Source organism: Pan troglodytes, chromosome 17, assembly GCF_028858775.2.
Source record: "Pan troglodytes isolate AG18354 chromosome 17, NHGRI_mPanTro3-v2.0_pri, whole genome shotgun sequence".
Taxonomy (NCBI): domain Eukaryota; kingdom Metazoa; phylum Chordata; class Mammalia; order Primates; family Hominidae; genus Pan; species Pan troglodytes.
Genome location: NC_072415.2, coordinates 13,275,397 through 13,419,575, shown reverse-complemented (window position 1 = coordinate 13,419,575; position 144,179 = coordinate 13,275,397). Strand labels below are relative to the sequence as shown.

At 40.8% G+C, this 144,179-nt stretch overlaps 2 protein-coding genes and 1 long non-coding RNA gene across 4 annotated transcripts; all 3 read left to right on the top strand.

Moving 5' to 3' along the window:
- Positions 1–1,515: 1,515 nt before the first annotated feature.
- On the top strand, positions 1,516–2,013 carry LOC129137870 (cyclin-dependent kinase 2-associated protein 2-like). Its single transcript, XM_063796157.1, has one exon. The coding sequence runs from the start codon at positions 1,598–1,600 to the stop codon at positions 1,925–1,927; it is 330 nt and encodes a 109-aa protein (XP_063652227.1). The 5' UTR covers positions 1,516–1,597; the 3' UTR covers positions 1,928–2,013.
- Positions 2,014–6,290: 4,277 nt separating this feature from the next.
- LOC129137935 (unconventional myosin-Vb-like) lies at positions 6,291–12,093 on the top strand. The gene has a single exon (XM_063796155.1). It carries the CDS (start codon positions 7,796–7,798, stop codon positions 8,561–8,563), a length of 768 nt encoding a protein of 255 aa, XP_063652225.1. The 5' UTR covers positions 6,291–7,795; the 3' UTR covers positions 8,564–12,093.
- A 62,319-nt stretch (positions 12,094–74,412) lies between these two features.
- Positions 74,413–130,942, top strand: LOC129137820 (uncharacterized). Of its 2 annotated transcripts, none has more exons than XR_010152144.1 (4): positions 74,413–74,778; positions 107,860–107,907; positions 127,239–127,381; positions 130,645–130,942. It is a non-coding gene; the product is annotated as an uncharacterized LOC129137820 (long non-coding RNA). The 2 variants fall into 2 exon arrangements; XR_008540613.2 differs by lacking the exon at positions 74,413–74,778 and adding an exon at positions 84,496–84,740.
- The last annotated feature ends 13,237 nt before the right edge of the window (positions 130,943–144,179 follow it).

The following is a 144,179-nucleotide window of genomic DNA, read 5'->3' as shown; positions in this document are numbered from 1 at the left end:
GGATGTCTAGGCCATGGAAGGTTTCCTTGATTATTCCCCCAAATATGTTTTCCTAGCTTTTAGAATTCACTTCTTCCTCAGGTACACCAATTAGTCTTAGGTTTCATTGTCTTAGGCCCCATCACTGGGGCCACTACACATGACATGGGATGTGGGCCATCGGGCAAAGGGCGCGGAGATGGGGCGCTGCCAGGGGAGCCAAGGAGGAAAGAGAGCGCTTTCCAAATTGTCTTCCAGGGTTTCAATGTGCATTTTATTAACTCAGAATCTGTCGGGAATAATACTAGGGAGCTACCTTTCCCTGGAGATGGGTCTTGTCAGTGGAGTGAGATAGGTTGGGGGGAGGAAGAGGAATGGGAGGCTCAGTTTATAAATATTAAGATCAGCAAGGGTGTGCTGCTGGCAGGAGCAGAGAGAGCCTGGAGATTTGGGTGGCTGCCGTTGGTAAGTGGTTGCAATCCAGAGAGTGGGATTGAGTTCCTCCCTTGTCATGTTAACATCCCGTTTCCTGGGCGTGGGTCTAATGCCCTGCAGATGGTCATTTCACTCATGGTGGCTTTGTCTCTCTTCTGCCATCTCCAGACTCAGCTTCGCACTCCAGAGCTGCGTACCACCAGCCACTGTCATGTTAACCCCTTCCCAGGCCAATGTGTCCTTGGCCTGGAGCCCGATCTGCTGGACAGCCTGGGACCGTCCATTTTCAGGGTGGTGGGCAACCTGGTGGCCATCGTGGTGCTGTGCAAGTCGCGCAAGGAGCAGAAGGAGACCACCTTCTACACAGTTATGTGGCTGGCTGCCACCGACCTGTTGTTCACTTTGCTGGTGAGCCAGGTGACCATCGCCATGTACATGAAGGGTGGGTAACCTGGGGGCCAGCTGCTGTGCGAGTACAGCATCTTCAGCCTGTTCTTCTTCAGTCAGTCCAGCCTCAGCATCGTCTGTGCCGTGATATCTATACAGGTAATTTGTGTTAGACATTCTTAGAAGAGTTTCAAAAGTTTTATGTTTGTATCTCGGTTATAAACAGAGTCCTCAAATGCATACAAAGGAAATCATGCCATGATTGAATTTTAGCAGGAATAAGTTTATTTTACCTATTCAAAATTAAAATACTTTTGTTGTGTTTGAACATGTGTTTTAAAGATATGTTTTTGAAAAAAGTTTAAGTACATATTTAATCATGTCCGCTTTTCTATCCCAAGAAATAATTTCATATATAGTTTATTTAAATTTTTTAACAAAAATGTAGCATGATTTTTTTAATTGTATATTTTATTTAACCCAATATATATCCAAAATATTGGGTCAATATGTAATCAATATAAAAATTGTTAGACATAGTTTGCATTCTTTTTTCATATGAAATCTTTGAAATCCATTGTGTATTTTACATTTTAGGATGTCTCAACTCAAATGTGAAATTTTCATGGAGAATATTTGAACTGTATTTAGAGTAATGCAAATTGCAGTTAAAAAGTTTAATATAGATTTACCAGGGGGCGTGCAGCCTGCTTGCCAATCAGATCGCTGCTGAGCGGTCCCACAGCCAACCCCTGAAGAGCAGCCTGCTGGCTTCCCCAGCGCCCAGGAGTTGGGGATGTCCTACAAACCTACCACCCCTGCCCCCAGCAGCACCCCCGGCTCCAGCACCCCTGGGCCAGGCACTCCGGTCCCTACAGGAAGCGTCCTGTCGCCGTCGGGCTCAGGGCCGGGAGCCACTGCCCCTTTCAGAACGCTGTTTAAAGACTTTGGACCGCCTACCATCGGTTGTGTGCAGGCCATGAAACCACCTGGTGCCCAGGGCTCCCAGAGCACCTACACGGAACTGCTGTTGGTCACAGGGGAGATGGGCAAAGGGATCTGGCCCACCTATGCTGGCAGCAAGAGCGCCGTGAAGCGCCCGAAGAGAGGTATCATCCATCCCTAGTCAGAGTGCCTGGTAGAGACAGAGTGGAACGCCCACACTTAACAGGAAGCTCCTAGGCCTCTGTGTCTGGACTCCAGAGCACCTGCTTCTCCCTGGCCTTCATCCCTAGTTGCACTAACCATCCTGGGCTTCCTGTCCTGTGTCCCTTGATGGGTGCCCTCCAGGAACCAAGGGGCGGTTCTCACTCCAGGTGGCAGCACTAAGGACCCCCCTCCCCACCCCACCCCACCAACTCAACAAGAGTTAGCAGCGAGGTCCCCGTGAGTCCCACCCATGACCTGCCGACAGTGTTGCCCACTGGAACTTTCTGTAGCCCCCACCACTCAGCCCTTCCCAGCACTTGTCCGGATCCTCCTTGTCCCTCAGCACAGCTCAGGCCTCAGGCCTGACACTTCCCTGCCTTGTGTCTTTTGCTAAATATGACCTTTCTGTATTAATAAAAGATGCTTTGGAGTTGTGCTCTCTAAAAAAAGTTTAATATAAAGGAGAAATAAAAGGAAATTTAGCAAAGAAATATGTAGATGAATATTTAAATACTCAGAGGTGACATTACTACCAGACATAATGAGATTATCAGATGTTTCATTTACTTATGATTAATATGTTTGTATTTCTTTTTTATTCATTTTATTTTATTTATGTATTTATTTATTTTTATTATACTTTAAGTTCTAGGGTACATGTGCACAACGTGCAGGTTTGTTACATATGTATACATGTGCTGTGTTGGTTTGCTTCACCCATTAACCTGTCATTTACATTAGGTATTTCTCCTAATGCTCTCCCTCCCCCAGCCCCCCACCCCATGACAGGCCCCAGTGTGTGATGTTCCCTTGCCTGTGTCCAAGTATTCTCATTGTTTAATTCCCACCTATGAGTGAGAATATGCAGTGTTTGGTTTTCTGACCTTGCAATAGTTTAAACAAACTAGGAAGTTCAGAAGTCACTTTACAAGAGAAATAAAGAAAAATAAAGTATTAATGACATTGGTAACAGAATAAAAATTAGAGTTAGACAAAGTATTAACAAGCAAGCTTATATATTTATAAGAGATGGGAAAATATTAGAAAGGAATAAATCATGTCTTGTCAACATGAAGAAAAAGTGTATTTTTTTTGTTAACTTATTATTGTGTTTCCTTGTATAATTTTCACTTGGTTTTGTTGGTTTTACTACTTGCTTCATTCTTTCAAAAACTACATCTTCATAGACCATTTCAGCTTTTGCTATGTGGGCAGAATTATAAAACCCAATTTCAAAATTTCAGCTGAACGTTGTCAGCATTTTTCTTTGGGCTTTTTATTGAAAAAAAAAACCTAAGTAATTGTGTGTGTGTGTATTTTAGTATTACCATGAATGTAATAACAATAAAATCAAACAAAAACAAATGGATATGCAATATGTTGGACTAGCATCTCAAATATGAAAAAGGCATTGCCAACAGTGATATGATTTTTTTCAAAATGGTAAGCTTTTTAAAGTATAATCTTATTTTAACCTAAAATCTTACTATCAGAAAATGCAGTGTACATTAAAATGTTCTGAAATGCTTTATTCACATTTATTAAATGGTTGTACTCACTCAGATATCTACAAATTGGTTTTTCACTTATGTAATTATCTTATAGAATGTTCAAAAGTCATGCAGAATGTGAGATAATTTTCTATTGAATATGATTGTTTTATCATTGCAAGACATCAAACATCCCTGTTTCCTGCCAAATGAATGTACAATAGCAATAAATGTAAAGATGTGTTTTTTGGAAAAGACACATTTTTGAGTTATAAAACAAGGATTTTAAAACTTGAATTGTTACAGTGAGTATGTCTTAATATAGACTACAGTCACTTTAGATAAAAAATTACCTCACATCTATTTTCAATATTACTTAAAGATGTTCATTTAGTGGCCAATATTTTATTTTGCCTAGTGGCAGATATTTTGCCACATGGCTATTTATGAAACTGTATTTAAATGCATGTACACATATAAAAGCTGCCACTGTGGCTGTAAACTATTACAAGTTATCAAGATTAAAAAATAAACAAAAAAAATTTCAGTTTTTCTATGAAATGTCTTTACTCGAGTCCAAATTTAGAGGTTTAAAATGCTTCAAATTAATAAAACCAAGTGTTTCACATATTTCAGTTGGAATGGCGTTTGTCCTAGTTTTATTAGTGAAGCAGCAAACTGCATTTTTTCACTCTCATACACCTTCAAAAGGTGGACAGAAAAATTGATAAAACTTCTAGGGCATTATCTGATGAAACACATTAAACACTAAAGGAGATATACAACTTCATTGCTTGTAAAAGACATATAAGAAGGAAACCTACATACATATATCTATCAGTTTTGGATTTTCAAGAAATATTTGCCTTAAAGTGAGCTTCATAACAGTATGTGTTTTCCAACAAAGCCAAGGAAAGTAAGTTTGACACAAGGATCTGGAAGTCTACCTGTGTGGCATAATTACATTGAATACATTCCACAAGTAAGGCAGAAATGTATAGTAGAGTGTCCATTATAGAGGAACACTCAATAAATATTTAATAAAGTGCTTAAAATTTCTCATTATTGACCTGAACAATGAGTATACTTATTACGTTTGCCAGTGACAGATATTAAAAGTGGAGATTGAAGGAAAAATGATGTATAGAAGAGAGATTTTACCTTCAAAGTGACATAAATAATTTGAAGAAATTGAGGGAAGTGACTTGCTTAAATATCCATACAGTAAATATTTATTGTGTGCTTACTGTGTGCACTGGGAACTAAGCAGTGAAAAAAATACAAAGGAAAACATCAACAACGCCTCTTCTATCATGGAGCTTACATTCTACCAGTAAGAGAAAGACCATCAACAAATACATATGTAGTATAACATGACTATGAATGGTATGGAGAAAAATAAGAACAGTAATGGGGATGTGGGGGCCTGGGGATTTATTTTATATAAGGATAGACAACAAAGGCCTCGTTACTAAGTAATTTTACTCAATCATTTTTTCAATTTATTTATTTGTTGATTCCATAATACTTATTTATGTATTTTTAATTTATTTTTTATTTTTAGAATCAGGGTCTCACTCTGTCACCCAGGCTGAAGTGCAGGGGTGTGATCATAGTTCACTGTAACCTTACTCCTGGGCTCAATTGATCCTCCCATCTCAGCCTCCCAAGTAGCTTGGTCTACAGGCACCTGCCACCATGCTTGGCTAATTAAAAAAAAAATTTAGAGATGGGGTTGTGCTATGTTGCCCAGGCAGGTGTCAAAATCTTGGCCTCAAGCAATGCTCCTGCTTTGGCCTGTCGAAGCATTGGGATTATAGGCATGGGCCACCGTGCCTGGCCCTGTAATATGTATTTAGCATATACACTGTGATAGGCACAAGAAAATCTCTGATAGTTCAGTAAAAAACTGCAATGATGTTTGCAACAGGTAATTAAGTTTGGCCATGATTCTTTTGAGTGTCATAACACTGTCCTAAGAAAAAGTCTATATTTCCACTTTACTGGGTCTGTGAAACTCAAACTCAAGGTTAAAAAGCTCTGATTTTGGGGGTTGAAATCATAATCCAACTAAAAGCCAGAAACGTGGAGCCATTTTTTTATTTTAAGTGAATCATAAGCAGTCTTGTATTTAAGACAGATAAAATTATTGTACAGTATTATGTTTTCTGTACTCAAAATGAGAGAAAACCACGAGGGTTGTTAATGTTTGAAAAAAGAAGGCATCTATGAGGAAGCTTTATATTGGTAGAAAGTGTGAAAGGAAAATAAAATCTCAGGACCCCAAACTCACTATGACAAAGGAAAATTAAGCTTGGAACCTGAGTCATGCAAAAACTGCCATCCTTTTGTTCCCAAACAGCTGTAATTTCATATGCTTACTTTAACTTATAAATGGAAAGAAAACATGATACAGAGACAAAATACATGAAATTTGTATTGTGGTACACATGTGCTTTGTGATCATATTTCTGTGTCATAAACAAAAAAAAAAGTATAAAGCTTAACCAAGAGAAATTTAGGGCACATAGAAGCATTTACGTGTTTTCATACTATGAGCTGGGGCTAAGGTGTCCTTTACCATGACAGTTGGTGAAGCATAAGAACAAATCAATTCACAAATGGTCTGGTAAATTCCAATTTCCGCATCTTAAATCATAGACCTAAGTCAGTCAAAGTCAGTCATATATATAGATATATGTGTGTGTGTGTGTGTATATATATATATATATATATATATATATATATATACAGGCACCTACTTAAGTGGTATGATTTAAGCATGACAATAATGAGATAGGAATCATAATATTATTCCATTTTTACAGGTGAAGAAATCAAGGTCTACAAAAGAAATCAAATAATATGTCCAAATTCATATGGGCTTTGATTTTTGAACTTTCAAATTTTTGTCTTTGCTTAATACCTTTTGTTTTAAAATAATTTGACTCATAAGAAGTTAAAAAAAGAAGTAAAATGAATGACTATGCTATTTTCAGGCAACTTTCCCCAATGATTATATATAACTTAACCTAGTACATTGCCAAAATCAGGAAATTGACATTGTTTCCATACCATTAACTTAGGTTCAGACCCTATTCATATTTCTAAGGATTTTACATGTACAGATGTGTTTGAATGTATGTGTGATGTGTGTGTATAGATCTATGAAGTGTGGATTTATGTAACCATTACCATTATCTGGATGCAGAACTGCTCTATCACCACAAACAAAGTACATGTTTTCACGTTATCCCTCACTAATCATATCTTCCAGCCAACCCTAACCCTTGGCAGCTACTGTTCTGTTCTCCAGCACTGGGATTATGCTATGTAATTCAGGTATTTTTTTTGAAACCAAGCTTATGATGTTGCTAAATAAATAATAATGTTTATAAACTATTATTTTCCATCTTTATAAATGGCATACTGTAGCACATATTCCAATGTGCTATACATGTATAGGTGAGCCAAAGTTTGAACATCGATCTAAGTGCACAAACATAAAAAATATTGTATGCTTTTATCATAATATCTCTATTTGTAATCTTTTTCCCCAAATACTAGTAGTAGTGATGTTTGCTTTCTCTTATTTAAACTATCAGAATCTTTAAACTTTCTCTTATTTAAACTATAGTCATTACTAATTGAAAGTATGTTTGAATACTGCCTGATTCCACTTACACAAGATAGATATATATATCAGTCATATCTATGTGTGTGTATATATTTATATATATGTCAGTCATATATATGTGTGTGTATATATTTATATATATGTCAGTCATATATATGTGTGTATATATTTATATATATCACATACACACATATATAGATGGAGTTAGGTCTATGATCTCTGTATATATTTATATACACACATATGTATTTTTAAACTATTACAGGAAGCAAATAGTACAGTTGATTTCATATAACAAGAGTTATTGGATATATATGGGCAAAAGTTAATGCATATGGGCAAATAAATTGATGAACTTACAGACTCATTTATTTGACATATATTTATTGTGTGGTCTCTATTGAATGCTGGTTATCTTCCAGGAGCCTAAAATTCAGCAGTGAATGTAACAGGCTCAAATCCTTGTCCTCAAGTGGCTAATATTCTAATCGAGGGAGAAGACAATAAACAAAGTTAATAAGCAAAATATTCAACATACTAGTTGATAGGAAGTTCTTTGGTGAAAAATAAAGTAAGAGGAAAAGAATGAGAGGAAGCTCTAAAAGCAACTGAAGATTTACATGAAGAAGCTGCCCAGGCGTTGGCCCAGAGTGAGAGGAAGCACCATGAGTTCAACAGGCAGGTCACAGTTCAGTGGAAAGAAAATGATTTCCAGGGCATGTTGGAGTGCCACAAAGAGGGCGAGGCCCTCCTCATCCTCAACCTGGTGACAGACTTGAAGCCCCAGATGCTGTTGGACACAGTGCCCTGTCTCTCCGCCTACCTCCTCTACATGTGCATCCGGCTCGCGGACCAAACCAACGATGATCTCAAGGTGCACTCCCTGATGACCTCCACCACCAACGGCACTAAGAAAGTCCTGAAGAAGCACAGTGATGACTTTGAGATGACGTCATTCCTGTTATCCAACACCTGCCACCTTCTTCACTGTCTGAAGCGGTACAGCGGGGATGAGGGCTTCATGACTCAGAATACGGCAAAGCACAACGAACACTGCCTTAAGAAATTTGACCTCACCGAATACCGTCAGGTACTGAGCGACTTTTCCATTCAGATCTACCAGCAGCTCTTTAAAATTGCCGAGGGTGTGTTACAGCTGATGATAGTTTCTGCCATGTTGGAAAATGAGAGCATTCAGGGTCTATCTGGTGTGAAGCCCACTGGCTCCCAGAAGCACTCCTCCAGCATGGCAGATGGGGATAACTCATACCGCCTGGAAGCTATCATCCGCCAGATGAATGCCTTTCATACAGTCATGTGTGACCAGGGCTTGGACCCTGAGATCATCCTGCAGGTATTCAAACAGCTCTTCTTCATGATCAACCCAGTGACTCTTAATGACCTGCTCCTGCGGAAGGACGTCTGCTCTTGGAGCACAGGCATGCAACTCAGGTACAATATAAGTCAGCTTGAGGAGTGGCTTTGAGGAAGAAACCTTCACCAGAGTGGAGTAGTTCAGACCATGGAACCTCTGATCCAAGCAGCCCAGCTCCTGCAATTAAAGAAGAAAACCCAGGAGGATGCAGAGGCCATCTGCTCCCTGTGTGCCTCTCTCAGCACCGAGCAGATTGTCAAAATTTTAAACGTTTAGCCTCCCCTGAATGAATTTGAAGAACAGGTAACAGTGGCCTTTATACAAACGATCCAGGCACAACTACAAGAGCAGAATGACCCTCAGCAACTGCTATTAGATGCCAAGCAAATGTTTCCTGTTTTGTTTCCATTTCATCCATCTTCCCTAACCATGGAGTCAATCCCAGCATGTCTCAATCTGGAGTTCCTCAATGAAGTAGATGCATGTTTAGTCTGATTTCCAATGTGAGCAAAAAGGAAGTATAGACAGTAAAGTAAATTCAAGGATCTGTTAAATCTGGTAAAAGTAGATCAAACCAGAGATTGACAGCCTGTGGAGGGTGCTGAACTATACAGAATTAGACACAACTATGGCGTTATTTTTTGTATGTACTGCTCAGAATAAAAACACTTGAAATGTGGAAGATTTTAAGTTTGATTTCAGTCCAACAAATATACATAATAATTTATAGACACCAAGCAGTCCCCATAGCCATCTAAAAGATGCCAATTCTATAAAATGAAGCTGCCAAGTTTTAATCTTTGCATATAACTGGACAATGTCCAAATTAAAATACTAACTATATATAAGTCACATAAATTGCCTTCAAAGGGCTTTTAACAAATAATAGTACTAATAACCATGATAATGACATATACTGACATTTCCCAAAGTTTGCAAACCATAGGTGTGGTAGAGTTTGTGGTGAGATGTGTTAAGAACAAAAATATGGGGATGAGACTTCTGAGAAATGTCCCCAAAATATTTTTTAATGGCTGATTATACAAAGACAGCAGTGTAACTGACCTCCAAACCAGACATTTTGAGTACTGGTTTCTGAAGCAAAATTAGAAGTGCCAGTCCTCAGTGTCCTCAAACGCTTTTGTGTAATCTTGGTTTAATGGAAGAGATGATTAAAATGCTGCTACCTGAAACTCCAAGTGAGAAAGATGGAAAAATAATTTGTGTCTGATGCTAGTCCATACACTTTCCAAGTCCCACAAAACTCTCACAAAAATGTATGTAAGCTAAATATTACAAAATGATAACAACTTGTTTTATTTATAGATGTAAAATCCAAACAATGTGAAAGCTTTTAATCTCTTAATACCATTAAGCCTCCAGTAAGAGCCTCATATAATGCTCTACTATTCCAAACAACTGAATAGTAAAACAAACTAACCTCGCACATCAGATTATCTGAAAAACCTTCAAAAATACTCAGTTCAGGGATTACTATTATACAAAAGTTTGGGGTTTTTTCAGGAGAATAAAATGGCTTAGGTCAACTTTCCCCTTTCAGGTTATTTTCAACGTTTTTCAAACGTTGTAATTCAAAATTGTAAATATCTCTCCTATGAAATAAGGATTTTAAAAAAGAGTAATTCAGTAATATAACAGACGTAGATGTTTGCTGCTCTTAGAATTTTTTGTTTGTTTGTTTTTGGGCTCTTCAAAAGCAAGCATTCAGTTAGAAACCCATATTATTCTTTCCACACTTTTTTTATTATACTTAAAGTTCTAGGGTACATGTGCACAATGTGCAGGTTTGTTGCATATGTATACATGTGCCATGTTGGTTTGCTGCACCCACTAACTCGTCATTTCCATTAGGTATATCTCCTAATGCTATCCCTCCTCCCTCCCCCCACCACACAGCAGGCCCTGGTGTGTGATGTTCCCCTTCCTGTGTCCAAGTGTTCTCATTGTGCAATTCCCACCTATGAGTGAGAACATGCGGCATTTGGTTTTTTGTCCTTGCGATAGTTTGCTGAGAATGATGGTTTCCAGCTTCATCCATGTCCCTACAAAGGACATGAACTCATCATTTTTTATGGCTGCATGGTATTCCATATTCTTTCCACACATTTTTTTTACTGTCTTTTCCCTATTTCTTGATAGCAGTATGCTGTTTCCATGATAAGAACAAATAGTGTTTGCCAATCATAGAAGAACAGCCTCTGTATTACATTGAGAAAATGAGATTTATCCATGGATTGGAAGTAGAACAGCCTGCCTCCACCCTCCTTTACTCACCCACCCAACTTAAAAGGCTCTAGGAAACACAGCACACTCCAAGCTACCTTCTGTACTGTGCCCTTAGACCACAGCTTCCTCAGTCATTCTCTGCATCTCCTGGGGCTTAACCCAGTCTTAGCCTGCGTTGAGGCTGCTGACAGTTGTGTTCCAATCAGTTGCCATGGACATTATCCCTTCTACATCCACATTAAACATGCCAGCTTCTCTTGGGTGTCTGCAGAGCTGTGCCTTTTTCTTTCAGTTACAGTTACATAATCACTGACGTCCATGACACTCACACATGGATCCATGTGCTGACTTCATTTAGAAGGCCAATCTAAAACAGCTGGGTTTGTGGCTACCTCTTTAAAGTTGTTTGTGAAGTATAATTTGCTTTTTGATGTACTTTAGTTTGAAACTGAGTCCCTTATGTAAGGACTGTCCTTAATCTTAAAAGACCAAAAATGCCTTGTTAGAGAGTTAAGGAGTTTTGACATGCAGTGGTTCCACAAATACAGTGGCTTACTGTCCTTATATACTGTCTTACACCATCGTTCTCTCCATCTTTCTTGGTCACTACTGTCTGCTGTCACTGGTTAATTACTAGATGCCAAGAGCTTACTGAACAAAAGCTTGGCAATCAGAATAAATGGGGAAGGAAGGACCTTATGAATTGTCTACTTAGCCTAAGAAACGGCAGGTTTAGTTCTTCTCTTCCAAAAGATACAGGTATATCACTGGAATTGTACTTAAAATTTATAGATGACTAGCAAATATATACTTTATATGTACTTAACATTTAGATCAATCTTATTTAATACTTGGAGGTTAGAAGAAGCATCTTTAGGGGAACTATATAATATTCTGTTAGCATTTTCTCTGCATTTTTAAAAATCATTTCATCTCAAACACTTATCAGCGTCATGAAATCAGTAATGACTCTTAAACAATTCAACATAAAGGTTTGAACTCTGCGCTAGATGTCTGTTTAATTTTTTAATATTTAAAATTTAGTTCAGGCTTTTCTCACCAGGTGCCTTTAGTGGTGACTAAGATAACTGACTTCTCAATTGTTTCTCTGAAATAAGTGTTGCTGTGGGAATAATTTTAATGTTCAATTTGATATCATGGTGGAGTTTTGTCTTTTAAAACATTAGAAGCATTTTAAATACTAAGAATCAAATATTTATAGATCAAACACTTGTGTTTTAAGTATGATACGGGACCTGTTTACATATAGTAAATGTGTATGTATACATGAGTTGTTGCTGAAGCCGACAAGCATATTACATACATGCATTTTCCCTGTGCCATCCTAGTTGCAGTTAGAGTTCTAGTACCTGTAGGCTCACCTGGGAGGCAGATTAGACCAAAAGGTAGACATTTTTCCCTTTCCCTGAAGCATGATGGTGGGAGTTGATTCTTTGATTTCCTTAGTACCAAACTTTAAGGCTTTTGTAAAAAACAAATCCAAAAAACTAGGAGCTTGGAACATTTAAAAATTAACACTGCTACCATCAATTCATCAAATATTTACTTAGAACCTTCATACATTAAGATTCTGGTAACCAATAAATTAGAATTTATTTCTTCTGCATAAAGCAAATTTTCATACACTCGACCTACTGAGACAGCAAAGGTGTCCTAATTTGAGGCATTTGTGTAATGCCTACATAACTAAATGGTAACTAAAATGGGACAGCATGGGGCAAGACCTTGTAGTTCTTCACAGACTATTTGTCATAGTTTCTCCAATTAATTTGCTGCATGAGCCAAATAACCATAATTCACCTTTTGTACCCACTGGAGCCATAATTAGAGAATTAGAGGGTGTAGACAGAGGTTAATGCCAATGACAAACACAGGGCAGGATTTATTATTATTATAAAGGTCATTACATACAAAAGATTAAAAAAAATTCCTAATTCTAACAAAGGGGATCAACCAGAAATGAAACTAAGCTACTTTCTGAAGTGACACTGTGTCAGAATAATCTAGATTTGAATATAACATTTTGCCACCCACTGACATTTCGATGAAGGACTGCCTCTCCGGAAGAGTTCAGAACATATTCAGGGGTGAACCTAACACCAGGGAAGAAAGACTACTGATGAAAATATTTTTCCACTTTGAAAAAATCTGTAAACTACACCTTTCTTTATAGAAAAATGCTTGGAATAGTCACTGTAATATTCAGCTGTGGATAAAAATTTGTGAAAATAAATACTTTTGAATTAGAAAAAGCGAGGAAGAAGAATGGGGTTGATAGGATGTATATTTAAAATAGATTAACCAGGAACAACTGCACTGTGTTTTATATATGTGTGATAACATATGTATAATTATATATCACTATATATAATAACTATATCTTTATATCTGGTGCAGGTGAGTAAATAACCCATGCAAATATCTGGGGAAGGAATAGTCCAGGCACTACAGGAATATCAAAAAGGCCAATATGACACAAGCAGAGTAATGACAGAGTGATATGGAGTGAGGAGCAGATGAAATAATAAGAAAAGTAGGCAGGTCGTTTTGAGGGGTATGCTTCTCAAATTCTAATTTGCATATAAATCACCAAGGTTTCACATTAAAATAAAGATTCTGATTCAGGTGGTCTGGAGAGTTTATATTTCTTACAAGTTTCAGGGGATGCTGGTGCTACTGGTCTGTGTATCACACTTTGAATACCAAAGGACTGGAGATGCGTGCATGGTAAGGAGCTTTGGGATGTGAGTAATGTGGGTTGAATTGTGTCTTCCCCAAAAAGATGTTCAAATCCCAATTCTCAGTACTTGTAAATATGACATTACTTGGAAATAAAATCTTGCCTAGTCAATCAAGTTAAGTGGATTCAGATGGGCCCTTATCAAATGACTAGTGTGCTTGTAAGAACGTGGATATTTAGAAAAACACACAGTGGATAAAGTATGTGAAGATGAAGGAAGAGATTGGAGTCATGTAACTACAAGCCAGAGAATGCCAAGGATTGATGGCAACTGTGAGAAGCTAGGAAAAGACAAGGAAGGATCCACCCCTGGAGCCTTCAGAGACCATGACCCTGATGACACCTTACTTTCAACTCCTAGCCTCCAGAACTGTGAGAGAATAAATTTCTGTACTTTTAACCTACTCGGTTGGTGGTAATTTGTTACAGTAGCCTGAGGAAACTAATACCTTGAGTGGGATGGAGAGTGAAGTCATTGGAGGGTTTTAAGAGAAGAATGGCTCGGTCTGACTTATTCTTAAAGAATCACCCTAATTGCAGAAACAAGAATAGACTGAAGGCAAGGGGCTACAGGGAAGTAGGAAGACCAGTTAGGCGGCTATAGCAGTAAACCTAACTGGAGAGTGGAGAGATGGTGGTTTGAATCGGGGGGTAGTGACGGTGGTGAGACAGGAACAGAATCTGAAGATGTTTTGAATTACTATTGATAAAATTTGTTAACATAGTATGAGCTATAAAAAAATGAGGGTGGCTGGGAATGGTGGCTTACTCCTGTAATCACAGCACTTAGGGAGGCTGAGATGGGTGGATTACCTGAGGTCAGGAGTTTGAGACCAGCCTGGCCAACATGGTGAAACCCTGTCTCTACTAAAAATACAAACATTAGCCGGGCATGTTGGTGGGTGCCTGTAATCCCAGCTCCTCAGGAAGCTGAGGCAAGGGAATCACTTGAACCCAGGAGGTGGTGGTTGCAGTGAGCCAAGATCATGCCATTGCACTCCAACCTGGATGACAAGAGTGAAACTCCATGTCAAAAAAAACGTAGAATGATTTATAATACCTTGGGTAGAAACCTAGTAATGGGATTGCTGGGTCAAATGGTATTTCTGGTTCTAGAACCTTGAGAAATCACCACACTGCCTTTCACAATAGTTGAACTAACTTACACTCCCATCAACAGTGTAAAAGCATTCCTATTTCTCCATATCCTCTCCAGTGTCTATTATTTCCTGACTTTTTAGTGGTCGCCATTCTAACTGGCGTGGGATGGTATCTCACTGTGGTTTTGATTTGCATTTCTCTAATGACCAGTGATGTGGGAGATCGGTCAGGGTGGTGGGAGAAGCTATAAGGAAAGACGCAAGCCTTCTTGAAAGGTTGGAAGGTCTTGCAAAATCTTAATGAGAGAATAAAGGTGAAGGAAGAAAATTCTCTTTCTCTGAGGCTAAGGGTGAGAAGTAGGTGCAAGGAAAAGTGAAGAAGTTTATCTAAATATGCTTGTTTACTTATGTCATCAGGAAACTGACTTTTGAACTTCTGAGCATGAGACTGCTCCCTGTAAGAGGGAGCAAAAATGTTAATTACCCAGCAATTGTGTTGACTCCAGACCTTGGACGTTATACCAGTACTGAATAAATACAAGCAGCTCTGGCTTATCGAGACTGCTAACTCTCCTCTGCCCCTAGTGCTCGCAGCCTCCTAGCCTGCTCTTACCCTGTATATTTGTGTCTGAGTACTCCTTTCTTCTGTTGCTCAGCCAGGGTCTGCGGGATGGACCCGGCACAGTGATGATGAGCTTTTTTTCATATGTTTGTTGGCCGCATAAATTTCTTCTTTTGAGAAGTGTCTGTTCACATCCTTTGCCCACTTTTTGATGGGGTTGGCACAAGCACATGTATGTTTACTGCAGCACTATTCACAGTAGCAAAGACTTGGAACCAACCCAAATGCCCATCAATGATAGCAGCCTGGATAAAGAAAATGTGGCACATATATACCATGGAATATTATGCAGCCATAAAAAAGAATGTGTTCATGTCCTTTGCAGGGACATAGATGAAGCTGAGAAACCACAGTCTCAGCAAACTAACACAGGAACAGAAAACCAAACACTGCATATTCTCACTCATAAGTGGGAGTTGAACAATAAGAACACATGGATACAGGGAGGGGAACATTACACACAAGGGCCTATCAGGGGATGGGGGGTAAGGGAGGGATAGCATTAGCAGAAATACCTAATGTAGATGACAGGTTGATAGGTGCAGCAAACCACCATGGCACATGTATACCTAAGTAACAAACCTGCATGTCTGCACCTGTATCACAGAACTTAAAGTATAATTTAAAAAAAAAATAGGGCTGCCAAGGGTATAAACAGGGTGTTTCGTGGCTTAATAACTGTATAACTATAAGGATGGAGTCTATTACCTCCTGATATGAGGAACATGATGAGAGAAGGTGAGAATGGGGAAGATGCTGGGTAAGTGGGGAGAATAGTAGAAGGAGATTAAGAGCTCTTTTTGAGGTATGTTCACTTTGAGATGCCTATTTTGCCTGCAAGTGGAGATAGTAATTAGGCTACTTGGCGTAAGTCTGGAGTCCAGAGCATAGGTCTCCACTGGAGATTTATCTGATATGAGTTATTAAGAGAAATTATGATGTTTGGCAAGCATGTCCTTAAGTTGTGAGATTAACATCAAGAAGGACAATCATGTACTTCTAAAACATGGTGTTCAGTGTCACTTATTTGAAAACGTACTGGGCCATTATTTGACCTGTGACAGTTCTGACATTCATTCTAAGACTACCAGATATGAAAGTCAGGAGACTGATTATTTTCTTTTTTGGTGCTTTTCTCACTCTAAACTTCAACTTTCCGTATCATTAAAGCCACTAAGGTAAACAATTAGCCTAAGAGGTATATTCATTATTTTTTTTGCTGCCTTTAAATTTGATGCCTCATTGTAAAAAATATGACCTCACTTGTATTTGTGTGGATGATATTTTAAAAGATCATACTGGGCAGAGAATATGGACAATTTCATTATTTAATACTTTAGACTAATGCCAATCATTCAAACATGAATTCTTCATTCATCTGTCTTGTCAAAGAAACAGAGCTCATATTGCATATGTGAAATATCACCTAGTGTCTATTTCAATCATATATATTTTCTGTTTGTATCTTAGAAAAATTATTTCACCTCAACAAGCATATTGCTTGTTGGAATTATCTGGATATAGTGATAAAATAATTATTTTCATCAACATCTGAAGAAAATGCCTATGTATCTGTTGGAATGGGAGGTGGGATGGAGAGGTGTGCAGTTGTCTAGCACCACTTGTGGCTGGGAAGGTATGTGTGTCTACAGTAACAGAAAAAATTTATTGTTACCACAAAGATTCCCCATAGCTCCTTTAAAAATAAACCTGCCATCTTGATCTCCATCTGCCTGAATCTTTGCATATCTCTCCCTTGGTTCAAAATTCTGACAGAGAATAGAAGCATATTTATCAATCCTTCAAGCCCCAGTAGAAACATCAGGGGGAGAAAACTTACCTATTTTGAAATGGTTGACCAATTCTCAGTGACAAAGCTACAGTTACAGTCTGATTTTCTTGTCCATTGCCAAGAAAAAATGATTCAGTCTGACTCCAATTTATAAGGGCATGTTGAAAGCAAGAATCCTACTTGTAGACATTCTTCTTCTAGGCATGAGGAATGGTTATTCCAGGTAATGGATTCCTAATTTGCCGTTCTGTGGAACTAGATTTGCATGACAGATGACAGAATATTTGTCACCTTAAGATTCTTGAAAAATTAATTTAAAGCCATGCTATTTCTAATTGTTTTGGCTTATGCTCTGAAGTTTTTTTTTTTGTTTTTTGTTTTTTTGAGACAGAGTCTCGCTCTGTCGCCCAGGCTGGATTGCAGTGGCGCAATCTCGGCTCACTGCAAGCTCTGCCTCCCAGGTTCACGCCATTCTCCTGCCTCGGCCTCCCGAGTAGCTGGGACTACAGGCGCCCGCCACTACACCTGGCTAATTTTCTGTATTTTTAGTAGAGAGGGGGTTTCACCGTGTTTGCCAGGATGGTCTCGATCTCCTGACCTCGTGACCCGCTCGCCTCGGCCTCCCAAAGTACTGGGATTACAGGCGTGAGCCACCGCGCCCGGCCCTGAAGTTTTTCTAAGGCTGCCAAAATTGTGGTCACCAACATAATAGGTACCATTTTTCCATTATCCAGTGTAAAATATATACAATATGTTATATAATATTAAACAATATATCTGCTGGTGCATATAGCTTTATTATCATATAAGCTATATGAAAGCAGAAATATGCATTTAAATTCAACATTTGCAGAATGTTTCCTTTTTTTTTTTTTTTTTTTCTTGAGACAGAGTGTCGTTCTGTCGCCCAGGCTGGAGTACAGTGGTGTGATCTCGGCTCACTGCAACCTCTGCCTCCCGGGTTCACGCCACTCTCCTGCCTCAGCCTCCTGAGTAGCTGGGACTACAGGCGCCCACCACCACACCCAAATAATTTTTTTGTATTTTTAGTAGAGACGGGGTTCACCATGTTAGCCAGGATGGTCTTGATCTCCTGACCTCGTGATCCCCCCACCTCAGCCTCCCAAAGTGTTGGGATTATAAGCATGAGCCACCGTGCCCGGCCTGCTTTTAGCTCTTACGATCGAGGGTAAATCTACTTATAAGGGTGGATTGCAATATGCATGTATTTGAAGAAACCTGATACACATTGCTTCATTTTTTCATACAGCCTTAAGCAGATTATTAAATTTACCTTTTTATTTGAGTACTAACACTTTTCCTACATAGTTAGAGAGAGCTGTTTGCTCAGTTAATGCAGCAAAGGGATGAGGGTAAGAATGTGTGACAGTTAGCTCATTCTAATTTGCTTATTGATTGTTGGACATATTCCCTCAATTACTTGACCTCAGCTCCTATATTGGGGCTTACATTAGGTGAACACCCAGGGTCTCAGGGCTCCATGTGGGTGTTTGAAATCACTTGTCTAGATATATAAAAGAGAACAGGATATACTCACCACTTGCTTGGACACATTTTACTGCCTAAACGGTTCATTTACACTGGCCAGTGATGCATTACTTCTTGCCCCTAAGCGTTTCTCAATCTGTGTTTTGTGTCTAAAATACGCATTTTTCTCCATAATCTTTTAAATTGTCTTTTTTTGCTAGCATTGCTTATAAAATCTCATTTTCTCCAAGAAATCTCTCTTGAAGCTTAGAAAAACAAAACTGGGGTAATATTTTCTAGGTAAATAGGCACAATTCTATAATTCTATATTCCATGATTTGTATTAAATATAAATATCGATACATATTCTTTGTCTTTCAGAATAGGTATGTTATGTTCATATGTGTCAGGTTGGATCAGTATTTAAATTTTACTACTGAGATAAACAAAGAATTATTAGCAATTTTTAAAAGTTGCTGTACAATTTGTCATATTTCATTGTGTTTCTTAATGACAAATATGTCCAAGATTATATTGGGAGATGCCATTTTCTGTACTTTATCCCCAGATTTGGGAGTGATACTTATTACAGCTTTTAGAATTTCAAGAAATAGTAGCACTACTTTTAACTAGACTAAAGTCTTTTGTTTTTCTTTTGTATCACTTTCTGGACATTTGTAAATTCACAGGATGTCTTCCTCAAATCACAAAATGCCTATCTTCTAATTCAATTGGGAGGTCAGATACCGGTTTAATTCTGGAGCCATATGAATATTGCCTGAGTTAGTGTTATAGCTGAATATCATGCAAATGTGGAAGAAGTCTATTGAATCAATGTCATTTTATACATGGAAATAAGCAAACAGTTGTAAATAATACGGAATATTAAAAATCTTTCTAGTAAACCAATGTTTATGCTTTTCAATTGTCTTGCTAAAGAAACATAGCTTCTTTTACCATGATGGAAAATATTGTGCGGGAAATAAAGAAAATAACAAATTTTGGGTCTCAGCTTAGGTTATCAGTTACCTAGTCTTAAACAAATGATATATCACCAGTGAAATTTAGCTTTTAGACATCAGTAAAGTAAGAAAATAAGCCTTGTTTACCATGAAATTTTTATGCAAAAATTAGGTAATATTTAACTGGACTTATAAAGGACTTCTTTTTTCAAGAAACAATAAGAAAATGACCTGAAATAGTATAAGTTTTTATTCATAAGTAAAATTATTGCTAATTCACTTTACAATAGTCTACTTTTATTAATGGTGATCCTTGCATATTAAGACTTACAATCCTATTAATAATTGCTCACCTACAAATGACATTTGTCAAGGGATCAAAGTCTTCATGTACCACATAAAATATTATTATAACAAAGTAAACCAGCTGTATGCCTTTGATCACTACATCAATATCTAGATCTTTTAGCTTCTATTTCTGTTCCATTCTGCCAGCCAAGGGTCTTTATAAAAATACAAAGGAAAACGAACAGCTAGTAACACATTTGATGTACCACTCTGATGGACTTCAGAATGCTTAATATCATCTTGTTTAATTTCATGTTTCAAAAAGCTTCTCAATGGCAGGATCAATTACTTTCAATCTCCACATCAATCAGTCCAGATGGTTCTCATGATCTGCTAAGGATAGCTGCAAACTGAACTTTGTGAACCCACGATGCATATTGTGTTAATCCTTGATATGGAAGGATCCTTCTGCAGAATAAGCAGAGCTGAAAAAGGTGTGCTTACTTTCACAAACTGAATGTTATTTAAGGAATAAAAGGTATTCTTTAAAGTGTTAAATCCAGATGAACACTGGAAAATACAGTCTTCAGAAAAATCAAGTGATTTCACTTCTGTATTCATTGCTGAAATGAGAACATCATTTCATTTCTAATTCTAATTTGAATTTTGATTTAAGGTTAAAAACACTTTAGGATTGTTTCGTATTGCAGAATAATCTGTAACTTGTTCTGTAAACACTAGTTGCTAGGCTAAAACAGTGAGTTATATTTCTTTGTGTATGATACTATTCCTTTATTGTCAATTTTTCCTGAACTCACCAGTAGAATATATTTTAATTTGAATAATTTAAGAAGCAATGTCACCAATATGGAGAGAACAATAATTTCACTTTTGTTACTAATTTAATTAAGAAGGTGATTTTTAGCAATATCCATTTACATTTGGTTGTGTTTTTATCTATTTCAATTATTTTCTATATTGGAAGTAATTATGAATTTTAATTTTCATACAGCCCTCTTATCTTTTACTTAAAAAAATTAATGTTTAATGAATTTGGAGGGAGGGCCAACCTTCATTCTTACATTTATTTATACATTCAATGGGAAAGCAGTACTATTCTCCTGAATGTTCAAACAAGGAATGGAAATTTGCAAGAGAGAAATAATTTAAAATTTTCATCACATTGTATTGAAATTTCTTCTTTGTTTCCGTTTTTTCACCAGATCTTGAGCTCTTGAAGATGCATTGCCCATAGATGGTCTTCATTAATTTAAGCAATGTTTTCAGGGCAGTTATTCTGTGAATATGCCTGTAGGATTTAACTGGTCTTTGAATTATGGATATTATTTGGAGAGCTGGAGAGGAGAGTGAAGGACACTATGTAGGTAGGCAAACATCTTGAAATTTTGAAACATTTTGTAATTATTTTACACATAACTGCCTGGACATGACCAACAGGTATAGGAATAGAATCTGTTGGTTGCTAAAACTATACATTTTTAGTTAATGTCCAACATGTACCAATAGATGCCACTGAAGATCTTCTATGAAGTTCCTCCTAAGAGTCATAACTGGTGAACACAGTTCATCCATGGGGAATACAGACTATAACTTACTAATGGATTTAGGAAGGAATCTACCTAGCATTTTTGGGAAAATGTGAATAAATCAACCTGATCAATGTGGTGGGTTCCTCTAGAAAATAGAAAAATAGGGTTAGGCTAAGTAATGTGGAGATTTGAGAAGATAGATCTGGGGTGATAGGATATTAGGTATAACAAAGGCAGTCTCTTCAACTTTACCAAGTTTTTCTTGTCATTTGTGCTGGTGTCTATCAAATTGTATGTGACTGCTTGCTTTCAATATGGCAAATGCATCTTCAGAAACATTATAACTAAGATAACTTTTCCAATAGAGCGCAAAATGTGCATCTCTAGAAAGGTTTACTCAGAGAACTCTGGCAATACAATGCCACATACATGCAGCTTTATGATCTCTAGTTTGATTTCTCCTTCCCTTGACCCTGAATAGGACTCTACAGTCAAGGAAGTTGAATGGAGAGGGAATATGAGAAGTCAGGCTGTGTTTGTTAAAAGGGTTTTATGATGTCTTTTCTTTGAGTAAATATACTGGTTATTGTATCTTCCTTCCTTCCTTCCTTCCTTTATTGTATCTTCCTTCCTTTATTGTATCTTCCTTCCTTTATTGTATCTTCCTACCCTCCTTCTTTCCCTGTTTCCTCCCTCCCTCCCTTCCAGCCTTCCTTCTTTCCTTCCTTCTTTCCTTCCTCCCTCCCTTCTTTCCTTCCTTCCTTCCTTCTCTCTCTCCTTCCTTAACTCCCTTCTTTCCTTCCATCCAGAACTATTTTTGAGAAACGCTGTGATGTGTCAGTTGGTAGCACATTCTCTGGAGCTGGTTGCTTGGATTAAAATCATAACCCTTCCTCCTATTAGCTATGTGACCTTGAACAAGCTACTAGGCTATAAATTAGGACTAATAATGGCATCAATATGATCCTGCTGTAGATTGAGTTGTATGAGTTAATGTATGTGAAGCATTTTTATATGGTAAGAATTGGATAAAATACAGTTACTATTTTATTTATTGAACACTTAGCATTTTTTAGCTTTTTATTTTGAAAAGATCATAGATCCATAGGGAGTTTCAAATACAGAGAGGTCTCGTGTACTATTCTACACAGTTTATTTCAAGAGTTACATCTTGTATAATTTAGTACAATATCAAGACCAGGCATTGACATTTATACAATGTGAATTCATAGGTCTATGCCAATTTTATCACGTGTTGATTAATGTGACCATTATTACAATTAAGTTACAGAACTCTTCCATCACTAAAAGTGTCTTCCTCACATTTTATAGCCATATTCATCTCACATTCCCATACCATCACTAACCTCTGGAAATCACTAATCTGTTTTCTATATGTATGTTATTTTATTAAAGTTATATACATGAAATAATATGCCATGTGTCCTTTTGATATTTGCTTTTGTTCACTAAGCATAATGCCCTTCAGATCTATGCAAGTTATTGCATGTGTCAAAAGTATATTCTTTTTTATTTCTGGGTAGTATTTAATCATATGGATATACCACAGTTTATTCAGCCATTCACCTGTCCAACATCTTGGATGTTTCCAGTTTTTCTCTGTTAGAATTAAAGGTGCTATGAAAGATATTAAAGATCGCATGTAGGTTTTCATTTCTCTTAGATAAATTTCCAGGGGTGCAATTGCTGGATCTTATTATAAATATATGTTTAGTTTTTAAAGAAACTGATAAATTATTTCCAGAGTATTATAACATTTTACAATTCAAATAATGTATGAATGATACAGTTTCTTCATCATTGCCAGCTTTTGTTGTCACTATTTTTATGTTTAGTTGTTTTAATAAGTGTGTAGTTACCTAGTATTTTGATAAGAGCTGAGGATACAAATTTGAGTTGACCAATAAATCAAACAAATAGAAAACAGTCATTAAAGATTACAATAAAAATAAACAAAGTGAGGAGACTGCTAGTAACCAGGGAAGGAACTTTAATTAAGGTATTTCAGAAAACTTCTTAGCCGAGATGTCAAAGAACAATGATCTAATTTTACAAAAAGCCACAGAAAGCTTATTTTAGAAAGAAAGAGAAACAAGCACAAAATTCTAGATGCAGAAAAAGGGTTGGCATATACAAAGACTGTGGAAATAATTAAGAATGTTTTTGGTGTGATAAGAAAAGAAGGGAAGTGTATGACATGTGGTTGGAGAGGTAGGTAGAAAACATCAAGCCAGGATCTATGATCATTAAAAAGAAGTTGGAAATTTTTCTTTATATTAGCAGAGGAAAGCCAAACAAGGAGTTAAAGCAGAAAGTAGGGAATGAAGAGTCAAGATCTTGTGTGCTTAAAAAAAAAAAAGCCACTCTGACTACTGTGAAAATAGAGCATTTAGGGAGGAGATGACAAGTGGGGAGGCAGATTTGCAATGCATTGTGGTATTCTGACAGAGAGATGGGTGTGGCTTTGAGACGTGTTCATGGAAGAAATGGAAATCTTGGAAATGGAGAGTCATGGGGAAAAAAAGAACCTAGGTCGACCTCTAGGTTTTGGGCATGAGTCATACGGGCACAGTGTAGTACCATTTATTGAGATGAGAAAAGCTGTTGAAGGAATTTTGTTTTGCTTTGTTTCACTGTGAACATGTGCAGCAGTCAGCTTGATTTCAGACATACTAAATTTGAGTTTTCTGTTAGATACGCAGGAGATTTCAAATAGGAGATTGGATATATTAGCTAAAATATTGCATCTGCAAGTCTCTTTTTTCAACTGATCTTAGATGGATGGATAAATAAGATAAACCAGTTGAAGTCCAGTGGAAAAATATTCCATTAAAATAAGACCTATTTGGGCTTCTATTATGATATTTTGCCCTTTCTTATCTCTGTGACTAGAGTGAATAATAATAATCAGAGATGCAGTTTTCTCACCTGTGCAATAGTAATATCTATTAGATATGCATAGTGTGGAAAATTAGCTAAACTCATTCATACAAAGTAACTCTGACATTGAAGATTCTAAAATTAACAACATTTAGAATTTTAATCTTCCATCTAGTTTTACCATTTGTAGTATATAAGGAAACCTAGAAAGAAACCTTATATCCACTTGTCTATCCTATAATGTTTGCACATTATAGGGTATAATCTCAGGGCATAAATACAACTTTTTATAATTCCTATAGAGTGATACTCTTAGGCCAATATTACTGATCTTGAAAAGTGGGGTATTGAGGTATTTTACTTGGTTGTAAGCCATCAATTTGTTTTACAAATGTGATATTATGTTTTGATATTAGTAAAAAAAAGAAGCTTCAAAATGTCCTCTCTTTCTTTGAATGCAATCACAATCATTTCCTTTTTGAATTTTAAATATAAGCAACCTAAAACTTAATAACTTGCTCACAAATCTAGAAGCAGACAAAATATCACCCACAAACCTGATTTATAATACTACGTTAAACTGACTTAAGGTTTTAGACATTCATAAACATCTTTTAATCTATTCCCCTTTTGCATGGATATGTAAATATATACTCCAGGAGGTATAATTTTTGTAGTTATTGTAGTGCTTTTGTAATGAAGAACTAAGTCTATTTTCACAGTGATAGAGAATTGAGTTGAGTTCTTTTGACCCTGGATGGATTTGTCTAGTTTTTAAGGTGCTACTTAAAAATGTATAGGAGAAAATAAAAATAAATTATCTCTTTCATAAGTTAAAAATATTTTACATTTCAGCATTCTGAAAGCACAGAGGATTCAACAAAAATGATGGTTTAGAATCAAATTCAATAAAGAAACATCAGCTTGAGATCAGACTCTCTGAGGAATGTTTTTTTTTTTCCTGATGAATCTGAGCCATTCAAGGTCCTTATGAATACGTGAGAGCACCTTTAATTTTTGACTTTTTATAGTTAGCAATTTCAGTTTGCTAATACAAAAGACCTCATGCCTCTTCATCCAGAAAACAGAGAACACTTTCTATTATGTAAGAGTATTATGTTTGAAGGAATATGTTTGCTTCAGCTATGTGTGCTATGGTACAGAAAGCAAAACCACCTCCCTGTAGGTCTAAATCCAAGGGGTTTTCAATGTATTTGGGTTAAGTCGTGTTGTAAGGTTATAGCTCTCTAAGATTTTTACAAGATGCATTATTAAACATGAATCTTCTGTAACATGTACAGCATATCTTGTATAAAACAATGCAATATTTTCTTCTAAGTATGGGATGGTTTTGGTCACCCATGCTTAAAAAAAATTTGAAGAGACAATTCATCTTTTTCCTATGAAGCAATTTTTGTTAATTGACATAATTCTTCAGCAGTCAAGCTATTACTGTCATTAGGTAGTCCTTTCCTTTATTCAGAAGCCCAAGAAGTTAGTAGAGGTTTGTATACTATGCACCTTTCACCAGAAAATAAAAAGGGAGAACTTTAAGTATTTGACATCGTCAAAAATTAGGTGTTATGGTGCTATGCTTAAGTTTTGATATTACATATTAATTACATTTCCCTTAGTACTACCTCCTCTGAATTCTTGAGCTTGTCAGTAGTTGAAAACATTTGAACCTAAACCATTTTTGCACATTCACAACTAAATGTCTCGGTAACTTGGGAATTAATACTCTACAACCTGTGATGGAGCAGGGAGCAGGGTCAGCTGTCCATTAGCATCTCTTGTAAGGTCTCTCCATTTTCATAAAGAGGCTTGAGAAAATCTCCAGATTTGCCTGAGGGTAGACACAAAGCAATGCTCAGTTATACTCAATGTAATCAACCTACTGGACTTGGTATAAAAGACTTTTTGAGCACTGTATTGCTTATTAAAAAACAGTAAAGTGTAAAAGATAGTTCTTTAGACAAATTGGGCCATGGAAATGCCAAATCATTAGTTTTGGTGTCTGTAATGCCTCACAAAGTTAACTTTTATGAATAATTTGCTAAGAAATTAGCTCTAATGACAGGTAGTTTATTTATATACCTTGATAACATCTACAGGTATCTTATGCACATGACATTATAGAAATATTTGGGTTTTTCTCAACCAGTCATTTTCTACACCATAATTCCAGCTCAGCCCACTCCACTTGCAATTGCTTGCTCTCATCTTCTAACTCCTGTTTATTCTTCTCAATTTCTGCTGCAATGGCTTCAATTAACCTGCTCCTCTGTATCTTGTATGCTTTTTAGTTCACTGCTTATTTCCTTCTTCCTGCTGGAAAACTTGGCTAAATAACTCGTATTAATATTTTAGCCTCATTTGGCTTTAAGATTATCTCATAAGGATATCCTATATAAATGGTAGTTAATATTTCTGAGCACCAACTTCCCTTACTCCAGCTCTCAGACTTCTTCCCATTGTTATGACAATTGAAGGCTTTTTAAATTCCTGTCTTAGGAGAAGTGGCCCAAAATTTGCCATAGATCTATGATGTTTTAATTAATACTGACCTCTGAATGATCTAGAAAATAATGGTAAACCATGTATACATATTTGTGTGTGCACATGTGTGCATGTATCCATAGCATCTGTGTGTGTGTACATTTTATGGATTTTGTCTTTATGTGAAGAAATATACTGAATATCCAAATAAGCATAATTTCTATACAAGTGAGGTGTATGGGTTAAAATCTAGTGAACAAAATATACATTCATGATTTGGAAACCTTTTAACATGATTCTTGAGGAATTACTCAATTGTTAATTGTTTCTACCTTCTCTACCAAAATGACTAATATTTGGACTGAAAAGAAAAAAAGAAAACCTCGGTAAGGAAAAGTGGAATTTCTGTAGGTGGTAACTCTGGAATATCCCACCAAGAGAATGAATCAGATTAAAATAATGACTGTAGAAATTTCTTTGTTAGTGAATATTCAGCCTGGCCTTAAGGAAAATGTAGCTCTCTCTTACTGCTTTGTATCTTATTTCTTTTACTATGTCAATTTTCACTTTAGTAGAACTACTACTAGTTCTAGTACCATGGCTATCATAGATGCAACCATTATATTCCATTTAGTTTCTTCCTCAGGTTCCCTAACAATTGTTTGAAACTGAATATATATGTTTATGTATGTGTGTGTGTTCACTTTCATGTATATGGTGTATATGGGATGTGTGCAGTTTTCAGTTTTATATATATTCATATATATATACATGCATATATATGTATAATATACATATATACATGCATACACATGTATAATATACATATATACACATATATGCACACATATAATCACTGAGTTCCAAAGTGAGTCTTTATTTGGGGCAATTGTATTCTCTCCCCTCTGTCTGCTCACTGGCCTTTGCAAGACATAGCAATTGCTTGATTTTCCTTTGGATAACAGTCTTATCTTTGGCACTCTTGACTCTAGCCTTAAATTTGGATTTCTATTCCAGAATATCTCTCATATCAATCTTAAAACCTAAGATGGGTAAAGAGGTCATAAGATTTTTAGTATGAAAGAGTTTGCTTAGTTAAATTATATCCCAGGAAACTCATTCATCTACAAGTTAAATTGTAAAATATTGTTTGTTGTATCTGAAAAAATCTTTAGAACAAGAAATGTAACTGGGTAGCCTGTTATATCAAAGAACCCTTGATTTATTAAGTCTCCTCATAGCCATATCCTTATATAGCCCTCTCTGACACTGACTTAATAGACACTTGATAAATGATAGTAAATTTAGGCTTGCCAAATTAAAATGGCACCAATGCCAAATGAGAACCTGATCTACTCTACCAGAGAGACTAAGTGGAGGAGAACCCAGCTGACAGCACCAGTGAACTGCCAGATATTTGAGTGATGTCACTTTGGACTATGTAGGCCTTGTCAGTCATATAAGGAAACCTAGGCAAGACTCCGAATATTATCCTCCTGAGCTTAACCAAAGTTAACAAATTGTGAGTTTGTGTTTTAAGCAACTAAGTTTGATGACTGCTAATTACACAGCAATGGATAATTGAAATAACAACTAAAAATTAAAGATGAGATAATGTATTGTGTTTAAAAATTTAGCAAGTGAATACTTCATGAATATATTTACCTTGATGGCATTACAAGCTAAGTTTTACTGGGCTTTATTAGAACAAATTATTTGAGCATTGATGAGAAAGTGAACTTTCAAACTATCTTATTTACATTTATGTTTCAGTTATCCCACAAAAGCAGGAAATTACTTTCAACAATGCACCCGAGGTATTTTATAGTAACTCTCTGGTTATTTCCATGTATCAGGTGGAGAAATATGGATCAGACACAAAGACAATAAGGTTCATTGCTCTCTAGAGGAATACTTTTTCTTAAATGGGTTTATTAGTAAATTGATGAGAACTTGATTTGATGTTTACTCTGACGTGTGATGTAAAGTTCTTCCTAAAGCCCCCTTTCTTTTCCTTTTTAAAATTATTAACATAGATGAATACAGAGAATGTGAACATATTAGATATATAGATATCACAACAGGAGAACAGTAAATGTTATGTTTTAGATTATTTCAACCCTAAAATATGGACACAGGTTGGAATGAGGATCCAATTCAGCATAATAACCTCTAATGGAGTGGGGAACATACAAAATCCTGTGTTGCTTTATGAAATGTTGCTTATTTGCTGCATGGTTTTAAAAAGTATCAGTTTTATTTAATAGTGGGATCTTTATGTCAGTGATTACTGATGTTTCCAGCAAGCTAATTCATACCAGGGAGACAATGTAAACATTTAGAAAGGGGATTATATTTCTCTATTATCTCCATATGTCAGATGACAACGAGAGTTTCAAAGTACAATCTTATGAAGGATTTTATTGCAGATTTGGCCTAGAAGCCCAAAATCATTAAATTTTTATCAAAATTATACCTGAAAATTCTTCATGTTGTTTATTAGCAGTCATTATCTTTACAAAGATATAGGAAATAAAGTGATTTCCATCTGTTGCAATCACTTGCCTTTTACAATAGACAAAATTGTTATTTTCATTAGGTTTTACAAAAGGAATGATATATAAATTTTTAAAAGGCATGTTTAGGTTCTTTCACCAGAGAAATTTAGATTATTCTTGCATAAAATCAATAAACATAATCCAGCACATAAACAGATCCAAAGACAAAAACCACATGATTATCTCAATAGATGCAGAAAAGGCTTTTGACAAAATTCAACAACGCTTCACGCTAAAAACTCTCAATAAATTAGGTGTCGATGGGACATATCTCAAAATAATAAGAGCTATCTATGACAAACCCACAGCCAATATCATACTGAATGGACAAAAACTGGAAGCATTCCCTTTGAAAACTGGCACAAGATAGGGATGCCCTCTCTCACCACTCATATTCAACATAGTGTTGGAAGTCCTGGCCAGGGCAATCAGGCAGGAGAAGGAAATAAAGGGCATTCAATTAGGAAAAGAGGAAGCCAAATTTTCCCTGTTTGCAGATGACATGATTATATATCTAGAAAAACCCATTGTCTCAGCCTAAAATCTCCTTAAGCTGATAAGCAACTTCAACAAAGTCTCAGGATAAAAAATCAATGTACAAAAATCACAACTATTCTTATACATCAATAACAGACAAACAGAGAGCCAAATCATGAGGGAACTCCCATTCACAATTGCTTTAAAGAGAATAAAATACCTAGGAATCCAACTTACAAGGGATGTGAAGGACCTCTTCAAGGAGAACTACAAACCACTGCTCAAGGAAATAAAAGAGGATACAAACAAATGGAAGAACATTCCATGCTCATGGGTAGGAAGAATCAATATCATGAAAACGGCTATACTGCCCAAGGTAATTTATAGATTCAATGCCATCCCCATCAAGCTATCAATGACTTTCTTCACAGAATTGGAAAAAAACTACTTTAAAGTTCATATGGAACCAAAAAAGAGCCCACATTTCCAAGTCAATCCTAAGCCAAAAGAACAAAGCTGAAGGCATCACACTACCTGACTTCAAACCATACTGCAAGGCTACAGTAACCAAAACAGCATGGTACTGGTACCAAAACAGAGATATAGACCAATGGAACAGAACAGAGCCCTCAGAAATAATGCCGCATATCTACAACTATCTCATCTTTGAAAAACCTGACAAAAATAAGAAATGGGGAAAGGATTCCCTATTTAATAAATGGTGCTGGGAAAACTGGCTAGCCATATGTAGAAAGCTGAAACTGGATCCCTTCCTTACACCTTATACAAAAATTAATTCAAAATGGATTCAAGACTTACATGTTAGACCTAAAACCATAAAAACCCTAGAAGAAAACCTAGGCAAGACCATTCAGGACATAAGCATGGGCAAGGACTTCATGTCTAAAACACCAAAAGCAATGGCAACAAAAGCCAAAATTGACAAATGGGATCTAATTAAACTAAAGAGTTTCTGAACAGCAAAAGAAACTACCATCAGAATGAACAGGCAACCTATAGAATGGGAGAAAATTTTCACAACCTACTCATCTGACAAAGGGCTAATATCCAGAATCTACAATGAACTCAAACAAATTTACAAGAAAAAAACAAACAACCCCATCAAAAAGTGGGCAAAGGATGTGAACAGACACTTCTCAAAAGAAGACATTTATGCAGCCAAAAAACACATGAAAAAGTGCTCATCATCACTGGCCATCAGAGAAATGCAAATCAAAACCACAATGAGATACCATCTCACACCAGTTAGAATGGCAATCATTAAAAAGTCAGGAAACAACAGGTGCTGGAGAGGATGTGGAGAAATAGGAACACTTTTACATTGTTGGTGGGACTGTAAACTAGTTCAACCATTGTGGAAGTCAGTGTGGCAATTCCTCAGGGATCTAGAGCTAGAAATACCATTTGACCCAGCCATCCCATTACTGGATATATACCCAAAGGATTATAAATCATGCTGCTATAAAGACACATGCACATGTATGTTTATTGTGGCACTATTCACAATAGCAAAGACTTGGAACCAATCCAAATGTCCAACAATGATAGACTGGATTAAGAAAATGTGGCACATATACACCATGGAATACTATGCAGCCATATAAAGTGATGAGTTCATGTCCTTTGTAAGGACATGGATGAAGCTGGAAACCATCATTCTTAGCAAACTATCACAAGGACAAAAAACCAAACCCTGCATGTTCTCACTCATAGGTGGGAATTGAACAATAACACATGGACACAGGAAGGGGAACATCACACTCTGGGGACTGTTGTGGGGTGGGGGGAGTGGGGAGGGATAGCATTAGGAGATATACCTAATGCTAAATGACGAGTTAATGGGTGCAGCACACCAACATGGCACATGTATACATATGTAACAAACCTGCACGTTGTGCACGTGTACCCTAAAACTTAAAGTATAATAGTAATAAAATAAAATAAAACAAAAGAACTAGTTTGTTGAGTTCATTTAGGAACCAAGTTGTAAGAAATATTGCACCAGACAATTTATTTTCTGAGATGAAGCTCAAGTAACTATGAGCACAGTATCAGGAATGACATTCATTTGTTCCCAGCTGTCTCTAGGCATTTTGCACTCTTGAAAAATACTAAGTTCCCTGGACCTGAAGAGATTCATGAATCAGTAAGAATGTGAGCCCCTTGAGTGTTCAATATACCTCAAACCTTAGAAACTGTAAGTCAATGATGGTGATTATCATATCACAAGAGTATAGTTAGCTTCTTCTAAAAGACAAAAAAGATCCCTCTGAGTTAGCCCTAGACACATATTACTCCAACTGCCTGAAGAAATGTTTATCGATCCATACAGAATTACTCTCAATTAGATTTAGAGAAAACATTCTCTCTTTGAAGAACACTAGAATTGAGGAAAATATGGTAGAGCATATAGGTTATTTTGCCTTTGTTACTTTGTAGACCTTAAATCATGGAGTGTGTTAGAACACAGTATATTTGTGACAACCATGACAGTTCAGAGAAATGCAGTGAGGTCATTTACTCTGAAACTGAAAGACACTAATCTCTGCTCTGAGACCCACAAAATCAGATTATCTTTTTTACCTGCATGATTTCTATTCCTCTCATTTTGTTGTTCTTTTTATAAAACATCTTTGCTAAATAATAAAGTTATTACTCTAAGGTAGTGTCCAGGTCTCTTTGATAATAATGAGATGTCCATGGCCAATTACCATTGCTTTGTTTTGACAGTGTGCTCCAAGAAAATTACTTTGATATACCCTCTCATATTAGAATAAATACATTATACATACCTATTGCCTACATCAAGTTTTGAATTGTACCACTTTCAGGTTTAACCTGGCCATACAGCAGATTTTCTTAATGGTTGGTGAACACAGAATAATAGTTTAATCATTCAGGTAAACTATTTTGCAGAAACATTTAAAATCAGAAATTGCAGAACTACTATCTGAACTTAACCATATTTTGTTTTATTTAGTACTCACGCTGACAAGTTGATTTACCACCTCGTTTTCCCAACAAGTGTCAAGATTTCAATATGTAGTTAATGGTTTCTAAAAACAGTGACTATTTAATTACATCCTTATAGTTTCCCCAAATTGCTTATAGTTTGCCCTCATTTCATTAGGTCTATAATATTTCTCAATTAGTGTAAAAATTTCTACTCCTTTTTAATTATTGATGCATATAATGATGTATAAAAATTATTATGTAGATAGCCCCTCCATGAAAACTTAAAATCAAGAGCTTTTAGCATCAAAGTATCAGAATACAAACTAAAGAAAACACACCAATTCAGAAAGATTTTCTTTAAATATATTAAAATGAATTAAATGTTCACAGAGAATCACTCACATCTAAGGATATAGACTTTTTCCTAAAGTGAAACTATTTTTGGTTCACTCAGACTCTGGGTAGTGTTTCACTGATTGTGAATTTCACTGGTCAGAACCAGTGTTGGTAGTAAGAATTATCGTCCCAGAAGACAATGGAAATGCTTGCCAACTCTACTTTCAACCCTTGTTGGAATCCCTATGTTGTGGGTAGAGATATGACTAAATTAAGCAGTTTTAAGTCTAAGCCAGAAAGATTTAATTATTGATTTATTGGTTTTACAATTGTTAAATATTGCCTTTAACCAAGCATATGTTTTATCATGTAATAATCACTTTGGCAGCCTCAAATGTCATGGGTTCACAGGGTAAATGTTAAGGTAATAGCTAAACAATTGAGCGTATAGGAGATCTATAGTAAGTGAAAAAAATTCAAGATGTAATACAGAGTCCAGTATGACAGACTTGAGAAACTTTCAAAAACTAGGAAAAGAAAACCAAAAGTCATTCTTGCAGTGTCTCTGATTGCACTGACTTGATGCAGAATTGGTGCATTAACATATGTATACATTACATATGTATACATGTGCCATGCTGGTGTGCTGAACCCATTAACTCGACATTTAGCCTTAGGCATATCTCCTAATGCTATCCCTCCCCGCTCTCCCCACCCCACAACAGCCCCCAGAGTGTGATGTTCCCCTTCCTGTGTCCATGTGTTCTCATTGTTCAATTCCCACCTATGAGTGAGAACATGCGGTGTTTGGTTTTTTGTCCTTGCGATAGTTGACTGAGAACGACGAATTAAAATAAAAATGCATGCACTTTCAAATGTACTTAGTGCAACATATTGAACTTACATTGCAGTTTTCCTGGAATTACTTGTGTCTTGAGCTAAAGGCTGTATTTGGTATAACAGGGAAGGAAAGAAATTATTTTTCCTATAAAATTAGTTTAAAAACACATATAATTAAACAAAATAAAAATATTATCCCATCTTTGAAAGAACATTTACTAAGTCACAGATATTACCCGAAGTTTCACCTAAGAACAATTGTTTAAAAATTATTTAGGGAAAATGAAGCAAATTGTTTTTACAATCTGAGATTTTAACAGCCAGTGCACTCCTGTTCTTCAGCTGAATGTCCCCTTCATTCTGAATGTCTGCAGTAGAATTGAATTGGGGAGCAGTTAGGTTCCAGGAACATATTCACTCCTGTTTTGTTCTCTCCCCAATCTCAGCCTTTCGGTGACTGTTTGGGCAAAGCCTCCCTTGTGGTAGAAGATGCCTCACTTCTGGGGAGGAGACTCCTCATCTTGCAGACAAGAAGCAGCACCCACTGGTTCCTGCTCCAAAAGCCATTAACATTATAAACTGGCCAGGTGCGGTGGCTCAAACCTGTAATCCCAGCACCACTTGGGAGGTTGAGGCAGAAGGATTGCTTGAGCCCAGCAGTTTGAGAACAGCCTTGGCAACAAAGTGAGACCCAATCTCTACAAAAACTAGAGAAAAAATAGCTGGGTGTGGTGACACTCATCTGTACTAAGGAGGCTGGGCTGGGAGGATCTCTTGAGCCCAGGTGGTTGAGGCTTCAGTGAGCCAAGATCACACCTCTGCACTTGAGCTTGGGTGACAGAGTAAGACCCTATCTCAAAAAATAAATTATAAACTGATTCACAATAACTTTGGTTTTGTCACTAATATGCTGAATATTTTTGTTACAACTAATATGCAAAATGCAAACTGGCTATCACTACCATTCTGATCATGGAATTAGCTGTCCTACATACCTGATGACCTAATGCTTAACATAATCTTCCTCTTTCCCACTTTGATTTGGAAACTTGTTACAATAGAGTTCTTTACCTCAAAGTCTTAAGGAATTCAAGACAGGACTAGAGTATGTTAAGATACTACACACACAAAAAAAAATATATATATATAGCAAGAGCTTTCTTGAGTAAGCAAATTTTATACATATAAAAATAATTTACATGCAAATGACCAAGAGGAAAGGTTAAGTGACTCTGGTGTAAATAATTAGTTTACTGATTCTGCCAGAGCATATTAAGAAAAATTCACTTTGGCAAAATTATATGGATTTAAAGAAGTAACAAGTGGGTTTCTCTAAAGCACAGTTTGGATTTTTACTAGAATATCAAGTCACCTTTTTGGGTGAGGAGAGTACAATGGGAGTGGGCAGCTGGTGCAAATAAACATTTAAAATTACTTAAAACTTCAACAAATGGGATCTGTATTTAAATCTGTTTTGGTCTGTCTTCCCTTTGTTTTATCTAATCCATTCCAACAATGCAAACATCAGCCACTGTCAAGGGCAATCTCAGACTGGAGGTTGCTGCCTAGGGTGAGGTTCTAGCAAGACTGACAAGCAGAGCTCAGGGAAAAGTCTGCATGGGAAAACAGAGCCAGACTTAGAAGGCATTGCTGATGAATTCCATTTTCTTACTACAGAAGAGCTAGCAAAAACTGCAATATGATGTGTAAAGTCAGTGTAATCTTATGGACATTATACCAAGTCACAACATGAGGCATGAGATACCTCAGACGTTGTTCCCTCTAAATCTCATGTTGAATTGTGATATCCCCAATGTTGGTGGTAGGTCTGGAGGGAGGTGATTGGATCATGGGGGTGGATTTCTCAGAAATGGTCTAGCATCGTGTCCCTGGTGCTGTCCTTGTGATAGTGAGTGAATTCTTGCAAGATCTATTTGTTTAAAAGTGTGTGGTGCTTCCCCTGCCTTGCCAGGTGATGTGCCTGCCTGCTCCTTCATCTTCTGCCATGAATAAAGCCTCCTGAGGCCTCACCAGAAGCTAGGCAGATGCCAGAATCATGTTTGTACAGCCTGCAGCTATACAAACCTCTTTTCAAACCTCTTTTCTTTACAAATTACCCAGTCTCAGGTATTTCTTTATAGCAATGTAAGAATGGCCTAATACAGAAAATTGGTACTGAGACATGGGGCATTTCTATAAAGATACTTGAAAATGTGGAAGTGACTTTGGAACTAGGTAATGGGCAGGAGTTGGAAGACTTTGGAGGGCTCCTAATACAGGAAGATGAAGGAAAGTTCTGAATTTCTTAGAGACTAGTTAAATGGGTGTGACCAAAATGCTGATAGTGATATGGACAGTGAAGGATAGGCTGATGTGGTCTCAGATGAAAATGAGGAACTTACTGGGACTTGGAATAAAGGTCATGCCTGTTATGCCTTTGCAAAGAACTTGGCTGCAGTCTGTTCATGTACTAGGGATCTGAGGAAGTTTGAACACTCAGACGCAGGAGCAAAAAAATGACTTAAAGTTGGAATTTACAATTAAATGGGAAGCAGACCATACAAGTATAGAAAATTTGCAGCCTGCCCATTTGGCAAAGGAAGATAAAGCATTTTCAGGAGAAGAATCTAAACAGGCTGTGGAGCAACCACTTATTAGAGACATTTGCATAACTGAAAAAGAGCTAGGTGCTGATAGCCAAGACAATTAAAAAAAGGCCTTGAAGGCATTTCAGAAATCTTTGCAGCAGCTCATCCCAGCACAGACCTAGAGGTCTAGGATGAAAGAATGGTTTCTTGTGTAGTGGGATTTTAAAAATTAATTTATTTATTTATTTATTTATTTATTTTGAGATGGAGTCTCACTCTGTCACCCAGGCTGGAGTGCAGTGGCACAATCTCAGCTCACTGCAAGCTCTGCCTTCTGGGACATGCCATTCTCCTGTCTCAGCCTCCCAAGTAGTTGGGACTACAGGTGACTGCCACCATGCCTGGCTAATTTTTTGTTTTTTTAGTAGAGACGGGTTTTCACTGTCTTAGCCATGATAGTCTCAATCTCCTGACCTCGTGATCTGCCCGCCTCAGCCTCCCAAAGTGCTGGGATTACAGGCGTGAGCCACCGTGCCCAGGCTGTAGCGGGATTTTTTAAGGAATCAGAGAGACTGATAGGGTTGAGGAGGATATTTATTATTTAGGTGCACCGGCCCAGTCAGATTAACATCCAAAGGACTGAGTCCTGAACAAAGACTTAAGTTAACTTTTAAGCATTTTGTGGGGTGGTGGGGAGTGCGGAGATCTGTGCAGGGGGAAGCATATTACAGAAGCGAGAAACAAAGATAGTTATTCAATTAATTGAGACATGCATTATATCATTTCTTACTTTTCAAGGAAAAACATGTTTTATGACTTGAGTTTAACTGTCTAGTGACCTTGCAGCTGCACAGCTAGGGAAACAGGGTCTTCACAATGCCTGGGAAAGGAGGAGAGATGAAGCTCACTAGCCACAGAAAAACAGGCAGTTAATTTTTAAAGGGCTCCAGCTCTTTCTCTTTCTCAGGGGGAATTGGGTTTTCTCACATACAACTGAGTTTCTGCTTACACATTCTTTAATTTCTTTTAATTCCTGTTCCACTTGGACCAGGGCCAGGGCATCACTGTCCTGTACCACCCCCAGGAGGGTGTTCCTTGCATCCTGGCCCTTCTAGCTCCAGTCTTGGTTCAAAAGGCTGCAGATAGAGCTCAGGTCATGGCTTTAGAGGGTGCAAACTGTAAGCCTTGGTGGCTTCCATGTGGTGTTAAGCCTGCAGGTGAGCAAAGTGCAAGAGTGAAGGAGGCTTGGCATTCTCTGCCTAAATTTCAGAGGATGTATGAGAAAGGCTGGATGCCCAGGGAGAAGACTATGCACGGCTGGAGCTCTCAAAGAGGACCTCTTCTAAGACAGTGCCAAGTGGAAATGTGGGGTTGGAGGCCCCACTCGGGGTCCTGACTGGGGGGGCTGCCTAGCGGAGCTGTGGGAGGGGGGCTGCTGCCCTCCAGATCCCAGAATGATAGAGCCTCCAGCAGCTCATGCCTTCAGTGTAGAAGAGCTGTGGGAGCAGAGCAGCCCAAGGCCTTGGGAGCCCACCCTATGCATCGTGGGAATGCTCTATGTTCCCAGGATGTGGGACATGGTTTCAAAGGAGATTATTTTGGAACATCGAGTTTTAATGACTGCCCTGCTGGGATTTGAACTTGTGTGGGGCCTGCAGCCCCTTTCTTTTGGCCAATTTCTCTCTTTTGTAATGGGAATGTTTACCCAATGCCTGTACCCCAATTTTATCTTAGAAGTAAATAACTTGTTTTGATTTTACAGGCGCATCAGTGGAAGGGACTTGCCTTGTCTCAGAAGAAACTGCACTTTCGAGTGATGCCGAAACAGGTTGAGACTTTTGGGGGACTATTGAGAAGGGATGATTGTATTTTGCAATGTGAGAAGAACATGAGATTTGAAGGGCCAGGGATGGAATGAAATAGTTTGGATGTTGTACCCTTTAAGTCTCATGTCGAATTGTAATTCCCAGTGTTGGAGTCGGGGTCTGGTGGGAGGTGATGGGGTCATTAGGGCTGATTTCTCATGTTTAACACCATCCTCTTGGCACTGTCCTTGCAAGAGTGAGTGAGTTCTCATTACATCTGGCTGTTTAAAAGTGTGTGGCACCTCTCCCTGCTTGCTCCTGCTCTGGCCATGTGACATACCTTCTTTTGCTTCACCTTCTGCCATGTGTAAAAGCTCCCTGAGGACCCTTCTTGAAGCCAAGCATCTGCCAATGCAAAGCTTCCTGTACAGCCTGCAGAACTGTGAGGCAAGTCAATCTTTTTTTTCAGTATAAATTATGTAGTGCTTAGGTATTCCTTTATAGTAATGCAAGAATGCCATAATACAAGGCACAATGGTTTGCATTTTAAAAATGAAAATTAAATTTTTGTAATTTATCATGAAAAGATGAAATGAGTTAATAATGAGCAATATCTACCTGTTGTCTTAGAGGTTCTGACAATCTGTCAAGGAATTACATGCATTGATCAAGCAGTTTACCTTCAAGTTGAATAACAAGGTATTCCTATGTAACATAACAAAATTTTGACATTATTTGGGAGACTGGAAATAATGCTAAATAATATCAGATTGTCAAAGTCAAATAAATATAGAGACAAACATCTGAAATTAAAATGTTTTATTTGAGATACAAGTATTACAATTTCACACATACATGCAGAATGGGTGTCTTTAGTATGTCCAAAACATAAAGAGAAAGTTAGAGGTTTTATAAAAAAGGGAGACAGGGAGAAAAATGGTATGTATTTCTCTTTGAGAAAGCTCACTGGCACCAGTAAGGTTTTTGAGAGCTGGCAGGCTCTGATAGGTGAGGGACAGTGGTGGGTAAAGCTAGTCTTAGTGTTCAAGAGGTTGTTTCAGTAACCATTCGATAAAACTGGTTTCAGCTTAAAGCAGGTAATTTCAGCAGCCAGGCATGCAGAGAATTACGTTCTTGGAGTGGCGTTTTTGCCCTGAATGCCTCCTCCCCCTGGCTTGTTGATGGTTTTATTTGGTGTGATAAGAATGACCCAATTCATATGATCAATTTTTACATTTAACCCTTTCCATCAAGATCTTTCTCTTAAAGCATCAACCATGTTTATAGTTGTACAACGACTACAAGTTAGGTTTAATCATCCCTTAGTGCTACGATGGACCTGTCCCAGTTGCTCCGTCCCACATCTGGGAAAGGTATGGAGGTCTACATCAGGTCTATGTCAAGATTTATGGCTTAAAATGTCTATCCAAGGAAAAAATAAAACTGACCAGTAATCCCAGGAGAGAAACATACTTTGGCAAATTCGAAGATATTTCTAATTTTATTTAACAATTTTAAAATTAATTAATGTATCAAAGATTCACCTAACTCATGTCAAATAAAATATGTTTGCACTAATTAATATATATTTTATATGAACATTCCTTTATTTAAACCATCCTTTTTTCCTAGAATGATGGATTAGGGGCTTTCAGTGTGCCTCAGCCACTTGGAAGTAGAAAAATAAGCATAAAGATAAACTTTGTGAGCTTCAATTCAAGAAGAAAAATAGGAATTCACAGGAATAGAGAAGAACACTCCAGACCCTGTGGAGGGGGAGATGGGAAAGCAGACTCTGTGATAGCATTTGGTTCATAAAAGGGAGTGAAACTCCAGTACGAGAGAAGAGCAGCCAGTCTCCCTCTGCAACTCACCTTTTCACTGGGGATCTGTGCAATCCAGATTAAGGGAGAGCACTCTGTTTCTCCCAAGCCTTGGAGCTAGCACAAAAGTGGCTGAGAGATGGGGAAAGAGGAAAGACACTCAGAAAAGCTGCAGGCATTTCCCCAGACCTGGGACTGAGATAAGGATGCCCTTTTTAATCTGGGCTCATACAAAGTCAATCATTTTTTGGTGCCTGGCAATGGTGGCCACTGCAGACACTTTAATCTTGGGCTAGGAATTGTAGTGCTTGCTCTGGAGCAGGGGAGCAGCCTCAACAGCCAGAATTGAGTGTTGAGTGTGGAAAGTGCCCCAGCAGTAAGTGTTGGAATTAGGCTCTCTCCTCTTGCAGGACTGTAGTGGGAAGAGAGTTGCTAAAGCAGAGGTTGCTCAAGGATGGTGAGACTTGCAGCCAAGAACATCTTTGCAACCTGGAACTGGTCTGTGTGTGTCATTGCTGGGTGTCTCAGCCTGCTCCCTTGGTCAGTTGAGAGAATACTCCATCAGCTCCAAGAAACAAGAGGGAGGTGAACCCCATTCCCCAGGAGACCTAAACTTTGGTGAGGACCAGCCCTAAGGGAAGGAGGAATACAGCTTGCCAAACCCACCCCTTGGGTCAAAGGAAACACGATCATGATATCAGCTGCTGAAAGGGGCACACAAAAGCCTGGGAACAGATTTAGAGAGGTGGTCATCTCTTGCCCTCTGTCCCCTTCCTAGTGCACTGCTGCAGATCCAGCAGTGGTCATCCTGTTGGGGCCCAAGGAACGTGGGCTGAAAGAGGCTGCTTCTTAGGTTTCTCCAGCAGCTCTGCCCCTGCTGAAGACTAGTACACACTGGGACAGGGCGCTTTTGGCACTTTGTCACTTCTGCACCTGTCGAGGACAAGTACACAGAGGAGAAGACCCTGCAGCCAGCTGTTACTCTTAAGCACTGTCTACTGGACTGAAGCCTGAATTACACCACCAAACAAAAATACATCACCACACCAAGCCACCACAGGAGCCTATCTGCAACCAAGGAACTTGTACAGAGCCTTGGTCCTCTGAAAGTACCCAGAAATGAAGCAAATTGATCCTATACAACATACACCACAGTCATACCCTTAAGAGAAAGAAAGAATGAAAAATTAAAAAAAAAACAACTCCTTCCAAATGATAGCAAATTCAACAAAAGAAGCATCAAGTCTCTCAGATGAGAAGAAACCAGCAGAAGAACTCTGGCAATACAAAAAGCCAGAATGTTCCATCACCTCCAAAGGATTACACCAGCAATCTAGCAATGAGTCCTAACCAGAATGGAACGTCTGAAATGACAGGTATAGTATTCAAGATATAAGTGGCAAAAAAAATCACCAAAATCCAACAGAAAGTTGAAATCCAACAACAACCCCATAACAACGATCCTGGATTTGAATGACAACATAGCCATATTGAGAAAGAACCAAGAAGAGCTTCTTGCATTGAAAAATTTACTATAGGAATTTCAAAAAACAGTTTGCAGCCTTAGCAACAGACTAGACCAAATAGAAGAAATAACTTAAGAGCTCAAAGACCAGACCTTTGAATCAACCCAGTCAGACAAAAATAAAAAAAGAATTTAAAAATAATGAACCAAACTTTTGAGAAATGTAGGATTATGTAAAGGAACAAAATCTATGACTTATTGGCATTTTTTTTTTTGAGACAGAATCTCTCTCTGTTACCCAGTCTGTAGTGCAGTGGCATGATCTTGGCTCACTGAAACCTCCACCTCCTGGGTTCAAGCAATTCTCGTGCCTCAGCCTCCCAAGTATCTGAGATTACAGGTGTGTGCCAGCATGCCTCGCTAATTTTTGTATTTTTAGTAGAGGTGGGGTTTCGCCATGCTGGCCAGTTAGGTCTCAAACTTCTGGCCTCGGGTAATCCTCCCACCTTGGCCTCCCAAAGTGCTGGGATTACTAGCATGAGACACTGTGCCCAGCTGACTTATTGGCATTTCTAACAGAGAAGAAGAGAAAGTGAGCAACTTGGAAAACGTTTTTGAGCATATAATTCAGAAAACTGTCCTCAATCTTGCTAAAGAGGTCCACATGCTGATACAAGAAATCCAGAGAACTCCCGTGAGACTGAAGGTAGGCAGTGAAGCAAATGCTTGCATTCTTGTGTGGCTCTGATTAGCATCAGGATATCTACATTTTACATAGGAAAGGAGGGAGCAGAGGAAACAGTTATGCCTTCATCTCGCATTCAGTAAATCTCCATTTTACATAAGATAAAGTAAGCATGTGAATAGAGGGAGTGGAGTAGAGGAAAACTCAATGATTCATTCATCTCAGGATAGGCAGAGGGATGATTTCTGGTCCTGACCTTGTCCCAGAACTGTGAAAATAAGCTGGTAATTGAGATTGTCAGGGTGAAATTGAGCCGACTCACTTTTAGGGATGGTTTACAGGTGGGATGTGCATTCTGAAAGATTTAGGGGCTCACAGCAAATTGTCAGGGAGGACATCTGAGGAGACATGCGGCCTTCTGTCACTGTGGGAACCTGGCTTATGGATGAGGCTATGACACAGGGTTGGGAAGTTATAGCTATGTGTTTGAGAACAAGGAAGGCAGTATTGCATAACCCAGTTCCCAAGCTTAATTTTCCCTTTGACACAGTGAGCTTGGGGTTGGGGTCTCTATTCTCTTTTCTCTCACAAAATCATATGGGAACATTTCAGAAAATGTGAAGTTCTGTGCTCACTATTAAATAAAAATGACCAGGAGAGCCATGGGTAAGCTCCCTCCTCAGTCATCAGGACCCCAACAGAGAGTTTTCCCCTTTGTGGACAGGGTCCTGAATTCTGCAGGATCCCGTGGGGACACAAGTGTCAGGATAGAGGCACTCATTCAGCCAGGTGCAGTGTCTCACGCCTGTAATGTCAGCTACACTGGAGGCTGAGGTCACCTTGAGGGCCAGGATTTCAAGACCAGCCTGGGCAACATAGCAAGATCCCACGTCTAAGAATAAAATTAGCCAGATGTGGTGGCATGCACCTGTAATCCTAGTTACTTGGGAGAGAGGCTGAGGTGGGAGGATTGCTTGAGCCTAGGCATTGGAGGCTACAACGAGCTAGGATTACACCACTGCACTCCAGTCTCGGCAACAGTAAGACTCCATATGTAACAACAACCAACCTATTCTGTGCTTTGAGTGTAAATTACCATAGCCTTTGTAACAGAAATTAGGCAGCAACTCTTATCATTCAAAATGCATAAGAAATTTGGCTAAGCAATTGTACTTCTAGATTATTTATTTATTTATTTATTTATTTATTACTGGGACAGAGTCTCACTCTGTCCCCCAGACTGGAGTGCAGTGACATGATCTCAGCTCACTGCAACCTCTGCCTCGTGAGTTCAGGCAATTGTCCTACCTCAGCCTCCCGAGTAGCTGGGGCTACAAGTGTGCATCACCATACCCAGCTAATTTTTGTATTTTTTGTAGAAACGGGGTTTTGCCATGTTGGCCAGGCTGGTCTCAAACTTCTGACCTCAGGTGATCCACCCACCTTGACCTCCCAAAATGCTGGGATTACAAGCACTAGGTCCCTAATTTAGAGCCATATTGCTTAATGTCTAAAACCACCCTTGCATATTTATTACTGCATTGTTTGAACTTAAATATCCACAACAGGATAACAGGATAATTAAACAGTTAATTGCACTATGGCACATCCATCTGTTAACAAAATGAAGTCGATCTTTTTGTACTGTGGTGGAAAGATTTTCTGAACACAGTTCAGGTAAAAAAAAAGACCACTGTTGAATAATGCTTCTGGTATAACACAATGTGTTTGAAAATGTACACAATACACTGTAATATCCAATGCATACATCAAAGTAAATATATTTTATTCTAGGATAATTATTAAAACATTAAGAAATACTCTTTAATCATATATGTTAAAACTTGTAGAAAATCAACAACATACAAGTAAAGAAGATCAAGAAGCCAAAAAAAGTAATTCCAAGTGTAGAAAGCATGGTGAAAAGTGATGGAAGAAAAGTGCAGAAATTTAAAATGTAAAATTAAAATATATAATTATTAATTAAAATACATAATTCTTAATTAAAATACATAATTCTTCATTGAACCCCGAATCTGTCAGGACATATGTGTGATCTTGGATAACGCATTCAACCTCCTGAACACTGAATTTTCTTGACTGTAAACTGTTTTAGAGATGTTCCTCACCCGGTTGCATGAAGCAAACCTCTGTGTGTGTTAAGGTACTTCCCACAGCATCTGCAACACAGAACAGTGGCAGCTATGCTCTTTGTAGTCCCTGAACACAGACCCACAGCAGTATATTGTGTGTTTTTTATATATAAAAGGCTTTGAAAATGTCCCACAGCTTCCTCTGTAACTGACTGTCAAAAGGGGCAGCCTTCAAAAGTAGAATTCTGGCAAATGTCTTCAAAAGACACAAAATTCTGGCAATGGGCACATTTCCCCTCCTGCCTTGCTCTTCTGGATGCATCCATTCTCTCTCACAGCATAGTCATTTTCTTCCACTCCACCGTAGAAATTGTCTTTCTAGTGGCAAGAGTGACGTGAGTGATATGCGGAAATTTCTTTCCAAGCATGTTGGAGAAGCTTCCTCTGCCTGCTTCTTTTTGGCCACCTCCTGCCAGGGTAAGAGCAGAGGGCCTCCAGGGCTGCTCTGTCACCCCCAACAGCATGGACCTCACTGCAGTCACTCCGGAAGCTTCCCTCTAAAGGAAGCTTGTGCAGGAAACATCATGCATCGAGCAGCATGGGGACAGGGGCTGGCCAGCTGGGCAGGTCTCACACTCCTGACACTCAGACTCCAGGATACTCCTCTGTCCCCACCCAGGGCAGATCCCTGCCCTAAAAGTTTTCCCCCTCATGTCCAGCAAATGCTGCATGGAGCCCTGGATTTCTACGTGGAAAGCTAGGAAGAGGGAGAGCTGAAATGAGGATGTAATCACCCTTTCCAAAGAGGTCAGTCCAGTACTACCCTGTGCTCCTGGGCAAGCTCTCCAGGCTGAGGGAACAGAAGCAGGGGTTATGTCGGGTGAAGGTTGAAATGAGAGACCTCCCAGGAGGTGTAGAATATTCCACTAGGGACATCTCATACCCTTCCAGGATTAGACCTTGTGGCCTGGAGATCCCCAGGCAATTAGTATTGAAGGTCGAAAGGCCAATGACAGGAATAGGAAGGCCCACTGTGTCATTCACAAAGCACTTCCAAACCCATCACCACAGGTGACCCTCACAACAACCCTGTGAGACCTGCAGGGCAGGGGCTTTCACAAAGGAGGAGTCGGGAATGTCAAGATTTTAACACCTTCTCCAAGTCAGGATCAGGAAATGCTGTCCCAGCACTGACCTATATTCCCTATGCTTCCTCCCACAAAACAGCTTAGGGTGACTGCCAACTTGTGGGCAGAGACCCTCACTTCCAATTCCCACAAGGGGCTGTGCAGTGGGGAGGATGAGGCCCCCTCCTCTGACTGTCTCCTCCAAGACCCTGTTGTCTGAGGAAGGTCACTCTGGGAACTGTTGGCCTCTGCAGATGGGGGCCTGGACCATGTGGAAAGACGACTGAAGGTCACACCTGGCAGGCACCAGCGCTGGAGGGCAAACCTCACCTTTAAAACTCACACTTTTTAAAAAAAATTATTTTTATTTTTAATTTATATGAGTACATGGTAGGTGTATATATTTATGGGGTACATGAGATAGTTTGACACAAGCATGCAATGTGTAATAATCACATCAGGGTAAATGGGGCATTCATCACCTCAAGCAAGGGAAATGCCAGCTGCTTATAAAACCATCAGATCACATGAGAACTCACTTACTATCATGAGAACAGCATGGGGGAAACTGCCGCCATGATTCAGTTACCTCTCACTGGGTCCCTCCCAGGACACATGAGGATTATGGAAATTACAGTTCAAGATGAGATTTGGGTGGCAATGCAGCCAAACCATATCACCTTATAAAATGAATAATGTGGAAATAGCAGCGGGCCTGAATCCTGACCCCTGCTGTGTGATGCCCCCTCTTGAGGAAGGCCTGGCTTCTGTGCCATGCAGAAACTTTCCTGTGCTTCCTGCTGACTTGGGGTGAGCCAGGTCTTCCTGGGGGAGCTGGGCACTTGTGGGACAGGAGAGTCCCTGTCCTGGGGTCTCCATTTGTCTCCTTACCACATCAACAAAACACCAGAGGAGCCAACTCAACAAACTTCAATGCACGGCACTTCCTGGACCCTAGGTGCTCAGGGCCCCCTGAGCTGCCCTGGGGCAGAACACTGGGCAGTGGCCAGTGCTTCCCCAACAACTCCCCCATGCACAGATTCCTGGTGGACACACTTCCCTTTACCCTGCTCAGCTGGAGCTCAGCCCCCATCCTAGTACCTCTTCCTCCTCCTCCAGGGCAGGAAAAGGAATCCCAACTCCAAACCCACGGAGAATCCCCATCTTGGGTGAGGCCCTGGCTGGGACTCAGCCTCTTGTCAGCCCCTCGAGGAGCTCCATCTTTCCCTGTTTCCCTGCCCCATGGGACCCTGGGCCTCTGGGAAAGAGTTGAGGGTGTCGTCCACTCAGCAGGTACCGCATGATCTTTGGGAAGGATTTGTGTTATACCTGCTCCTGGTGGGATAGGAGCCTCCGGAGCTGGGCAGTATTTGGGCTGTAGAAACCTGAGAAGCCCGTGACCCATCATGCATCAGAGCCCACTCTCAAGATGTGGAGCCGTCAGCTGGAAGAGCTGGGCAGTGGCAGGAGACCCTGGACCCTGAGGCCTTCCTCCCTTCCATCAGGTGACCCTACCATGTGGCCTCAGCTCTAGGGAGATGGGCCCTAGCTGGAGGCACTGCAAAGCAGCATCCTGGGTAAAGGTGCCAGGAGGGCAGGCCTGCCTTTGAGGCTGTGAGGCAGGGCTGAGGCAGGCAGTGGCCAGTGGAGGGAACCGGGTGGGTGCCGAGGGACTACATGGCCATCTCCTGGACATGGGGTCTGGCTAGGGGACATGGGATGGGCAGACACTGCCATCTTGACTTCATCGGCCCATCTGTGGGCTGGGGGGGCAGCTGGGAGTGTGGCCAGCTGGGAGGTAGGAGGACTCTTGGGGAAGTGAGAGTCACCTGCATGAACTCAGGGCTAGAGGGCTGTGGCTCTGGGACACACAGGGTGGCCAGGGGGAGGCTGCAGCGCCCTCTGATGTTGGGAATGAAAGGTGTCTGCCTTGAAGTGAAAGGGTCCCTGTTCAACTCTGGGCCGCTGTGGGACCCTCAGCAGGGATGTCCTGAAGGCTCCTAACAAGCTGGAAAGCAAGGAAGGTGCCTTGCCTGGAAGTCAGGATCGCCCAGCCAGGGTGGCCGTCCCATGGCCTGGCTGCATGAGGCCCTGGGGGTAGCTGTCCGCCTACCTTGCAGGGAGTGCCTCTCCTCAGCCATCAGCTGATTCAGTGCCCAGAAGGTGTCTTCCTCTCGCAGATACAGGAGGAGGATGGCAGTTAGGCAGCTCATGTCCCTGTAGTAGCCCACCTCCTGCAAGAGCCAGAGTCACCATGGAAGCAAGTCACCTGAGAGGGCTGAGGCCATCTGGGGGGACTCATGTCACTGGAGAGGACAGAGGTAACCTGGGAGACCTCCCTCAGGCCCTAGGGGATTTAGGATGCAGACTCTGCACCACTCCCCTGACCCTGGGCACGAGGACTAAGCAAGTCCCCCACAACTCAGTTGAAAAGGGACCTGGAGGGACTTCTGCAGTGAGTGTCCAACCTCACATGGTCTGAAGGGGCACAGGCAAGGATCATTCACATCCCCTATCCTGGGCCAGGCTGGGAAGGCCAGTGTGCCAGGACTGGGGCAGCACCTGTGAACTGCACCCACCACAAGGGCAGGTGGTGGGCCACTGATCACCACACAGTGGGTCCTGTGATGGCCCAGGGGCTGCCTGCCAGGCACAGGAGGGCGGCTGGGTCCAGACCCCATGTGAGCAGCCCATGGAGTGATCTCAGTGGCTCTCCCTGCCTGGAAGGGTCTGGGAAGTGGGGGCCAAGCAGGAACAGCCACCTGGGTGACCTCCTCCCTATCTACTATGCTCCTACGGGGTTAAGGCAAAGGGGAAATTGGATCCCTGCCAGGTTTCCAGTAAAGAGGCTTCCTTAGGATGCAAACTCATTTCATGAAAAGAGCCTGGCCCCATCAGGCACCTCAGCAGCTTGTCAAACATGTCTCCTGCAAGGACTATCCTGTGTGCAACACTGCTAAGCTCCTTGTTTGGGGCAGCACCAGGAAGGGAGGGTCATTTCTTCTTCCAAGATGTGGTGGTTGGGTCCAGGTGACATCAACAGTCTGGGCCCTGACCCCTTTCCATCTCAGCGGGACCCCTTGAGACACCAGCTTCCCTTCCTGGCTTGGGTGTCCACGCCAGCAGTTCTACCTACTACGTTATTACAGCCAGATCAGGATAAATGTCCTCTCTCTGGAATAAATGCAATGACCACTGTTCTTTGAGCATTATTTATCTTAAATTATTGTTTTAATTAGAAATGTATCTAACTTATATTAGCCAAATTTCCTTTCAATGTAACCAAATTTCTAAGTGAAAATTAAATATTTACCTTCATCAAGCATTCTATGAATATAAAATGTTTATTTTTTTCAACTTTAGAAGAAATTGAAAATGTCTACGTGCTACTAATCTAAAAAACAGGCTCTGGGTTTATATGGTGTTAAACTTTCTTCCAAATTTTAAGGAATAGATATTTAAATGCCATCCACTTTGTTTTAAAATACATAAAATGTTTTAAGCTTTTGACCTCAAAATTTACAGTAGCACAGCTACTCCATAATGAATAAACCACAGAATCAAAACGAAGAAAGATTCTACAGACCAGTCTAACCAACAAGACAATTATAAACTAGTGGTTCAAATATCAAAAACCAATTTCAATGACAAATGCATGGTATGAAAACCCCGCAAATGTCAAGTAGAATATATTATACTTGAATGAAATTATGAGTTGAGAGTAGGAAATCTATGTTTAACCAAGCAAATTAAATAAAGTTTATGAGGAAATTATACTGCTAATGTTTTATTATTTGGCAAGCTATTCAGTGGAAGACAAAGATATTCTTAATGAAATCGAAAATATATTTTAAAATGTGACTGAAGTGGATTAAAAAATAATGAGGACATGAATAACTTTAAAAAGTATTCAGGGATAAAGAGAGAAAAATAAATTTAGATTTCATACATACATAAAATATATTTTAAAAGTTATGTTTTTTGGTTGCTTGAATAAAAGGAACAGATATTTAAATTCCATGCCTTTCATTTTAAAGTTTAGGAAATGCTTATAGCTTTCTACACTGACATTTATACTAACACAGTTAATCGAATCGAGGGATAACAAAATCAAAACAAACAGAATTCTCTTGACCAATTTATTTTCTTGATTTTTAAAAGTCAATGTACTCTCAAAGAAACAAAACTATTATTCGTGGATTCTGTTATTTGAAAATATTTACTGATCATTTTTACCTTACACCAGGTGATCTCCAGCTCATGGAAAAATATGTAAAGTTGCCCAGCTTCATTAAGCTTAAACTCTTCTGAAGGAGAAAAGAAGCAATGGAGTAGGGACATTAAAGCAGGAGTTTGGTGATATGGCTGAGACTTCTACTTGCACACTGTGGTAGCTGTGTGGAGGCTGGATTGAAAAAAGGGCAATGACAGAAGCTTAAATTAGTATAAAATATGGCAATCCTATAATTTTAAGGGTCCTTGAAATAAGAGTGTATAATAGTTCTCATTATTTCCCCAAGAAATCTGTGCACTTGGCCTTGTGAGGAAAGCGCTATAGTTACCAAGTGGTGGGGGTGGGAAGGTGAATTTTCAACAACATTTGGAATTACTACACTTTAAAGGTAAAGCTGGCAGGAATTCCATACACATCAGATCTGAAAATGTGTGTGTGTGTGTGTGTGTGTCTGTCTGTCTGTGTGTGTTTGTGTGTGTGTGAAGCAGGGAAAGACAGCAAGAGTGAGAGTGAGCAAGAGAGAGAGGAGAGAGAGGGAGAGAATCAGACAGATACAGAAAGAGAGTGACAGAGCTACAGAGACAGAATTAAAAGGGGACACCAAGAATATTGAGCTGAGAAACTATAAAATGGGAGTTGCCACTAAACAGAATGGGGAAGAGCAAATTTTGGGAGTTTCAGTGGCTCCATACAGACATATTAATTTTGAGATTCTTAACTGACATCCACGTGGAAAAGTCAGGGAGTGTTGGATATAGTGTCCAGTGTTTAGGTGTAATATGAAATATCAGGAAATTAATGACACAAAAATTAGTAAGAAAGCAAAGATAAGAAAGATAAGAAGTCAAAGTCCTGAGCCTAATGGTCCTCTAACATTTAAAAAATAGTAAAGATGAAACCTGCAAAAAAGGACTAGGGGTAATTATCAAAAACATGGTGGGGGGAAAGTAAGTTAAGTGTTCTGGAATTCTATAAAAAAGTTTTACAAAGAGAAGGTGGAGATCAACTGTGTGAAATGCTGCTGATATATAAATTAAGATGAAGGCCGAGAAGTCATGGTTCAATTTATAATTTAACAATATGGATAGCACTTATATTTTGATATGAGCAGCTCGTTGGAATGAGTAGGTGAGAAACCATATTGGAGTGGTTGCTGAGATGAAAGTCTGATCCCTGGATTCTTAAGGAAAAATTTTATTGGACTACAGAGGCATAAATTGGATTTTTAATTCTGGAGTCAGGATGTGCTCAGTAAACACGTGCCCATCAATGCCTCCTCGCATTTTTTTTTTAGCTAGGTATTCTGTTATCTTTTAATAATATAATAATTACCTGCAAAACCTATACCCATTTTGCAGCAAAGCACCATGACACATGTATACCTGTGTAACAAACCTGCATGTTCTGCACATTTATCCCAGAACTTAAAGGAGAGAGAGAGAGAGTGAGAGAGAAAGAAAGCCAAGTGCGGTGGCCCATGACTGTAATCCCAGCGCTTTAGGAGGCTGAGACAGGTGGGCCATCTGAGGTCAGGATTGAGAACAGCTTGGCCAACATGGTGAAACCCTGTCTTTACTAAACATACAAAAATTAGCTGGGTGTGGTGGGGGGCACCTGTAGTCCCAGCTACTTGAGAGGCCAAGGCAGGAGAATCACTTGAACCTGGAAGGCAGAGACTGCAGTGAGCTAAGATCACGCCACAGCACTGCAGCCTGGGTGACAGTGTGAGACGGTTTCAAAAAGAAAGACAAAAACAAAAACTAAAAAACACCCATTTAATTGACAAACTTTACAAAGACTGATACTAGAGGTTGTTGGAGAGGACGTTGTTCCACATATCTTATGAGTTGCCGATGGACAAGTAAGATGGTAAAATGCCTTTGAAAAACTGACCATACCTGCTATACTTAAATATTCAGATATCAAACACCCAGAAATTCCATCTTGTCATTTATTTCCACAAGAAAAAACAAGAGACCTGTATTAAAATATCGATTTCCATTAAAAATAATCACACTAGGTTTCCTGAAATTTTTTTATTGGTAGCTCTTGTTTTCAGCAGTACAACTTCCAATATATATGTGTATATATATTTAATATATGTATATATGTATATATATTAGACAGATATATATGTATATTATACATACGCATATATTATATAATATGTATATATGTATATACATACACATGTATATATGTAATATACATACACATGTATATAGGTAATATACATACACACGTGTATATAGGTAATATACATACACACGTGTGTATAGGTAATATACATACACACGTGTGTATAGGTAATATACATACACACGTGTGTATAGGTAATATACATACACACGTGTGTATAGGTAATATACATACACACGTGTGTATAGGTAATATATACACACATATGCATATAGGTAATATATACACACATATGCATATATGTAATATATACACACATATGCATATATGTAATATATACACACATATGCATATATGTAATATACACACATATGCATATATGTAATACATACACACATATGCATATATGTGTATATACACAATATATGTATATATGTGTATATACACAATATATGTATATATGTGTATATACACAATATATGTATATATGTGTATATACACAATATATGTATATATGTGTCTATACACAATATGTATATATTGTGTCTATACACATATATGTATATATTGTGTATATACACATATATGTATATATGTGTCTATACACAATATATGTATATATGTGTCTATACACAATATGTATATATTGTGTCTATACACATATATGTATATATTGTGTATAGACACATATATGTATATATGTGTATATACACATATATGTATATATGTGTATACACACATATATGTATATATTGTGTATATACACAATATATGTATATATGTGTATATACACATATATGTATATATGTGTATATACACATATATGTATATATGTGTATATACACAATATATGTATATATGTGTATATACACAATATATGTATATATGTGTATATACACAATATATGTATATATGTGTATATACACAATATATGTATATATGTGTATATACACAATATATGTATATATGTGTATATACACAATATATGTATATATGTGTATATACACAATATATGTATATATGTGTATATACACAATATATGTATATATGTGTATATACACAATATATGTATATATGTGTATATACACAATATATGTATATATGTGTATATACACAATATATGTATATATGTGTATATACACAATATATGTATATATGTGTATATACACAATATATGTATATATATTAGGCAGAATTTTGCTCTTGTTGCCCAGGCTGGAGTGCAATGGTGCAATCTCGGCTCACTGCCACCTCCACCTCCCAGGTTCAAGCGATTGTCCTGCCTCTGCCTCCCGAGTAGCTGCCACTACAGGCTTGTGCCACCACCCTTGGCTAATTTTGTATTTTTAGTAGAGATGGGGTTTCACCATGTTGGTCAGGCTGGTCTCGAACTCCTGACCTCAGGTGATCCACCTGCCTTGGCCTCCCAAAGTGCTGGGATTACAGGTGTGAGCCACTGTGCCCGGCCTATTTTGTATTTTTTAATCTACCACACTCTAAGAACACATATTTTAAATCAATTTGTACATTCAGTGACTAGAACAAAACCAGCATTTTGTAGATTCCAAAGAATTATTTGTTGTATAAATGATAAATAACTTGTTATTATTTATAACATCTATATACAAACAATATATTACCTGAGAATACAGTGATAACATTTGTTATGTATAAATGATTTCAATCTCAGTTAAAAATATTTTTGCATGAGTTATTGTCATATGCAGATGCTCACATTGTTTTGTTTAGATGAAAATGTTTGTAACTACTATGCACATTTTTGTTACTTAAGCCTTTTGGTCTTGCTGCCATAGCAAATCCTGTGCCTCTTAATAACATGAACCTCTTTTACTTCATTTTTTAGCAGATTTCTTAATGAAATATATACCATACTATTTTGTTTAACACATAAGCAGACACCCTGTCAGAAGCAAAGAGACATCTATTCCACCATTACCACCCATGCCTCTGCTAATGTGGCTGCTGAAGATGTTACCTAGAGCAGAGGACTTTGTGTTCAACCTAAGCACTTTATATCCTTTATTTTCAACTGGGTAGGAGATAAAATAATTCAGCAGCAATAAAAGTCACACTTCTTAAAGTTGCAGTCTCGCCAATGCACCACAATGTAGCAGTCTCTCTTGTGAGGTATCACCTGGCGTTCTTCATCTCACCACCAAGATGATTAAGGAACGGGGACACACGGGTGAGGTGGGAGTGAAAGTTTAATAAGCAAGAGGAGGAAGCTCTCTGCAGCAGACAAGGGCGTCCAAGTGGATTGCCGTTTTTACAGTTGAATCAAAAAGCTTTTATAAGAAACTCCTCTCAGCTATATATAAAACTGTCGGCACAATTCCCTTTATATATCCAGCTGTGGGTATGTCTCTAGTCAAGCACAAAGTGGGCTTCTCCTGTTTGTATAACTGTGGGTTTGTTTTAGGTAAGCCCCCCTCCTCCCTGTGCAAGTTCCCACAGAGGCCGCCATGTATATGCCTGAAAAGGGGAGGAAAATTTTACCTGGGAGCTTGCCAATTACACAAAGAACAGAAGGCATCGGTGCTGGACCCTGCATGCTTATCTGTTCAGGGCTTATCTGTAGGTGCAGTAGTTGTGATTTTTCAGGCAGACAGCTTCCCTGAGGACCAGTCTCTTACTTGTTTACTCAACTAATTTTCCTTTCCTTCTCCCTCAACATTATGCAGCAAAACAGATTACACTTCTCTTTCCTAGTAAATCAGTGTTGGTACTCCACTCTGAATACTTGTATTATTGGATTTCTTAGAAAAAAAAATTGGGGATTATAATTTAGATGCCATCAAACAATGAACAAAAATATGCTACTTCGTTTCCCTTCTCTTCTCTTGTTACCAGACAATAACTAGTTTTCTTTTCTCTCCAACTCCTTTTTTCTGTGCTTCTACCTGATTTTTAAAAACACTTCTACACATTTCCAATCTTAGTATAGCAGACATCAAATATGTGGTCAAACTACATACATAGGAAGAGTTGAATTATCTAATTATATTCAAGCATTTTAAAATAATTCCCCTTCAGTTTGCTTTGCAGTTATTTTACATAATCAAATGTCTTCCTGATATACATCCCAACCCAGTGGTTGTCAAGCTTTGCTTTGTTTTCTAATTGCATCAGAATTATCCACAATTCTTTTTTTTTTTTTTTTTTTTTTTTTTTTTTGAGGTGGAGTCTTACTGTTGCCCAGGCTGGAGTGCAGTGGTGTGATCTCAGCTCACTGTCATCTCTGCCTCCCTGATTCAAGTGATTCTCCTGCCTCAGCCTCCCAAGTAGCTGGGACTACAGGCATGTACCACCATGCCTGGCTAATTTTTGTATTTTTAGTAGAGATGAGGTTTCACCATGTTGGCCAGGCAGGTTTTGAATTCCTGACCTCAAGTGATCCACTGCCTGGGCCTCTCAAAGTAAGAATTATCCAAAATTCTTATGATAAATATGGATAAATCAGCACAACTCAAGATTTAATACAAATTTCCAAGAGAACAAACCCAGGAATATGCATTGAAAACATCTCCCTCAGGTGATTCTGATGTGATATGTGGTCTGAGTTTAAAATGCAAGGAAAATTACCTTCCCTGCCCTCCAGTTGGCCCTTATGTCCAGATGTCCGTCTTCCCCTTTCTCACTGTGCTCTCTCCTTCTGTGCCTTTGTTCTATTCTCCCTCCACTTCTCATCCAGATGCCAAGCCCTCTTCCATCAATTGTCCTAAAACTCCAAATGGTCAGTTGCCTCTATACTTCCCTCTGTCCCATGAACAAGTTACTCAGGCAAATGTAGAATTTCGGCTTGGACCAAGCTGAATCAAGAGCTGCAATTAAAGATTTCCCTAAGCCCGGAGGGGACCAGCAAATACTTATAGAAGATTTTGGATTTCCTCCAAATGCATAAGGCTCTGGGTAACCTGATGCTATAGACCAAATGTTATTGTCCCCCTCAAATTCAAGTGCTGAAATCTAATTCCCTATGTGATGATATTTGGAGGTAGGGCCTTGGGGAATGATTAGATCATGAAGGCAGGGACCGCAGGAGTGGGATTAGTAGCCCCTATTGAAGGCACCATAGAAAGCTCCCTCATCCTTTCTGTCATGTGAGGACATGGTAGAAACATGGCTGTCTATGAACCACAAAGCAAGCCCACACCAGACATGGAATCTGCTAACCACTTGACCTTGAATTTTGCCATCTCCAGAACTGAGAGAAACAAATTTGTTTATAAGCTTCCTCATCTATGGCATTCTGTTTTGACCCCAGATTAGCTAAAAACACCAAAATATCAACTTGTACACCAAATTTTCGAAATGGATGCTAAAACTTTGATGGCAAAAGGTGACTGATCTGCCTGAGAAATGAACCTACGTGATCCCTCTTTCCACAAAGCTGGAGGGAGAGTCAACACAAGCAAAAATAGGTCAAAGTCTTCTAAAAGCCATACCTGAAGGGTTTTAATATCACTTGATCAGATGGTAATTTAATCACCCAAAGAACCACAACAAAACACACAACTATCAGAGGTTTTCAACATCACCTCAAAAACACCATCTACAATATTAGGGAGTGAAAGAAGTCATGGAAGTTTCAAAAAGTCAAACTTTATTTCAGTGTAATGGTAGAAATTTGAAATTCTTAGTTAAGCTATGAATAAATCCTTGGGCAGGTGCAGGCATGAAGATTCTGGAGTGCTGCTGCTGAGTTTAAGAGCTTCCTTTGGAGATGCCCCCTGGCCCCCTCAACCCTTGTCCACCTGTCAAGAAGAGGCCATCCTGGGCAGCACATTAGAGGCAAATGGCCCAGATGCCCAGCTGAGGGCAAACCTCCATTCCTGGAGGAGGAGGTCACCTCTGGGAGCAGGAGGACCTGCTGGAACCCCTGCTCACAGGCTCCTTTTCTTGCTCTCCAGCACCTCCTGCAGGCAGGCAAACACCCCCAGCAGCAGTAGCGGCAGGGCCTTCAGCAGCAGGGCTGCTGCTCTGCTGAATGAGAGAAGTCCCTCTCCAGTGAGGCGGAGGAGCCCAGGTTGCACACCCTGGTCTCTGCCTCCATAGCTTCCACTGTGCCCAGGACTAGGAGCAGTGTGGGAGCTGCTGGTTGGAGCTGTGCTGGTCACCCCCTCTCTGCCACCTGTAGCTCCAGCCACACTTTCAGCTCCAGGGCTGAGGCCGGTGGCTCTACAGGAGGTGCCATGGAGTCAGGCAGCTTCTCACTGGGCTGGTCCTGTGCAGTCCCAGGGCAGCGGCAGGAGGGCTCTGGAGCTTCCTCTAGCTCCAGCGCTGTCCCTGGAAGGGGCTCTGCCCCTGGTGCTGGCACTGGCTCAACAGCTGGCACTGGAAATAGCTGTATTTCTGCACCTGAAGCAGGAGCTGAAAAAGGAGAGAGGTCACCAATATCACTTACTTTCCACTGGAATTTCCAAACACGAAAACAACCTCACTGAATTTAAAGGAATTTCAGCCTGAAAACATTGTCCCTGGAAAGACTTCCAGACTGCAGGTGACCTCACCATGTGCCTGTGTCTCAATGAGCTCCAGAGGCTCCAGCTGGACAAGGACAATGTGCAGATGTGGCCCTGGTGGGATCACTGGTGAGGCCTGGCCTGGTAGCTCCATCTGGGGCCTGATGTCTACCTGGTGACTCCTGTCCTGTGGTACCTGGGGGGGCCTTCTGTCAAATGGCCAGAGGCATCTGGGGTGAGCGATGAGCCTACAAGGGCATCGTTGGAAAAGAAAGGCTCTCACTCCTGCCATTCCTGAAGCAGGAGCCTTGAGATGTGGGGATGCAGCACAAGAACATCTTGCTCTCTTGAGCATCTCCCACCAAGTGAGCTGGCTATGGGGCTAACTCTAGGATGTGGGTGCCTGGTTATCGGGATTCTTTTTTTTTTTTTTTTTTTTTTTGAGACATTGTCTCATTCTGTTGGCCAGGGTGGAGTGCAGTGGCATGATCTCGGCTCACTGCAACTTCCGCCTATTGGGTTCAATCAATTCTCCTGCCTCAGTCTCCTGAGTAGCTGGGATTACAGGCATGAGACACGCACCACAACACCTGGCTAGTTTTTTTGTGTTTGTTTTTTGTTTGTTTGTTTGTCTGTTTTGAGACAGAGTCTCGCTCTGTCACCCAGGCTGGATGGAGTGCAGTGGCGTGATCTGGGCTCACTGCAAGCTCCGTGTCCTGGGTTCATGCCTTTCTCCTGCCTCAGCCCCCCGAGTAGCTGGGACTATAGGCGCCCACCACTACGCCCGGCTAATTTTTGTATTTTTAGTAGAGACGGGGTTTCACTGTGTTAGCCAGGATGGTCTCGATGTCCTGACCTTGTTTGCTTTTTGTATTTTTAGTAGACATGTGGTTTTACCATGTTGTTCAGGCTGGTCTCGATCTCCTGATTTCATGATCCTCCTGCCTCAGCCTCCCAAAGTGCTGGGATTACAGGTGTGAGCCACCGTGCCTGGCCTGGTTACCAGAATTCTAAGTTCTGTTAGGGTCTGTTGCCAAAGAAGTGAGGTTGCTTCTTTAAGGTTCCATCCCCTCAGCCTCCTCCTTCCAGAAGACCTACTCAGGACCCCAGTGGGCTTCTGACTGCTCATCCTCCCCACAGGTCAACTCCTTACCTGTACACAGTTATGCCCACCCAGGGCCTACTTGGACACCTGCACCTGATGTTCACCAGGGGCCTAGGAATCCACTTGGGGCCTGGGATCCTACAGGGGCCTAATGTTACCCTGCAGATTGAGTAGCCACCTGGGGACCAGGTATCAACCTGGGGACTGTGGTTGACCTGTGGGTTAATGTCCACCTGGGGACTGGTTATTCAGCTGAGGCCTGATGCATACCTGGGGCCGAATGTCCCCCTCAGGGTGAATTCCACCTCAGACCTGTATGTCCACCTGGGGCCTGATGTCTGCCTTAGATCTATGTCCCACTGTGGCCTTGTGATCACCGGGGACTGGTATCCAGCTGTGGCCTGATGACCTACTGCATCCTGTGGCTCACCTACGGCCTGGTGTCTACCTGGGGCTTGGTGATCACCTGGGAACTGGATATCAACCTGGGGCCTGGGTGACCACTTAAGGCCTGATGTGTGCCTGGGGCCTGACTGTCCACCTGGGGACTGGGTGTCCACCTTGGGTCTGATGACTACCTGAAGTTAGGTATCTACCTAAGGCTTGGTGTCTACCTGTGGCCTGATGTCCACATGAGTCTGGGGTTCGGTTGGGGCCTGCTGTACATCTGGGACCTTGGTGTCTATCTGAGGCCTGATGTCTACCTGGTGACTGCCATCCTCTTGAGGCCTGATATCCACCTGGGAATGGTTTATCCATGGAAATGGTTATGTCCGCCTGGGGCTGGATGTTGCCCAGGGGCTAGATGTCCACCTGTGGCCCCGTGTTCACCTAGGGCCTGATGTCCACCTGGGGCATGGTGTTCACCTGAGACCCGGGTATTTACATAGGGCCTGATGTCCAGCTGGTGCCTAGGTGCCCACTGGGGGCCTTGTGTTAACCTGGGGACTGGTATCCAGCTGGGTCCTAATGACCACCTGGGTTGAATTATTCACCTAGAGTTTGGTATTCACTTAGGGCTTGAGTGTCAGCCTTGGAAATGGTGTCCACCTGGGCCTTGGTTATCAAACAAGGGGTTTGGTATCCAGTTGAGACATCATTTGCACCTGGGGTCTGAGTGTTCGCATGAGGCCAGATGACCACTGGGGGCCTGAATGTCAACCTGGTGTCTGAAATTCACTGGAAGCCTAGGTATCCAGCTGGGGCCTGATGTCCACCTGGGACTAGGTGTCAACATGTGGCGTGATGTAAACCTCTAGTTGCGTGTCCACCTTGGGCCTGATGTCCACTGGGGGACTGATGTTCCCCTTTGATCTGAAGTCTACCTGGAAACCGTGTATTCACCCATGGCCTGATGGTCACCTGGGGTTGAATGTCCAACTGTGGCCAGATGTGCACCCGGATTCTGGGCATCCACCTGGGACCTGATGTTCAGCTGGGGCCTGGAGTTCACCTGAGGCATGATGCCTACCTGAAGCTTAATGTTCATCTGAGTGCTGGATGTTCACCTGGGGCCTGATATCCCCCTGGAGCCCAAGGACCCTTCTCAGGCCTGATGTCCACAAGTTGGCCTGGTATTCATCTGGGGCCTTCGTGTTAACCTGTGGCCTAATGTACTCCTGGGTTCTAGTGTCCTCTTGGGACCTGATGTCTACCAGTATCCAGGTATCCACCTGGGGCTCGGTATCCACCTAGGGCTTGATATTCACCTGGGGCCTAGGAATCCACTTGATAACTGGTGCCCATCAGGGTCCTGATGTTCACCTTGGGACTGGGACTGGGTAACCACCTGAGGCCTGATGGTGTGAGGCCTTATCCACTTAGGGCATAAGTGTTTATCTGGGGTCTAGTGTTCACATAGGGTCTGATGTCAACCTTGAGACTAGGTATTCACCAGGGGACTAGTGTCCAGCTGGGGCCAGATGTTCACTTGGGGCCTGGTGTCAACTTGGAGCACGGTTGTCAACCTAGGACCTGATGTCCAGTCCAGTGTCCACCTTGGGCCTGTTTACTACCCGGGGCCTGTGTGTCCACATAGACCGTGGTGTCAATCTGGGGCCTGGGTATTTACCGGGGGCCTGGATATTCATTGGTACATTATGTCTACTGGAGTCTTTGTGTCAATCTGAGCTCTGATGTCTACCTAGAGTTTGGGTGTCCATCTAAGGCCTGGTGTTTACATGAGGCCTGTAACACGAGGTTCCAGATTAACTCAGATGTCCACCTGAGGCCTGATGTCCACCTGAGTTCTGAGTGTTCACATAGGGCCTGCTGTCAACTTGGGACCTAAGTATTTACCTAGGGCCTGGGTGTCCACCTGGTGCCTGACTTCCAACTAGATCTTGTGTCAACATGGGGCCTGATGTCCACTTTGGGCCTAGGTAACTTCCTGATGACTAATGCCCACATGGTTCCTAAGGACCATCTGAGGCCTGGTATTAATTTAGAGACTGGTATCCACCTGGGGTCCAGGTATCCACTTGGGACCTGATGTTCACCTGGAGTGTAGGAATTCACGTGGGGCCTGGTATCCACCTTAAGTGTGTGTATCAAATTGAGTGCTGGTGTCCACCTGGAGTCCAGTGTATATCTGGGGCCTGATGTACACATGGAGCCTGGGCATCCATCTAGGACCTGATGATCAGATAAGGGCTGGCGTTCTCCTGGCCTGGTGTCCACATGGAGCCTGGGTGTACACTTGAAGCCTGATATCCCAGGTGGATACCTGGGCCCCAGTGGTCATCAGATCCTACGAAACTCTCAGGCCCCAGGTGCACATAAACTCCAAGTGGCCACCTAGGCCACAGGTTGATACACAGGGTCCAGGTGGACACTGGGTGCAAGATGAACACCAGGCCCCTGGTGAACACCAAGCCCCAGGTGTCTACCTAGTCCTCAAGTGGACACCAGGCACTAGATTGACACACAGGTACCAGGTGGATATCAGGCCGCAGGTGAACACCAGGCCCCAGGTGGTTGGGTTACTTATAGCATAGGTGGCCATCAGGTCCCAGATCTATATCCACTCCCCACCTGAAAATCAGGATCCAGGTGGATACCCATGTCCTAGGTGAACACCACGTTCCAAATGAACATCAGGCTCCAAGTGAACACACAGGCCCCAGTTCAATACCAGCCTCAGGTAGACATCAGGACCTAGGTGCACCCCAGGCCCAATGTGCATGCCTAGTCTCTTGGAATACATCATTTTCAAGGTGGACACCCAGATTCCTCAAAGACATCTGGTGCCAGGTGGATATCTGGCTGCAGGTGGACATCAGGCCCCAGGTGGAGACCCAGTACACAGGTGTAAATCAGGCTCCAGTATTTTATCAGGCCCCAGTTTAACACTTGACTAAAGGTGTGCATCAAGACCCAGGTTGACAGCCAGGCTTCAGGTGCACACTAGCCCCAAAGTGTACACCTGTGACAAGGTGGGCATCAGGCCCAAGGTGTACACCAGACCCCAAGTGGACATCAGGTTCCAGGTTGACACCAGTCTCTAGGTAGATCCTTAAACCCCAGTTGGTCATCAGGCCCAAGGTGGATACCTTGACCCCAGGGGGTCACCAGGTCTCAGGTCGACACTAAGCCCTAGGTTCAAGGTCTGAGATGGTTTCAGCCCCCATGTGGACTTTAGTCATAAGGAGCTTACCTAGGACCTAAGTGGACATCAGGCCCCAGGTTGACACAATGAACTATGTAGAAGTCAGGCTGTAAGTAGACACCCAGGCCCTAGGTAAATACTTTGGTCCCAAGCCAACATCAGGCCCTATGTGGACACCCAGACTCCAGGCAGATGTCAGGCCCCAGGTGAACACTGAACTCAGGGTGGTCATCAGGCACTAGGTTGACACATAGGCCTCAGGTAGACAACAGGCACAGGTGAACTTCAGGCTCCAGATGAATGTCAGGCTCCAGGGAGAAGTCTGTGCCCCAGTTAAACACCAGGTCTTAGGTAGACATCAGGCCTCAAATGGATGCCCAGGCCCCAGGTGGATATAAGGCCTCAGGCAAACACCAGGCCCCAGGTAGACATTAGACATGAGATGGACACTCAAGCCACAAGTGAACATCTGTTCCCAGGTGGACATCCACCCAAGGTGGACATCAGGCCAGAGATGTACACCCAGGCCCCAGGAGAACCCCAGGCCCCAGGAGGACACCCAAGTGCCAGAAGGACACCCAGTCCCTAGGTAACTACAAGGCCCCAAGTGGACATGATGTTCCAGATGGATATGAGGCCCCAAGTGGATACTAGGCCCAGGTGGACCCCAGATCTCAGGGGCACACTAGGCCCCAGGGGAACACCAGGCCCTAGGTAAGCATGAAGTCCCAGGTGGACATCAGTTGCCAGGAGGACACCAGGACCCAGTTGCTCATCAAGCCACAGCTGAACACCAGTTCCCCATGAACACCAGTCCTCAGGTGGGCACCTAGTCGTCTCGTGTGCATCAGGTGCCAGGCTGACATAGGCACCAGCTGAACTCTCGGCCTCAGGTGAACATCAGATCCCAGGTTGTCACCCAGGCCCCAGGTGAACACCAGGTTTTAGGTGGACACGAGGTCCTAGGTGGATGTCTATGCTCCTGGTGAACCTCAGGCCCTAGTGGACACTCAGGCCCTTTATAGACATCTGGCTCCATGTGCACTCCCAGGGCCCAGGTAGACATGAGGCCCCAGAGGAACACCAGTCCTTAATCACCTAAGACTGAATTCCCCTAGGGCTGGAGACTGAGTATTCACCTTGGGCCTAGGAATCTACCTGGGGCCAGATGTCGATCCGGGGCCTGATGTCTACTCAGGTTCAGCTGTCCACCTAGGGCGGGGTGTTTTTCTGGGACCCAGAGTCTACCTGAAATATTGGTATCAACCTAGGGCCTATGTGTCCACTTGGAGTCTGATGTGCACCTGAAGCCTGAGTTTTCACCTGGGATCTGATGAGCACCTGGGGCCCAGGTTTCCATCTGAAACATCAGGTTCTAGGTTATACATCTGGGCCCCAGGTATACACTAGGCACCAAAAGAACTCCAGCCCCTGTCTTAACATGAGGTCCTAGGTGAATGCCCAGGCCTCATGTCTACATTAGGCCTCAGGTAGACATGACTCCAGGCGGGCATCAGGCCTGATATTGGCTCTATGTCTCCACCCAAATCTCATGTTGAATTGTAATCCCCATGGGTTGAAGAATGAGCCTGGTGAATGGTGATTGAATCATGGGGGCAGACTTCCCACTTGGTGTTCTCGTGATAGAGTTCTTACGAGACCTGGTTATTTGAAAGTGTGTAGCACACCCCCCTTCTGTCTCCCTCCTCCTCCCACATGGTAAAAAGGGCTTTACATCATGATTGTAAGTGTCCTGAGCCCGCCCAGTCATGCTCCCTATTAAGCCTGAAGAACTGTGGGTCAGTTAAACCTCTTTTCCTCATAAGTTGCCCAATATCAGGTAGTTTTTTATAACAGTGTGAAAATGGACTAATACAAGGCCTTAGGATAACAACCATGCTTCAAGCCATAGGTGGACATCTGGCTGCAACTGGACACTATTCCCCAGGTGGATACCTAGGCTCAAGGTTGACATTAGTCCCCAGGTAAACAACAAGCCCCAGGTGAATACCTATGCCCTAGTAGACATCAGGCCTCAGGCTGACACTCAGTCTAACCTCAACATTAGGCTCCAGGTGGATGCCCAGACTCCAGGTGGATACTAGACCCCAGGGGTACACCAGACTCCTGGTAGGCATAAGGACCCAGGAGGACACTAGAATCCAGGTGTACATAAAGCCACTGGTTGACACCAAGCCCTCAGATGAATATCAGGCCAACTAGTGGACGTTAGACACATGAGAATACTTGGGCACCAGGTAGGTATCAGGCCCCAGGTAAACATCAAACTTCATGTGGACATCATTCTCCATGTGAACTCTAGCCCCAGCTAAACATCAGGCTCCAGATGGAAGCCCAGACCCCAGGAGCACTTCTGACCACAGTTGAACATCTGTCTCCAGGTGAATATCAGACCATGGATGGATAGCAAGTCCCCAGGTGGACATCAGGTCAAAAGTGAATATAAGTCTCTAGGAAGACATCTGACCCCAGGTGGATACTGAACTAGAGGTTTACATCAGGCCCTAGGTTGACAGCAAGGCCCAGGTAGACAGCAGGCCCCAAGCGAAGACCAGGCCCAGGTGGATACTGAACTAGAGGTTTACATCAGACCCCAGATTGACATTCAGTCCCCAGGTGGTCATGACACCTCAATTGGACACCAAGTCCGTAGGTGTCCCAGGTGTACACCAGGTCAAAGATGAACACAAGACCTAAGGTTGACACTGAAGCCCCAAGTGGACATGAGGCCCTAGGTGAATAATATGACCCAGGGGATCATTAGGACCCAGCTTCATACCAGTCCCCAGGTTTACACAAGGCCCCCAGTAGGTTCCTAAGCTCTAGTTGGACATGAGGTCTCCAGTAGACACCCAGGAATAAGGTGGACATCAAGCATCAGATGGACGTCTGGCCGTGGATGAACATCAAGCCTCACATGGATACCTAGTCCACAGGTAGACATCAGGCCCCAGTTTGACATCAGTTTCTGGATGGATCCCCAAGCCCCAGGTGGATATCCAGTCTCCAGCTGAACATCAGCCCCTCGTGGACACCCAGGCCCCAGGTGGATATCAGGTGTCAGGTGAACACAAGTCCCTAGGCAGACGTCAGGCACCAGGTGCACACTCAGACCCCAAGAGGACATGTGTCCCCAGGTTGACATCACTCTCAAGGTGTACATTAGGCAACAGATGTACACCCAGGTCCAAGGCAGACACGAGTCCCTAGTAAAACTCAAGACCCCAGGAGGATACTCAAGCCCTAGGTGGATGCCCAGAACCCAGGTAATTACAAGGCCCCAGGTGGATATCAGATTCCAGATGAACATTAGGCCCCAAGTGGATACCTAGGCACCAGGTAGACACCAGGCCCCAGGTGCATCCCCCAGTCTCAGGAGCACACTAGGCCCCCAGTGAACACTGGCTCCAGGTGAGCACCCAGTCCAAGGTAGACACCGTGACCCAGGTGGTCATTAGGCCACAGCTGAACACCAATCTTGAGTGAACACCAGATCCCAGGTGGATACCTAGTCCAGGTGGATATTGGGCCCCAAGTGGACACCCAGCCCCCAGGTGAACATCAAGCTTCAGGTGGACATCATGCCTCAGGTGAACTCCGGGTCCAAGCCCAGCTGAACATCACTAGGTTCCAGGTGCACAACAAGTCACAGTTGGACATTCAACCCCAGGTGAACATCAGGCCATGGGTGGATAAACAGTCCACAGGTGGACATCAGGTCAAAGGTGAACATCAGTACTCAGGTGGACATCAGGCTCCAGGTTGACATCAAGCCCAAGGTGGACACTGAACTAGAGGTTTACATCAGGCCCCAGGTTGACACCCAGGCTCAGGTGGACATTAGGCCCCAGGTGGATACCTAGGCCCCTAGTAAACCTCAGATTCTAGGTTGACATTCAGGCCCCCAGTAGTCATTTGGCCCCAAGTGGACACTCAGGCGCCAGGTTCACATGATGTCTTAACTGGACACCAAGGGGCCAGTTTGATACCCAATCCTATGTGGGTGCCAGGTCCAAGGTTACACTCAAGCTCCAAGTGGACACCAGGCCCTAGGTGAATAGTACAACCCAGGTGGTCATTAGGCCCCAGAATGACACCAGTCCCCAGGTTAACAGGAAGCCCCCAGTGGGTACCTAGGCCCCAGCTGGACATCAGGCCTAATGTGGACAAACAGGATCAAGATGGACATCAGGACTCAGGTGGACATCTGGTGACAGGTGGACAACAAGCTTGGTGTGTACCTTGTCCCCGGGTGGTCATCAGGCCCCAGTTCAACACCAGTCCCTGAGTAGATTCCTCGGCTCCAGGTGGACATCCGGTCTTCAGCTGAACATCAGACCCCAGGTGAACACCAGGTCTTAGGTGGACATTAGGCCCCTGGTGGACATAAAGTACCAGTGGACATCCATGCTGCAGGTGGACACCCAGGGCCCAGATGGGCATCAGGCCCCATTTGGACATTGAGGCCCCAGGTGGATATCAGCCCTCAGGTGAACCCTAGGTCCAACATAGACATCAGGCCTTAGGTTGACACTCAAGCACCAGATGGACTGCTGCACCTAAGCAGAAAACAGACCCTTATCTGGATATCTAAGATACATGTATACAACAAGCCCCAGGCTGACATCCAGACCCCAGGTGGACACCATACCCCAGGTGAACAGCAGGCAACAGTTTGGCACCAAGTACCTAAGTGAAACAAAGCCTTAGGTGATTACCAGGCCATAGGTAGTCATTAGTCTCCAGCTGGACAGTAGTCCCTAGGTGGATACCCAGGCCCCAGGTGGACACTAGACCCCAGATTAACACAAAAACCAAGTAAAAAATCAAGCCCCAAGTGGACAACCAGGCCCTAGGTAAATACACCAATCTCAAGCTGACACCAGGCCCTATTTGGACACCCAAGCCCTAGGTGGACTTCGGACCTCAGGTGAACACTGAACTCTAGAAGGTATTCAGGCCCTGTGTTTGACTACCTGGCCCCAGGGAGACACCAGGCATAGATGAACTTCAGGCACCAGCTGTACATCAGGTTCCAGGCAAATGTCCAGGCCCCAGGTGGATATCACACCTCAGATGAACACCAGGCCCCAGGGAGACATCAAAAACCAGGTGGACACTCAGGCCCCTACTGAATATCCGTCCCCAGGTGGACATCTGTCCCAAGGTGGACACGAGGCCACAGATGTACACTTAAGCCTAAGGCAGACCCCAGTCCCCAGGAAAACTCCAGGCTCCATGAGGGCACTCAGACCCCAGATGGATGCACTGGTCCTAGGTAAATACAAGGCCCCAGGTAGACATCAGGCCCCAGTGAACACTGGAGCCCAGGTGGGTACCTAGTCCCCAGGTGTGCATCAGGCAGAAGGTTGACCCAGTCCCCAGCTGAACTCTGGGCCCCAGCTGAACATCATAACCCAGATGGTCACCCAGGCTCCAGGTGAACACATGGTCTTAGGTGGACATCAGGCCCCACATGAACACCCAAGCCCCAGGTAGAGATCAGGCCTTAGGTGTACACCAGACCTCAGGTGGGCATCTGGCTCCAGATGGCCATAGGTGGATAACTAAGCCTCTCCTGGATATCAGGCCCCAGGTGGGCACCAGGCTCCAGGCGAACATCTAGCCCCAGGGGGACATCCAGCCCCTGGTGGACATCAGGGCTCACATGGATAAGCAGTTTACAGATGGGCACCTGCCACAGGTGCCTCACCTCTACTCCCTGAAACCTCACTTCCCCTCATGAGCCTTCTGTCCGACTTGGGGTACCCCTAGCCGCCTTAGGTGCACACTGGACTCGAACCAGGGACGCCAGGCTCCCTGGGGCTCAGCGCAAGGGTTCATGGGAATACACTTTCGTCCGTGGGGGACCCAGTTCCCGCTTCTCCGTGGCACAGTTTTTTTTTTTCTCTGCCCCAGGTGCCTCACCTTTCCCTCATGGGCCTTCTGTCCACCTTGTGGTACCCCTGGCGGCCCGAGGCGCACCCTGGGCTCGAACCAGGGATGCCAGGGTCCCCAGGGCACAGCGCAAGGGCTGATGGGGAGACACTTTCTTCCGTGGGGGTCCCAGGCCCCGCTTCTCCGTGGCGCGTTTTTTTTTTTCCTCTGCCCCAGGTGGGTCACCTTCCCCTCATGGGTCTTCTGCCCGCTTTGGGGTACCCCTAGTGGCCCCAGGCACACGCTGGGCTCAAATAAGGGTCGCCAGGGTCCCCGGGGCCCAGCGCAAGGGTTGATGGGAAGGCACTTTCACCCGTGGGGGACCCAGGCCCCGCTTCTCCGCAGCGCTGTTTTTTTTTTTTTTTTTTCCTCTGCCCCAGGTGACTCACCTTCCCCTCATGCGCCTTCTGCCCGCTTTGGGTTACCCCTAGCAGGCCAGAGGCGCACCCTGGATTCGAGCCAGGGGCGACAGGGTCCCCGGGGCCCAGCACAAGGGCGGATGAGAAGGCACTTTCGTCCTTGGGGGACCCAGGCCCTGCTTCTCTGTGGTGCGGTTTTTTTTTTCTTTTATGCCACAGGTGCCACACCTCTCCTCCCTCAAACCTCACCTTCCCCTCATAGGCTTTCTGCCCACCATGGGGTACCCCAAGAGGCCCGAAGCGCACCCTGGTCTTGATCCAGGGATGCCAGGGTCCCGTGGGCCCAGCTCAGGGGCTGATGGGAAGACACTTTCTTCCGTGGGGGACCCAGGCCCCGCTTCTCCGCGGCACAGTTTTTTTTTTTTCTCTGCCTCAGGTGCCTCACCTACCCCTCATGGGCCTTCTGCCCGCTTCTGGGTACCCCTAGCGGGCCCAAGGCGCACCCTGGGCTGGAACCAGGGTCGCCAGTGTCCGCGAGGTCCAGCGCAAGGCCTGATGGGAAGGCACTTTCGTCAGTGGGGGACCCAGGCCCAGCTTCACTGCGGCGCGTTTTTTTTTTTTTTTTCTGCCACAGGTTCCTCACCTTCCCCTCATGGGCTTTCTGTCCGCCTTGGGGTACCCCCAGAGGCCCGAGGTGCACCCTGGGCTCGAACCAGGGATGCCAGGGTCCCTGGGGCCTAGCACCGGGTCTGATGGGAAGGCACTTTCTTTCGTGGGGAACCCAGGCCTCCCTTCTCCGTGGCGAGGTTTTTTCCTTTTTTCTCCGCCCCAGGTGCCTCACCTTCCCTTCATGGGCTTCTGCCCACTTTGGGGTACGGCTAGAGGCCCGAGGCGCACACTGGGTTCGAACCAGGGTCGCCAGGGTGCACGGGGCCAAGCCCAGGGGCTAATGGTAAAGCACTTTCGTCCGTGGGGGACCCAGGCCCCCCTTCTCCGTGGCGCGTTTTTTTTTTTTTTCTGCCACAGGTGCCTCACCTCTCCTCCCTCAAACCTCACCTTTGCCTCATGGGCCTTCTGCCCGCCTTGGGGTACCCCTAGCGGCCCGAGGCGAACCATGAGGTCGAACCAGGGATGCCAGGGTTCCCGGGGCCCAGTGCAAGGGCTGATAGGAAGACACTTTCGTCCGTGGGGGACCCAGGCACCGCTTCTCCGCAGCACAGTTTTTTTTTTTCTTTTGGCTGCCCCAGGTACCTCACCTTCCCCTCATGAGCCATCTGCCTGCTTTGGGGTACCCCTAGTGGACCGAGGCGCACCCTCGGCTCGAATCAGGGTCGTCAGGGTCCCCGGGGCGCAGCGCAAGGGCTGATGGGAAGACACTTTCGTCCGTGTCGGACCCAGGCCCCGCTTCTCTGCGGTGCGGTTTTTTGTTTTTTGTTTTTTCTGCCACAGGTGCCTCACCTCTCCTCCCTCAAACCTCAACTTCCCCTCATGGGCTTTCTGCCCGCCTTGGGGTACCCCTAACCGCCCGAGGCGCACCCTGGGTTTGAGCCAAGCTCGCCAGGGTCCACGGGGCTCAGCGCAGGGCCTGATGGGAAGGCACTTTCGTCCGTGGGGGACCATGCCCTGCTTCTCCGTGGCGCGTTTTTTTTTTTTTTTTTCTGCCACAGGTGCCTCACCGCTCCTCCCTCAAACCTCACCTTCCCCTCATGGGCCTTCTGTCTGCCTTGGGGTACACCTAGCAGCCCGAGGTGCACTGTGGGCTCGAACCAGGGAAGCCAGGGTCCCTGGGGCCCAGCGCAAGGGCTGATGGGAAGACACTTTCGTCCGTGGGAGTGACCCAGTCCCCGCTTCTCCACGGCGAGGTTGTTTTTTTTTTTTTTTTATTTCTCTGCCCCAGGTGCCTCACCTTCCCCTCATGGGCCTTCTGCACACTTTGGGGTACCCCTAGCGGCCCGAGGCGCACCCTGGGCTCGAACCATAGAGGCCAGGTTCCATGGGGCCAAGCGCAGTGGCTGATGGGAAGGCACTTTCTTCCCTGGGAGACCCAGGCACCAGTTCGCTGCGCGTTTTTTTTTTTTTTTTTTTTTTTTTTTCTGCCACAGGTGCCTCATCTCTCCTCCCTCAAACCTCAGCTGAAACTTTTGGGCCTTCTTTCCTCCTTGGGGTACTCGTGGCAGCCTGAGGCGCAGCGTGGGCTCGAACCAGGGATGTCAGCGTCCTCGGGACCCAACTCAAGGGCTGACGGAAAGACACTTTCGTCAGTGGGGGACCCAGGCCCCGCTTCTCCGCGGCGCGGTTTTTCTTCTTTCTCTGCCGCAGGTGCCTCACCTTCCCCTCATGGTCTTTCTGCTCTCCTTGGGGTACCCCTAGCGGGTCCAAGGTGCACCCTGGTTTCCAGCCAGGGACACCAGGTTCCCCAGGTCCCAGTGCAGGGGCTGATGTGAAGGCACCTTCATCCGTGGAGGAGCCAGGCCCCGCTTCTCTGCAGCGCGGTTTTTTTTTTTCCTTTGCCCCAGGTGTCTTATCTTCCTCTCATGGGCCTTCTGCCAGCTTCTGGGTAACCCTAGAGGGCGCGAGGCGCACCTGGGGCTCGAACCAGGGTTGCCAGGGTCCATGGGGCCCAGGGCAGGGGCTGATGGGAAGACACTTTCATCCGTGGGGGACCCAGGTCCCGCTTCTTTGCGGCGCGGTTGTTTTTTTTTTTCTCTGCCCCAGGTGTCTCACCTTCCCCTAATGAGCATTCTGCCCGCTTTGGGATACCCCTATTGGGCACGAGGCGCACCCTGGGCTCTAACCAGGGTCGCCAGTGTCCATGGGGCCCAGCGCAGGGGCTGATGGGAAGGCACTTTCGTCCGTTGGGGACCCAGGCCCCGCTTCTCCGCGGCGTGTTTTTTTTTTTTTTTTTTTTTTTTTTTTTTTCTGCCACAGTTGCCTCATGTCTCCTCCCTGAAACCTAACCTTCCCCTCATGGGCCTTCTGTCCGACTTGGGGTACCCCTAGTGGCCAGACGCACACCCTGGGTTCGAAACTGGGACACCAGGGTCCCCGGGGCCCAGCGCAAGAGCTGATGCGAAGACACTTTCTTCCTCGGGGACCCAGGCTCTGCTTCTCTGCGGCGTTTTTGTTTTTGTTTTTGTTTTTTTCGCTTTTCCCCAGGTGCCTCACCTTCCCCTCATGGGCTTTCTGCCCGCCTTGAGGTACCACTAGCGGGCCCGAAGCGCACCCTGGTTTCGAGCCAGGGACGCTAGGGTCTCCGGGGCCCAGTTCAGGGCTGATGGGTAGGGATGTTCGTCTGTGGGGGACCCGGGCCCCACTTCTGGGCGGCGCAGTTTTTTAATTTTTTTCTCTGCCCCAGGTGTCTCACCTTTCCCTCATGGGCCTTCTGTCTGCCTTGGGGTACCCCTAGCAGGCCGAGGCGCACGCTGGGCTCGAGCCAGGGATACCAGGGTCCCTGGGGCACAGCGCAAGCGCTGATGTGAGGACAGTTTCTTCTGTGGGTGAGCCAGGCCCCGCTTATAGGCGGCGCGGTTGTTTTTTTTTTTTTTTTCTCTGCCCCAGGTGCATCACCTTCCCCTCATGGGCCTTCTGCCCGCTTTTGGGCACCCCTAGCGGCCTGAAGCGCACCCTGGTCTCGAACCAGGAATGCCAGGGTCACCTGGGCCCAGCGCAAGGGCTGATGGGAAGATAATTTTGTCCGTTGGGGACCCAGGCTCTGCTTCTCCGTGGTGCGGTTTTTTTTTTTTTTTTCTGCCACAGGTGCCTCACCTCGCCTTCCTCAAACCTCAACTGCCCCTCATGGGATTTCTGCCCGCTTGTCTTCCGAGGCTGCGGTGTGGATCTCGCACTGCGGCCGCCTCGCCTTGGCTGGGGAGAACCTCGGTGGGTAGGATTCAGAGGGGCTTTTGGTTTCCCGTTTTCCACACTGAACCCTTCTAACTGGTCTCTGACCCTGATTATTAAGGGCTGCAAACAGGAAGGATTTTATTCACCATTGATGCGGCTCCGAGTAGTCCCAAAGCGAGGCAGCGCCCCCAAGGTCTGTGCTGAGAACGCTGCTCTGCCTTCGCGGTGTCCCCCGGGTGTGTGCTGAGCAGAACGCAGCTCCGCCCTCGCGGTGCCCCCAGCCCGCCCGCCCGGGTCTGTGCTGAGGAGAACATGCTCCGCTTCGCTGTATCTCCGAAGTCTGTGCAGAGGAGAACTCAGCTCTGCCCTGGCAATGCTCTCCGGGGGTCTGTGCTGAGGAGAAGGCAGCTCCGCCCTCGCAAAGGCACAGGGCGCAGGCGCAGAGAGGCGCACGGGGGTACCCCTAGCGGGCCCGACGCCCACCCGTGGCTCGAACCAGGGTCTCCAGGGTCCACAGGGCCCAGAGCAGGAGCTGATGGGAAGGCATTTTCATCGTGGGGGATCCAGGCCCTGCTTCTCCGTGGCGCGGGTTGTTGTTTTTTCTTTTTCTGTGACAGGTGCCTCACCACTCCTCCCTCAAAACTCACCTTCCCTCATGGGCTTTGTGCTCCCAAAGCTCCCCTTGGGGTGCACTTAGCGGCTGAGGCACACCCTGAGCTCGAACCAGGGACACCAGGGTCCCCGGGTCCCAGTGCAGGGACTGACGGGAAGACACTTTCGTCCGTGGGGAATCAGGCCGCGCTTCTCTGCGGCGAAGTTTTTTTTTTCTCTGCCCCAGGTGTCTCACCTTCCCCTTATGGGCTTTCTGCCCACCTTGGGGTAACACTAGTGGCCCGAGGCGTACCCTCGGATCAAACCAGGGACGCCAGGGACCTCAGTGCCAAGCGAACGGGCTGAGAAGACAATTTCCTCCGTGAGGGACCCAGGCACTGCTTCTCGGCGGCGCGTTTCTTTACTTTCTCTGCCTCAGGTGCCTCAACTTCCGCTCATGGAGCATTTGTTCGCTTTCTGGTACCGCAAGCGGTCCCGAAGCGCACCCTGGGCTCGAACTAGGGTCGTCACTGTCCACTCTGCCCAGCGTACGGCATAATGGGAAGGCACTTTCATCCATGGGGGACCCAGGCCCCGTTTGTCTGAGGCGAGGTCTCCTGTTTTTTTTCTGCCCCTGGTGCCTCACCTCTATTCTCACAAACTTCAAATTCAACTCATGGGCCTTCTGTCCGAGTTGGGGTACCCTAGTGGCCCGACGCGCACCCTGGGCGCCAACGACGGATGCCAGCGTCCCTGGGGACCAGCGCAAGGGCTGATGGGAAGATATTTTGATCAGTGGATGACCCAGAAACCGCTTGGCGATGCATTTTTTTCTCTGCCCCAGCTGCCTCAACTTCCCCCCATCAGCCTCCTGTCTCTCTGCGCCTGCGCCGGCGCCATGCGCTTCTCTGCGCCCCCACCGTTGCTGGGGGATGGGTCCCTGAGACTTGGCGAAGTAGGAGTACTGGACTCGCGCACAGGCCCTGTCTCGCAGGTTTTCAGGTGCGCTTGGCGTTTCCTCCGCTTTGAGGGGCAGGTCTCCAGTGGCCCCCGGGCGCAGGCCTGGACATCACTGTACGTCTCGTCGTGACCCACTACGGCCTCAGAGACACAGGCTCACTGCATGTGCTCTTGGGGGATGTCAGTGCCACGTGTGGTCACACTGGCTCCGGCTGGGACTAGCCTCTGTCTCTCTTTGCCCGTGTCGCCGGAAGCCGCGAAGTCGAGATGCCGGAGCCCCCGGGCCTTGGCGATGAAGGCAGGCCCCTGCTCCACTCAGGAAGGAGGGAGGCAGTGCGCTCGTGGGTCAGTGCCTTTGCAGCCGACAGCACGCCTTGCGGCCCTGGGGATCTTTCTGCGCCCCGGCGAGAGCCTTTCCGCCTCACTGCATTGTAACCCCATTCCCGATCACCGGGTGGGATCCATCATCGGATCCCAAGAGGAGTCCGCGCAGCCCAGCCGACACCCCGAAGCTCCTCCTTCACCGGGAACCCAAGCAGAAGACCGATCAAGGAGGTCCTGACGACAGGACTCCTATGGGTCCGACCCTGGGTCTCCCGCAGGCCCCTCTGGTAGTCCTCTTCCCTCCCGCCGCCCGGGGCTGCGCCGCAGCCGCCGCCGCAACCTCCAGCACCGCCGCCCCAGTCCCAGCAGCCGCCGCGTCGCCGCCATTTTTTAAAGGGTCCGCAGCCTGACTCTGCCAAGTAAGGGGGGGTGGGGCGGGTGAGTCGGCCTCGCCAGTGCACATGCGCGAGGCCCGAGCCGCCGCTTTGGTCACAGTGACCGCCACCGTTGCCAGGGGATGGGTCCCTGAGACTTGGCGAAGTAGGAGCCCTGTGTGATCGTGCGTCAGAGTCGGGGCTGAGACCAGTCCTGGCCAGGGCAGTTACCAGGACGGTCTCCGGAGGCCGGGATTCGCGGAGGGTCCACCAGCAGGAAGAAACTCCAGGAGGAAGAAACCTCAGACAGATCGCCAGGGAGGCAGCGCGGGATCCCAGCCTCAGGCGTGCGCGGACGGTGTGCCGGTGAGTCTCCCCAAAAGTGGCGCCCTTGTGATGTCGAGGACAGGTCTCCCTGTGTGCCCGTAGGCTGCTGTCTCACCGGTGGCTCGTAGTCGCGGAGAGCAGAACCCGGCAGCTTCAGGGGCTGCCTGGGGGTGGGTGTTACCTGCTGTATGTCTGTGTCCCTTATGGGGGTGTGTCTGTGTGTCTGTGTGTGTGTGAGCGCGCGCGCGCGCGCGTGTCTGTGTGCCCACTACTGTCTCTCTCTTAAGTCTCTCTCTCTCTCTCTCCCTTCTCGCTCTTTCCGTCGCCCTCTCTTTCTGTCTCTGTCCGTCTGTGTGTGCGTGCGCCTTGGGACACATGTTCCCTGTGCGCCAGAGGCTGGGTTTCTTGCACGTCCGCCTTTCTTCTGGTCAGCCTCTCCCCGCGTCTCTGCCTGGGTGTTGTGGCCGGTTGGCAGTCGTTTTCCCGGCGGTTCCGGTTTGGGGGTCTGTGAAGGCCTGGGCAACGTGGGCATTTGCGTCGGAGCCGCAGGGGTTTTCATTCCCTCCCCATCCGGAGCAGCCTCTTTGCTAGGTTAGATCCAGACGACCGCTCCCCAACCAAGGACAACGGCCTCCCAGGCGCTCATTGTCCACCCGCAGGAGGGTGCCCGCAGACCTTCCAGAAGATGCTTCTCACACCTCTCGCCCTCTGCCCTCATGGAGAAATCTAGCCACAGCTCGACGCAGGGACGGAGAAGGAAGCCGGCAAGGGGATGGGGCAAGCCTCTCTCTCACTCAAAGGCTGGCTTTCCTGGCCGAGTCTCCCGTTTGACTCTCCTCCCCGGATGCCGGTGGCGATGGCATGGCCCCGTATCCTGCCTGGGCTCTGGCCTCTGCTCTGTCCTCCCTCTTGCTGTGTCTGCCCCATCTCTGAAAAGCCTGGCGGCTTCTTAGTCTGGCTTAACGTCTTCAACAAAGGAGACTTCCAAGTCCATCTGGGAGAAACCGCGTGGGGGTCCGTGTCAGGATTGCTTCCCTCTCCTCACCTCTTTCTGGATGATTGGGCAGGTGTGGTGATGCTGGAGCTCTGGGCTTCCATACCTGTGGGGGACAGGGAAGCTCTCTTGGTCGGCATGACCCAAGGGATGGCTGCGCGCTCGGTCCAGGAAGAGGGGGAGGCAAGCCCACCTTTCCTGACATTGGCCTTCTAGGAAAGGCGGTGTTGCCTCCCGCCTGCACGTCCTGTCTGATCCTTGAGGGCCAACCGGTTCCTCCGCTCCTGGGGAAAGTGCCTTCGAGCACTGAATCTTTTGGCTGCCACGGATGTCAGGGAGCCAACGGGACTGGGTTTTGGCTGGGTGCAGGGGAGGTTGCATCAGGGGTACCTAGCCGGTGGCGGCGTGGGGGTGGGGCGTTCTTTGTCCAAACCTCTGGGCCCCTCTGGCGGGCCTCCCCGAATGTGGCCTGGACTCGCGCACAGGCCCTGTCTCGCAGGTTTTCAGGTGCGCTTGGCGTTTCCTCCGCTTTGAGGGGCAGGTCTCCAGTGGCCCCCGGGCGCAGGCCTGGACATCACTGTCCATCTCGTCGTCGCCCACTATGGCCTCAGAGACACAGGCTCACTGCATGTGCTCTTGGGGGATGTCAGTGCCACGTGTGGTCACACTGGCTCCGGCTGGGACTAGCCTCTGTCTCTCTTTGCCCGTGTCGCCGGAAGCCGCGAAGTCGAGATGCCGGAGCCCCCGGGCCTTGGCGATGAAGGCAGGCCCCTGCTCCACCCAGGAAGGAGGGAGGCAGTGCGCTCGTGGGTCAGTGCCTTTGCAGCCGACAGCACGCCTTGCGGCCCTGGGGATCTTTCTGTGCCCCGGCGAGAGCCTTTCCGCCTCACTGCATTGTAACCCCATTCCCGATCACCGGGTGGGATCCATCATCGGATCCCAAGAGGAGTCCGCGCAGCCCAGCCGACACCCCGAAGCTCCTCCTTCACCGGGAACCCAAGCAGAAGACCGATCAAGGAGGTCCTGACGACAGGACTCCTATGGGTCCGACCCTGGGTCTCCCGCAGGCCCCTCTGGTAGTCCTCTTCCCTCCCGCCGCCCGGGGCTGCGCCGCAGCCGCCGCTGCACCCTCCAGCACCGCCGCCCCAGTCCCAGCAGCCGCCGCGTCGCCGCCATTTTTTAAAGGGTCCGCAGCCTGACTCTGCCGAGTAAGGGGGGGTGGGGCGGGTGAGTCGGCCTCGCCAGTGCACATGCGCGAGGCCCGAGCCGCCGCTTTGGTCACAGTGACCGCCACCGTTGCCCGGGGATAGGTCCCTGAGATGAGACTTGGCGAAGTAGGAGCCCTGTGTGATGGTGCGTCAGAGTCGGGGCTGAGGCCAGCCCCGGCCAGGGCAGTTACCAGGACGGTCTCCGGAGGCCGGGATTCGCGGAGGGTCCACCAGCAGGAAGAAACCCCAGGAGGAAGAAACCTCAGACAGATCGCCGTGGAGGCAGCGCGGGATCCCAGCCTCAGGCGTGCGCGGATGGTGTGCGGGTGAGTCTCCCCAAAAGTGGTGCCCTTGTGATGTCGCGGACAGGTCTCCCTGTGTGCCCGTAGGCTGCTGTCTCACCGGTGGCTCGTAGTCGCGGAGAGCAGAACCCGGCAGCTTCAGGGGCTGCCTGGGGGTGCGTGTTACCTGCTGTATGTCTGTGTCCGTTATGGGGGTGTGTGTGTGTGTGTGTGTGTGTGTCTGTGTGTGTGTGCGCGCGCGTGCGTGTCTGTGTGCCCACTACCGTCTCTCTCTTAAGTCTCTCTCTCCCTGCTCACTCTTTCCGTCGCCCTCTATTTCTGTCTCTATCCGTCTGTGTGTGCGTGCGCCTTGGGACACATGTTCCCTGTGCGCCAGAGGCTGGGTTTCTTGCACGTCGGCCTTTCTTCTGGTCAGCCTCTCCCCGCGTCTCTGCCTGGGTGTTGTGGCCGGTTAGCAGTCGTTTTCCCGGCGGTTCCGGTTTGGGGGTCTGTGAAGGCCTGGGCAACGTGGGCATTTGCGTCGGAGCCGCAGGGGTTTTCATTCCCTCCCCATCCGGAGCAGCCTCTTTGCTAGGTTAGATCCAGACGACCGCTCCCCAACCAAGGACAACGGCCTCCCAGGCGCTCATTGTCCACCCGCAGGAGGGTGCCCGCAGACCTTCCAGAAGATGCTTCTCACACCTCTCGCCCTCTGCCCTCATGGAGAAATCTAGCCACAGCTCGACGCAGGGACGGAGAAGGAAGCCGGCAAGGGGATGGGGCAAGCCTCTCTCTCACTCAAAGGCTGGCTTTCCTGGCCGAGTCTCCCGTTTGACTCTCCTCCCCGGATGCCGGTGGCGATGGCATGGCCCCGTATCCTGCCTGGGCTCTGGCCTCTGCTCTGTCCTCCCTCTTGCTGTGTCTGCCCCATCTCTGAAAAGCCTGGCGGCTTCTTAGTCTGGCTTAACGTCTTCAACAAAGGAGACTTCCAAGTCCATCTGGGAGAAACCGCGTGGGGGTCCGTGTCAGGATTGCTTCCCTCTCCTCACCTCTTTCTGGATGATTGGGCAGGTGTGGTGATGCTGGAGCTCTGGGCTTCCATACCTGTGGGGGACAGGGAAGCTCTCTTGGTCGGCATGACCCAAGGGATGGCTGCGCGCTCGGTCCAGGAAGAGGGGGAGGCAAGCCCACCTTTCCTGACATTGGCCTTCTAGGAAAGGCGGTGTTGCCTCCCGCCTGCACGTCCTGTCTGATCCTTGAGGGCCAACCGGTTCCTCCGCTCCTGGGGAAAGTGCCTTCGAGCACTGAATCTTTTGGCTGCCACGGATGTCAGGGAGCCAACGGGACTGGGTTTTGGCTGGGTGCAGGGGAGGTTGCATCAGGGGTACCTAGCCGGTGGCGGCGTGGGGGTGGGGCGTTCTTTGTCCAAACCTCTGGGCCCCTCTGGCGGGCCTCCCCGAATGTGGCCTGGACTCGCGCACAGGCCCTGTCTCGCAGGTTTTCAGGTGCGCTTGGCGTTTCCTCCGCTTTGAGGGGCAGGTCTCCAGTGGCCCCCGGGCGCAGGCCTGGACATCACTGTCCATCTCGTCGTCGCCCACTATGGCCTCAGAGACACAGGCTCACTGCATGTGCTCTTGGGGGATGTCAGTGCCACGTGTGGTCACACTGGCTCCGGCTGGGACTAGCCTCTGTCTCTCTTTGCCCGTGTCGCCGGAAGCCGCGAAGTCGAGATGCCGGAGCCCCCGGGCCTTGGCGATGAAGGCAGGCCCCTGCTCCACCCAGGAAGGAGGGAGGCAGTGCGCTCGTGGGTCAGTGCCTTTGCAGCCGACAGCACGCCTTGCGGCCCTGGGGATCTTTCTGTGCCCCGGCGAGAGCCTTTCCGCCTCACTGCATTGTAACCCCATTCCCGATCACCGGGTGGGATCCATCATCGGATCCCAAGAGGAGTCCGCGCAGCCCAGCCGACACCCCGAAGCTCCTCCTTCACCGGGAACCCAAGCAGAAGACCGATCAAGGAGGTCCTGACGACAGGACTCCTATGGGTCCGACCCTGGGTCTCCCGCAGGCCCCTCTGGTAGTCCTCTTCCCTCCCGCCGCCCGGGGCTGCGCCGCAGCCGCCGCTGCACCCTCCAGCACCGCCGCCCCAGTCCCAGCAGCCGCCGCGTCGCCGCCATTTTTTAAAGGGTCCGCAGCCTGACTCTGCCGAGTAAGGGGGGGTGGGGCGGGTGAGTCGGCCTCGCCAGTGCACATGCGCGAGGCCCGAGCCGCCGCTTTGGTCACAGTGACCGCCACCGTTGCCCGGGGATAGGTCCCTGAGATGAGACTTGGCGAAGTAGGAGCCCTGTGTGATGGTGCGTCAGAGTCGGGGCTGAGGCCAGCCCCGGCCAGGGCAGTTACCAGGACGGTCTCCGGAGGCCGGGATTCGCGGAGGGTCCACCAGCAGGAAGAAACCCCAGGAGGAAGAAACCTCAGACAGATCGCCGTGGAGGCAGCGCGGGATCCCAGCCTCAGGCGTGCGCGGATGGTGTGCGGGTGAGTCTCCCCAAAAGTGGTGCCCTTGTGATGTCGCGGACAGGTCTCCCTGTGTGCCCGTAGGCTGCTGTCTCACCGGTGGCTCGTAGTCGCGGAGAGCAGAACCCGGCAGCTTCAGGGGCTGCCTGGGGGTGCGTGTTACCTGCTGTATGTCTGTGTCCGTTATGGGGGTGTGTGTGTGTGTGTGTGTGTGTGTGTGTGTCTGTGTGTGTGTGCGCGCGCGTGCGTGTCTGTGTGCCCACTACCGTCTCTCTCTTAAGTCTCTCTCTCCCTGCTCACTCTTTCCGTCGCCCTCTATTTCTGTCTCTATCCGTCTGTGTGTGCGTGCGCCTTGGGACACATGTTCCCTGTGCGCCAGAGGCTGGGTTTCTTGCACGTCGGCCTTTCTTCTGGTCAGCCTCTCCCCGCGTCTCTGCCTGGGTGTTGTGGCCGGTTAGCAGTCGTTTTCCCGGCGGTTCCGGTTTGGGGGTCTGTGAAGGCCTGGGCAACGTGGGCATCTGTGTCGGAGCCGCAGGGGTTTTCATTCCCTCCCCATCCGGAGCAGCCTCTTTGCTAGGCTAGATCCAGACGACTGCTCCCCAACCAAGGACAACGGCCTCCCAGGCGCTCATTGTCCACCCGCAGGAGGGTGCCTGCAGACCTTCCAGAAGATGCTTCTCACGCCTCTCGCCCTCTGCCCTCATGGAGAAATCTAGCCACAGCTCGACGCAGGGACGGAGAAGGAAGCCGGCAAGGGGATGGGGCAAGCCTCTCTCTCACTCAAAGGCTGGCCTTCCTGGCCGAGTCACCCGTTTGACTCTCCTCCCCAGATGCCGGTGGCGATGGCATGGCCCCGTATCCTGCCTGGGCTCTGGCCTCTGCTCTGTCCTCCCTCTTGCTGTGTCTGCCCCGTCTCTGAAAAGCCTGGCGGCTTCTCAGTCTGGCTTAACGTCTTCAACAAAGGAGACTTCCAAGTCCATCTGGGAGAAACCGCGTGGGGGTCCGTGTCAGGATTGCTTCCCTCTCCTCACCTCTTTCTGGATGATTGGGCAGGTGTGGTGATGCTGGAGCTCTGGGCTTCCATACCTGTGGGGGACAGGGAAGCTCTCTTGGTCGGCATGACCCAAGGGATGGCTGCGCGCTCGGTCCAGGAAGAGGGGGAGGCAAGCCCACCTTTCCTGACATTGGCCTTCTAGGAAAGGCGGTGTTGCCTCCCGCCTGCACGTCCTGTCTGATCCTTGAGGGCCAACCGGTTCCTCCGCTCCTGGGGAAAGTGCCTTCGAGCACTGAATCTTTTGGCTGCCACGGATGTCAGGGAGCCAACGGGACTGGGTTTTGGCTGGGTGCAGGGGAGGTTGCATCAGGGGTACCTAGCCGGTGGCGGCGTGGGGGTGGGGCGTTCTTTGTCCAAACCTCTGGGCCCCTCTGGCGGGCCTCCCCGAATGTGGCCTGGACTCGCGCACAGGCCCTGTCTCGCAGGTTTTCAGGTGCGCTTGGCGTTTCCTCCGCTTTGAGGGGCAGGTCTCCAGTGGCCCCCGGGCGCAGGCCTGGACATCACTGTCCATCTCGTCGTCGCCCACTATGGCCTCAGAGACACAGGCTCACTGCATGTGCTCTTGGGGGATGTCAGTGCCACGTGTGGTCACACTGGCTCCGGCTGGGACTAGCCTCTGTCTCTCTTTGCCCGTGTCGCCGGAAGCCGCGAAGTCGAGATGCCGGAGCCCCCGGGCCTTGGCGATGAAGGCAGGCCCCTGCTCCACCCAGGAAGGAGGGAGGCAGTGCGCTCGTGGGTCAGTGCCTTTGCAGCCGACAGCACGCCTTGCGGCCCTGGGGATCTTTCTGTGCCCCGGCGAGAGCCTTTCCGCCTCACTGCATTGTAACCCCATTCCCGATCACCGGGTGGGATCCATCATCGGATCCCAAGAGGAGTCCGCGCAGCCCAGCCGACACCCCGAAGCTCCTCCTTCACCGGGAACCCAAGCAGAAGACCGATCAAGGAGGTCCTGACGACAGGACTCCTATGGGTCCGACCCTGGGTCTCCCGCAGGCCCCTCTGGTAGTCCTCTTCCCTCCCGCCGCCCGGGGCTGCGCCGCAGCCGCCGCTGCACCCTCCAGCACCGCCGCCCCAGTCCCAGCAGCCGCCGCGTCGCCGCCATTTTTTAAAGGGTCCGCAGCCTGACTCTGCCGAGTAAGGGGGGGTGGGGCGGGTGAGTCGGCCTCGCCAGTGCACATGCGCGAGGCCCGAGCCGCCGCTTTGGTCACAGTGACCGCCACCGTTGCCCGGGGATAGGTCCCTGAGATGAGACTTGGCGAAGTAGGAGCCCTGTGTGATGGTGCGTCAGAGTCGGGGCTGAGGCCAGCCCCGGCCAGGGCAGTTACCAGGACGGTCTCCGGAGGCCGGGATTCGCGGAGGGTCCACCAGCAGGAAGAAACCCCAGGAGGAAGAAACCTCAGACAGATCGCCGTGGAGGCAGCGCGGGATCCCAGCCTCAGGCGTGCGCGGATGGTGTGCGGGTGAGTCTCCCCAAAAGTGGTGCCCTTGTGATGTCGCGGACAGGTCTCCCTGTGTGCCCGTAGGCTGCTGTCTCACCGGTGGCTCGTAGTCGCGGAGAGCAGAACCCGGCAGCTTCAGGGGCTGCCTGGGGGTGCGTGTTACCTGCTGTATGTCTGTGTCCGTTATGGGGGTGTGTGTGTGTGTGTGTGTGTGTGTGTGTGTCTGTGTGTGTGTGCGCGCGCGTGCGTGTCTGTGTGCCCACTACCGTCTCTCTCTTAAGTCTCTCTCTCCCTGCTCACTCTTTCCGTCGCCCTCTATTTCTGTCTCTATCCGTCTGTGTGTGCGTGCGCCTTGGGACACATGTTCCCTGTGCGCCAGAGGCTGGGTTTCTTGCACGTCGGCCTTTCTTCTGGTCAGCCTCTCCCCGCGTCTCTGCCTGGGTGTTGTGGCCGGTTAGCAGTCGTTTTCCCGGCGGTTCCGGTTTGGGGGTCTGTGAAGGCCTGGGCAACGTGGGCATCTGTGTCGGAGCCGCAGGGGTTTTCATTCCCTCCCCATCCGGAGCAGCCTCTTTGCTAGGCTAGATCCAGACGACTGCTCCCCAACCAAGGACAACGGCCTCCCAGGCGCTCATTGTCCACCCGCAGGAGGGTGCCTGCAGACCTTCCAGAAGATGCTTCTCACGCCTCTCGCCCTCTGCCCTCATGGAGAAATCTAGCCACAGCTCGACGCAGGGACGGAGAAGGAAGCCGGCAAGGGGATGGGGCAAGCCTCTCTCTCACTCAAAGGCTGGCCTTCCTGGCCGAGTCACCCGTTTGACTCTCCTCCCCAGATGCCGGTGGCGATGGCATGGCCCCGTATCCTGCCTGGGCTCTGGCCTCTGCTCTGTCCTCCCTCTTGCTGTGTCTGCCCCGTCTCTGAAAAGCCTGGCGGCTTCTCAGTCTGGCTTAACGTCTTCAACAAAGGAGACTTCCAAGTCCATCTGGGAGAAACCGCGTGGGGGTCCGTGTCAGGATTGCTTCCCTCTCCTCACCTCTTTCTGGATGATTGGGCAGGTGTGGTGATGCTGGAGCTCTGGGCTTCCATACCTGTGGGGGACAGGGAAGCTCTCTTGGTCGGCATGACCCAAGGGATGGCTGCGCGCTCGGTCCAGGAAGAGGGGGAGGCAAGCCCACCTTTCCTGACATTGGCCTTCTAGGAAAGGCGGTGTTGCCTCCCGCCTGCACGTCCTGTCTGATCCTTGAGGGCCAACCGGTTCCTCCGCTCCTGGGGAAAGTGCCTTCGAGCACTGAATCTTTTGGCTGCCACGGATGTCAGGGAGCCAACGGGACTGGGTTTTGGCTGGGTGCAGGGGAGGTTGCATCAGGGGTACCTAGCCGGTGGCGGCGTGGGGGTGGGGCGTTCTTTGTCCAAACCTCTGGGCCCCTCTGGCGGGCCTCCCCGAATGTGGCCTGGACTCGCGCACAGGCCCTGTCTCGCAGGTTTTCAGGTGCGCTTGGCGTTTCCTCCGCTTTGAGGGGCAGGTCTCCAGTGGCCCCCGGGCGCAGGCCTGGACATCACTGTCCATCTCGTCGTCGCCCACTATGGCCTCAGAGACACAGGCTCACTGCATGTGCTCTTGGGGGATGTCAGTGCCACGTGTGGTCACACTGGCTCCGGCTGGGACTAGCCTCTGTCTCTCTTTGCCCGTGTCGCCGGAAGCCGCGAAGTCGAGATGCCGGAGCCCCCGGGCCTTGGCGATGAAGGCAGGCCCCTGCTCCACCCAGGAAGGAGGGAGGCAGTGCGCTCGTGGGTCAGTGCCTTTGCAGCCGACAGCACGCCTTGCGGCCCTGGGGATCTTTCTGTGCCCCGGCGAGAGCCTTTCCGCCTCACTGCATTGTAACCCCATTCCCGATCACCGGGTGGGATCCATCATCGGATCCCAAGAGGAGTCCGCGCAGCCCAGCCGACACCCCGAAGCTCCTCCTTCACCGGGAACCCAAGCAGAAGACCGATCAAGGAGGTCCTGACGACAGGACTCCTATGGGTCCGACCCTGGGTCTCCCGCAGGCCCCTCTGGTAGTCCTCTTCCCTCCCGCCGCCCGGGGCTGCGCCGCAGCCACCGCGGCAACCTCCAGCACCGCCGCCCCAGTCCCCGCAGCCACCACGTCGCCGCCATTTTTTAAAGGGTCCGCAGCCTGACTCTGCCGAGTAAGGGGGGGTGGGGCGGGTGAGTCGGCCTCGCCAGTGCGCATGCGCGAGGCCCGAGCCGCCACTTTAGTCACAGTGACCGCCACCGTTGCCCGGGGATAGGTCCCTGAGATGAGACTTGGCGAAGTAGGAGCCCTGTGTGATGGTGCGTCAGAGTCGGGGCTGAGGCCAGCCCCGGCCAGGGCAGTTACCAGGACGGTCTCCGGAGGCCGGGATTCGCGGAGGGTCCACCAGCAGGAAGAAACCCCAGGAGGAAGAAACCTCAGACAGATCGCCGTGGAGGCAGCGCGGGATCCCAGCCTCAGGCGTGCGCGGATGGTGTGCGGGTGAGTCTCCCCAAAAGTGGTGCCCTTGTGATGTCGAGGACAGGTCTCCCTGTGTGCCCGTAGGCTGCTGTCTCACCGGTGGCTCGTAGTCGCGGAGAGCAGAACCCGGCAGCTTCAGGGGCTGCCTGGGGGTGGGTGTTACCTGCTGTATGTCTGTGTCCGTTATGGGGGTGTGTGTGTGTGTCTGTGTGTCTGTGTGTGTGTGAGCGCGCGCGCGCGTGCGTGTCTGTGTGCCCACTACTGTCTCTCTCTTAAGTCTCTCTCTCTCTCTCTCCCTTTTCGCTCTTTCCGTCGCCCTCTCTTTCTGTCTCTGTCCGTCTGTGTGTGCGTGCGCCTTGGGACACATGTTCCCTGTGCGCCGGAGGCTGGGTTTCTTGCACGTCGGCCTTTCTTCTGGTCAGCCTCTCCCCGCGTCTCTGCCTGGGTGTTGTGGCCGGTTGGCAGTCGTTTTCCCGGCGGTTCCAGTTTGGGGGTCTGTGAAGGCCTGGGCAACGTGGGCATCTGTGTCGGAGCCGCAGGGGTTTTCATTCCTTCCCCATCCGGAGCAGCCTCTTTGCTAGGCTAGATCAAGACAACTGCTCCCCAACCAAGGACAATGGCCTCCCAGGCGCTCATTGTCCACCCGCAGGAGGGTGCCCGCAGACCTTCCAGAAGATGCTTCTCACGCCTCTCGCCCTCTGCCCTCATGGAGAAATCTAGCCACAGCTCGACGCAGGGACGGGGAAGGAAGCCGTCAACGTGATGGGGCAAGCATCTCTGTCACTCAAAGGCAGTATAGAGGTCCACCACAGAGGCATATCCAGTATGGTGCCCACCACCTCATCTTGGGGCTGGGTGAAGGGCAAGTGGCACTGCAGGAAATATTAGCCTTGTTCTCTGTCTTCAATTTGTTCCAAGATTGCGGCCCACACCAGTGCTTGGGCTTGTGAGAATGGAGGGCTCTCCAACAGTTCAGAAACAAGCAGTCTGCCCCAGGTGTGAGATGAGCAAAAGACACCCCCACCTATGCTTTTCCAAGTCCCTCAGAGTATAATCTCTGCTGGGTTCTTGCTTCCTTATTTTTCTGTGTTCAAGTTTCTTCTTGTGGTGCTCTAGCACACTTCCGTCAATATAGATATTGGAATTAACGATTATTTATCCATAACTTTGCTTTCTCTTTCTGAGAATAACTAGAGTCAAATATCTATAGTCAGTCATATTGAAGAAAAACCTCAGAAATATACTTCTTGGTAACTCAACACCCAAGAGCAAATCATAATGGAAATTATAAAATATTTTTAATTAAAAAATGTATACTACATTATAAAATGTGTCATTCTAGAGGAAAATGTAGAACCTTAAATTCTTATTTTAGGAGGACAACAAATTAATATTTAAAATGTTTTGAATTTATTGGTAGAAGTTAGAAATATCAACAGAAATAAAAGGAAATAAAAAATACATGCATAGTGATTAAGAATACAGGGAAAGAAAAGTCAAGAAATATGGCCAAAAGTTTGTTAGTTGTTGTAGGAGCCATACAATAACAAAACTCTGGAGAAATGGCTTGATAAAATTAAGAGAAGAAACAAGTATGCAATCTCAGGAATCAAAATAGGAAATAATTATACATCAGGTGTCAAGAATTTTTTTTGTTTTTTGGAAAGGATCTGATGGTAAATATTTTAGGTTTTTGGGCTATATGGTTTGTTGCAACTAATCAATTCTATTGTTGTGGCATAAATTGACAGTATATCAATGAATAAGCATGACAGTGTTCCAGTAGTACTTTATTTATAAATACTGTCTGGCTTATTTGCCACAATTTATTGAGTTTTGTTTTAAATAATACAAATATCAAGAAGGTAAATTAGTGTAGTATGAAAACGTTTAATTCAATAAATTTGGAAATATATGTAAAATGTGTACAATTACTTGAAACGTGCATTTTTCCAAAAGTAACCTAAAGTGAAAAGAAAAATCTGAATTGTGCTACAACAAATGCATTTAATCAGTAGTCAGAAATCATCTCATAAAGATAATTTCAAGCCATGATGACTTTACTGGCAAGTTGTTTCAAACATGAAACAAAACAATAATTCCAATCTTACATACAATTCTTTCTGAGCATGAAACAGGAAAGAATATACTCTATTTCATTTTATTATGCTATTATGACTCTGATATTATAACCTGACAAGGATAGTAAAGGGAAAGTAAATTAAACAGCAATGTAATTTATGAAAATAATGAAGGAAAACTTAAAAAAGTACCATGCAGAAATAAGCAATGCATTAAAATGTAAGACATCACAGCCAATGTTTATTCTAAGAAACCCTGGGAAGCAATAATGGCCTCATGTAAAGGTATCAATTACTATGATACACCACAACAAATAACTTAACAATATTATAAGCATATTTAATTTTATTTTCTTAAAAAGTCATACATTTTAACAACCCGAAATTAAAAGAGAATCTAGTTTAACTGATAACATTTGTTTTCAAAAGTTCTATTGAAATTATAACACTTAACAAAGGAATGTTAAAATATTTCCTTTGTGATTGGGAACAAAATAAACATAGATGGTACAAGCAATTTTATTTATCCTTTTGCAGGTCTTAGACACTGGGATAGGATTGTAAATATTAAAAAAATAAGAATTATGAAAGAGAAAACATTATTATGTTACCGATGACACTAAGTACACAGAAAATTCAAAATGATTGTAACATACATTATCCTAATGAATATGAGCTTTTAGCAAGATGCTTTGACACAAACGTATTATGCAATATTGAAATGCATTTCAAATAAGTAGAGAACTTTATTTAGATGTGTCAATGTGGCTTACTCTCACAAACATAATATTTAGTGGTATGATTAAGTCACAAAAGAATATGTACAGTATAACTCAGTTTAAATAAAGTTCAAATAAACATAGACATAACATTGACATAAATATATTCTTGAATTGAAAGACTTTAATGAAATCACTTCTCCCCAAAATTAATCTTTGTAACTAGTGCATCCAAAGTAAAACCCAGTAGGGTTTGATTTAGATATTGACAAGCTAATTCTAGAATTTATGTAAACTCCAAAAATATTAAAATTCAGTTAATAATTTATTGAGGAAGGAAGAATATATTACAGGAAATATAAGACTTAATTAATGCAATGTAGTATTAACAAAGTAATAAATAATCAATGAAATGGAATAGGTAGACTATAGTAAGGAAAATATAAGAACCCATGATATGTAAGAAAGCTAGTATTATAGATCAGTGGTGAAAAATAAATTTGCCAATAAATGAGAGTGAGAAAACTGGTTATACATATGGAAAATAATTAAAGTGATTCTTTACCTTATATAATATGTAACAATCAATTCCTTGGCGATCAATATTTAAATGTAAAGCCAGGCAAAAATTACAGAAAACCCAGCAGTAAAACAAAGAAAATGGCTTGTACATGTGCTTTATAAAATGTACAATGTAAGTGTCCACCATACATATTTAGAATCACTTTAACTTGTTTTTAACACAAAAATGCAAATGAAAATGTTTTATATGTACATTATTACTTACACAACAGATTGACCAAAAAAAGTCTGACAAGAAAGACTTCTGGCAAAGATATAGAGCAATAATAATTTCATATGCTTTCCTGGAAATGGAAATTATATCCGTTTTAAAAAGAGGCTTGTATTATCCAGTAATATTGAAGATGACCATATATTCTAATCAGCAATTGGCTTTCACTCCTTATTTTGTATGTACGTGGTTGGCCATTAAGAAATGTGATCCAAAATATTTACAGGCTCAGTTAAGTACTATAAGCAATGCAAAAGTTAAACAACAGTAGAATGTGGTAGAGTCATACAGTGGAATACTACACTTTAGAAAAAATAGATAACTTTATTTAGATATGTTAATGTGGCTTACTCTCACAAACGTAATATGCAGTGGTATGATTAAGTCACAAAAGGATATGTACAATATAATTCAGTTTAAATAAAGTTCAAGGACACAAAACAGCAGGTTGGATTGTTTATAAAAGGTTTACTGGACACTAAATCTATAAAGATAATAATAGAAATTATTTTAACACATCCTTCAATTACCTTTCATTCCTCCAGAAATTTGTTGAAACCTCTTGAATGCCTATGACCTTTCTCATTTCCTCCACTGTTTAATTTCCTTTTATACTTTGTTTAAAACTTTGAATGGACATATGAGAGATGAAGTCATATTTTTCTAAATAAGTTCAAAAATATTTTGCTTTAAAATATAAGTAGTGATTAAATTTCTAAGAATTGAGCAATAGTTTAATGTTATAAATTTAGTTTTCATGAATATTTCTCTCTCCACATTTCTTCTTTTCAACTTGCTCATATCCCTTCAAATGACAAAATACTTAGAAGTATTTGAGTCAAGTTAGATATATTTTTGAAGATATTATTTGCTTATTTATCTATGAGAGGTCAACAACAACTTCCATGAATATTAGGAAAGCAAATGTCGGTAGGTCTATTCACTTCAATATTGAATTCACCTATATCAGAAATTTAAATGTCAGTGATAGGACCGACAGAAAGTGACAATTTCTTTAGGTAACACAGCACTAAGTGGCAATACTTTAATATTGTCACTATTACATTTTTCAGATATACAATATATACTTTACCGAGAATCCTAGTCTATTATGTTCTAAGGATGAGCTGTCTTTATACAAATCCACAATAAATAGCTGTGTAAATGTTACCATTTTTATTTTATAGCATAAAATATATTTCAAATAGTTGTACAAATCAGATATGTTATAAAAGAAACATCTTTCCTATTATTGAATTACCCAAAGTTGCTTACCTAACATAGAATCTTGTGGAGGAAAATAGGCCAGTGAAATTCAGTGATTATTCATTATGATCAAGGTGATTAGTACAGAAATCTCCATGACTATTCTGTGCAGTGTCTTTTCTTTAACAATATTTGATAATCATTCTTATTTTTACTTTCTGTAGACAAATCCTTTCTTGTTTTGCCTCCTTTTAGGTACTTTTGAGATTATAAAAGTATATAGTAAAAAGAAATGCACACACAAAACTATTCGGTTGGTATACTTAATTTTGTTAGAATAGATTTAGTCCAGGTATATTCCAGTGGTTTCTTACTGAGAGTCCATCCTAGTCCCCTGATTATTACTTCAGTGTTCAATGATGGTTTTTCCTTCATGTTAACAGGAAATAATTTTGGTTTCTGCTAAAAATGGCAGTTGCCACCAGTATGTGTGAGTTTTATTTCTTAGAAAATAACTATATTTTATATTTGGTGAATATCTTAGTTTTGCATTTAATTTGCTAAGTAGAATCAATGCAATCACTATCATATTCTATAGTTTTTCCTAACAGATTGATAGAGTAAAATGTATGGTTTTTCTAATTTTTAGCATGTGTGTCCAATAAAATGACTTTATATAATTTTTTTCTTATTGGTTCATTTTTTTTCCAGTCAAAGTTTCTTCTTTAGTTTCTCATATAATTGATTCAAAACTCCTAAGTGATGATCACAGTAACCTTAGGTATTTCTTAATTCTCCATAATAAATATAGCATCTGAGTCTAATTTCCTCTGGGAGATTTATTAACTTTTAAGATAGCATGTGTCACTTACATAATCTAACAATGCATTTTGCATACTAAAATGATGAAACATTCTTAATGAATTTAAATAGCTACTTTATCAGAAACAGGAGTCATAGGTTGAATTTTTATGTGAGTAGTAGAGCTAAGAATATTTGTAAAACAGCTCTCCATGATGGACTCCAACAGGATGAAGTAAGACCACCTATCAAGGAAATATCAATCCCAAAATGAACTGTACATGAAATTCTGCTCTAAGATCTTTTTGCTTTTTAACATGATTTCAGAAAAGGCTAATTTTTGTAATGGACTACAATACTTGTTTTGCTACATAAGCTTTCAGGATTTTTTTTCTTTTATTTTTATTTTAAAATTAATTTTTGAGCAGCATTCTTGACTGCAAGAAAGCTTCTGTCAGTTTCCCAAATTACTCAAATAACATGTATTTTACACTGAAAATCATGAGCTCCTTAACTCAAAGCTTTTCCTTGTTGTTTTTGTAACTATTTACCATACAATTACTTGTAAATGAAATGTATAACATAAATATGCGCTAACATAAAGGAAGATGTTTAAATATTTTTTAAACTTCTGAAAAAAGATAAAATTCTCAGTTTTTAAGAACATTGTATCTTTCATTTTATCCTTCTTTCTCCTCCAAATATATTAATAACTATCCTTCTATTTGTTACATTCTTTTACTTAAAGGGACTAAAGTATAAATCAGGTAATTAATACACAAAACTTTATTCTGTCCCTTGCTTGTAGCACTACTTCATTCCAGTTTCCTCAGAGTTTATTATATAAATCAGACAGATTTGTAAATAAGTATTTTACAGTCTACATTTATTTAATTATGAAAATGGAAACATAGAATAAAATGTGGACAGATAATAAGCTTTACTTGTGTGTTTCTGCATCTTTTCAAGTTGATCAGGTATATGGATGGCATTTTAAATAATGTGTTAAATTTAGAGAATACATTAAATAGAAAAGAAAATCGTGGGAAATAGGAAAGCCTTTCCATTACGGGTTTAGATATAAAATGTTCTATTCAGTTACAAACTAAACCTAAAATGAGAGGTTTCTTTTGTTTAACTGAAAGAGCTAGAGAGTAATTAAAGGTAATTTGCATGTTAATATTCTTAAAAGGTTCGCTTTTCTGTTCTAAGAATACCAGGGAACAATTGAATAGATAAAAAGCAAACTATAAATTGCCAAATAGATCTTTTGTATAATAATACATCTCCCAAGACAAAGGATAGTTCAGACCCATAAAAAATAAGGGAAGTGTATTTGCCTGACTGGTCTAGCATCTTGCCTGACCACAATGAATTTGCATCAGATTTTAAACTCACAGAGTTATAAAATATCTTAATGTGTTAAGAGAGAATCAAAAGTGAATGTGATTAACTTGAAGGAACTAATTGGCAGACTTTAACATTAGGCTAGTTTTAATAAATATTTAATAAATATTAATAAATTTAATAAACTAATAAATAAACTATTTAATAAATAAAGGAACTAGTTGGCAGACTTTAACATTAGGCTAGTTTTAATAAATATTTAATAAATATTAATAAATTTAATAAACTATTTAATAAATAAAACTGAAAGCAGAAAAATACTTTTCTTAAATAATTATTAGTGGCAGATTGATACTGTTAATATTATTGATTCAATCTGGGAAGTCCTCCCTCTTGCCCTTTCTCTACCCAGATCTTGCATTCTTTTGCAAAATAAGAACAATACAAACTCATTATTATTATTATTATTATTATTATTTTATTTATTTTATTTTATTTTATTTTATTTTGGAGACAGAGTCTCGCTCTATCGCCCAGGCTGGAGTGTAGTGGCGCGATCTTGGCTCACTGCAACCTCCGCCTCCCGGGTTCATGCCATTCTCCTGCCTCAGTCTCCCGAGCAGCTGGGACTGCAGGCTCCCGCCACCATGCCCGGCTAATTTCTTGTATTTTGTTTAGTAGAGACGGGGTTTCACCGTGTTAGCCAGGATGGTCTTGATCCTCTGACCTCGTGATCCGCCCGCCTCGGCCTCCCAAAGTGCTGGGATTACACGTTTGAGCCACTGCGCCCGGCCACAAACTCATTAAGTCACTTATTTATTACTCTATTCCTCAATGAACTCTTTTGTAGACTTCTAACCCATCTATAACCAATGCAGTGGTACTCCTCCCTCTCATATTTAGTTTCTCAGCTCAAGTAAGACTTCCTCAGAGGTTTAATCTAATTAATCTTAATCTAATTAAAATAGAAACCCTTACCCATTTATTCTGTCCAAAGCAACGTTTCCCCTCCCCTCCCCTTCCCCTCCCCTTCCCTTCCCCTTCTCTTCCCCTTCTCTTCCCCTTCTCTTCCCCTTCTCTTCCCCTTCTCTTCCCCTTCCCTTCCACTTCCTTTCCTTCCCCTTCTTTCCCCTTGCCTTCCTTTGAAAGGAACCGGGCACATTCCTCAGCCCCGGGCTCAAAACAAACAAGCCCAGTACAAACACATCCCATCCTCCCATCCCACCACATATCGCCATATATCTCTCAAACTTCCTGAGCCCAGTACAAACACCACCAGGAAAGTCTCCGATAAGGGGACAGCCGTTCAAAGTTTTACTGAAAGAGCGGGAACCAAAAGAATTCCTTTGTTCCCCTGTAACTTTCAGGCTATAAAAGCAAACACTCGCATTGTTCAAGGCCCTCTTGTATGCTGTGGAATGGAGGGACCAGGTTCGAACTTGTAGTAAAGATCCTTGCCGCTTGGCTTTGACTCTGGACTCTGGTGGTCTTCTTTGGGGAACTAACGGTCTGGGCATAACACCTTCCTGCCTTCTTTCTTTTCCTTCTTTCTGTCTTTTCTAATACAAGGCTTGACCACTGGGGTAAAATTGTCAAAATGTAAAAAGGAGATAATTAAAAAATAAATAGTACCTAAGTAGTATGCTAAAATATACATGGGGCAAGATCATCTTTGCATTTTATCCTTGGGTGCATTCTGGACCACCTTAATCTTTTTTTTTTTTTTTCCTAAGACAGAGTCTCTCTCTGTCATGCAGGCTGGAATGCAGTGGCACCATGATGACTCACTACAGCCTCCACCTCCCAGGCTCAAGTGATTAATCTTAAATAGTGCAATTATTCTATTTAATCACAAATGTCAGCATCTCTTTTCTTTAGTTTTGGCACATGATTTTCACCTTTCATCCTCTCTCTCTCTCTCTCCATGCTTCATTATATTAGTTCCCTAGGCTATCACAACAAATTGACACAAACTAAATGACTTCAACAACAGCAATGTATTCTAAAACAGTTCTAGAGGCTAGAAGTCCTAAATACAGTGGGGCCACACTCGCTCTGAGGTCCCTAGAGAGAATACATTCTGTAGATCTTCCAGCTTCTGGGGGCTGTCAGCATTCCTTTACTCATGCCAGCATTCCTTTTCCCCAGCTTCTGGGGGCTGCACCACTCCAATCTCTGCTCCCTGGTCACATTGCCTCCTCTTCTGTGTGTCAAGTCTCCCTCTGACTCACTCTTAAAAAAACATTTGTCAGGCCAGGCACAGTGGCTCATGCCTGTAATCCCAGCAATTTGGGAGGCCGAGGAGGGCGAATAACTTGAGGTCAGGAGTTTGAGACCAGCCTGGCTAACATGGTGAAACCCTTCCTCTAATAAAAGTACAAAAATTATCTGGGCATGATGGCAGGTGCTTGTAATCCCACTCCTCAGGAGGCTGAGGCAGGAGAATTGCTTGAACCCGGGAGGCAGAGGTTGCAGTGAGCAGAGATCGCACCACTGCACTCCTCCAGCCTGGGCGAAAGAACAAGACTCCATCTCAAAAAAAAAAAAGAAGAAGAACATTTGTCATTGAATTAAAGACCCGTGAGTATATTTCAGAATAAGACCCTTCCCTTAAAGTCCTTAACTTAATCACAAGCATTGCCATATAAGGTAATATTCACTGTTTAATGTGTCATTATATTCAAAGATTCCAAGGATTAACGCATCACATATCTTTTAGAAAAAACTATTCGGCCTACTAAACTCGATGAGTCTTCATCTACTAAGACTCAGGCCAAGTCAGATAAAAAGCTTTATAATATTCCACACCTCTCTCTACACGTGTTAAAAACAAGGAGAAAGAGTTTCTCTTAAATTTTTAAGTTCATTAAAAATAGAACAAAAGCAGAAACAATTGAGGTTTTTGTGGTTGTTGCTGTTTGTGTCTTTATTTTTAAAGATTCTACTTTGTACCATATACGCATGGTAAATTATTCATTATCATATCTGCTCCTTTTTTTTCATTTGAAGTAATCATATTCCATGGAAAATATTTAAATTCCCAGGCATTGTTAGTTGTAGAGCTCATAAAATGTTCAATGCTTCAGTGAGTTGCAAATTGAAAACAAATAAATTCTTGGAGAAAAACTTGACAGTATTCTACACACTTTGCTCTTGATTGATGTCATGTGGTGATTCCAATAAATGACTTTTTTCAAACAACTTAAACTATAACTGATTTAAGTAAATGGGGGTGCAATGGTTCTTTCTTATAGATCTCATCTGCTGAGATGCTATACACAGAATTTCAATCATCTTACCCTATGATTTTTCAAAGGTATATAAGAATGAATAATAATATTGTTATTATTATTCTAAAAATAAAAATAATTATAATATTCATTATTCTAAAAATAAATTTTTGTTTATTATTAATAAAATAACATTATAAGGATACATTTATTTATTTATTACAATCATGAAAATATTTAGAATGTACCATTTTCTAGGTAGTAAACTAGTGCTTCACATATTTTTGTTCATTTAATCTTTATTTTTATAAGTCAACAACTATAGACATTATTTTATGTTATTTATACTTTATAAAATATAATAAAGACATTTTAAAATATATATCAAATATATAATAAAGTATTACATTATAAAATACCATATTTTATAAAGTAGATGACTATCAATATAGTCATTATATAGATGAGTAAACTGAGGCATATTGTTTCTGTAAAAACCTCCAGAGCGCACATAAAATAAATGCTGCAGACAATGAGCCAAAACATCATACTAAGGATTTTGCCTCCAGAAGCTGCACTCTTAACTACTAGGCTCTAATGCCTTTTTTTATATAAATGATATCATATTGTTCTCTTTTGATCTGGCTTCTATTAATTAGCATATTTATTGAGATTAATCTATTTTATAGTATGGATGAAAGTTTCATTTCTTTTATTGCTTGTAGTATTTCAAAATATGGATATATCAAAGCTTGCTTATTCATTTATCTGTTAATGAATATTTGATTGTTACATGCTCTTCACTATTAGCCCCTCTCTCCCATAAAAAAGTGCTGTGAATGTTTTGGTACACGTTTTTTATGTACATATACTTTCATTTCCCTACAAATTGATTGACAGTCATATGATAGGTGCATACGTCAAAATATTTTAAAAACTGACAAGACTTTTTCCAGAGTCATTGTACTAATTTCCATTACCATTAGCAGTGCATGTATGTTGGTTTTCCTCTATAGTTTTGCCAACACTTGGCATGGCCAGACTTTTTAACTTTAGCCATTCTTTTTTCTTTCTTTCTTTTTTATTTTTTTGAGATGAAGTTTCACTCTTGTTGCTCAGGCTGGAGTGCAATGGCACAATCTCGGCTCACTGCAATCTACACCTCTCGGGTTCAAACAGTTCTCCTGCCTCAGCCTCCCAAGTAGCTGGGATATAGGCGCGCATCACCATGCCCAGCTAATTTTTGTATTTTTAGTAGAGATGGGGTTTCACCATGTTGGTCAGGCTGGTCTCGATCTCTTGACCTCAGGTGATCCACCCACCTTGACCTCCCAGAGTGCTGCGATTACAGGTGTGAGCCACTGCGCCTGGCCTCTTTTTTTCTTTTTTGAGATAGGTTCTTGCTCTGTCATGCAGGCTGGAGTGCATTGGCACAACCATAGTTCACTGCAGGCTCCACCTCCTGGGCTCAAGTGATTCTCCCACCTCAGCTTCCGAGTAGCTGGTACTACAGGCATGTGCCACCATGCCTAGCTAAATAGAGACACCATGCCATGTCTTTTTCTTTTTTGTAGAGACAGGATCTCACTATGTTGCCCAGGCTGCTCTCTAACTCCTGGGGTCAAGAAACCCTGCTGCCTTGACCTTCCAAAGTGCTGGGATTACAGGCTTGAGCAACTGTACCCAACCCATTTTTGACAGACACAGATTAATTCCCTAATGACTAATGATATTGAGGATCTTTCCATGTGTTTACTTTCTATCTACATATGTTCTTTAGAGAAGAAGTATTCATTTAAGCCATTTGCCTACTTTTATTAGAGTTGCTAGATTTATTATCAAGTTTTGAGAGTTCTTATATTTTCTGGACACAACTTTTTTGCCAGACATATATTTTGCAAATATTGTTCTCAGTAGTGTCTTATATTTCTATTTGTTTTACAGTGTTTCCTGAGGAACATATGTTTTACATTTTGATGAACTCAAGTTGTCAATTTCTACTTTGATGAAACATGGTGTTTGTGTCATGTCTAAGTAGTATTGAGGTCAAAGACTTTTCTATATTTTCTCCTATACGTAATTTTTCTTCCTTTTCTTTTCACTTTGTTTTTACATTTTACATTTAGGCATATGATCTGTACTAAATTAATTTTTGTATCATGAGTTACGTGTTAAAGTTCTACTTTTTGCATATGAGTATCTAATTGTTCCAGCAGAATTTGTTGAAGGGCTATCTTTTATTTACTGAATTACCTTTGTATCTTTGGAGAACACCAATTTACCAAAATTCTGTACATATATTTCTGAATTTTCTATTATCTTCCAATGACATTTCTGTCTATCTTTATGCCAATATCACACTATTTTCCTTACTGTAGCCTTATAAGCTTTGGTATTAGATTGTGCTAATCCTTCAAAAATATTCTTATTTTTAAGAATTATTTTGGCTATTTTAGACTCTTTGCATTTCTACTGAAGTTTTAAAATTAGTGTGTAAATTCCTATAAAACAATGCCTAATAATATTTTAATTGGGATTGTATTGAATCTATATTTAGGGATAATCACATTTTACCATGTGAATTTTCTAACCCATATTCATATTACATCTTTCCATTTATTTAAGTCTTCTTTAACTTTCTGCAGTGGTTTGAGTTTTAGTGTACCAGACTCTCACATCATTTGATAGATTAATTCCTAATTCTTCTACATTTTTCATGATATTATTAATAGTACTTTTATTTTAATTTTTTATTGTTCATTGCTGGTATATGGAAATATTAGTTTAATATGTTGCTTTTTTCTTTTTTATGTTGCTAACTCACTTATTATAGCCAGCAGTGTTTTTGTAGATTTCAGTGGACTTTCTACATAGACATGCCGTCTATAAATAAACCCAATCTACATTTTCCTTTCCCGTCTGTAATTCTTTTGTTTATGTTTTTTGTCTATTTTACTTGGTAGAACGTCTAGTGGAATGTTAAAACAAAGTGCTAAGAGTTAATGGACTCATCTTGTTCCTGAAATCGGGGGAAATAAACTGATTTTTCTTCATTAAGTATGATGCCAGCTATTGTTTTTACATAGATATCTTTTATTAGGATATTCTTGAATTTCTTCTAGACAGTAATAACTTAGATCTTGTTTTATTGATCCAATCTGCTTTTAAATTGGTATATTTAGACCATTTATATGTAATGTGGTTATGTGTGCATATATATATATTTTTTTCTTTTTTCTTTTTTTTTTTTTTTTTGAGACAGAGTCTGGCTCTGTTGCCCAGGCTGGAGTGCGATGCGATGATCTTGGCTCACTGCAACCTCTGCCTCCTGGGTTCAAGCCATTCTCCTGCCTCAGCCTTCTGAGTAGCTGGCATTACAGGTGCCCGCCACCATGCCTGGCTAATTTTTTGTATTTTTAGTAGAGACAGGGTTTCACTATGTTGGCTAGGCTGGTCTCAAACTCCTGACCTCATGATCTGCCCACCTCAGTCTCCCAAAGTGCTGGGATTATAGGCGTGAGCCACCGCACCTGGATATTTTTAGTTTTAAACCTATTATTTTGCTTTTGCTTTCTATCTTTCCTGAAGGAATTCAGAACCAGATACCCCCAAACATACCACTTTGGCATATTGATTTTTTTGAGTTAAAGACACTTGAAAAATAGCAGATGCAAGAAAAGCACTCTGATTTTCCTTTAAGGCACTCTGATTTTCCTTTTTCTTAAAAGTAGGAGGTAAAATTTCTACATGAAAGTTACCCTCTTTATACAAGAAGGAAAGTAACAGTCTCATCACCCAGGATGAGAAGTTGAGGCAAGGGAAACCTGTACAAACAGACCTTGTTAAACCAACCCTTATCCTGTTAATCACCTCTTCACCCAATTAACTACACTAGTTCCAGCTCCTTTGTCTTGTCATATTTCAAAATTTACTACTCTGTGTCTACTTCAGAACATAAGTGATTATGTCATGGAGTCTTCCTTCCTTAAAGAATCTCTCATGCCACATAATACATGCATTAAATAAATTTGTATGCATTTTCCTGTTGATCTGTCTTATATCAATTTAATTCTCAGGCTTAGCAGAGGAAAAAAAAAAACTAAGAAGATGGTAAAAAAATTTTGCTTCCCCTACCATCCCATCTGTTTTTTGCTTATTTTCCCTCTTGTTTGCCTTCTTTTCCATGAATTAAATATATTTTATGGTTTCATCTTATCTCCTTTTTTACTTGAGAATTAAAACTCTCTATATTGTTAATTTTAATGGTTGCTTTTGAGTTTGTAGTATACATGTTTAACTCATCACATTCTACCTTCAAATTGTAATATACTACTTTACATACAGTATCATGAAGTAACAACATTTTCATTATTTTATCCTAACTGTTGTTCTGTTATTGTCATTAATTTATTTTTATATATGTTGTAAACTCATTATAAATTGTTATTATTCTTGTTTAAATTAGAGGTTAATAATGTTGTTTTCTTCTCTCTCTCTTTTTTTTTTTTTTTTTTTTTTGAGACAGAGTCTAGCTTTGTACCAGGCTGCAGTGCAGTAGTGTCATCTCAGCTCACTGCAACCTCTGCCGCCCGGGTTCAAGCGATTGTCCTGCCTCAGCCTCCCGAGTAGCTGGGATTACAGGCACATGCCACCACACCCAGCTAATGTTTGTATTTTTAGTAGATACGGGGTTTCATCTTGTTGCCCAGGATGGTCTCAATTTCCTGACCTCGTGATCCGCCCATCTCGGCCTCCCAAAATGCTGGGATTACAGGCATGAGCCACCAGAACCGGACATGCTTTCCTTAAAAGCTAAAAATTTTAGGCTTGTGTGCCATTAGGCTCTGTTACAACTACTTAATTCTGCTTTTGTAATTCTATAGCACCCATTGATAATACATAAACAAATGAGCATGAATGTGTCTCAGTAAAAATTTGTTCACATAAACAGGCAGTCCACCCATGAAGCTATAGCTTGCTGACCCCTTGTTTAAACAATTGAATTCAAACAGAAATAAAAGGATCTTATATATTTAACCATGTTGATACCATTTCCAGTGCTTTTCATTCTTCTATGTAGATCCAAATTTCCTTTTGATATTATTTTACTTCTGCCTGAAACATTTTCTTTAACATTTTTTATAGTGTTGTTTTACTGGTGATGATTTCTTTCAGGTTCCAAGTGCCTGAACAAAATCTTTATTTCACCTACATCTTGAAAGATAGTTTCTCTGAGTCTACAATTCCCAGCTGACAATGTTTATCTTCCAGTACTTTAAAGATGTTGCTTCATTATCTTCTAATTTTCTTTGTTTCCAATAAAATGTTTGCTGACATTTTTTGTTCCTCTGTGCAAACCGTGTTTTTGTCATTGGCTGCTTTGAGAATTTTTCTTTATCACTAGTTTTAAGCAATTTTATTTTAGTTTATTTTGTGCACAAGACAAGGATGCCCTCTCTCACCACTCCTGTTCAACATAGTATTGGAAGTCCTTGCCAAAACAGTTAGGCAAGAGAAAGAAATAAAGGGTACCCAAATAGGAAGAAAGGATGTCAAACTATCCCTGTCTGTAGATTACATGATCCTATATGTAGAAAACTTTATAGGCCCAAAAGCTTAAGGCCCGAAAGCTCCTTAAGATGAAAAACACCTTTGGCAGAGTCTCAGGATACAAAAAGAACATACAAAAATTACTCGCATTCCCATACACCAACAAGAGTCAAGCGGAGAGCCAAATCAGGAATGCAATCTGATTCACAATTGCTGCAAAAAGAATCAAATACCTAGGAATACAGCTAACTAGTGAGGTGAAAGATCTCTGTAAGAACTAAAAACACCAAAGATATCAGAGAGGATGAAACAAATGAAAAAACCTTCTATGCTCATGGATAGGAAGAATCAATATGATTAAAATGGCCATATTGTCCTTATTTTCAAATATGCTATTGCACTCTATGACTGATCCAAACTCCTGCCAGATATAATTCTAAAAATCTGTTTTGTTAATTTTATTATTTTATTTTTGGATTTTTAAATGCTTGGGAATTGGGAGATATGCACAATTGTCTTTGCTTTGTCCACAAAATTAAATGTGTATTTGGGTACTTATAGGACACTATTTGTAAAAACATTTATTTCTTCAGACATTGATGGTCTTGTCCCAGTTATTAACAACATCTACATGTTTAAGAATAAATTTTCTTTTCTATCTACTTCTTATTCCATTGAAAATTACCTTTCTATCCTCCTACTCTGGAAGTCTTTATGATTCTGTCCTAATCATTAGTATCCCATTGCTTCTTCAAGAGATGTCTATCAGTAGAATTTCTCCATTAATATAAGTTCATACTTCTATGAAAACTTTAAATCTCAAGTCTACAGTATTTCTAGTTCTAAAAAATATTTAAATTAGTTCTTTAATTATTTCCATCTTTATGTTTACTTTCCTTTTTTTCTAGCATTTTAAACAACTTTACGTCAACAATTCTTTATCTTCACTTTATCTCCCTTTACCTTTCTTCATTTTTTTCCTAGCCATTGGATTCAGAGAAAATTATTCAACTTTTAAACTTCAAACTTGCTAGATCTATATTTAACTATGTCTATTGTTCTCTTCAGAACATCTGTTGAGTTTTTAATCCAAGAGCTATTATCAGTATTTTCTAAAATGCAACCTCTTCTTGCATGTCTCTGAAGATATGAATTACACTTACTGTAATTACATTTGTTTCTTGTCTTAATTCTGATTCTCTGAAATTACTTATTCTGTTTGCTAAGTTTTGTATCTTCTTTCTTGTTTTTCTTAAAAGTTGGGTGACAATATTTTACATGGGTAGTTTTTCTGTTAATCATAGCTTATCTCCAATGATTAGGAAAATAACAACTATGAAGTAGGACAAAGTAACCTGGTTTCTTGTGTTTTAGCATTGCTGCTCCCTGTTCCTTCCTGGTTTTGTTAATTACCTGAGACTCTGCCCTGTTGATGTTAGTCAGATTCTAAGACTCACCTTGCCAAGCAAGCACTGCTTTGTTATTCCAAAGTGAAGTTCATTCTTACTTTGTCTGGAAAGCAGTCTCTGCATCTTTTACCTCATTATTTCCCTCCTTTCATATTATGTTTCTTCCTTTACCAATTTTAATGGAGCTTCCCCTTTTTCATCTCTAAGATCTCCTTCTCTATCTCAAAAACAAAATAAAAAACATTATCAGCATTAACATATACAACAGAGAGCTTCATTGATGTGGTTTGGCTGTGTCCCCACCCAAGTCTCATCTTGAATTCCCATACGTTGTGGGAGGAACCTGGTGGGAGGTAATTGAATCATGGAGGTAGGCTTTTCCTGTGCTGTTTTCCTGATAGTGAGTAAGTCTCATGAGGTCTGATGGTTATTATAAGGGGGAGTTTTCCTGCACAAGCTCTCTTTGCCTGCTGCCATCCTTGTAAGATATGACTTGCTCCTCTTTGCCTTCCACCATGATTGTGAGGCTTCCCCAGCTACATGAAACTGTAAGTCCAATTAAACCTTTTTTCTTTTGTCAATTGCCCAGTCTTGGGTATGTCTTTATCAGCAGCATTAAAACAGACTAATACAGTAAACTGGTATCAGTAGAGTGGGATGCTGCTGAAAAGATACCTGAAAATGCGGAAGCAATTTTGGAACTGCGTAACAGGCAGGGGTTGGAACAGTTTGAAGGGCTCAGCAGAAGACAGGAAAATGCAGGAAAGTTTGGAACTTCCTAGAGACGTTTTGAATGGCTTTGACCAAAACGCTGATAATGATGTGAACAATGAGATCCAGGCTGGTGTGGTCTCAGATGGAGTTGAGGAACTTGTTAGAAGCTAGAGCAAAGTTGGCTCTTGTTACATTTTAGCAAAGAGACTGGCAGCATTTTGCCCATGCCCTAAAGATTAATGAAACTTAGAACTTGACAGAAGAATTAGGGTATCTGACAGAAGAAATTTCTAAACAGCAAAGTATTGAAGAAGTGACTTGGGTGCTTTTAAAGGTATTCATTTTATAAGGCAAGCAGAGCATAAAAGTTCAGAAAATTTGCAGCCTGACAATGTGATAGAAGAGAAAAACCCATTTTCTGAGGAGAAATTTAAGCTGGCTGCAGAAATTTGCATAAGTAACGAGGAACTGAATGTCAATCCCCAAGACAATGGTGAAAATGTCTCCTGGGCATGTCAGAAGTCTTCACAGCAGCCCTTCCCATCACAGTCTCAGAGGCCTAGAATAAAATGGTTTTCCTGGGCCCAGGGTCCCCATGCTGTATGCAGTGTAGGGTGTTGGTGCCCTGCATCCCAGCCACTCCAGCTGTGACTAAAAGGGACCAAAGTACAGCTTGAGCTGTTGCTTCATAGGGTGGAAGCCCCAAGCCTTGGCAGCTTCCACGTGGTGTTGAGCCTGTGGATGCACAGAAATCAAGAATTGAGGTTTGGGAACATCTGCTTAGATTTCAGAAGATATATGGAAACACCTGGATGCCCATGCAAAAGTTTGCTGCAGGGATGGGGCCCTCATTGACAACCTCTGCTAGGGCAGTGAGGAAGGGAAATGTTGGGTGGGAGCCCCCACACAGAGTCCCTACTGGGGCACCACCTGGTGGACCTGTGGGAAGAGGGCCACCATCCTCCAGACCTCAGAATGTTAGATCCACCAACAACACCATGTGCCTGGGAAAGCCACAGACACTCAACACCAGCCCACAAAAGCAGCCAGAAGGCAGGCTATATCCCGCAAAGCCACAGGGGCAGAGCTGCCCAATACCATGGGAACCTACCTCTTGCATCTGCATGATCAGGATGTGAGACATGGAGTCAAAGGAGATCATTTTGGAGCTTTAAGATTTGGCTGCCCCTCTGGATTTTGGACTTGCATGGGGTCAAGAAATGAAAAGCATAAAAATTGAAAAGTGAAAAGAAAAAATATTTTTATTCACAGAACATATATATGTATATTGTATATGAAGAAAATCCTAATACATTTATTTAAAAAGCTGTGAATAATAAGAATCAAATTCAATAATGGTGCAGAATGTGTAGAATGCAAGGTCAATACACAAAATACAATATGTAAAATTAATGGAATTTCTAAATACTAGAAATAAACAATTGAGAATACATTTAAAAGTAAAATTTTAATGGTATAAAAATTAGAATAATTTAAGTGAAACCTTTAAAAATCTTTCACACTAAAACTTTTTAAAATTTCTCGTAGAGAAACATTACAGAAGACTTAAATAAATGTAAAGATCTACCATGTTCGTAGATTTGAAGATGCAACATTGTTTGATGTGAATTCTCTGGAAGTTAATCTTTAGAATCAATGCAGTAGGGGCTGGGCGCGGTTGCTCATGCCTGTAATCCCAGCACTTTGGGAGGCCAAGGTGGGCGGATCACAAGGTCAGGAGATCAAGACTATACTGGCTAACACGATAAAACCCTGTCTCTACTAAAAAAAAAAATACAAAAAAATTAGCCAGGCATGGTGGCACGGGCCTGTAGTCCCAGCTACTCAGGAGGCTGAGGCAGGATAATTGCTTGAATCTGGGAGGCTGAGGTTGCAGTGAGCCGAGATTGTGCCACTGCACTCCAACCTGGGTGACAAGGTGAGATTCTGTCTCAAAAAAAAAAAAAAAAAAAGCATCAATGCAATCTATAGTTTGTAATTTATTGACTACAATGAATTCTATATCTATTTACTACAACTCTGTAGTAAATTGTGGCAAACATTATGAGAGAAATTCACAAGCTGTTTCCAAAATTTGTTTGGAAAATTCATAGGACCTAGAATTTTGAGAAAAAAATAGAGCCAATTTTCAGACATCTAAGAAAGCTGCAGTATCAAAGCATCATAACACAAAAATAATAAGGATAAAGAAGGGTTCAAAATTAGACCTCCACCTATGCAGTAAATTAAATGTTTATAAGGGCATGTAGATAATTCAGTGCAGAAAGTAAGTCTTTAACAAAGGCTTTTGAAATAAATGCATTCTCATATTTAAAAAATACATACATCAGTCCTTTGTATACACAAAACTAATCCAATATTTTTAATGTAGGCATAAAAATGAAAAAGCAAAATTCAGAAAGCTTTTAAAAGAAAAAAATTAAACTGTGAGCTATTATAATAGGAAAAATATTTCTGAACAGAGAAAGCACTATCATAAGAGTAAAAATTGATAAATTGTAGATATTAATTAAAAATGTATCCTAATAAAACTGCAAAATGTAAGAAAATATAATTTAAGCCATAGACTGTGATAAATTATTCCATATATGTATAAGAAAAAAAGTTACATGTTCAAAACACACAGAGTACTCCTGAGATCCACTAAATAGTTATAAGAATCTTGAACAGGTATTTCACAAAACAAGAGATACAAGTGGCTTATAGGAATGTGAAAAGATGCTCAATATTATTAGATAAGGAGAAATGCAACCAAAATGCATTGAAACTGGAAAGACTACCATTTAAAATGATAATACTAATATTGGCAAATATGTGGGGAAAGTAGAAGTCATGTCTATTTCTTGTGAGAGTGTAAAATAGAACAACCGGCTGGGCGCGGTGGCTCATGCCTGTAATCACAGCACTTTGGGGGGCCGAGGCGGGCGGATCACGGGGTCATGAGATCGAGACTATCCTGGCTAACATGGTGAAACCCCGTCTCTACTAAAAATACAAAAAAAAAAAAAAAAAAAGAAAATTAGCCGGGTGTGGTGGCGGGCGCCTGTAGTCCCAACTAATCAGGAAGCTGAGGCAGGAGAATGGCGTGAGCCTGAGAAGTGGAGCTTGCGGTGAGCCCAGATCACGCCAGTGCACTCCAGCCTGGGCGACAGCGCGAGACTGTGTCTCAAAAAAAAGAAAAAAAAAAAAAAAAAGCGGAACAACCGCTTTGAAAAATAATTCGCTTCTCAATAAGGCCAGCATATATCTACCCTATAGCACAGCAATTTCAATTCTAGAAATTTATCCAACAAAAATAAAAGCATATATTTACACAAAAACCTGTTTGAGAATGCACCTAAGTCCTTTATTTGTAAAAGCTAATTCTGAAAGCAATCTGAATATTCACTAACAGACTAATGAATAAGCAAACTCTGACAAATACATAGGCAACTCAGAAATATGAGGAAAAATAAACAAATGATACACACAAATATTTGGCTAAATCTCAAATATTTATTTATGCTAAAGAAAATAAACCAGATACACACTCACACACACATCCTGTAGGAATTCTAATTATTGGAATTTGAAGATGAACAAAATTAATCAATCATGATAGAAATTATAAGGGTTTAATCCGAGTTATTTGGGATGCTGAAGCCGGAGAATCGCTTGAACCCGGGAGGCGGAGGTTGCAGTGACCTCACATTGTACCACTGCACTCTAGCCTGGGTAACAGAGTAAGACTACGTCTTAAAACAAACAAACCAAAGAAATTATACAGGTTTGCCTCTGAAGAAGAGAAGAGAAGTTTGAATAAGCACAATAGTATTTTCTAGATTTAGTGTAATTAGGTAAATATATCAATTTATAAAAAGTACAAAACCACATTTTTGACACGTTTATTATATTTAAAATATAGCACAATAAAATAAGGTTAGGAAATGATTGCATATTACTCTCTGAGAGGAAGAATGTTATCTGTTGGTAGAATAATAAAGTTACTCATTTCTTATAAGAAGTAAAGATATATTGGCCGGGTGCGGTGGCTCGCGCCTATAATCCCAGCACTTTGGGAGGCTGAGGCAGGCGGATCACAATGTCAGGAGATTGAGACCATCCTGGCTAACACGGTGAAACCCCATCGCTACTAAAAATACAAAAAATAAGACGGGCGTGGTGGCGGGCACCTGTAGTCCCAGCTATTCAGGAGGCTGAGGTAGGAGGATAGCGTGAACTTGGGAGGCAGAGTTGCAGAGAGCCGAGATCATGTCACTGCACTCCAACCTGGGCTGCAGAGTGAGACTCCGTCTCAAAAAAAAAAAGAAAAAAGAAGTAAAGATATATCTATTAACCTGTATAGGTATATATAAGCTAAAAACAACCATTCAACTTTTGTGGGCATAGTAGTCTGTGTCAGGCATTTTTGTATAAATCATAAACATTTATTCTCATTCAAATAATAAATATATTATCTCACGGTTATAAAGGTATAATAAGTACAATTTTAAAAAATAGACAAACTTTTCTGAATATTTCCAGTACAGTGGTATATCATTTTTTTCCAATAAAATAAATAGAAAAATACTCAAACTCTGGGTAATATTTTGCAGAAAATGAATTAGTTACACTTATTCAAGTTGAATTATTCTAGTTCCTCAATTTTATATTCCAGAAAAATATATGCTGACTATATTTTTATGCTTTTTTATTAGAGAAGTTTATTGATACGTACATCACTTTTACTAATTCAGTTTTGAGCAAGGTGTGACTCTTTATTCAATTTTCCAAAGAGTTCCAAACCAAAACTTCTGGATTTCCAGTTGATCTGTATATCACCTTGCTACCTCTGGCTTTTTTCTCTCTAATACAGGTATAAGAATAACATTTAACAATAAATGATTTGTGAAGCCAGTTGAAAAATGTTCATGCTATATTAATCAACTTGATAAAATGCATTAAATTTATGAATTTCTACAGGTTTGTTAGTGCCTGGAATCTATAGGTAGAGACACCCATAAAAAAGTCTTATAATATAAGCTATATAACTTAGTGAAAAATCAATAAGGCATACTGATGTTTGCATAGGATGACAACCTGGTCATATTAATTTTTCTGAGAAAATAATCTCAAATGAAAAATCACTTCCCTAAAGCATTATTTGTTTTTATATCAGATTTATTTTAGTTCAACCAACATTTATTGCATGCTCTAAGTATTAGATATTGTGATTGGTCCTGGGAATGTTAAGATAAAAATTTCTCCTTTTCTAACCTTGAATTCACAGAGAGGTAGAAGCAAGAGAAGCATAAACATATAATTTCAATGCAATATGGTAAGTAAAATGATAGTGGTACTTTTTCTGAATTTTCAGATATCAATTATTTATTTATAAACCGTTCTTTAGAGGGTGATTTATTTTCTCTGTAGACATCAACAAGATACACTTGCCTTCTATGGCAAAAATAAATTAATTTTAGCTTTGTGCAGATACATCCTATTGAGTTACAAAGTGATGCTATCAAACACCACTGACAATAACAAATTCAGGATTTATGGCTCTCTTTGTCTCTGTTTCTCTCTCCTTCTCTCTCTCTCTCTCTCTGTGTGTGTGTATATATATACATATATATATATTATACATATATAGTTTAGGATACATGTGTATTTATATATAATTTTATTTTTTAGAACAAAATTAAAAATAAAGTGTCTTTAAATGAAAGTGTGTTTGTAACACAATCTTATGACATCAGCATTAAAAAGGCTATTCAGAACACTTCCTCAAATTGAAACTGTTACCAATACTGAGTTAAATATTTTAAGACTACTTCATTATCTAGGAAATTTGAGAAGCAAATTAACTCTTTGCTCAGAGTATTGTGATACCATATATTTTCTTGTAAAATAAGGTATTGTTTAATTATAAAATATTGTCAAATTTCTGAAAAAGTGTTTATATAAGTGTTAGGAATATGTTTAGCCCTGGGAGCCATGTGTTACTTATCATTGTACAGATCTTCTTGCTGACACGACTGGGTATGGTAGAAGTCCTGATAGGATTAACTGCAAGTAAAGCAGAAATTATTAAAAACAATATTGAGGCCAGGCAAGGTGGCTCATGCCTGTAATTCCAGCACTTTGGGAGGTCGAGGCAGGTGGATCACGAGGTCAGGCCTTCAAGACTAGCCTGACCAAGATGGTGAAACCCCGTCTTTACTAAAAATACAAAATTAGGTGGGCATGGTGGTGGGTTCCTGTAATCCCTGGCTGAGGAAGATAATTGCTTGAACCCAGAAGGTGGAGGTGGAGGTTGCAGTGAGTCGAGATCACACCACTGCACTCTAGCCTGGGTGACAGAGTAAGACAATGTCTCAAAAACAAAAACAAAAACAAAACAAACAAACAAACAAAAATTAAATTAACTGGATGTTAAATGTGGTTTCTTTACATTTACCAGAATTTCAGCCAAGGTCCTAATGGCCCCAAATAATAGGTGCTACATTATCAAGCAGATATATCAAGAGATTGTGATAATGTTAATGAAACCCCTTTGCTCATCACTCATTTCCAAAATTTATATTTTCAAAGGGAATTTTGTACAGAGTTCCTAAAAAAAGGGATCATGATGCCAATGTTTTGCCTCACTGATTGCTAAATGAAGAGGACTATAATGAAGCATTCAAAGAACGTGATGTGCCTCTGGAGCAACTGAAGGATTGCTATCTGACTTATGCATTTAAAACCTTCGAAGTGGAAGTTTGTCTGGAATGGTTTAGGCAAACAGACTGGGTTGGATTGAGAATTGAATGTATACATAAAATTTGGTTTGGTCAGATGAGAACATCAAATGTGGTAGCTAGATCACCGTTATTTATGAGATTTTTATTGGGTTGATTTGTCTTGAAAGAATCAAATCTAAGAGAAATGTTTGGAATAGCTAGATGACCCTAACAGAAGAAATCTTACTGGTCTTTACTGCTAAACCTAAGGAGATGAGAGTAAACATTAAGTGGCCAACTCAAAGAAGCATGGACTATGTTGAAACATGGACTATAGCTGCAATTTCCCAGTGGTGCAGTTTTCAAGCGTTTTACCCCAGGAAAGAAAAAAATAAATAAATGAAAAGTAGCCATTTCACCATTCAGAGGATAGATACTGTTGCCCAGTGAAAACTACATGAATTATGTAATAGTTTTATGCTTGTTTCCCCCACTCACCATTCCAAAACTGTAAGACTTCAAGATAGAACAGGAGGTATGAAATTTTAACAGCACATAAAAAAATAGTGAACATTCTATCCCCGCACTTCATTGCCATTACTAAGGCTAAGGCAGGACTGAGTTTAGAATGCAGCAAAGCTTTGAAATGTATGAGATAATATCTCTAATATTCAAATGCACCATAAACTCAAAACTTAGAATCAATCCTATTTTTAAAATACTGAATGTGACAAGAAACGTTATAAAATTTTCAAGATATCAGTATATGATAGAAAGAGATGTATTGCTTTAGCACAAATCATTCTAAAAAAAAAATTCTTCTAAAATGAATTACTTATCCATATCCTACAAATTTTCTTTTTTCTTTTTCTTTTTCTTTTTTTCTTTTTTTTTTTTTTTTTTTTTTGAGACAGAGTTTCACTCTTGTTGCCCAGGCTGTAGTGCAGTGGCTTGATCTCAGCTTACTGCAAACTCTGCCTCCCGGGTTCAAGCAATTCTCTCGCTTCGGCCTCCCAAGTAGCTGGGATTACAGGTGCCAGCCACTACGCCCAGCTATTTTTTTGTATTTTTAGTAGAGATGGGGTTTCACCATGTTGGCCAGGCTGGTCTTGGATGCCTGACTTCAGCTGATCCACCGGCCTTGGCCTCCTGAAATGCTGGGATTGCAGGCATGAGTTGCCGTGCCCAGCCACAAATTTTCTTTTACCTTGGAAAACATATATGCAAATATACTTGTCAACTATCCGACAAAGGTCTTCGGTATGTATCTATGGATTCATTGAACATTCTTTTTTTTTTACATAATGAATATTTTATGATTTTTAGCTTTGGTTTTTTGAAATGAACCAATAAATTGAAGGGACACAAGAAGTAATATGTGTGTAAATACCAGCACGCTTAGCCCCTCAAATAAACCTCTTACAGGTGTCTGACTCCTAAATCCAATTTGACATTTTTTCAGAACTTGTCTTTATCAATTATTTACATTCTGCTTCATTTTCTGATTTGTTTTTTTACTTTCACACTCACTTATCATTGTTTTACACAATAGTTGTTTACTACAGTAACAATTATATCTGACATAAATGTACTGAGGAACAAAACAACCATCTTATGGCATACAAATTAGCAGTGGGAGAAGGCTAACCCCAAACATATGCCAAGCCAGGGGCCAGGAAATCCAGGGATGTGGTTAGGCAGAAACTGGGAAGACACTTTATAGCGATTCCTATCTTTGTTACAGACATGAAGGAGATAAATTATAATATGTAAAAATGGCCCTCCCAGTCCTAAAGAGAGTAAGTAAAAGTCTAGTACCTTTTAAAGATCTAAATAGGAAACACTTGTCATTTATTGTCTCTAAGGGCAGCCACTGTTAAGACTTCAAAAGAACCTTGGTCTCCACAATCTTTTATCTTAACCTGAACATTCCCTTTCTATCAATCCCAGGTCTTGAAACAAACTCAACCAATTATCAACCAGAAAATGTTTAAATTCACCTATAGCCTGGAACCAACCCCCAAACCCCAATACCCTCCCATCCCCCAAACCCCCTGCCACCCCCAACCCCTCCCACCCCCACTCCCTCTGCTTTGAGTTGTCCCACCTTTCTGGATCAAACTGATGTATTTCTTAAGTGTAGTTAATTGATGTCTCATGCCTCTCTAAAATGTATAAAAGCAAGCCGCCTCCCAACCACCTTGTGCACATGTTCTCAGGACCTCCTGAGTGCTGTGTCACTGGCCATGGTGACTCATATTTGGCTTAGAATAAATCTCTTCAAATATATTTTTTTAAAGAAGAAAGAAAAAGGAAAAACAAATGCTTTTGCAGAAGCCAAGAAGAAAGTGAAGGGAAATAAATGAGAGTGGAAAAATGAGAGATCAATTGTGGTGAGTTATGCTTTTTTTGGCAATTAATTGCAACAAGTACCCAAAATGCCAATTATAACATAGTTTGCTATCTACCATTGCTTTATTTAACTGAAGTATTCAACCATAGATATAGAAAAAAGACTGACCTAGTTTAGAAAAGTTCTATCCTGATACATTTAAGCACTAGAGAGTATACACAAATAAAAACACAAACTTAACTTTTCTTAAAAACTTTTACTGAGTCAAATATTAAAAGAGAACACTTGTTTGTGAAGCATCTCATGAAGTTGATTTTTGATTTTTCAGTCCTTCAGTAACTAATAATCTTTATTTTGACATTGATGGTTATCTGATGGAAGAATAACTGCAAGATATTAATAATAGAAATCATTTGCATCAGCCGAGTACAGTGGCTCACTCCTGTAATCCCAGAACACTGGGAGGCCAAGGTGGGCAGATCACTTCAGCCCACGAGTTGGAGACCAGCCTGGGCAATGTGGCAAAACTTGTTTCTACTAAAGATACAAAAATTAGCTGGGCATGGCGGCATGTGCCTGTAGTCCCAGCTACTCAGGAGGCTGAGATGGGAGGATTGCATGAGCACACTGCACTTTGGCCTGGGCAACATAGTAAGATCCTGTCACAAAAAAAAAATCATTTGTGTCATATGATTTTTGTATCAAAGCTTTCAGAAAAAGGAGTGGAAAGAAAATTTAAAAAGCTTTTGTCCATCATTCTTAGATGTCATATTCAATTAAATATTTCTTCAGACTTAATAAAAAAATTGAACAATAATAACAAGTGTGATTTTATTTCCATTAACCTGAAATTTACTGCTATTTCAAATTCTACTCAATTTAGAGTTTTTAAGATTAAAAACAAGAAATATTAAATAGAAGTTACAATATTTTTGAAGTAATTGGTGAGAATTTGTTTAATAATGCCTACATATTTGGTAATTTGATCTTAGTTCTACAAATTTCACTATCACAAACTCTTCCCTGTCCGTTACCTCAGCTACAAGATTTATCAGACTGTCAATGATAACTATGTCACATATGGTAGTGCCCTTTGCTTTAATGAGGGTGATTAGCTAAAATTGATGTTCATTGCCTTAATACAGACATACTATATTTAGATATATTTAACTCTATTACACATACTGCAAACACATACTCGTGTTGTCTTCTACACTATTATATATTTTACTTGTTATAGTAGATATTTATTTTCGATGGATAACTAAGTATAATAAAATAGATAGCAGAGGAATTAACTATCTCATATGGATATCATTTCACCTGATCTTGATGAACAAGGAAATGGGTGATTTACCCAGGAATAAATATAAAGTTCTGTATGGTTTGGAAAGCACAAATGGTCACCTAATTTTGAAACACTTTAGGTAAATTCCCATTCAGAAAAACATTTATCACTTATATAACTAATGAAATGCTTAGGGGAAAGTGTTTTGGCTGACAAAGAACCATACTTTGCTTTTAGAGACTATTTTTATATTTGAATATTTCATAAAAACTATTTCTAAGCCAAGAAAAAAAAACTAAATAAAAAGGCAAAAATCTATTTTTGAAAGTGAAATATTTATGTATAACTGTAGTTAGAAAAGAAGTGGAAATCAGTATGTGATTTCAGATGATTGCGTATTTTATAACTATTAGGGATAAAGTGCATTAGAGCTTCCTGTTGCCAGTTGCTGAAAGGCTTTGATTCAGAGGTAGCATCTGTACAAAAAGATACTGCCATTTTTATGGTAAATGCTTTTTAAATTGAACTAGAAAGTAAATAGTCACACATTTTGAAAAAAATATGAATTTTTAAAAGTCTGTTTGAACATCAATAAAGAAACCAACGTAACTATGAATTAAGAGAAATCTAGAAATACTTTATTTAAACAAAAACATTGCAAACATTTATGTCATAATATTTACTTTCTTAAAATAGTAACAAAAGCAGTTGGAGATTTAATTCACTATAAGAAAGAAAAGTTTTTGTACATAATGTTTTCTAAGGTAGTAAATGTAAACCTAAGTAACATGGCATGGAATGAAAATAAATTACTGAGAATGGCTTTGTATTGATTACGTATGTTCTGAAATTTTTCCATATTGAAACAAATCTACACAGTGGAGGAAAATATGTACTTAAAACTGGCATCTGATGTGATTAGTGTATTACATACATACAAATTTGCAATAGTCTCTGAAGAGAAAATGAGATTTCTACCTTTTCCATTTCCAATTCAGTCCAGTCATTTTGATGTATTTCTCTGATAGTGTCTCTATTAAAATGTAATTTATTTTATTTTATTTCTATAAATTTATGGAGAGCAACTGTAATTTTGTTACATCCATAGGTTGCATAGTGAAGTCAGGATGTTCGGCATATTCATCACCTGAAAAGCATACCTTGTACTCATTAAGTCTCCCCCAACTCTTCCAAGTCTTCATGTCCAAGTCTCTATCATTGCACACTCTATGTCCATGTGAACGTATTAATTACCTCCCATTTATAAATGAGAACACGCAGTATCTGTCTTTCTGTGTCTGACTTTCATCTAAGATAATGTCCTCCAGTTCCATCCAAACTGCTCCAAAATACATGTTTCATTAGTATATTATTTTTAAAGGCTGAATTGTATTCCATTGTGTATATCATCATATTTTCTTATCTTTAGGTGGAAATCTTTTTTATTATACTTTAAGTTCTGGGGTACATGTGCAGAACTTGCAGGTTTGTTATGTAGGTATACACGTGCCATAGTGGTTTGCTGCACTCATCAACCTGTCATCTACATTAAGTCTTTCTCTAAATGCTATCCATCCCCTAGCCCCTCACCCTCTGACAGGCTGTGGAGTGTGATGTTCCCCTCCTTGTGTCCATGTATTCTCGTTGTTCAACTCCCACTTATGAGTGAGAGCATGCAGTGTTTGGTTTTGTGTTCTTGTGTTAGCTTGCTGAGAATGATGTTTGCCAATTTCATTCATGTCCCTGCAAAGGACATGAACTCATCATTTTTTATGGCTGCATAGTATTCCATGATGTATATGTGCCACATTTTCTTTATCCAGTCTATCATTGGTGGGCATTTGGGTTGGTTCCAAGTCTTTGCTATTGTGAACAGTGCTGCAATAAACATATGTGTGCATGTGTCTTCAGAGTAGGATGATTTATAATCCTTTGGTTATATACCCAGTAATGGGATTGCTGGGTCAAAATGTATTTCTAGTTCTAGGTCCCTGAAGAATCACCACACTGTCTTCCACAATGGTTAAACTAATTTACACTCCCACCAACAGTGTAAAAGCATGCCTATTGCTCCACATTCTCTCCAGTATCTGTTGTTTTCTGACTTTTTAGTGATCTCCATTCTAACTGCAGTTAGATGGTACCATCTCACATTTTCTTTATCAAATCATCTATTGGTGGACACTTAGGTTGATTCAGTATCTTTGCTACTGTGAATAGTGCTGTGATAAGTGCTGGTATGTTTATGATATAAGGATTTCAAATAGACTGTAAGAGTGTAAAAAGTTTCCACTGAACTTTGGACTGGAAATATGATAAGAGAAGATCCTTTCACTAATAGAGGCGGAGCGTTAAGAGATAAAATCAATAACTAATTTTATACTGCACTAAACAGGGAAGAAAGAGAAAGTGAGAAAAAAGCAAGTTTTGTGGTTGGCCAGGTTTTGGATTACATAACGAAAATAGACAAACATACTTTATTAAGCATATTGCATAACCTATGCTACTTTCAGCTGATTTATATTCATTTAATCCCTCATTCAACTTAATATAATATCCTCCTTTCCTTCCTGGCTTTCTACCTGCCTGTTCTCATTCATTAACTTGTTTTAGCCAATGAGTCATGAGTAGCTACTCTGTTCAGGCATTGTTCTCAGTTCTAGTGATACAGTAGCATACAATTTTCACAAAATATCTGCCCTTATGAAGCTACATTTTAGAGGAAGGAACTCAGTGAACAAGTCAACAGAAAAGTATAAAATATTTTAGAATACAAATAATTGGTATGAAGGAAAACCAGTCAAATGAGGGGTAAGACATATTCAAGGTAGAGAACAATCTACAATTACACTGAGCCCTGAACAAAGAGAGAAAATAAGCTATACATAAATTTGGGGAAGAACATTTCAGGAAGAGGGAAGTGTACAGGCTCTAATGAAATCAAAAAGCTAGTGTATTCCAAAAAGAGCAAAAAATCATTATGCTTGAAATTGAATTGAATGAGCAATGAGAAGAATAGTAAAAATGAGATCAAACAATAATCTAGAGCTAGATCAGAAAAAAGTCTAAAAGCTAAAATGAAGGTATGCATCTTATTCTAGAGTGTGAAGAGATCTGATCAGGAGAACTACATGATCTGATTACTATTTCAAAATAAGAATTCTTGATGCTATTTGGAAAATGATGGCCTACTATAATGATAAGAGATTATTTTAAATATGTAGTAATGATTTAAAATGACATGAATGAATGTTTTTATTTATAATGAGCATACAAGTGTGTAGCCTCTTTAGTACTTGTATACTTGGAAGCAGTTTATTCTCCAAAGTTTTTTTTCTTTATTTCTTCTCTAACTTGTTTATTCTTTTAAAATTTAATGTCAATATAATATGCTTTAACTTTAAACATTTAGGTGCTTTATGAGTGGAATCTCAGTTAAAAAATGTTATTATTCAGTAGGTACTAAATTGAGTTCCTGTTTTACTTTACAAACCAAGCACCATAGGTTGTTACAGAAAACCATTATAAGTCAAATTTTTTAAAAGTTTCTTCAGTGAAGTAGACATTACGAAAGTTATATTTAAACAAAACACTATAAACTCAAGTCACAGAGGCAAAGAGAAACTATTGTATTTGCTTTGAGCATCTACACATTGTAAAAAAGGTTATTGAATGCAATTCAAATCTAACTTCATTTGAGGATAACCCCAGGCACTTTGTGCCTGTATTTCTTGTAGTTTTGTACTGACTATTGGAAACTCATTCAGTTTTGCCTTAAAGCACCCAGTAACCTATGAACAAAATGCATAAAAACTATTACATGATGTTTAGCCTCTGTAGACCAAACACGACAGGTATATGCAATTGCATAGTGCTGATGACTCACAAAAACAAAACAAAACAAAACAAAACAAAAAACTCTGTCCTCAGACTGATTTGTGAAAGTAACTATTTAATCTAAAAATAAACTGAAGAGTGAAAATGAGAATTAGCAAATAGAGTTGAAGGTGTGTGTCAAAATGGATTGTATTTTATATAGCCTTTTACTATAATTATTCTTATAACAGGGCTTGTTTTCCTCTATTAGACTGCAAATGTGTTGGTTACTGAGGCGGTTGCACTTGTTTTTGTATCACTTATGAAACCTAGTATGGTGCTTTGTATTATAATAATCATTCATTAGATATTATATGAATGATTTGAATTATATTTCATAGTAGCTCAAAGTTAGTCTTGATGGATAAATGAATGTAATACAACCATATACATTATTAGTAAGGAACTTAATAATATCGTGAAGTATCTTTAACTAAAGTAATAATTAAAAAGTAGGAGTAAACCATAATAAGTTCAAATTTAGAATTTGATAGATAATGGAGATTACTTTTTAGGCCTAAATATTGAAGGATAGATGTTTATGAAACTTTGAGGTTCAAATTATTTGTAGAACTGTTTATTTAATATTATATTCAAGATATTAACATGACAACAATAGGAAAATGTATAAGAGATTTTTAAAACACATCCTGAAAGCATGGAAATAACCATATATCTTAGCCTAATGCATGAAATAGTATAGCAAATATAAGCAGGATGTTTTTATTTTTATTTTAAAATTGTGTTTATCACTGGGTAGGGATAATAAATTTATTCTATTTATTTTTTGCTGTTAAACATATACTTTAATAAACTAAACACATTTGTTTCTGCAGTGGATGGAAATATGTTTGTCACAGGTAAAATTGTCACTTGGGTAAATTTTATCTCAAGCAACTCCTTTTTAGTTTTAATACTTTCTATGTTGCCCAAATCAAGTCTTATTTCCATGAATCACTGTTTTATGTAATAATTTTCTTGGTGAAGTCAATTTACATAGTTTTGGTACTTTCATGTCAGATTTCTAAGGTAGTGTAATTTAGTTTAGAGGAAGAATTTCTACACAGATCATGTAATTGTCTCTTCATTATATATCAGGGTAAAATCTATAAAAAACAAAATTGGTTTGAAAACAAAGCTGTCATTACTTGCAAGATGAAAACAGAAAAATTACAAGTGTTTATTAAAACACAGAAGTATATTCCTGTGCAAATTAGCCCAGATTCTGAAGTGAAAGACAGGACTTTTGAGAGATTTTGAGTCCAAGGGTTCACCTCTTCAAACACAACAGAAAAAACTCTAATTTTTTTATTTTTAAATCTAATCAGTTTATATATGGCCAGGTCCAGCAAAAAAAAAGCTGGGTTGATGATGTGTTTTGCAGTTATTCAAGCTAGTTTGAAAGAGTACCTGGCAGTGATTGTGAAGACCAATGATTATGCTACTAAGGTCTCTCAATTGCCAGACCCCCACCAAGTATTTTTTAAATATGCTATTGTGTTTTGAAACTCAAAACCTCGTATTTTTGTTAATCTAGTTACCTGCCAAACCAAACAGGAATCCAAAGTTTCATAACCCTGCTGTGTTCTCTGGTTACTAGAAATAAGCATATTTCTGATGTTTTAACAACCTTTTAAAATAATAATTTCTAATAATGAAATAGAATATTTCTATTTTAAGTAGCTATTGGGTATATCTTTACATAACTAGATGATTATATTAAATGGGTTTTTTAGATGCATGATGTGCATGGGTAGATATTTTTAAAACGAAATGTTTTTTCCTTTTTTACTTAAATTTCTTTTTAGAACATACTGTTATGAACATTAACATTTATTCAAGTCCTTGGGACAATTCTTCTTCAGTTACCCAGTTAAAATTTTCATGATCTCTGCAAAACACAGATTAGAAATATAAAATAACATAAATTTTAGAATACAGTGAGATGACTTACACAACAATTTGATAATATTTTATATAATATTTTATGATTAACCAGTTAACTGAAACCTCAAAACCTGTATTAACTGATTAATATTGTAGCAAAATGTCAGTTCATGTTATTGTATCAATCACTTCTGGATACATGATTATGCTGTCGTGATATGATTTCTAACAATTGTCTTGTCATTTTTAGCTTTTACTATTATAATTTTAATTAGAATATATTAAAGTCACTATGTCATAACAGACTTTATATTGTGCCTTGCAGTCCTATTGCTCTTTTGTTTCAAATATCATATAGTCTAAAGCAATGATTCTCATTAAATACATGCATCAAAATCAACTGCAGTTATTACATGCTAACTCAAACTTACAAAATCAAGCTCTCTGTGATCCTGGTTAATACATCTAAGTACTTGAGCCAATAATCCAAGTGCTTTGGGGGGTCAAGGTGAGAGGATAGCATGTGGCCAGAAGTTCAAGACCAGCCTGGGCAACATAGCGAGACTCCATCTCCACAAAAAAAATGTTAAAAATTAGCCAGACATGGTGGTGCATGTCTTAGTTCTAACTACTCAGGAGGCTGAGAAAGGAAGATTACTTTAGCCCAGGAGCTCAAAGGTGCAGTGAGCTGTGACTGCACTCCAGCCCATCTAAAAAAAAAAAAAAAAAAAAAAAACGGAAAGAAAAGAAAAAAAGAAATAAAAAGGTATACACATTTTTTTTCTGAAGTGGATGGAAATATGTCATGTCAGAGGTAAATTGTGACTTGAGTAAGTTTTATGTTGAGCAACTCTTTTTGTTTACATTTTCTATGTTGCCCAAATAAAGTCTTATTTTCATAAATCACTGCTTTACGTAACAACTTTTCCTGCAGCCCTGGGTATGGTGGCACACAGTTGTAGTCCCAGGTACACTGGATGCTGAGGCAAAAGGATCATTTGAACCCAGAACTTCAAGGTCAACGTGGGCAACATAGCAAGATCCTATCTGTAACAAAAATTTTTTTAATGATAATTCTCATGCAAAATTCAGTTTGCACTGTTTTAAAAAATGAAACACTTATAAAAGCATGGTCATAAGGCAATTCTGACATGGTGTCAAGCCATTTAAACTTAGATGTAACCTAGGATTTAGGATCCTTGCTATTGTTTACATAGTAAGTCCACATTTAATATCAGTAGATTATTGGAAACTGCAACTATCAGCAAAATGGTGAACAATGAAACAAATTTTACCATAGGCCAATTGATACAACAATATATAAGTTCCTACTGCATATTTCTGGTCACAATATTATCACTGTACTTCTAAATGAAGACTAAAACACTTATAACATTCAACACTGAAATAAGTGTGAGGTATACATACATTTTTAAAAAGATTAATAAAAACAAGTAAGATGATTATTTACCCAATTATTCCAGTTCAGGGTCTCGGGTGGCAAGAGCCTATTCTTACTCAGCATGCAATGCAGGAATAAATCCTGCACAGGATGCTATTCCATGGCAGGGCACAACCACATTCACTCACATGGGGACACACAGTGGGGAAATGCCAATTAACCAGACATGCACATCTTGGGGATGTGAGAGGAAGCAGGAATTCCTGGAGAAAACCCATGCAGGCATGGGGAGAACATGCAGACCCTACACAGATGGTAGCCCTGTCCAGGAATCAATATTTATTCTCATCTACATTACAGCAAAACAACATTGAACAAAACAACTTTATTTGAGGACCTGTTTTACTTGTACATCTTTGGGAAAATCTTTTAACTTTTACTACTCATAATCTCAATAAAAGTGTGTTAAGAATACATATTTCAGGAGGTTTTTTGAGACAATCAAATGTGGCAATGCATGCAGAATTAATAGCCCATAAGGCATTTTATACAGTATGTTCTTAGTAATCTATTTTTAATTGATAATTGCTTTATAAAATAATCTGATTACTTTTGGTATAAAGGATAACATATTCCACTAATACTGTGAAGTTTCAGTGATATAAACACTTAGAAATTGTCTGCTCTGTTATGGAAAAAAAATCTAGAAGTATCTTTCAGATTGAAAAATGTTTTTAAGGTGCTGGAATAACAGTACCTCTTGCAGATTTGTCTAGCATTACCCAATGTTTGTGATTGGTGAGTAATATTAGTGAAATAAGTATGCAAATCTTTTAATAACTGAATAGAATCCTTCCCTGAACAATTTCCCAGGTGTTATTGCTGTTGCTATCTTATTAAATATTCAATGCCATCTATTATATCCTATACAGAGTCAAATAATAAGCTTACATTAACTAATATTTAATATAATACTAATAAATTTAAGATGATATAAAGCAGAATAAAATAACATTTCAGAATAAAAAGACTTTGAAGCTTCCCTGTATTACTTGATAAGATTTAGGTAGAGTCTCAAGAAAACATTTTTTTTCCTTCTTCTGCATCAGCTCATCTACAAACCAATTTATTTCTGAAATAGGCCCCAAGGGCAGGCTGGTTGGTGACTGTAGTGGGGGATATCTGACTGGCCACTCAAGGAAATTGCTATGGACTTTTAATCTTATTTTGATTAAGTTCTATGCAGATTGTGTCTGCCAGGCTAGCACTAAGATTACTGTTTCTGAGATCTTTTGGCTGCTATCAGACTGGACTCAATTTTTTTTCTACATTCTCAAGGTTAAGTTGAAACAGTATTACCCATTATTTATAAATGGTAAGTGTTTAGGTTTTGCCTTGTGTTATAAACTAGAATGTTAATAAAAATACTATATTTAACAAGTTGCAAGTTTACAAAAGTCATTGTTTTTGAAAGAAAGTTTTAGATTAAAAAAAAACAAAAGAAAACAAAAGAAAAATCCTTTAAGGGGAAACAATGTCTTTATGTGTTTAAAGTTTCAAAAGGTAATTTATAAAGAAATCAAATATAGTTAAAAATAACTAATCAAAGATGAATATTTAGTGTAGAGGAACATGGATATGGATAAACTGTAGGATATTTTATTTATCTTTTTCTTTCAGCAAAGATCTAACCAAAATTAGAGAAATGATGTGTTTTATTCTAGAACCATCACAATACAAACAATAATATGTTGTTTTTCATCTTGTATTGGATAAACACTATTAATCCTAATAATCCATTCCTCTTTGCTTCTTCAATTAAAATCCCGTGTATTATATAAATACCTCCCTCTACCCTCTGCAGTGTAGGAGAATCAGGGAAATCTCATCCCATCTCCCGAAACAGAGATGTATCCTGTATGTACCTTGCCAATGATGGCAGCTTCTTTTCCTTTGTCGAGATATAATAGAAACCCCAGGTTGACACCATTTAGTTCATGATATCACTTCCAGATTGATATTGGTGGAAAGGTGACTTAATCTGGCTAAATCAGATGCAAGAGATGGACTTGTGTTCTATTATTGGAATATAAATTTCTTGTCTTTCTGTATATGAATAGCAAAGCATGCTGCAACAATTGTTCTTATCAGCAAAGAAAAATTCTGATAAGCACCTGGAAATATGGCACCTGGAAGCCCTCATTCCTCAGGACTTGATAAAAGAATTCATTATTATTAAAGCAAGTTAAGAGCCAGGATTACTGTTACTTGTCTTGAAAGCATGTTGACAACTCTATTGTTCCATATGCCTTGTCAGAATGATATCTGGCTTAGGGAAAACTTTTCAGCTATCTGCTCTAGCACACTGGTGTGAAAGATGTGTTTAGGGAGAGGTGATGGCTTGATCCTTAGTGCTGTTAGACATCAGGTGAGTCTTAGCTCGAATCATCAGGTCACTTTTTTCAGCCATGAGTAGTATGCTCTACAGCAGTTATTAATTTATATAAATGCTGTAGATTTAAAAATGGTAGTGAAGTGCTAATTCAGAGTATCTGATTTATAATTCAGAGCAATTCAATGGGTCATAGTTAAGTTGGCAGGAGTATTCTAGTTATCTCTCCAAATATAATAATTTTAAATATTGTCCACACAAGGAAAAAACCTAACATCTTTCTCCATATCCTTAAAACTCCAGATATGAATTTGATCATGCAGTGCTTGTCTTTCTGTGCCTGGCTTATTTCACTTAACAAAATGTCCTCCAACTTCATCCACATTGCTAAAAATAACAGCATTTTATGGCTGAATATTGTTCTGGAGGGGTGGATAGACAGATGATAAATAGATAGATGATAGATAGATAGATAGATAGACATTTATACACCACATTTTCTTTATCCATTTGTTGTTAGATGAGCATTTAGGCAGATTCCATATCACGGCTATTTTGAATGATGCTTCAATATCCCTGGGTGCAGATGTCTCTTTGACATACTAATTTCATTTTTTTTGATTACGTACGCAGTAGTGGGATTGCTGGGTAATATAATAGTTCTCTTTTTTATTTTTTGTGGAAACTCCATACTGCTTTTCATAACAGCTATACTATTTTATATTCCCACCAACAGTGTATAACATTCCTCTTTCTCCACATTATCGTTTCCATTTGTTATATTTTGTCTTCTTGATAATATCCATCATTTAAACTGGGGTAAGGTAATAGCTCATTGTGGTTTTGTTTTGCATTTTTCTGAGGCTTAATGATGTTGAGCATTTCTTTATATATTTTTTGGTCATTTGTATGTCTTCTTTTGTCCATTTTTTAATCAACTTTTTCTTTTGCTATTGAGTTTTTTGAGTTCCTTATATATTCTGGATATTAAACCTTGTTGAATGCATAGTTTGCAAACACCTTATCCTGTTCTGTAATTGTCTGTTCATTTTACTGATTGATAAGAAGTAGGTTAATTGTGCTATATAGGTGCAAACTTTGTCTAAAGGAGAATATGTGTTCTTTGAAGGCAAATGTCCATTTGTCAAGCCCCCCAGTACTTTCTTTTATGTAGGAATGCCAATATAGGACCTTTCCATTTTGAAGCTGTTTGTGAGTAGATTTTTCTCTTCCCACCACCTGGAGGCTAAAATGTAAACCAGAGACCCAAGAATAGCCACTCATTCCTTGCATTTTTAACCTTGCAAGGTAAGAAGTAGGCAGAGAGTCTGAAATTATTCCTGTCGGATGGATAGATTTTTGGAATCCAATGGTAAAGTGGGAAGTGACAAGCTAAAGCAGAGCCCAGCAGCATTCCAGAAAATGCCTGTGCATGCTTTGCTGGCAGTGGCCAGCGGTCATGACTGACAGCACAATAGCCACATGAAAAGCAGAACTTCCTTTTTCTGATATTGGTTCTGACTTGCTCTCTGATTCCTGCCTGAGCCTGGTTCACCTACTTTTTTTTCAATTCTAAGAGCTGTGTTGTGCTTTTCCAACACATTCATTTTTGCTTGCTTTAAATTCCAAGTAATTTCTATTGTCTTTAAACAACTGCCTACCTAAAATAATTATTAAATATATAGCTAAAACACTAAATTAAATAAACTTACATTGTTTTCCTTGCTGTAAGAATTCTCTAAGCCTTTCTTATTTTAATATGCATCATGAAACTCCAGTTGAGGTAATGTGCAACACATTTTGAGAGACATGATCTACCTGTTGGAATCTTAACATTTAGAACAGATATATTGATCAGTGTATAATTTTTGGATTATCAAAGATGGGAATAAAATTGAGCTATAATATATAAAATAAGAGGATTTATATATGTTTGTTTTTTTACTCCCCATCTCACCTGCTACTTCTTTATGGATAACAGTTATCCCACTTGATGGAATTTTTCTCCTTTCATCCATTACTTTTTTATTTAAAGTATTCCCTCTCCTAGGATGTAAATTTCTATAGACTGAAATGTTGTTATTTATGGTAATAAGCCTTATTTTCAGGCTGCTTTACAGAATTTTGGCTTTGTCTTTTGTTTTCTTCATTGTACTTTTCTTACTCCACTCAGAATTTGTTGACCTGCTTAAATCTGCTTATATCTGTCTTCAATCAGTACTAAAAACATTCTCTATTATTTCCTTAGTTATTGCCTTTGTCTCTCTTTTCCTGGTAAAGTTTAGACATATATTAATGTTTAACTCTATCCTTTGTATCTTGAAACTTTTCTTCAATAATTTATTTTCTTTCTTCCTACTGCACTTCATTAATTTTCCAGTAGTTCTCTGTTACTTCTAGCAGGTATTTCCTTTCTAAATCTACCATGATCATATTTGTATTTTCCTGTGTGCATCTTTAAGCATATGTTTTGTTCTTTAACTTCTGTCTGATAATTCTATTACTTAAATTGTTTTTCTTGTCTGTCGATTTGTTTCTGGATGTTGTTATCCTTAACAATATACTGATTCTTCTCTGTGTATGTGTGTCTCTCTCTCCATCTCTCTCTAAACACATGCACACAAACTCTCTATCTCTCTCATGTACGCTATATTGCATACAAATGATTTACCAAAATAATTGACTTTATTTTTAATACAGACCTACAAGTTAGTTACTTTCATATTCACGTTACAGTTGACGAAACTGAGACTCAAAGGGAAAAATGACTTGGCCAAGTTTATACACCCAATTAGCGTCAGGATAGTTTAAGATTACCTTGTTGTCTACTATGGAGATAAGTTCCTCCAGAAGTTTTGCTTATGCAAGCATTACCCATATCAGATCATCTTAAATCAGGGTGAAAATATGAGTATCTGAACAACTCAGATTTGGTCCCAGACTTCAAGTATGCTCAAGAGTTTGTTCTTGTTTTCTCCTTCATTGGAGTGTATTAACCTTAAGATTCTAGCTTAGAATAGCAAAAGTCTCTGGGCAGACTCTCTATATTTTGTCGGCCATAGACTATAATTTCTGTCTTTTTTCATCTGAGAATTCTATCTGAACAAAAGTTAACTTGGCTTGCAAGGAAAAGTTCCCCAAATTCAGTGATAGTTTTCCTCTTTGAGCTCCCATCTTCTTTAACTCTTATCATGTTTTTCTGGTAGCTCTGTTCTGCTTCTTCATTTGACTTCCATTGAATTGGGTAACTTTTTTTTTTCCTCTTCCCGATGTACATAAATGACTTAAAGTATATCAATATCACTATATTCTCTATAACACACAAATAACTAGCATAAATAAGTTGCATTTAGACAGTATAGTCTAAATACAAGTTCCCTGTCCTATTTTGTAGGTCTTTGAATGTTGTTTAAAAAAATACAACTAACACATGTTAAATTTCACTAAGTTTATTTGACCAAGAAAAAGGTTTGAGAACTAGGCACCATCTCAGAACGAAGATTGTTCAGAGTGACTCCACATCCAGAGTGGTGAGATGTATTTATAACCAGAACATAGAAAATTATATTCAGAGTTTCCCTGATTGGTGCAGTTCAATATTTGCCTTATTTGGGCATAATTTGGCAGCATTCAGCTTGGGATTGACTAAGGGTTTGGCTCCTATGATTGGTTGAGTCTCAGTTGCTTGGTTACAAGTCCATACATCTACATTAGCTTACAACTTATTTACACATTAATTTAGAGTACAGTCACTATGTATGGATGCCGCTTTGGGCCAAACTTAATTAGGCAAGTACAATGGGCACTTTGAGCCAAACTTAACTCAGCTTAACAACGTTCTCTAGTATTTGTTTTACTTTATTGTATTTGTTTGATTCAATATAGCAAATGCTTCTTTAGACTTACCCACATGTTTATATATATATTACTGTTTTGCCTCCGTTGAACATGCCTTCTACTTCCTAATTTGTGCCAGAATTGACTAGTAGATGCTATGAATGCATCATGCTCTTTGGCCCATTTCGAACACTCAGGTATGTCTGTACTCTTAGTTCATCTATTCATCATTGCTTCTACAGTTCCCTCATGCTTTAAAAAATATGTAGCTTTTATAATTTATCCAGCTTTTCTTGTCATTTTAATAAGAGTATGTGTCTTATACAACTACTACATTCATCCCAGAAGTAGAAGCAAACTATTATAATCCCATTATTTTTATTCCTACTATTCTCTTTTCAGAATTTCTTTTAGATATTCCTTGGATAGTTTTATTCAATCCTCCATGTCTTTCAGCTTATCTTATGTTCTATCTTTTGGTTCATATTCTGCATTCTGGATAATTCTTTATCTTCACTTTCTAGTTTGTTGATATTCCTTTTGGTGACTATAAGCTGCTCTTTAAAATGGTCAATAATGCCTAAGATGTTTATTATCTTGTCCTTTGCCGAAAAAAATTTTCAGCTTTTGCTCTGGAATGATTTTGCATCTCTTCCACCAAACTTCCAGTGTATCAATGGCCAGAAAATAATCTATATGTTAATTTGTTAATTTGATGGTTCATGGCTCAAGGCTGTATAATTTATAAGTTTGAAGTCAAACAACACATGATGGATAATCCTGATGTTACAGATTCTCAGGGGAGAATATGTATTTGTTTTTTCTACCAATTGTTCTAGTATTTACAGACAAACTTCTTAATTGTACTGGGTTGGTTAATAAGTATTTTTCTTTACTCTTTCAATCTAGGTCCAGCTATGCATCACCCCTTCGCTGATGAGCCTTAAGAAAATCCAAATTTATAAATTGCTGGGTCCATCTCTCTTGCCATCCAGAAAAGTCAGAGCAACTGGTCTTGCTGGTTTTAAGTGTTGTCTGTGTTTCTGGCATTGGTAATTTTCTTTGTTTTCCTGTAGTTTTAGGTATACATATATAATGACATCTCCAAAATTCATCAATATTAGTATTTGTTATGAAGATTTTTCAGGCAGCTGGCTTACCATATGGCCTAAATCTGATTCTAAAGCCCACGTTTCACTTTCTCAAATATAAAACTGCTTGCTAATAAGCATTAGAAAAATATTTTGAAGAAGAACATTTTGATAAATATGATTGTACAATATTCACTGCAGTAAATAACCATTGCATACTCAAAGGAGTTTCATTTGCATATATAACATGAGATGAAAACCAATAATAAATGGTGACTTTTAATAAAATAGATCAGAAATAGTATCTTGTGCAAATAATCTGATGCAAGAATAATTACCCCTCTAATTAGTAAAATTCAATAAGAAGGTAGAATTTTCATTTACATGTGATCAAATAACTTTTTTTACAATACCTTTGCCTTTTGAATTCTTTAATAAAATACATCAGAAATAGTATCTTGTGCAAATAATCTGATGTGAGAATAATTACCCCTCTAATTAGTAAAATTCAATAAGAAGGTAGAATTTTCATTTACATGTGATCAAATAACTTTTTTTACAGTACCTTTTGCCTTTTGAATTCTTTATTGTTTTCATTTAAGAAATGTGGAAATCTGAAACAAACTATATTCTCAATCATGTTAGAAAAAGTATATGTAATATGTATTTTTTAAATGTCCAGTGGCTAAGAACTTAGACTGGGTTTTGAAATAATAATTTCCTAACACAGTTTCTCAGTATGTTTCCTCTAGGCAAGAGAAAACTCTGTAATTCTAAGATTCTTAATTTACCCTGGTAATTTCATAAGAAAAATGATTAATTACTTTGAGCAATCATTTATACAGATAATCATGGTTCTTTATTTAAACCACAAAAAATAGAAAGAAAGCAGAGAAGCTTAAGCATAAAACATAAAGAAAAATTCAGTCATTTAGTAAAAATGAAATCAGTGTTAAAATATTTCTTTTGACACAGTCAGCTAACATCTTTCTATTTTTGCTGAGTAACTATTAATTATATTTTAAGTTCCACTAACTCTTGACACAGCAATGGAATTTGAAGTGAATATACTACTTTAAAAAATAAATGGTGTATTTAGAGTGTTGACATTTAGAAAATGGTAGTTTTGTGAAATTTGCAATGTGTTTTAGAATTACAAATGCTAAAGTAAATGAATGCATGATTATATTTAATAGAATAAAAACAGAAGAATTTTTTAAGTCTTGACAACCCAAGGCAGGGTTCTGTTTTAAGTATTCCCCTTTCAATCAACGTTACAGCTATCCTAACTTAAAACTGCTTCAACTAATAATGTGTATTTATATTAAAAATGTAATCCATGGCTCTGAACCCTGGCTTCCTAGTAGAATCACATGGCAAGATTTTAAGTAATACTCATTTCTTGGCTCTACTAAAGTCCAATTAAAACAGAACTTCAGTTTTTAGAAAGAGGTGTGGGTAGTTTGAAATGTTCCACATTATTCTAAGATGTGGGTGAGATTAAGAACCAGTAAGCACACCAGTCAGAATGGCTATTATTAAAAAGTCAAATAATAGCAGGTGCTGGTAAGGTTGCAGAGAAAAAGGAACACTATACACTGTTAAAGAGAATGTAAATTAATTCAGCCATTGTGGAAAACAGCGTGGTGATTCCTCAAAGACCTAAAAACAGAACTACCATTAGACCCAGCTATCCGATTACTGGGTATATACCCAGAGGAATATAAATTGTTCTATTATAAAGACACATGCACACATATGTTCAGTGCAGCACTATTCACATTAACAAAGACATGGAGTAGACCTAAATGGCCATCAATAGTAAAGACTGGATAAATAAAATGTTGAATATATACACCAGGGAATAAGACGTAGCCATAAAAAGGAACAAGATCATGTGTTTTGAAGGAATGTGGATGGAATTGAAGGCCACTATCCTTAGCAAATGAATGTAGGAATGAAAAAACAAATGCCACATTCTCTCACTTGTAAGTGCAAGCTAAATGATGAGAACACATGCACACAAAGAAGAGAACAACAGACACTGGGGCCTACAAGAGGGCAGAAGGTCGGGGGAGGGAGATGATCTGGAAAAATAACTAATGAATCATAGGCTTAATGCCTGGGTAATGAATTAATCTGTAAAACAAACTCCCGTGATGCAAATGTATTTATATAACAAACCTGCACATGTACCCCTGAAATTAAAGGTTAAAAAAAAGAAACAGGGAGCATTGCTAGGCTATATTTAGTAAGCACCAACTGCACATACTTAACCTATAAAATGCCTAAAATATAGATAGTGAAAATGCCTAAAATATAGATAGTAAAAAAATATAGATAGTAAAAAAATATAGATAGTAAAAAAAATAGATAGATAGAGTGACATAAAACAAGAATTCAGATATAGCAGTTGTTTTTATTTGTTTAAGAATAAATTCAAAATTCAGAATTATAATTGTATACTCTTATAGGAGAAAACAGATTCATTTTATATAAAATATATTGTGCTAATTTACACACTTTTTTATCCCTAATAATAAACACAACTCTCTTAGATGGCTTAAAAGCAATCTTTACATTGCTTAGAGAACGTTAAATATCAATTGTGTATTTAAATTTTCTACTTATATGACAGCATGCTATTTTTCCTTAACTTTGGGTAAATAATTTTATGGTGTGATTAAACCGATCTGACATTTTGAAAAAGGGCATGTTTTTTAATGAAATATAAAAGAGTTCTAATTTTAGTTATTCACTGTTGCGCAAACCTACTTTTTTGGCTTCATTTGCAAAAGTTTGTTGGGTAATCTTTATCTTTTACCACTAACTTCTTACTCTGATCCAAAATATTTGGCTTTTAAAATTCTCCTTATTTCATTATTTGTCTTCATATTTAAAATATCTTCTGTGATATTTCACTTCTAATTTTTAAATACTTTTACATAAAAAGAGATGAATACTAATATCCCTGATTTTTAAGAGAGGATTTTTATTGCCCTGTTAATTTGGAAATAAACATGCGATAATATGATTTTAAAATGCTAAAGTGGAGCTCTAGTAATCAACTGAAAATAGCATTATGAATAAACTATACTATGGCAATTCTTTAACATAATAAAGGAGGACATCAACAGAGCAGAAAATTGATGAATTTTGGAGTATATGAAGCATGTTGTATCAAATTGCCAGAGAAAGTAATGATTTTCTGTTACTGAACTTAGGTCACAAAGCCTATTGCCTGCTAATTGGCAAGTGGACCTGTTTCTCTAACAATGGCCCGAAACTTCACAACATCAAAGGAGAAATCATTGCCAGCAAAAGCATTTCCGGGTAGTAGGAAAGAATACAAGTGAATAACATTAGTCCAGAAGTTTTAATAATATTCTTTGCTGGTTGAAATTCATGTTTAACATGATGTAAATTACTTGATAAGCAAATTAAGAACTATGCTACTACAGACTCCAAATAAGACGCAAGAAAAATGAGGGGAAATACATTAAAGGAAGATCTTAAAAAACAGCTGCACAGAAGATAAATTATTTTTCCAGGAGTTTTAAACATAGTTGCTTTTGTTTGTTTGCTTTGCTGTTTTTTCTTAATAATTGTTTTAGTAAGCTCAGGCTGCTATATAAAAATAAGATAGGCGCTGGTCTGAACAATAGACATTTATTTCTTATAGTTCTTGAACCTGGCAAGTCTGAAGAGGGTCATCTTCTGGGCTTTCAAAGGGCTGCCTTTTTCCTATGTACGTACATAGCGAATAGAAAGCGTTAGCTCTCTGGTCTCTTCCTGTAAGAGCACTAATTCCATCATGAAGACCCCATCCTTATGGGCTCATCTAAACCTAATTACTTCCAAAGGTCCCACCTCCAAATGCTAACACATTGAGAGTTAAGGCTTCAATATATTAATTTTGGGGAAACAAGACACAGTCCACAACAAATATATATATATATATATATATATATATATATATATATATAAAATACATATGTATAATATATATGTATACTATATATGTATATAATATGTGTGTATAATATATATACAAATATATAATATATATTACATATACCCAAATATATATATTATATATATTTGTATATATACTATGCATGTTATGTAATACAACTATATACACTCTGCAAAGGCAGTGGAATATAGACATACTTCAGTTGATTGTGCTTTGCTTCACTTGCCTTCACAGATAATGTGTTTTTCACAAATTGAAGGTTTATGACAACCCTGTTTATTGGCACCACTTTTTAATAGCATGTGTTCATTTGTATCTCTGTGCCATATCTAGGTAAATATCACAATATTTCAAACTTTTAAACTATAATTATATTTGATATGATAATCTGTAACCAGTGACCTTTGATGTTACTATTGTAATTGTTTTGGGCACCATGAACCACATCCATATAAGACAATGAATTTAATCAATAAATGTGTGTGTTCTGACTGCTCTGCCAACTTAGACAATTAGTTTTAGATCTTTTATTTAGACGATGAGAAAATTTAAACTATAAATAGGCCAGGTCTGGTGGCTTATGCCTGGAATCCCAGCATTTTGGGAGGCTGAGGTGGGAGGCTCACTGGAGGCCAGGAGTTCAAAACCAGCCTGGGCAACATAGGGAGACCTTAGCTCTACAATTGAAAAAAAAATAGCCAGGTGTGGTCATGGTGGCACCTGTCTGTATTCCAGCCACTTGGGAGGCTGAGGCAGGAGGTTTGCTTGAGTCCAGGAGTTTGAGGTTGCGGTGAGCTACACAATGAGCTATGGTGGCACTACTACACTCCAGCCTGGGCCATAGAGTAAGGCCCTGTCTCTAACTGGAAGTCCAAAGAGGGATCTACTTCCAAGACTATTAATTTAATAGATCAATAAATTAATCAAGAATGTGATTTTTTTCTCATCTTTCTTTGTAGTCATATTTTATACAGACTTTTTGTTTAAGTAATCTCTCTTTATGGGCAGACAATGATTTCAGAAACATCACAAATTATTCTCAAAGAGAAAAGACAAGGATTTTTTTTTTTTTTTTTTTAGAAAATGTATCTCTTTTCAGTAGCTCTTGGCAGTCCTACCCTCACATTTTCTTGACTAAAAACAGTCATTAAAAAAAGTCCGTCACAAACAGGTGAATTTAAATTATCATGGTTTACCTATACTTAACAAGCTTTATCCTCAGAGGTAAGGATAGGGTTACTTTCCTGAATTTTAGATATGTGGAAATATTTGGAGTTATGTCAATAAATGAAAAAGTATGATGGATATAGTGCTTGCCATGGAATATATCAAATACAGATATTCTGAAAACTTTAAGTTCAGTAATATGCCAGGGGTTCCCAAGACCACTTGAGACCTGGTAATTTATTGGAAATCTCTAAGGGAATCAGAAGCTGTAGTACTCATTGTTACAGTATATTACAGTAAAAACAGTACAGATAGAATTCAGCTAAGAGAAAAGACAAATGAAGTGAACTCCAGGAGAAACCAAGTCCAAGCTCTCAGGTGTCCCCTCCCAAAGCAGTTGCATGGGGACATGTTTAATTATCCCAGCAACAATATGTAAAGTGCAAAGCATTGCCAACCAGGAACACTCGCTGGAGCCTAGTTGTCGAAGGTGTTTACTGGGATCAGTCACATAGTCATGTAATGCCCATATGATTGACCTCAGCTCCATGACATTTAAGCACAACTTTCTTCCTACACCCAGAGTAAAAACAGATGTTCACATAAGTCACGTTGATAACATAACCTTTTCTGGTCGAACTGGGAGAGTATGGCCCAAGACTTCAGGAAAACAAGAACACTTTTATCAAGCAAAATACTCCAAGGGCTCAGAGATGAACTCCTAGACTAAAGTCTAGTCCTGCAGAGGGACCCCTCTTTGGAATGTACAGTATTTGAGCAATTCAGGCCAGTCAAGTTAAACCTTTTCACCCATGCCTAAATGCTATTTAAGAAATGTAAATAACAACGATGAGATAGTTTATTAAACATTTTTATTGAAATACACAAATAGTATATAGTTAATTAATTTTAACAAAGTGATTGTACATATTTCACAATAAAATTCCCTTAAATTACCATCTGCTCCATCTGCAAGTAATTATTATTCTGATTGCTAATAACATAGACTTTTTTTTAACCTATTTTTGAACTTTTATAATAGAATTAAACAATATATATTCTTTTCTGGATGGCTTCTCTTACCCAGAAATGTATTTGGGAGAGTCATCAAAGCTCTCTTGGGTATACCATTTATCCTTCTTGCTTGATAATACTCCATGTATGTATATATATGCTATGATGTGTTTATTTCACTCTTGATGGATAACTGCAAAACTTCCAATTTAAGCTGTTGTGAATAATTCTTTAATAAACAATTTTGTACATTTGCTGAATATGTTTATGTGTTCCTGTTGGATGATAGTAGCAGAATTATTGGTCACAGGGTATGCATATACTTAATTTTAACAGATAAGGTCAAATACTTTCCAAATTCATTTTAACAATTACAGTCAACCTGCATTGTTTTAGAGCCCCGATTGCAGGGTCATTTTGGATTAGTTTGTCTTTCTCTTGTTGATTTTAATGGATAGTGTTAGGCTGTAAATAAAGTTATTTATGCATAGTAAGAACTTTCTCAACAAATTTTACTCAGACTTCTGCTCTACGCTAACAACTAGCTCTGGAAATTAATTCACAGAAAGAACATGGTTAGGGGCCATCCTGAGGGATTTACCTCACTAGGGATATATATTTACATTTCAAGAGAAGATGAGACCCAGTAGATGCATCCCAGAAGTTACAAAGCTGGAGACTCTAGTGTTATCTTTCCCCTAGAGAGATTTATTTTTACCCAAATGGTTAGAGTAAGAACTCAGATTTTTTTCCGTTTTGTGACTATGGAGACACACTCAGAAGGGGGTCAGAGCAACTGGGTCACTCTTCCACAAAAACGCTCAGGTTCTTTTTTCCAGAGTTCTTTGCCTACAGCAGATCCCCTTACATGTAGGACATCTGGTTCTCACCACATCACCACCACGGTAAGAATTAGTGGAAAGGAGAGCTAGGTTAAGGGCAGCTGTTTCTTTCCTTCTCTGCAGCCTCTGGTACCAAGTACTGCATGACATGTGTCTCACAACATTCTCTGCCTCTGCACCTCTGTGCTACGACACTGGATGAATCTATGGAGTGAGCAATAGAAAGTCTCTGAACTGCCAGAAACAACTTCATTTTATATGGAAGTGGTTTTAAATCAAACACATCAACCTCAATGAACTGAAATTAAATATGTCTCTATTCAACTTCCCCTTAGCTGAATACTAAAAGTGCTGTAGGCTGGACCTGCACTACCTGCCAGGGAGATAAATGACTAAAGGCAAATGGGAGTCAAAACAGGTGTGTCTTTTCTTATTTTTAATTAAGCATCTTACATAGCAAATTTTGCAAAACTCATATGACCCCGAGAAAGACTCATACATATGAAAGGTCTTAAAGATTTAACTTTCTTAGCTTTAACGTAAGCTTTCCACTGGATTTTCCCATTATGCTCATTCCATAAAGAAATGAAATAATCATATATCTCATTATATAATTATACTAAATTGATCTCAACACATTTTCTTAGCAATATATACCAACATTGTTTCCAATATTGTTTATTACAAATGATGCTACAGTTGAAATCTTTATATCTGAATGCTTGTGTGTGTGTGTGTGTGTGTGTGTGTGTACCTATTCTGTGTATAACACTGATTTTATTTATTTGTATAGGCCTGGAAGTGGAAATAATGTGACATAAAATAGAGGCACAGCAAATTATTCAAGATGTCGACAAACAGCATTGTTTCCAAGTTTTTGTTCCCTTACAATCCTTGCCATTGGCCAATTTTTCAAAATCCCGTGTTGCTTAACATTTAGTAGCTTAGTAAATATTTTAAATCTCAGAGATTTTACCCAACTGATACCAGGGTTTTTAAAATTTGTTTATATAGATTAAGCGTCTTTGAAGAAATAACAGTATGCAAAAAATATGGTTGCTATTCTTCATGTTAAAACTATCTTAAACTCTTTTCCAGAGGAAAAAATAACAAAATAGAAACCAATGAAGGTCTTTTGCTTGGTGATTACGTATATCGATTACCTGTGTAAGTTAAACAGATTGGGAAAAGGAAATATCCAAAATTGTGCCTAGATTATATCATGACATCATGTATATATGTAAATAAGTTAATTTTTGCAATCGCAACATAAAGAAAAGTGTTATTTTAAATGAATAAAAATAAATAGAACATAAAGTAATATTTCAGCATATTAAATTTAGGAGTAAAAACCTTTGACATCCCGGAAAATCTTTGGTAAAAAGTCCAGATTATGATAACTTGGCTTTAATGAACTAGGAAATAGATGGATAATAGCACACACATTTTTAGAATTGTAGGGATTATTTTCACTGGTTGTAGGATCAACACACTTGGTTTAAATAATGGTTCTGAGAATTTAATTAATTAATTAATTTAATTCATTTTTGTTAGGAAAATAAATTCATTTCTAGACACAGGATATTTTACAATTGGATCGTATTTCAAAAATAGAATCACTGTGTTTTTAATGAACAAATGTCACATAAAGAAGTCTTTTCAAAAAGTGCTTCAAAAACTTAAATTTGAAATATATGCAACGGATCCACAAGGTATCTAATAATTTTTATTTTTACCAAGCTCATGAGAAAGTTAGCCCTGAAACAGTTTCGGAGAAAAAAAAAGTGTTTTAGTTTCTTCATCTGTAAAATATTTATGTGGCAAATGATTGAGCAAATATATAAATTTAAGCAGTTTGATCCTAGAACTTGTTGTATTTAAGAATATGGATTATTGAGAAGTACTTCACCATAGTATTTATCACATAGTATGTCCTAATTTAAGATTAAGTATGGTTGTAATCATAATAAAGTATTTTGAAAATTCTTTTGAAAAACTGTTTTAATGAATTATAGATTGAACACTGAGATAAGATGGAGTTATCCATGATCTTTAAGACAGCAAAATTAGGTCTTGAAATTAAATTGAAATGAATACAATACACATATATTGATTTTATGTCGATGTTTTATAATCAAATCTGATTAGAAAAAGGAAATTGGTATAAAGGTTCTCCACATCTTCTCAGTCACCCGACTTCATATTTCTTGTTATATAGCAGTATCCTTTCCTTGATTTCTTGGCTTGCTTCTGCTCTCTTCTGCTATGCCTATCCATCAGTTTCCAGAGCTCAGGAAAACAGTTTTTAACAGCCTAATATATGTATTTGGCAATTTCCTCCCATAACTATGATTTAATATTCATGGCCACATAAAGGGTATAAAATATTTTGCACTCAGTGTATACACATTTTCTTTATATCACTTTATCTTTCATCAATAACTCAATGGAAATCCCATTAAGAGAATATGAATAGCTCTAGTTGGTATTCAATGTCTGCCTAACATTTCATGTTGACAAATTATCATAAACTATTCAATAGAAGAATTTTACTAACAATATATCATTAACATTCTAAAATATTTTTGTATAATCTAGACTTTGGTGGGAACAAACCTTGGAACAAACTGGTTCCAAGGTTTCTTGGAGGGGAGTGGTGAAAAAGAAATGGGGAAATTTATGTTTTTTGAATTTGTCAACTTATTGAGGAGGGGTAAGTAGAGAAATTGACTAATTTGCTAAGACAATAGTGGAAAAAACTAGCCTAGAGTTCATAAAAGTAGACATATAAAAATCTTGAAATGATAAAGGCCATAATCAATTAATTGAAATTAAAATTATTCCTTTGAGTTATTTTTGGGTATTCTTCCAATTTTAGTTTTTTTGTTTGTTTGTTTGATGTTGCAAATATCACAGTGTATGCCTTCTTTTTTTTTTTTTTTTTTTTTTTTTTTTTTGAGACAGATTCTCACTCTATCGCCCAGGCTAGAGTGCAGTGGCACGATCTCGGCTCACTGCAAGCTCCGCCTCCTGGGTTCACATCATTCTCCTGCTTCAGTCTCCTATCTGGGACTATAGGCACCCGCCACCACGCCCGGCTTATTTTTTGTATTTTTAGTAGAGATGGAGTTTCACCGTGTTAGCCAGGATGGTCTCGATCTCCTGACCTCATGATCCGCCCGCCTCAGCCTCCCAAAGTGCTGGGGTTACAGGTGTGAGCCACAGCGCCTGGCCAGTGTATGCCTTCTAAAAGCAGAGTCTGTAGTAAATATATATATAAATGGTAACACAAGCATATAAAATAAAATGTGGCAATTACTATTCAATGAAAAATACAGGGACATTTGGGAGAGCATAACAAATAAGGGATCAAATATGTGCTGAGATAAATACATTTTTGTTACATGAGCCAGGAGTTAAAGAAATAAATGAAAGATGAGAGATTAGGATATAAAGTATATAGGGTGCCAGTTCATATAACACTTTACATTAAAGGAATTTGAGCTTTTGGTTGAAACAATGGAAGCTATTGGGAGTTTTAAGGGGATTGATATGAAGGAGGTAAAATAGGAGTCTATAGCACTAATCTAAAGTGGTGAGTGAATGGAAGTCAAAGCTATTTAGTGGAGTAGGTTGAACCAAAATTGATGGCTAAGTAGGTGGTATCTAAAGGAAAGGAAAAGTTTGAGTCTTGGGTATCTGGCATGCATAGTATACTAACAGTGATATACACAGTTACTTTCAGGCTCACTGAATGAGTAGTGATCAATGAAATACAGAACAAAGTCATGCAATTCACTTTCAAGTTGTGTTCTTGAAACTTCCCATGGCACCCACGAAGATTTCAAGAGTCATTTGTTATCATATCCCATCTTGACTAATACCAAGTTGTTAGAAAAAAATGAAATACTATTGTAACAATAAGCTAAAATAAGTGGTATTGTCTTAACAATGAGAAAGAGCATGAGGAAACTTAAGATCATAGATGATGAAAACTGTTTCCCCTATCCCCACTCCCAAGAAGGGAGAGGTTGGGATTATAAAAAGTGATTAATCTATGTGTTCTTCCCAGAAAAAAAAAAAAGGCAGAGTTTAATCAAATAACTTTTCCAACCTTTAGTATATGGTTCATTCAAACTGTCTGACCTGTAGTGTTTCAGAATTACCAATGGTCAGTGGTTTCTATGTACTATACCTTATATTTTGCCTTTCTAAATGGGCTATGAGCATTACATGTCTTAGCTCATTTATCTTTTAAATAACTTTAAGAAGCTAGTATTATTATTAGCTTGATTTTGCTGGTGAGAACATTGAGATGTAGAGATTCAGAGTAGCTAGTGTTTGGTATAACTATGATTTAAATTTAGTTCTGTCTTATTATAATATTAAACAAGTATGTGACTTCGTAGTGTAATGAGTCTCATTCAAAACATACAGCAGTTGCAGCCTAACATCTTGTTACTTTAGGTGGTGACATAATGTATTGACTCATATTGAGCACTTCTAAGTGTAAGGTGTAAGTAGCTTTTTTTCTTTAGAAAGGTGCTGAAGATAATTCAAATACTTTTTTGCATATTATTTTGTGTCCCTGTAGATTGCTGGGACTATGAGGGCAGGGCCATATATATTGTGTTCATCTCTCTATATTCATTTTCTAATGCTGGTCCAAGAAACAGGTTGAGATGCTAAGTAGGGAGGCCGTAGAAAACATCATTGAAAAGATAGCATTTATGCAAAAATTTAAAGGTGGTGAGGGATTAAACATGTAGATATCTGAAAGAAGGGAACCCAGGCAGAGGGAAAAGACAGTGCAAAAGCCCAAGACAGCCCCATATCTGGCTTGTTTGAAGGGGTTCAAGGAAACCAGTGTGGCTGGAGATGAGTGAGGAAGGGGAGTTAACGATGAGCACACAGAAGTAATTTGGGCCTTGATATACGTTTTTAATTTTTAAAAATATATATTATATTTAAATGACATAATAATTGTACATATTTACAGGGTATTTTAAAACTCACATTGCCTTAGAATTTTACCATCAACGAAAGAGAGGGTCACTACAGGTCCTAAGAAGAGAAGTGACACGCTCTTTTATGTAAAAAGGATGACTGTGGATATTGTGTTGGTAACTGACTGTAAGGGGACACTTTTAGGAAAAGTCCCCTCTTTAGATATTGACTTTATCCAAGAGGAAAACAGTAGTAATTCACACCTCAGTAGACATGGTGAGAAGTAGTAGATTCTAGATATTATAAAGTCTTTGAGTTTAAGCAACCAGAGGAAGGACTTGCCATCAAATGAAATGGATAAGCATAAACAGGTTTGGTAGTGGCTGGGAGATGGAAATCAGCAATTTCTCTTGAGTCACACTTTCTTTGAGATTTCCATTAGGTATCTGAAGTAATCAGAAACTATCCAGGAAAATTGAAATTGTTGAGAATTTAAAACAAAGGGAATTGATACAGGTAATTGATGGTAGAAAAATTAAAGCCAACCAGGGGACAGTGAGGCAACCTACAATTTAGCAACAATGGGAGGCTACTATCACCTTCCCTTGGAGAACAGGGATAGGAGACTGTAATACTGGAGCTGCAGGGAGGGATATTTGGGGGAAGCTGGAACCACAGTGGGCCTATGTAAAGGAGCAGGAGCCTGTAAAAAATGCAACTGTTATTAGGGATGACAGGGAGAAATTGAGACAATATCTAGATTCCTCCTTGTTCCTGCCTTTCATCTTTCTACTTGTGTCTCCTATTGTTTGAGCCTACCTGGAAGCCAGCTTTCAGAAAATCTGAGCTACATAATCCACAGTGTTCATCCCCTCTGTCTTATGAACTGAACTGGGCAGAGTGAGGAATGGGTCTCAGGAAAAATAGACCCATTATCACAACATTCAGGTGGAAGTGTAAAAAATGCAATTGGATTTATGAGTGTGGAATTTGGGATAGAGATATGGCATGGAAATATAAATTTGGGAGTCATTAGCATTTACACTGCATGTAAAACCATGAGATTGGATGAGATAACCAAGGAAAGAAGTGCAGAGAAAGATGATGGTGGGGGGAAAAAAACTACTGAGGCCTGGAGCATTCCAACATTGAGTCTGAGGAATAGAAGAAAACACTAAAAGAGAGAGAGAGAGAGAGAGACAGAGAGAGAGAGAAAGAGAGAGAGAGAAGTATACAAATAATATAAAACCAGGGAGTCAAATGAAGATAGTATTATGAGAATAATCTACTTCAAATGCTGCTGATAAATCAAGTAAGGTGAGAAAAATAACTATAAGATTAACAAAGTGGAGGACAGGTTTAATTAGAGTACTGGGGGGCAAAAATCTGTATGGAAGTGAAATGATTAAAGAGAAAATGCAAGGAGCAAATGACACGGTGAGTATAAATTATCCTTTTAAACAGTTTTGGTGAAAAAGGGATGAAATTCCCTGGTGGTATCTGACAATGAAAATGGGGAAAATGAAGAATACTGGTTGCTTATTTGCTTTTATTTTCTAGTATGACAGAAGTAATAGCTTATTTGTATGATCATGAAATGACCCAATAATGAGGAAAATTTGATTATGTATAAGAGGGGTAAGTATTGAAAAGTATCTGTCTATAGCCTGTGTAGTCAGAAAGAGTTGATGAACAAGTAAAGGCGTAAGCTTGAGGTAGGTGTATAAACATTTCATTTCTGGCAGTGGTTTTCTTTAAGGAGAGATTTCACTCTGCAAGGAGTCAATTGGCAATGTTTGGAGATGTTTTCTGTTGTCACAACTTGTGAATGGAGTTACTACTAGCATCGAATTGGAGAGGCCAGGGATGTTGCTAAACATCCTGCAACATACAAGGCAACCTTTCCAACACCCCATCCCAAACATAGAATTATCTGGCTCAGTTTGTCCATAGTACCAGAGAAAAGACCCTGCTCTATTAATATGCAGGATGAGTAGTGTGTAATTTTAGATACTGGCATTAAGTATATGTAGTAGTGGGAGTCTGCATACATTTCCACTTGATTGTTATTTATCTATGTATTTATTTATTTATTGACACAGGAAACAAGGTCATCAGCTGGCACTGAGATTGAAGAAAAGTATGTGAGGGGTGTGAAATGAGGAAAGAATCCACAAGTTAATCTTACATAAGAGGAAGAAGGCAATGGCTAACAAAAGAAAAATGGGCTTGTTTGGCCGCACTAAAGGCACATTTGCTTTTCAAGGTTGTGGTTTTAAAGAGATAACAATCAGCACAATTTGGTTGTGTGTTTTTCTCCCACTGCAGTTTGGGTATAAAAGCAATTCCAAAATTGATGGAGACATGCATGAAACTAAGGCTATAGTTTTGCTAAGTCAGTCGTATTTAGTAGATAGAAATTTATTTGATGACCAAGGATGGCACAAAATGTTTAAAAGACTGAATATGTGACATAATAAAGCACATTTATGAAACAGTAAATTGCTTTTTGTAAAGGTGGATTATTTGATGTATCTTGAAGAAGAAATAACAACTGTGAATCAAATATTTATTTATGAAATTGGCAGAGAGTACATGATTAAAGTTTTAATGATCAGATTGTCATTTTAGAGTAATTATCATTATACGACAGTGAATAAAAGTTTGAAGAAGTTAAGTTATAGAAAAAGGATGCTATTGTTTTAAATTAATGCACTGGTCTAGCTGTGATTTCATTAAGATGATTTCATAACTGTAACAGTAACAATAGGAATATTGAGGACAAGAATGTTGAGGACAGGAATTAAAGAGAAATTTATTGGTTGAAATAAATTAGGTTTTTAGATTCATTATGATTAATGTTTAAGAAGGAATATATAATTTCTAATCAATATATAATAATGCAAATTTAACACATAAGAAATATTGATAGAAAAAGCATTCTACCTTAAACATATTGCTAGACCATGTGAGAGAGTTCTGTAGAATAGATTCAAGAATGGTGTGGAAAGGGATGGTACCTCCTGATAAATTTTCTCCCCTGATGGGGGCAGGTGTGGAGGAAAACTCCTGGGAAATAAAGAAGTCAGGTGTTCTGGTTTAATTGTTCTGCAAACATATTAATGCAAGTCTCTTAGAAAATAAACTAAATAGTTTTTGGTAGCCAAAGAATCATTCTTCATAAAATGTTTTTAGCAGACCATGCGGAGTTGTCTAAAATTGCTTATGAAAAATAAGCCAGGAATCAATAAATGTAGAGTGATGATTCCCAAGAAAATGTCACGTTAGCTGTGTTGCTATCTAAGTATAAAAGGAGATGGTTTGTAACTGAGAATACACCTGAGTAAGTAAAACAACTGTACATTTTACTTAGAAACCAAATCTAGAAACTTGGACCAGACCACATTCAATGAAGATGAAAGGACCCAGGTCTCTCCCCACTTAACCCATACATGATTATTTTATCTTTGAAATTATTCAGAAAGCATGATACTGAGCAAAATCTTCAATCTGAGTCTGATTTGACAATTCAATGCTTTTTGTGGGTTCAGATTGGCACTGAGAGCAGGATTGTCTTTTAGACCCACACACCAAAATAGTGAATGTTTTCTTTTTCTACCTGGGCTCCTTTTCAAAAGGAGATAAAGGAAAAATATGAGAATTTGTTCTCAGGATAGTTGGCTGTACATTTTTGGTATGAGGTAGTGGAATCTTTGAGGCAGGTTAAGGGAAATAAGTCTTACCATTGAAATCTGGGGGCCACAGACTATTCTGGGAGTACAGGTCTAGGGAGTACATGGACAAGGGGAAATTGGGTGCAAATCCCATTGACTGACTCCTGCTAGCATACCTGTAAAAGCTAACGCTTTAATGGTTAGTTTTTAATAGGAGGAGATGATAGTGGGAGAAAAAGCTGCAAGATTACATTTTATTCACTGGAAACCTTCTTATCCCTCCCTGGTTTCTTGGAGAAATTTCATGTAACCTTAGAAATGACTCAAAATATTGATTATTGGACAAACTATTTATGTAACCGGAGTCCAAGGACAGGTGATGAGTGAAAACTATATTTTATTAAAGAACAGAATATTCACTAACAGAAGACTGGTGAATTAACATTGGCATGGATTCTTCAAATGAATGACAGAGGACATGTTACAATTCTATTATTATCTGATGCAAAGGACTATTCATGGTCATGACTAATCATTAAATGGCTGTAAACTTTTGAGAAAACACTTCCAAATACTGTGACAGCATATCGGCTGCAGTTGTTAAGGTGAGATTTGTCAGTCCTATACTGAGAAGGGTAACTGCTACTACTCCTCTCCAAATTGCCAATTGGATTCTCCTTTTCACATGATAGGAATGATACAAGTGTAAATGTTGACAGGCTTTATATTTTCCAGAGAGAAAACACCTTAGTTAATGCTATTGATACAAATAATAAGAGATAGAGTGAATGGGATAAGCTAATGATTCTCTGTCTTACAAGACTTATATAACCTTGAGGGCCAAATATATATATTCAGAGAACAGTAACAAACATACAGGTTTAGTTACTATACATGGGATTACATGGAGAAAAAGCATTTATATCATGTGCACAACAGGGAGAACTTAAAAATCAGAAGAGAAAATAGAAAGGCAGCTCACTTCAATTAATTTACTTTAGAAGAAAATATAAATAGGATTTAAAAAGTAAGCCTTGATAGAATTTTTAATAAGAAAGTAAAAGCCCATTATCAACTTTTGAATCAGAGGAGAGGAGTACTGTAGCCCCCACCAATCCCTTAAAGAATCATAGAAAATT

Excerpts from the sequence above, each read along its gene's own strand:
- LOC129137870 (XM_063796157.1), top strand. The coding sequence starts at position 1,598 with ATGTCCTACAAACCTACCACCCCTGCCCCCAGCAGCACCCCCGGCTCC.
- LOC129137935 (XM_063796155.1), top strand. The coding sequence starts at position 7,796 with ATGTTGGAGTGCCACAAAGAGGGCGAGGCCCTCCTCATCCTCAACCTG.